This window comes from Chiloscyllium punctatum, chromosome 4 (genome assembly GCF_047496795.1).
Source record: "Chiloscyllium punctatum isolate Juve2018m chromosome 4, sChiPun1.3, whole genome shotgun sequence".
Lineage (NCBI taxonomy): Eukaryota > Metazoa > Chordata > Chondrichthyes > Orectolobiformes > Hemiscylliidae > Chiloscyllium > Chiloscyllium punctatum.
In genome coordinates this window covers 49644582-49771905 of record NC_092742.1, presented here as the reverse complement: position 1 = coordinate 49771905, position 127324 = coordinate 49644582, and the positions used below count along the sequence as shown (strand labels likewise).

Genomic DNA, 127324 nt, shown 5'->3' with positions numbered 1-127324 from the left:
TTTACAGCATGGAAACAGACCCTTCGGTCTAACTCATCCATGCTGACCACATATCCCAACCCAATCTAGTCCCACCTGCCAGCACCCAGCCAATATCCCTCCAAACACTTCCTATTTATATACCCATCCAGATGCCTTTTGAATGCTGTAATTGTACCAGCCTCCACCAGTTCTTCTGGCAGTTCATTCCATACATGCACAATCTTCTAAGTGAAAAAGTTGCCCCTTACGTCTCTTTTATATCTCTTCTGTCTCTCCTTCAACCTATGCCCTCTAGTTCTGGACTCCCCCATCCCAGGGAAAAGACTTTGTCTATTTACCCTATCCGTGCCCCTCATGATTTTATAAACCTCAATAAGTTCACCCCTCAGCCTCCGATGCTCCAGGGAAAACAGCCCTAGCCTATTCATCCTCTCCCTCTCGCTCAAATCCTCCAACCCTGGCAATGTCCTTGTAAATCTTTTCTGAACCTTTTCAAGTTTCACAACTCCCTTCTGATAGGAAGGAGACCAGAATTGTTGGGCCGAAGAGCCTGTTTCCACACTGTAGGGATTCTATGATTCTAAATTGCTGCATTGAAGTTTCCCAAAAGTCAGCGGTGTAGATTTTGGGGAGCGTTCTGCTCTATGAGTTCTAGCAGGCTTTCTCATATATTATGTATGCACCACATCTCTATGGTGCCCAACTTGTGCTCACCAGTAATAGAGGTACTCACCGCTACCAGGATATCTCAGGACTCTGGATGCCAGTACCATAATTACAATGTAGGTGTGTACCAGGACAAGAGCTGCCTTCACCGGTTGTGTGGGCAAAACCTTCACTGTTTTTGTGTGTGAAAATCTCAATTGTTCGAGGTGTGAAGAACTGTCCCAAAGCTGACTGAGAAGGGAAAGTTAGTGCCCACTTTGCTGACCTGAACATGGGCAAGGCAGTGCACAGGAGGTATATCTCCTATTCTCAGGAATGCCAAGGAAACTGTGGCACCACTCCCTGCCAGCATGATCCAAAGTTGGTACCCAGGTCAGTGCAGCATCCACAGTCCAGAAGAACAGCCAGCAGTGCAGGAAGAAGGTTAATGATCTTCTGCACTTTCCATAGGTAAGTGCCACCATTCCCTCTCTGTAGCCTCATATTCACTCAATCACTGATGCTACTGCGCCCAACTGCCACCAAAACTCAGTCCATCACTTTCACTATCACACGCAACAGCTTTCCTCACTCACTGTCACCCACCATACAAGATCATTGCATAAACTCTATACAATGTACGATCTCACTCAGACACCACACCATCTCTGCCACATCTGTTCCAGCCTTTTTCGTCTTACTCAAACCCTTCCTTTTGCTCATTCCAAGACAAAATGGCCCACAGTGGGTTGGTGAACAACCCTGGGGTATTTGTGACTAAAGCACCGAGACATCCTGAGTGTGTCCTGCCCAGATGGAGGTTCATCCTGCTCTGCTACAACTTCCACGGGATAACAGGTGCCAGGCAGGGTGGAGGTGGAGGGCCCAGTCACCTCTGGAGTGTCCTGAGAGGAGACTTGTGAGGGGCCTGTCTGTGGTTCCTCCTCTGGCTGCATGTCTGTTGGCACCATACCCTGTCTCCTGGTGAGAAAGGAACATCTAGAGTGAGGTCAAAATCCTCCAGTTGCCTTTTTGCTGGTGCTGAGAATCAATGGCCAGAATGATGGAGTGTAGATTTGCGTTTCAAAGATGATGAAAGAACATGCAGATAAACAGAAACTTTCAAATGTAAGATGAAATATTGGTATTACTGCCTCTGAATCCATCCAATGTAATTAGGAGGTGTAGTAAAGTGACCCATCTAATAAATACTCATCATAGGAAGAAATATCAGTTATGTCACATAAATATGTGAAAAAGAGATCATCGTAGGGAAAAGGATAAGGTGGAGCACACATATCAAGTGTTAAGAGTAGCAAAGGAGAGTAAAATAGTTCCTAAAGTGAACGTCTTACAATTTAACAAGGTAACACAAAAATACTGGGATGGTTAGACACTAGAGAAAGGAAGTATATATTGAGATATACCATGATGTGTTATGTTGACAAGGCATGATGTAGATCTGGCAATGATAAAACAATATCCTTATTGATTGAGACCAGAAAAAAACATGCTCAGGTATTAATAGGGATTCAATATATGTTGGAAAATCACAGCTGGGATTCACTGATAGTGTTAGTACTTAAATCAAATAGATTAACTAGATTCTTCATAGACTATAGAGTGGTTACAGTTTTTATAGGGTCAGCAATTCCTTTTAGGATTGATCTATTGAAGCGTACCGACAAGAGCCATTTCATCAACAGCTCAAGAAATATCTGCTTTTGTCACACCAAATGGTTAGACAAATATTGAATTTGGGCCTTAAAAACAGCCCCAGCTATATTTCAGAAATTTATGAATCAAGTCATAGCTAAGGTCTGTAACTGTGTAGTTACAAACTAAGAAAAGCATGGAACCAATATGAAGATCTATTTAAGGAATGACAGCTGGCCAGGTTATTAATTAGTTTAGCCAAATGTGAATTTGTGAAAGCAAAGGTAATTTATCAAGGACAACAAAAATGAAGGTGTAAACCTGTTTCTTGTACTTAATGAGAAAGCATGAGATTTTTAGGGATGAGTGTTTTTCTGGAAATTTGTGCATAACTTCATCCCATTAGCTATATTATTAACAAAGTTGCTAAAGAGATGTGAAAGTAGTACAGTAGGCAGAATGCCAGCCAGCCTTTTAGAAGCTGATTGCCACCCTTATAAATAAATGTGTCAGCTGCTTTTGATGATGCCAAATTGTTTAAAATGATAATTGATGCTAATCATTCATAGGATACCAGCATGTATTAGCCATCCCTAATTGCCCTTGATGAGCTGCCTTCTTGAACAGATAGATGCACAATGCTTTTACTGAGGGAATTTCAGGAATATCACTCATCGACAGTGAAGGAACAGTGACGTATTTCCAAGTCAGGAAGCTGAATGGTTTGGAGGGGAACTTACAGGTGTTCCCATGTATTTGTTGAACTTGTCCTTCTAGATGGAAGTGGTCACTGGTTTGGAAGGTGCTATGCAAGGGTCTTTGGTGAATTTCTGCAGCGTGCCTGGAAGATAGTACACAATCAAGCTGACTGCTTTGTCCTGGATGGTGTCAAGCTTCTTGAGTGTTATTAGAGCTGCACCTGTCCTGGTGAGTGTGACATATTTCATCATATTCTTGACTTGTGCCTTGTAGATGGTGGACAGGTTTTGGGGAGTCAGGTGAGTTAGTCACCACAGTATTCCTAGCCTCTAACCTTTTACAGAATGATGAATTGGAAATAGAGAAGTACACCAATGGCTTCTCTAAGAAACTGAACCCACATCAGGAGTAGCCCACTGTAGAAAAGGAAACTTTGGGATTATTAGTTGTTCTTCAACAATTTGAAGTTAATGTCTGACACAGTAACAGAACATTACATCTGCACTGACCATGATCTGTTGTCATTTGTTGAAAAGTTTAAAGTTCAAAATACAAGACTATTCAAATGGAAAGCCTTGTTTCATCCATTTAATGTTAAGATTATTCATATTCCTGGAAAAGATAATGTAAATCAAATTACAATTGCATTGAGAGTGTGAAAAATTATGGAATAAGTTAAAGGGTTAGGAAAAGCTAAACTTGTATAGAGTTATATGGGAGAGTGGGGTAGACAAAGAATGAATGGCTGCAAGTTGTGGCTTGTTGTTTGTATATCACATGTCTTTTGATCAAATGGTGTTTCTTTCTTTTAGATTTCTGAATTTTTGATTGTAAACTAAAATAGGAGAAAGTACTGTTTTGAAACCAAGGACTGTGGAAAGAATTATGACATTTTTGAAAAGCATCTTATTGAGTTCTGACTGCTTTGTTTTGTAGGGAGGCTGTTTGGAGATGGATCACCACCAGGGTATGAATGACAAAGTGAAATTCAGCTGGCAACAGCATCATTTGTGGAATTGAGATTAGTTGCAGATGTCAATGGCCATCAGCCTGACAACTATCTGACTGACTCATGGGTAACTGAACAGCTTGTATGTGAATGATTCCTGCTGAAGCCTTCAGACTGCTGGTGTGTCTCTGTCTCTCCTAAAGCCTTAAGAAAGCCAACTTATTTTCTCCCATCAGGTAATTATTGCTTCTAATCAATAATTAACTTTATAATTCACAAACCAGTCATTCCATGCTTCCTATGAATAGTTAAGAGAACCAAAAAATCAGAGGACTGAAGGACTTTAGAAACAAAAGAAACATTCCATCAAATCCTGAAAAATGATGCTCTTGAACTGTTACCACATTGTATTTCTCACTCCTCTCAATAACATCAATTTATTTTTATCAGAGTGTGTATGGTTAAGTGGAGTTTTAGAAGGGAGTTCGTCTACTGTACTTCTACATCAACAATTCATAACTGTTTGCCTGTAGTTACAATCCATTTTATTTGAATAAATAGTAGTTATAGAGTCACAGAGATATACAGCATGGAAACAGACCCTTCGGTCCAACCCATCTATGCCGACCAGGTATCCCAACCCAATCTAGTCCCACCTGCCAGCACTGGATCCACTTCCCTCCAAACCCTTCCTATTCATATACCCATCCAATTGCCTCTTAAGTGTTGCATCAGCCTCCACCACTTCCTCTGGCAGCTCATTCCATACATGTACCACCCTCTGTGTGAAAACGCTGTCCCATATGTCTCATATCTTTCCCCTCTCACCCAAAACCTATGCCCTCTAGTTCTGTATACCCCAACCCCAGGGAAAAGAGTTTGCCTATTTACCCTATCCATGCCCCCAATAATTTTGTAAACCTCTATAAGGTCACCCCTCAGCCTCCAACACTCCGGGTAAAACAGCCCCAGCCTGTTCAGCCTCTCCCTGTAGTTCAAATCCTTCAAGCCTGGCAACATCCTTGTAAGTCTTTTCTGAACCCTTTCAAATTTCACAACATCTTTCCGATAGGAAGGAGACCAGAATTGCATGCAATATTCCAACAGTGGCCTAACCAATGATCTGTACATCCGCAACATGACCTCCCAACTCCTGTACTCAATACTCTGACCAATAAAGGAAAGCATACCAAACGCCTTTTTCATTATCCTATCTACCTGTGACTCCACTTTCAAGGAGCTATGAACCTGCACTCCAAGGTCTCTTTGTTCAGCAATACTCACGAGGACCTTAACATTAAGTGTATAAGTCCTGCTATTATTTGCTTTCCCAAAATGCAGCACCTCACATTTATGTGAATTAAACTCCATCTGCCACTTCTCAGCCCATTGGCCCATCTGGTCCAGATCCTGTTGTAATCTGAGGTAACCTTCTTCACTGCCCACTATATCTCCAATTTTGGTATCATCTGCAAACTTACCAACTGTACGTCTTATGCTCTCATCCAAATCATTTATATAAATGACAAAAAGTAGAGGACCCAGAACCCATCCTTGTGGCACTTCACTGGTCACAGGCGTCCAGTGTGAAAAACCCTCCACCACCACCCTCTGTTTTCTACCTTTGAGCCAATTCTGTATCCAAATAGCTAGTTCTCCCTGTATTCTGTGAGATCTAACCTTGTCAGCCAGTCTCCCATGGGGAACCTTGTCAACCACCTTACTGACATCTATATATATATCACATCTACCCCTCTGCCCTCATCAATCCTCTTTGTTACTTCTTCAAAAAACTCAATCAAATTTGTGAGACATGATTTCCCATACACAAGGCCATGTTGACTATCCTTAATCAGTCCTTGCGTTTCAAAATACATGTACATCCTGTCCCTCAGGATTCCCCCCAACAACTTGTCCACCACCGACATCAGGCTCACTGGTCTATAGTTCCATGGCTTGTCCTTACCACCCTTCTTAAACAGTGGCACCATGTTAGTCAACATCCAGTCTTCCGGCACCTCACCTGTGATTATCGATGATTAAAATATCTCAGCAAGAGACCCAGCAATCACTTCTCTAGCTTCCCAGAGTTCTAGGATACACCTGACCAGGTCCTGTGGATTTATCCACCTTTACCCATTTCAAGACATCCAGCACTTTCCTCCTCTGTAATATGAGCATTCTGCAAGATGTCACCATCTATTTCCCCACAGTCTATATCTTCCATATCCTTTTCCACAGTAAATACTGATGCAAAATACTCATTTAGTATCTCCCCCACTTTCTGCGGGTCCACACAAAGGCCACCCTGCTGATCTTTGAGGGGCCCTATTGTCTCCCTAGTTACCCTTTTTTCCGTAATGTATTTGCAAAAACTCTTTAGATTCTCCTTAATTCTTCTTGTTAAATACAGAAATCTAGTTTTTGATTAACCTGGGCTTATCTAACAACAGGTAAATTGGGTACTTTGTTATCTTTAGTTTTTAAAAAAAAACTTTTGTGATGACTTCAAGAACCTATATATTCAACAGATATCCAAAATCCTACCCTGATGAGTTGGGACAATACTTCTATATCATGTACTTTTAACTTGCGATTTACTTGAAGAAACTTCCAGCATGCTTTATAGAGAGAAACATCTGTTAAAGAAAAGCTCTTTCTGGTATTCGGCATTTTGAGTCATAGGATCCCTACAGTGTGGAAAGAGGCTATTCAGTCCATCTCGTCCACAATGACCTTCCAAACAGCATCCCCTCATACCCAGCGCCCTATCCCTCTAAAACTGCATTTCGCATGGCTAATTTCGAAGCTCCTTGGACGCTGCCTGAACTGCTATGCTCTTCCAGCACCACTAATCCAGAATCTGGTTTCCAGCATCTGCAGTCATTGTTTTAACCCACCTAGCCTGCGCATCCCTAGACACTGTAGGCAATTTAGCATAGCTGATCCACGTAACTTGCACATTTTGAATTGTGAGAAGAAACCAGAGCAAATCCTCCTAGACACAAGGAGGGAGAATGCACAAACTCCACACAGTCACCCAAGGGTGGAATCGAACCTGGGTTACTGGTGCTGTGAGGCAGCAGCACTAACCACTGAATCACTGTGCTGCCCAGTTGGCATCATAAAACAAACAAACATTGGTTATATGTAGTTGACGATGACAGTCTGCTGAACCAGTGTGAATTTTCCACTTCCTTTTCTTCAGGCACTCTGTCAGGCTATAGATCAGGTTACAAGAGGTTTCAGTGGTTCACTTTCAAACAAAACTAATTTGGTTTAGATTAGATTAGATTAGATTACATTACAATGTGGAAACAGGCCCTTCGGCCCAACAAGTCCACACCGCCCCGCCGAAGCGCAACCCACCCATACCCTTACATCCACCCCTTACCTAACACTACGGGCAATTTAGCATGGCCAATTCACCTGACCTGCACATCTTTGGAGTGTGGGAGGAAACCCACGCAGACACGGGGAGAATGTGCAAACTCCACACAGAGTCGCCTGAGGCGGGAATTGAACCCGGGTCTCTGGCGCTGTGAGGCAGCAGTGCTAACCACTGTGCCACCGTGCCGCCCACTATGTTGCTATATAATTGCATTACAGAGCTTGGAGTTAAGTGAAAACAGACTTGCAATCAATATTGACCACAATTATAATTTGGATCACAGAGCTGAAGAAACAATGTTCAAACTGATGCAGTATTATTGGTTTTTGACTTTGACATAAACATACCAATTTTGTGAAGGTGATCGGTAAACTAAAGGGACTATTTCTTCTTGAACAACAGTAAGAATACAGGAAAGTTCTTCAATACATGTTGGGATGACCATCAAAAGAAAAAGATCATTTCAATACGAGGGAGGTACCGGTGTGTGCCATGGGGATCAGTGTTGAGGTCTCAACTTTTCCCAATTTATATTAAGGATTGCAATGTTTATACTGTGAAACACCACAGGACGTTGTGGCACTGTCTGTATAGTGTCAGTGTTAACTATAATACTATGACACAGACATTTCACTGCTATGAAGAATGGTTTATTATAATCAACTTCCACAGAAAATTAAATAGTTATTCAAAATTATATCATGATGTGCAAAACAATTAAGAATCAGAAGTACTTTCATCCTAACAAAATTTACATGTCATTCATTGTAAGGCGATAAAATAAATTACACCTTTGATTCCAGCCAAAAATTAAAGAAAGCTCATTATACTCAGCTATATATAACAGTGCAAAAAAGTGAAATATACACCAAATTGAAAGCTAGACAGCATACAGAAATACAACAGTACAAAAATGGCATGATCCAGCTGGAAATAAAAGCTGTACGTTTTGCATTTCTCATGATAATACACTATTACACACAGAATAATGAATAAATCACTAAAGAAAAGAAACAGCATCAGCAGGCTAACAAGCGCTTTGACAATTTAGCACAGGACATCACTTATGAACAGAGTACAGTAATTGTGAAATAATTGCATTCGCCTGCATTATGAAAATCTAGTGTAGACAGACTACAGTCTGACTTTAATATCAACCAATCAATTTCAGATATATTTTTGTCAAGTTCTTCCAGATTGTTTGGCAAAATTTTAACGAACAATGAAATAGCAATGTCCTCAAAAATTTAAATTGTGAACATACAAGAGACTTTTTTTTTCCATTAGCAATATACAATATGTTCCCAAACTGCTGAAATAAGCAATATTAGCCTCTCATTTAAAGCAGCTGACGATCTATTAATAAAGTCACTGTTTACTGTATGTATTCAAACAGTCAGAACAGGTTCAAGCCAAAAAGGCAACAATTCATTTTTGTTAAATCTAACAGGAAAGCATCAAAAATATTTGGTGCACATAAAAATCAAAAATCAACCAAATTTTGAAGAATAAAATTCCACTTAAAACAATATCCTGACTAAAGTAGAATATGGGAATGATACGAGGCAATATCACCAATAAGTTTAATGCAAAACCCTTGACATAATGTATTCTTGTATTAGTACACTCATACCTCAGATTCCCACCGTACATAGCAGACAAAAGGTAACACTGGTAAGTGCAGAACATGTGCTATACACTGGGAGGGGAAGAATCCATATCATACATATAATTGCTGTACATATAAAATGTTAGACACCTATAACTGCTGTCCTCCATACCACCAAAATAACTTGCAACCACACTCATGTACCAGCTCCTGTACTATGATCAGTATACAAAATTGCCTTGACACATCAAGTATGCAGCATAGGAACTGACAGAGATGTGCAATGCATACAGTATACAGATGCAAAATGTGTTCCAAAGGTAATCTCAAGCTATTATTACTCAGTTTCCATATCTAGAAATTAGTGCATAAAGGTGTGTATTAACTGCAGAACTGTTCCATAAATCTTTAGAAGTTCTGATAAATCAACTGACTGGAGAAGCAGACTGATTTAATAAATACAGACGCAATGCTAAGAGCATGTCATTTGATCTTTGGCTCTAGTATTGTCTAAGGTGGACCGTTCTGATCTAATAATAAGGACAAAGCATTTAAAATAATTGTGCCATAGTAAGACGTATCACAATATACACAAATTATCAATCCAACTATACACTTTTTGCTGATGTATTGACCATACTAATCATTAGGACATAGAGAGATATCTGTAATCAATTATGACTATTCATACCATTCTCCTTTTCAAAAAATCATTTTTTTTTCACTTATTGAGAACCCAAAAGTTATTTTAACTGCTTCGTACAGTTCAACAACGTTAGAGATAGCAAAGTCTTTTCCAAGTTTGACATCACAAATGTTGAAGCATAAATGTAAACTTGTGCGCTTACACCTTTAGAGGAACTAGTTCCATGGCATGTTTAGAACTGATTTTGTTTTTCCAAAATCTATACCAATTTCATTATTTTGCAAGCATACAACATTGCAACACTATATTTGCTCTCACATTACAGCACTTTATTTTCATGTGAAGTTATTTTAAACTTCAAATGCCTTTAAGACAAACTCTTCCCAATTCCTAAGAATCAGAGAGAATCCTGTGAGCTTATGCTTGATAAATTAGTGGAGAAACCACTTTGTGCAGTACAGCAAATTTCCAGTTAAGTAGAAGATAGTGCTAGTGAACTGAAAATACAGAAGTTCATTAGCCAATGTATCGTGTCTTCCAGCTGGAGGACAGAGATTAGGGGGTCAATCCTAACGAGACTGGTGGGAGAAATAAATATTTATTTTGATCACACATGAGCTAAAATAATTCCTAAGGCAGTGTTTTGCTAGTTACACCTTGACGTTTCAAAATGTGGTGTGATATATATTTGTGAATCACCATTTCAGATTGGAATATTTCTAATTTGCTCTCTTTTAGAAATGACTGACCAGAGAAGCCATGTTTGCTTGAAATACTTATCTTACATTAGAAGGTTTAGAATTGTTACACAAGTGAACAGATGTGGATGGAGTTAATTTCTCAAAAAAAAACCTGTTCACCCTCAAAGGATGACAAAAACCTTAAGCATGCATAGTACCATGTGACAAAATAATACAACGTACTTGATCTGAATACATCTAATCACCTATTACATAAATATTTAAGAAACTAGATAAAGTTTTGGTAAGAGGAAAATTTCTCCTTTCCAGAATATTTACTCAATATTTAACCCACGAATGTGAATTAAGTATTAGGCTGTCCCTGTCATAACATTGATATAAAAAAGCAACAACTTACTAAATATGCAGCCATTGTTCAATTGGGTTTGTGCTGAATCCTGGCATGCAACAACTGTACAACCTGTGCAACTAGTATACTCTTCAGTGCATGATAATGTTATATAGTATTCACATGGCACAGTTTGGCCTAAAACCAAAATGTTCTCAGTTTAATCATATTTTATTTGCTTCTATGCTGAATATATGTTGCCAAATGTTACACAGCTTAATTAAAATAAGTTTTTTTTGTCAACTTCCATTTTTTTCAATAAGCTTTTTTTGTGCAATAGATCAGTCACATTAACAGCAATATTTTATACAGCTTTTTCACAATCACACTCTCACATAGCAACAATGACAATGCACATTGGTCAAATAATGGCCCAAAATAAATAGCTCTTTCAAAGCATAGTGACTGTATCTTCCATTTTTGGCTCAATCATGGTATATTGAGTATTACACTCTGAGTCAGAGTCAATGCTGTCAGCATCCGAAGACAACTGGGATGGTTTAGAACCTTGCTGAGCACATTCCTTCAGTATCTGTGCTGCTGATTTTGGCAAATCTTTTGAGTCCACAGTATTAGCAGTCCTTTCTTTCATATGCATTGAAGAAGTGGAAATTGGCGAGATCTGATTACCAGTCAAGGCATCCAGAGATCCATCAGGATCAATGATTGTGTTGATTGCTGTGAGAAAGCAAATACTTTAATCCATCTATACCTCTTACAAGATAGCAAATTTGTCTCTAAAGGAAGTCAACACTACATAGCAAATATTACATAACATTGTGCATCAGATGAAGTACTTTTCTGATAGATTTACAACAAACGAGTAATTTCTCTCCATACAACTCCTAATGAATGCAGGTTGATGGCAGAAAATTGGTTAATGTAGCAAACCATCAATTACAAAAACAGCTTCAAATGAATTTTACTAACCATCTAATTGCTTTTGAACTCTTCTCAAGTCTTTAAAAATTGAGGATATCTCCTGGGACAGAAAGTAAACACAGTCAGAACATTATCAGTTATCAAAACATTTTAACAAATTTGGAACTTGGATCTGGATTTGAGGGGGAATTACTCATTTTAATCTACACATCAATTTCATAGGGTATAAAATGTCAACCTTGTTCCTGACACATGCAAACTCAGAATACAGAGAACATTACAGTGCAGTACAGGCCCTTCAGCCCTCTATATTGCACCGAACTGTGAAACCAATCTGAAGCCCATCTAATCTACACTATTCCATTCTCATCCATATGCTTATTCAATGACCATTTTAAATGCTCTTAAAGTTGGTGAGTCTACTATATATTTGGTTCTGTACTGACTATGTAATTTTGATGCATTTAACAACTAAAATAATCCTAACCAAAGTGTGTGCTTGATCTTTTAAAAATAATACCATATAATCCTAATGAAGAAAGGGAAAATTGCAACAGAAGTCAAGAGGGAAGTCAGGATAAAAAGATAAAATCACAGAATGGCTACTGCAAAGACATTGGCCACTCAACCCTATTCTTATTGTCAAAGTGAATACGCTCATACAATCTCAAAATATACTCCATCTGCCTTCTTGTTACCCACTCCCATCAATAGCGCTCTGTAGTCTCTTTGCCTTCTTGAACATCTATTAATACTTGTCTCATATCCCCTTATACTTTCAAGTTGTTGAGCCATCTGTGAATTTTGAAATCATGCGATGCACAGGTAGATGTCCAAACACAAACCACCTTGGGAGCACCAACGTAACTTTCGGAAGTCTGAGAAAAAGGCTGCTCACCACTCTGCTTCCTGTCATTCAAAAACTTCAGCTCCGTGCATCCATTTTCCCTTTTAACATGAGTCAACTCTGCAGATGAGCCAATTGGATATCACTTTATGAATGCAATTTGGAAATCCATGCACCCAAATCAACCTCAGTACCCCTCATCAAAAACTGGACAAACTGGTGAACTGTGAGGACAAAACCACAGGTCCAGATGCCATGTTACAGTTTTCACATTTAACTGGATTGAATGGGACCCATAGATAATCAAAGAAATTGAAGAAGATAAAACAGAGGGACAAGCATCCCATTTAGAGTAGAAACACTGCATTGACTAATTGGGCTGAATAGATAATTTCTGCATTTAGATTTTACAGAATTCAAAGTACAGCAAACTTCATTTTAACACATTATGAACCTGCACTCTTGATAAGCTGGCAAAAATCATATATCTCAAATACCAGATGTTCACTGTGTAATCACAATCTCTGCAAAGTTCAAGCAGTCAGTTGAAGGTACAAATGAGAAGGCTCTCTGATAAGTTTTATTTAAGGAGAAGATACATTAATATTTAAATGATTTATATTGTAAATAAAGTATTACAGGGATATATACACCTCCCACATTATGTTTTTTATTACTTAATATACGTGTGACATTGATAAAGAGGTCCACAGAATCAATCAGAATATTTGATCAACTGGCATGTTCCTGCTCCCATAGGTGCCAGTTAATAAACAGTTTACTGTGACAGCATTGTCTGAAATGATGGACCATTCCAATACTTTTATTCACCATTCTATCTTCAATAATAATTAAAATATTTTAATGGAAGTAATACCCGGACCATTATGTCCATTGAGAACTGGATAAATAACAAGACAATATACTAACACAATGTGGAATCTACTCAAATTAATTATTAATAAACATGGCAAACATTTAGTCTTAACAAACAAAGGTCATGCCACCATAGTCTTAAACATTACGACTGCTCTTCCATTAAATAGAGAAGATTGTGGTGCATTAACCTAAGGGCCACCTTGCCTCAGGCAAGGGGAGGGGCTGAGGAGCAGAGTCTGTCATGGTGACCTCTGCCCCCGTGTGGAAACCGAACTCATGCTTTTGGCAACACTCTGCATTACAAACCAGCTGTCCAGCCAACTGAGCTAACTTACCGTTAGGAGATCCTTAACAGTTTTTTGAACAAAAACAGTAAGCAACTTAATCCTACAAAATAGAGAGGGCACAGTTTTGAATATCTTTCAGAGGTGAGTTAGCTAATCACAAACAGAGAGATTGTAGGGGTGTTAGTTAAGTGAATGGAACACAAAGTGTAGATGCCAACTGGGGAGAGAATTTTTAGTTTTTGCAGCAGTTACACTGGTTATCTACACAGACAGATCAATTAACAATTGGGTGGTGCGTCAGGGATGGCCAGTGGAAGTCAACTCTTTCACGAGAGCAAGAATGTCCAGGCATGAACAAACAGTGATCAATTCGAGTATTAAGAAATTAATTTGGAATCCAGATTATGAGTACAGGCTTGCAACACTGACCTAGACCAATACCTCGCTTCAACTATTCCTCTGACTAGTGTAAAAGCATAAAATAGATACAATCCAAGGTAAAAACAGAAAGCTACATTTGAGTAAGAATACCTTATTTGATGTTTTGAGAATTGGCACTTCATTTTCAGAATTTATTTTGGCCTCAATGTCATCCCAATTTCTCTCCTTGTTTTGGAACAGAATTCTAAGCAAATAACAAAAGTAAATTTTACATGAGATAATAATGTAAAAAGTGTTACAAATTAACATTTGCACTACATATTACTATTACTACACCTTAGTGCTAAACTTATCTCACTGTAAAAGGTAGTTTAATATCACATCAAAAAAATGTAACAAGTTGGTCAAGGAGTGGGTAGGAAACTGCTGTTTTAGACTAGGGTTGTTTCCATTAATTAGAGTGGAAAGGAAAATTGAGCAGCACTACAAATGAAGTCAAATTTCACCCTTCAAACCCTGTCCTTTTTGGAACCAACAGCCCTGATAGGGAAGGAGAACAGGAGAAAATTTGATTAGATTATCTACAGTGTGGAAACAGACCATTTGGCCCAATACATCCACCGCGACCTCCCTAAGAGGAACCCACTCAGAACCATTCTCCTGCCCTATTTTTACCCCTGACTAATGCAGCTAACACTATGTGCAATTTAGCATGGCCAATTTACCTAATCTGCACATCTTGGATTGTGGGAGGAAACCCACGCTGACACGGGGAGAATGTGCAAATTCCACACAGACAGGCCCCTGAGGCAAGAATTGAACCTGGGTCCTTGGTGCTGTGAGGCAGCAGTGCTAACCACTTAGCCACCATGCCACCTTGTAAGCTTCAATCTGGTCTAAGAAAAGCAAAAACTGGGAGAGAGAAGGACAATATCCTGCTTGGAATCAAGTGTCTGTCCTAACATTGACAGATCATGGAAATGACTGAAGTTTGGAAAATAGTAAAGTTAGCACATATAAGTATTTAAAGAGACTGCAATAACCCTGATTGGAAATGCCATGTGTAAACACATGACAGTGAGGATTTGTTGGAAGTCTTAGAAAACATAAAGGTGGATAAATCAACAAGATCTGATCTTGTGTATCTCAGGATGTTGTGGGAAGTTAGCGAGGAAATTTTGAGGCCCCTTTCAATATTGGTATTGTCTCTAACTACAGACAAGATGCCAGATAACTGGACAGTTGCTGATGTGCCTTTGTTTGAAAAGAGATGTCAAGAGAATCCTGGGAACTATATATCTGAGAGTCTGACATCGGACTGGATGTGATTCTGAAAGATATGATTTACATGCGTTTGGACAGGCAAGAAATAATTCGGGATAATCAGCACGGCTTTGTGCGAGAGAAATCATCTCTCGCCATCATGATTGAGTTTTTGAGGAAGTAACCAAAAGATTGATGAAGGCAGAGCTGTGGATGTGGTTTTCTTGGACTTCAGTAAAGCCTTTGAAATGTCCTGCATGGCAGATTAATTAGAAAAATTAGATCAGGCTGAGCTTGGTGTGGAGTTTGTTGCCTTGGACTGCATGCCTGATACCGGTGATGTTCCCTTGTGATCAGTTCCAAAGTGTTGGCTCTGATCTCTCTTCACAGATACTGCCAGACCAATTGAGCTTTTCCAGCAATTTTGATTTTTGTTGGCATCGGTGCTGGGTCTGCTTTTGTTTGTCATTTATATAAATGAATTAGATGAACAAGCATGGATAGTAAAATTTGTAGATGTCATAAAGATTGGTGGTGTAATGGACAGTAAAAAAGGTTATCTGAGATTATAACGAGATCTTGATCAGTTGGGCCAATAGGCCAAACAGTGGAAAATGGAGTTTAATTTGGATAAATGCAAGGTCTTGCATTTTGGTAAAACAAATAAGGATTACACTTATATAATTAAAAGTAGGGCTTTGGGTGGTGTTGTAGAACAGAGAGGCCTTGGGTTCAGGTACATAATTCTTTGGAGTTTGCATCATATGTAGACTGGGTGGTTAAGAAGGTGTTCAGCATGTTCATAACTCAGACATCGGAGTACAGGGGTTGGGAAGTCATGTTGAGCTTGTAATGACGTTGGTGAGGCTGTTCTGGATATGCACTCAGTTCCAGTTGCCCTGTTATAGGAAGGGTATTAGCAAGTTGGAGAGGGTTCAGAAAAGATTTACCAGGATGTTGCTGGGAATGGAAGGTTTGAGTTATAGGGAGAGGCTGGACAGACTAGGACTTTTTTCACTGAAGAGTAGGAAGTTGAGGGGTGACCTTGTAGGGGTTTTTAAAATCATGAGGGGTATAATTAGATGAATGGCAGCTGCCTTTTCCCTGAGGTGGAAGATTTCAAGACTAGGGGTCATGTTTTTAAGGCGAGAGGAGGAAAATTTAAAATGGGCATGAGGGACAACTTTTTAAAATTTAAACTCAGAATTGCTCCTGTGTGGAATGAACTTCCAGAGGAAGTGGCAGATGTGGTACACTTACAATGCTTAAAAGACATTTAGATAAGTATATGAATAAGAAAGATTTGGTGAGATTTGGGTCAAGCACAGACAGGTGGGATTGCTTTAGTCTGGGACTATGGTCAGCATGGACTGGTTGGACCACAAAATCAGTTCTGTGCTGTATGACTCTATAATACTGTTTTGCAAGTAAACTACTGAATTGAGTGAATTATTGAACTACCCAGACACCATACCATCTGCATTCTTCTCACAATATGTAAGCTTCAGGAACTTTCATTGTAACTTTGCTATGAAAGAGAATTGAAGAGCAGCCTGTTAATGGCTTGTAGAACAACTTTCCCCTTATTTGCTACCTAAACTTAGAGGTACATTTTTAAGACTATATTAATGAACATCACAGACAGTAGGATAGTGATTATTTCATCTAGCCTAATCTGAGTACTGCTGGTGAGATTACATAACAAGTTTAGTTATGCTTCGTCATCACGTTTTGGAAGAGTACAAGCTATAATTATTTACAGTGACATGTACTAAATCAGAAAACATGGCAGCAATTTACTCACTTTATTTTTGCTGCTGTTTGCTCCATATTTTCTCGTATGAACTGTGACAGCTGGGATACTGAGTTCCACATCAAGTTATCTAGTATGACCTAAAATGTGACACATGCTCAGTATGTGTAAGGTTAACAACATTCAGTTTCAGTCACATATTTCAAAAATAAAATTGCAGTTAGAGAACTATAGGTTAGGTTTAAACTTAATGCAAGTTTCAGAATAGCGGCAGACGTCATATAGCTTTCAAAAAAAATAAAAACAAGGACATTACAGGGAAGATGCAATCATAAATGCACAATTAACACGTGAAACTGAACACGAGGGCTAGCGCAAGATAAAACACCAGGCGTACAGTACTCTACCAATGTTTTGCAGGTTTCAGGTTTTCTCTAAAGCAGTTACTATTAGTATCTTTTAATCTCAAAAGAATCCAGGCCTATGCCTGCAGATGCAAATACTGAGGTACAAACCCTTTCTGTAATCCAAGTGTTAGCACAACCACAAGCTGCAAACTACATTTTACTCACAATGGTCAGATGGTGAACTCTACGTCAATAGAGGCCTATCAAGAATGCATGTCACCATGAACTCAAAAGGATACTGGGAACTGTGTAACCATTTCCTGACAGCTTACACAATAAGAACAGAATGGAATGACAAACTATTCATTCCTTCTCTGCACCACTCCAATAAACAGCAACACTATCTTGCAGCTATACAGGATCTTTAATATCCCCTGATTCAATTAAATTTCTGGCAATCTTCAAATTATAGACACCCTTTAAAATATTCAGTTTCCAGTGAATGTGCAACCAAATGGATAAAGTTGCCATTGCCCTAGCAGACCATAGAGCTGCACTCAGAGAAACACAACTGGTGGTGGCTTAACCTGAGTGACACCTCGCCTCAGGTGAAGGGAGGGATTGAGATGGAGAGTGAGTCCTTCAGGGTAACCACAGCCAGCACTGAAACTGAAACAATGCGTGTTGGCACCACTGCTTCACAAAGCTGCTGTTCAGCCAACTGAACTCAATTTTCAAAATTTAAAATATATTTTAAACTCCTAAATAAGGAATGCTTATAACTGAAATAAGTATTTGAGACTTGCTGTATTCTTCTAATTTTTGAAATTAAAATAGTTTTAGTCATGAAGAATATTTTAAAATTGGGAATACAAACTTGAAGTTGAACATGGTTAACTTTGAACAAATTCAATATGAATAACTATTATTTGTGTGGAAGTTCCAAACATAACCTCTCGTTTGAATGTGAAAAGGGAATATTAAACAAAAGCTTAGAATTACTCATTGACAATCTTTAAAACAGTTCTTAAACAAATTAATTATAAATGTTTTCCATTCTGGCCTAGAACTCCTGCAACATCAACTAATGATTATAAATATGACTTTGATTAATATTTGGTGCAATTTCCAAACTGGGTGTAATCATAGTATTGATTCCTAACTCTCTGCAAAACTCTTATTCAGAAATAAACTGATCATTCCAATATAAAGTTTAAAATGCCAAGCCCTAATTTGCTAGGACAAAATAGATGGTGATATCAGTTTTTAAGTCATCTTCCTATATTTGGATCCTCTCCCTTTAAAAATGATTAAATCTCAGACAACTCTGCTAAATGGAATAGATTTTGAACAGATCTAGCAACTCATGACTATGGGCCAGCAGCATTGGATGTCAGCAAATTTGCAACCACATGGCCTTGCATATCCCTCACTCAACCATTACCATCAAGTCTTTGGATCAATTCCTGTTCAATTGAGAGTGCAGGAGGGAATGCCAGGAACAGCATCAGGTATCCCTAAAATTGAGGTGTCAGCCTGGTGAAACTACAAAGCAGGACTGTGAAAAACGCAAGCACTGTAGAAATTCACTAAGGTTCCTTCAACAGCACCTTCCAAACTCATGAACTCTACCGTCTAGAAAATCAAAAGCAGGAGTTATATGCAAACACCAGCGTCTATAAAGTTCCCCTCCAAGTCAATCACCGTCCTGACTAGGAAACATCTCAATGTCCATCAGTGTCACTGGATCAGAATCCTGGAACTCCCTCACTAAGTGCATTATGAATGTACCTACACCAAATGAACTATAGCAGTTCAATAAGGCAGTTCACCACCACCACCACTACCACCACCATTATCTTCTCAAGGGCATCTCAGGATGGGCAATAAATGGTGGCCCAGTTCGTGATGCCCACATCCCATGAACGAATTAGAAAAATATATTACAAATGCCAAAAAATCCAGCAATAACTTGTGACGTCATGAAACCTCATGCACTGTGAATCACAATGAGTTGATGGCTGATGTGTGCTGCTCTACCTCTAAGATGGTGAAAACTCCTCCTTTTGCTTAATCTCCCTACGATTTTCAACAATTGTTGCATTTACGTGTTGGTCATGCATTAAATTGCCCCAGAAAAATTAAGTTTAGAAATTATCAGCAGATTTTTAATGATGTAATAATTTTTCATGAGCACCATTAACCTCTCTCGCTCAAAGTATATAAAGTGGAATCTTCAGTGGTAATTTTTTCTTAAAAAGTTAAAATTAGAAATTTAAATTCTAACTATTGTCTTTAATCAGTCCTTTTTTTCTCATTTGTAATTGTTCCTTCCCATTCTCATTTATCATTCCATACTGAATTTGACATGGAAATCAGCCTAAGTTGTCCTTCTTCAAAATGCTTTGTGTTTATTTCTCAATTCTTTAATTTTACTGATTAATGGGAGACAGGTAGTGGCCTTACTATCATCTAGTTTCCAGATGTCTGCTGCCATTATGGGCAGCTTGGTGGTTCAGCGGTTAGCACTGCCACCTCACTGCGCCAGGGACCCGATTTTGATTCCAGCCTCAGATGACTGTCTGTGTGCAGGACATTCTTCCTGTGTTTGCCTTGGTTTCCTCTGGGTACTCCAGATTCTTCCCACAATCCAAAGACCCGCAGGTTAGGTGAATTGACCTTGCTAAATTTCCCATAGCATTCAAAAGGATGTGAAGGTTAGGTGCATTAGTCTGGGGTAAAGTGTAGATTAATAGGGTAGGAGATGGGTCTGGGTGGATTATTCTTCGGAGGGTCAGTGTGGACTTGTTGGGCCGAATGGCCTGTTCCAACACGGTAGGGATTCTATAATGCATCATTGTTAACTCTCAATTTCAGTGACTTTATGTACAATTTTTATTTAACCTAAATGCACAACTTTTATCCAACAGGAAACATCACAAAATGTCCTAATAAATCTGGATCAAGGTTTAGAATAGCTAGTAAAGATAAATTAGACAGAAATGAAGTAGTTAAAATAAAAAGCAGAATGGAGACAGAAAGCAACCAGATATATGAAAAATATTGAGTTAAAGTGATACATCTACTGTTTGATTTATTACTATAATGGTTATTTCTGACATTTTCATTTTGTCACTTAGGTTAACTTCCAGTCTAGACTTTCAGAACTGATATATACTCTGTCTACTGCCTATAAAGGTCTCAAATGACAGCTGGCTGTACATACTCAATGAAGCGCCAATAACAGTAAATTGTCTCCAATTTGACAGTGATTGGTTTTTGGTGGGCATCAGTTAGATGGTTGGCACCATGCTGAGATTGGTCAAAGTCATTTTTACAAAACTAATCTTGCATTTGGCTGGCAAGGCCGACATTTATTTTCATCTCTAATTGCCCATAAAAGGTGATGAGCTGACTTCTTGAACTGCTGCGGTCCATGTGGTGGGGCTGTGTTTCAGGATTTTATCCCAGTGACACTGATCGAACATTTACTTTGTATTTCCAATCTGCATCTAACTCTACTATTAGCATCTAAACTTTAAAGTGGACCGTCCCTCAGTACAGAAACAAAAATGTGTTGCTGGAAAAGCGCAGCAGGTCAGGCAGCATCTAAGGAGCAGGAGAATCGACGTTTTGGGCATGACCCCTTCTTCAGGAATGAAGAAGGGCTCAGTACAAACATCGCAACTGAAGTTCCTCAGTACAAACATCTCAATTGCTGATAACAACATTTCACAAAACCAAAGAGAGAATTCATTTTGCTCTAGGTTGAAGCTTAAGCACTCACTTTTGCGCTATTGGGTTAGTAATGAGTTAATAAAACTAAACTTGCAAGCAGTTTACTTATTGTAATAGGCATCTATTTTTGATTTGCAGTGTTAAAATTAATTCTATAAATAACTTAGGATCTTACAGTATGTATTGCATATCATAGCCTCGATAATATAACATGAAGTGGCAGTACAATTAATGTTGTTGATATGGATTTTCCAAGAACAGACTGATTAACAAATTTGAAGACAAAAGTAGCAGCAGCATGGATACTAGATTGGCCAAGATATCAACATAGAATATCACAGTGAAAGGCTATTTTTCAGACTGGATAGTGGTAAATTGTGATTTTACCCAGGGTTCAGTATCTAGACCACTACCGTTCTTAACATACATTGGACTCTTAGCTTTCGAGTATGAAGACACTATTTTGTAACCTGCAGAGACCACATAACTTCGAAGTATAGTAAGCGCCGATGAAGATAGAAGTAGACTTCAAATGGCTACAGGCAGGTGCTGAAATAGGAGGAGATAAGACAGATGGAAAAACAAAGCAGAAAAGTGTGAGGTGATACATTATGGTCAGAAGAATGAGGTAAAATACCTAAATGGTATCATTTGGCAGGGGTTGGGGGGGGGGAGGGGGGCGGTGGAGGGGAGAGAGGAGGGCAACAAAAGAGGATCTGCACATATTGTTGTGCACAAATCTTTGCAAGTGACAGGATATATTAACAAAGATTTTTTATAAAAACAGGATAAATAGAACACTAGGTTTTATAAATCAACATTGCAATGTTATCGTGAACCTACATAAACCACTAGTTCAACTAGTGAAGAGGATGTCCTACTGGAGAGCTGGAGAGGATACAGAGATTAATTTAGGACTAAAATGCATGGATAAAGATTACAGTTACATTGCTCAACTGTAGAAACAGGAAGTGCTGGAATACTTCGCAGTTCAGGCAGCATCTGTAGAGAGAGAAACATTAATTGGCAATTCAGGCAATATCTCTCCACAGATATTGCCTGACCTGCTGAGTATTTCCAGCTATTTCCTGTTTTTATTTCAGATTTCCAACATCTGCAGTAATTTACTTGTGAAGAAGGTGGGGCTGCTTTCTTTAAAACAGACAAGACTTGATAAAGTGTTTAAAATCATGAAAGATTTAGATTAAGTAAATAATAAGATTTTTAAAAAAACACAACCGAAGGGACAATAACTAAACAGATTTGAAGAGATTAGCAAAAGAATCAGATTACAAGAAAAAAAACAAACAATGATGCAATGAATGGTTAAGATTTTGAACATTGGCTGACAGGATGGTGGAATGAGCTTCAATAGAAGCTTACAAAGCAAATAGCTGAAAGAGAAAAATGGAGAAGAGGCTAGTGAGTGGGATTAACGAGGTTAGATTAGATTAGATTACTTACAGTGTGGAAACAGGCCCTTTGGCCCAACAAGTCCACACCGACCCGCTGAAGCGCAACCCACCCAGACCCATTCCCTTACATTTACCCCCTCACCTAACACTACGGGCAATTTAGCATGGCCAATTCACCTAACCTGCACATTTTTGGAGTGTGGGAGGAAACCGGAGCACCCGGAGGAAACCCACGCAGACACGGGGAGGATGTGCAAAAGTTGCTTTTGAGAGAACTTGTGCAAACTTGATAAGTGAGTGGCCTCTTTATGTGCTGTATTATTGTAAATGATTTTATTTTATTTTGATTTGATGCTACAATATGCCACAAAGTAAATCAGTCATTTATATACATGAATGAAACCTATACACACTTGCATTTATAAGTGCACTTCATTCCCCACTTTGCTTCAACAACTCATGATTTACATTTGTTTCAATAGATTGCGACATGGATTATATGTGTATATCATTTTTAAAACATTCAAGACTTCACAAAATGTACATTTTAATATAACACATTCTCTTCTAACAAACATTATCGTTAGCTTCGCAATACCTTACAAATTTAGCCCACCATTATAGTCATTAATATAAAATGATGCACCCACACTTCTGAGAAACAAAGGCAACTCATGGCATTGCTCAAATATATAGAAAACAAAGATAACCTCTTCTCTGTTCCAGCTTCTTCTTTTTGAATCTGGATCTTTGCTATCATTCATATTTTGATCCAAATCTTTCTTAATTCCTGAAGATTCTGGGGGAACCTTCTGAAAGTTCAGACTTGCTTCAGGAATGTGCTGCACCAACTAAAAAAATGTGTAAACTATGTTTAAAATCTCAGTTTAACCATGTGTGTTCTAAGTGCGTAAACATAAGTAAAATCACATGTTCTAAAATGAAAGATGGAAACTGAATGATGCACCTGAGAGTTATGGGATGTCCGTGATGATGATTTTGGAATCTGAGTTTAAAAAACAAAATTAAACAAGAGATAACAACACATTATTTAATGAGAAGTTCTATTAAAACATAGCAATAAAAAGATTTGAATGAAATCAAATTGCCTCACAATTTGAAACATATATGCAAAACACAGACAGACTATAAAAAAAGCTTTAACTCTTCTTACAGGAAGAGGTTCAACAATAAAGCAAGACAGACAACTATCTATGAAATAAAAGTCGCCCATTTGGTTTCTCTTATTTGGGAATTATAAAAATGTAGCCCACACACACAAAAATATTTGCAAGACATTATAAAAATCTCTCTGTAAATGAGCACTGTTTATTAAACTGCTTCTGCTTCAGACTTATTTTGTGGTACCATTAAAGATGGTGATTAAGGGGAACAGGTAGGTAGGCCACAATTTGATCAGCCATGATCTTTTTGAAATTCTTTCTCAATGGGCAAAACAAAAATGTAGATTTTACTTCCAGTATCTTCAACTGTCTAATTCCTAGGGATATGATTGAGCAGCGCAAAAGCCCAGTGTGTCCAGTTTCTGGATCATCAGACACTGAACATACTCCAGCGAAGTCCCACAAAAAAAACTCTACAGGAATTGCTCAGAAGCTGACACTTCAGACACACAGTTACCATACATATGAAATGTTCCACAAAAGGTCTCTAATTTAGACAGAGACTTCAGAGGGTTCGGACTCTTTATATTTTGAGGGTGTCACTGACTAGGCTAACATCTATTGCCCATTCCTAACTTCACTGGAGAGGTGGATATGCCTTATTGTATTGCTGCAGTTCTAGGGAAGAGTATGACTTTGATCCCATGCAACTAAAGGTATGGTGAAATATTTCCAAGTCAGCTTGATGTACAACATGGAAGAGAACTTGTAGATAGTGGGTTACCAAGAACCTGCTACCTTTGTCCTTTGACTTGATAGAATTGTTAGGTTTGGAAGGTGCTGCCTGAGAAGCCTTGTAGAGTTATGGCAATGTATCTGGCAGACGATACACACTGTTGCTACTGTACACTTTTGGTGAAGGGAGTGAATGTTGGAGGTGGTGGGGCCAATCAAGTGGGTTGCTTTGTCCTGGGATGGTGTCAAACTTTTTGAATGTTGTTGGAATTGCATTCATCCAAACAAGCAGGAATTATGGAAAGATGGTCACACCCCTGACTTGTAGCTTGTAGGTGGTGGATAGGCTTTGTGGAGTCAGGTGTTATGTTACGGACTGCAAAATTCCTAGTCTCTGACCTGCTCTTTCCAGCTACAGAATTATATGTCTGGTTCAGCTGAGTTTCTGATTATAGTAACTTCCTAAAATGTTGATAGTGGGGGGTTCTGCGATTGAATGCCCAGGTTTAGGATGGTCGTATTCTCGATTGTTGGAGATGGTCATTGCCTGGCACGTGCATTGTTTACCTGGATAGTTACCCAAGAAATGTTGGATGAATAAAGAAATGTTGGATGAATAAAGAAAGTTCTAACTTCTGGGTAACAATTAACTCTTCCAACACACACACTTTCTCGCCATCCTCTTAACTCTTTCATCTACCTCCACATCCTCAATGAACTTCTCCCCCATCCCCCCACCCTAGCTCTCTCATTCACCTTATCCTTGGATTCCCATGTGACCCCTGACCTCCTATACCCCTGGCTAGACCTAACCTGACCTGATCACCTACCACCCTGCCGTCTTGCCCACAATTACTCACTCACACAATGGAAAGCTATTTAAATCTCTCAAAGCTTTTCAATTTAATGGATAATGAGTTTGGAGGACTTTGAAGTGATTTAAAAATAGCTGATGGCACCCAAATTCACCTCCTTTCTGAGGCTGGTGACTTTCCTGGGTAAAAGAATCTGCACCCCTGACTTGGCTGGCTCCTTCATAGGAATAGGCATCTCCTCGCTTCTTGTATATTTTATAGAATCACGTCAGCAACTTCAGGAGCTGAGAGCCAGAATTTAGATTCAGGGACCTTTTGGAAAGTTAATTCTAAAAATCTTACCCCATGTCCCCTAGCTACTCCCCACATCTTCACATACTCTCCATGCTATCCACTTCTACTCTGTTATTTGCATCATCAAAAAAAGTCCAACAGGTTGTCAAACATGATTCCCCTTTCATAAATCCATGTCAATTCTTCTCAATCCTACAAGTGTGCTATTTTCATGTCCATTTTTATAGATTCTAGCATTTTCCCTATGGCTGCCTACTTCCGTGCTCAATCACTCAATGTACATAACCAAACAGCATTAATGTTTGGCTAGAGGCCAGACCAATAAATCCCAGCTCAGCAGGTATTCTGTTTCAACAAGTGAAACAAATTGTCATGCTTAAGTGGTTATAACAAGTTTATCTTCTTATGATCGCTTTCCATAAATTTAGTGTTGTGAAGTGTTTCAATCTTCTATTATTGATACTTCAATAATAAACTTTGATTGACCTTTTTATAGGGTTGTAAGAACAGCAATTTTTTTTGCAAAGAACATTTCTGAATGGGTTCGTTTTTCTCAGCAAGTCCCATGTGTCATTGGTATTATTTGGTTACATACACAGTGCATGCGAGGTGAATGCCTTTGGAAAGGATACAAGTTTGCATGGAGAGTCAGGCACCACAGAGGATTTAATTTGGCATGGACAATGAGGGGCCAGAGAGTGTGGCTAGGGACTCGAGTTGGCACAGAAGTCATGATTGGGAGGGGCAGGAGTGTTGAGGCATTACGGTGAGGATTAGAGAACCTAAAAATTTTAATCATAACTGGGATGTAGTCTTCAAGATGTGAGGTGGGCCTTCTATCCTGCACCTACCTCTCCAGAGAGAATAACAGAGCTTTTAGGACCCTTTAAACAGAGTCAGGTTTGCCAAATTGATAAACTGCCTGACTGTCTCTGCAGCGATAATCTGGCCCTTTGCATCATGTTTCTGAAGCCTTTCCAAAGTACTCTTGCATTCATGCTTTCCAATTTTTTTGTCCCAGTTCCAAATCTAGTAACACTCAATATTAATTATTCTTTAATCATAGAATGTGGGCATCTTAATATATTCAATGGCTTTTATTACAGTTTAATTTTTTTGACATACTTATCTGTACTTCTGTCAGAGGGCATTGGAAGTAATGTACAACTGATCTTACCTCTTCCCTGGCTGAAATTGTGGAGCCAAGAGTAGATGGCGGTAATGAACTGAAAGAGTCCCCATCACCTGCTACATCATGAATCTCCCTCGCGAGGATTGCCAAATCTTTGGCTAAATCTTGGCTGAGTCTAAAATGCAAAATAATGATGTTTAATAGTAACAAAAGATATGTTTAATAAATTTATTACCAAATATGTATAATCTAGTAATGAAAGCCACGAACTTGTAATGCAGCTTTAACAAAGTAAAGTATCCTGAAGTACTTCACAGCAGTATTATAAAACCACATAAGATATCAGGTGAGATAGCCAAAAGCCTTGTTAAAGAAGCAGGCTGTAAGAAGTGTCTTAAAGAAGGAAATATCAGTGTAAGAAGGGAGTTCAACGGTTTTGGCAGCATCAATACTGGAGTGATTAAAATTTGGAATGCTCGAGAGATCATAAGTATATGAAACCAAATATCTCAAAGAATTGTGGGGCTTGAAGAGATTACTGAGACAGAGGAATGGATAGGGCCAGAGGAACTTGGAAACAAGGATGAAAATATTAAGATCAAGTAGGCAACATTGGTCAGGAAGCATGGGGCTGATTGTCCAAGGGGATTTGGTGAGAGTGAAGATACAGCAGCAGGTTTATAGAGGACGGAAAGGGGGAGACCAGCAGAATGCATTTGAATGGTCAAGGCTAAAGGTAACAGAGGCCATGAATGAGGCAGGGGGAAGTTGGACAATGTTACAGAGGATGGAAATAGCCTATTTTAGTAATGGCATGAATGCGTGATTAACAGCTTATCTCCATGTCAAAGGTCATACAATGGTTGCGGACAATCTAAATTAGTTTCCGACTTTTGTCGTGTATTTGGATAGAGTTGGCAGCTAGAAAATGACCTTGGAGCAGGGATTTGAAACAAAAGAAAAAATGAAATACTTGAAATTTTTACAATGCTTTCACAGACAATGGATATCTTAAAATGCTCCCTGGGCAATTAAGCATTTCAGAAATGCAGTCACTCATCTAACATGGGTAACAGCTTTTAATATGCACACTGCTTCAGATTTCTCAATATTTAATTGGAGGATATTTCTCCTTATTCAGTACAGCATCTCATATAAGCAATCAGATAATTTAAAAACCACTGCAGGAGTGCACAAAGGTGGTGGTAAGGTAGAAGTGGGTGTCATTGTGAAAATTATTGCCTACTTGATCTTAAAATTCTCATCCTTGTTTCCAAGTTTCTCTGGCCCTACCCATTCCTGTATCAGTAATCTCCTCAAGCCCTACAATTCTTTGCCCACAGCAAGCAGCAGAAAGACAAGAGATAGTAAAAGGGCCAAAGAAACATCCTCGGGGGATGCCAGAAATATTACTGTGGAATTGGAAAAAGAAGCTACTGGAAGTGATAATCTGGCTTTGATCAGATAAATAAGGACAGAACCAAATGAGAGCAACCCCCATTAAGCTGGACAATGGCAAAGGTATGGGAAGATGGCAGTTGGTTAATTAGATTAATTGTGTCAATGATTGCAAACAGGTAAAGTTGATGAGAAGGGCAGGTTTACCTTTATTGTAAGCACACAAGATGCCATTTGAGATTTAAGACTTCATTTGATCTGGGAGTGGAAACCTGATTTGATAGATACAAACATGAAAATCCACAAATTATGGGCATGGGTTTTGAAAGTGACAATGTTTTCAAGGACTTAAAAGATGAAAGAGAGATTGGAAATGGGGCAGTAATTTTCAAGGAAACTGGGCCAAAGATTGATTTTTTTGAGGGAAGGGGGGAATAACTGCAAATTTATAGGATAGGAACAAAGACCTGAAGAAAGTGACACATCAAGATTATTGGCTAGCATGAGTACCAGAAAAGAAACTTGAATAGTCTGCAATTTAGGGGAAATTAGATTGCATGATCAAAATGTATATTGCATAGACAAGATGAGTTCAGACAGGGCATGTCAGAAACTAGACAAAGGTGAGAGTGTAGAGCAGGCTAATGGATATTCCAATGGTGGGCCATTGGAATGGAGGTAAAAACAATGACTGCAGATGCTGGAAACCAGATTCTGGATTGGTGGTGCTGGAAGAGCACAGCAGTTCAGGCAGCATCCAAGGAGTTTCAAAATTGACGTTTCGGGCAAAAGCCCTTCATCAGGAATTCCTGAGGAAGAGCTGTTGCCCGAAACGTCGATTTCGAAGCTCCTTGGATGCTGCCTGAACTGCTGTGCTCTTCCAGTACCACTAATCCATTGGAATGGAGGGATGAGGTAAAGGTAGTTGCTCAAGTAGGATTACAGTCTTAGTCACAAAGAAGTTCATGAAGCTCTCATGCTTAATGGAGATGAGGAAGAACATTGGAAAGGAGTTTAAAAAGATGGTTTGCAGTACAGATAAGAAGTCATTGGCTATTTGCTGCATTCCAGAATGACCCTAGAATAGGGAGCAGCTTAAAACAAGGACCAACTTTGCCATGTGTGACCCAGCTAAATCTGGCAAAAAATGGCTACACTAGTTGCTCAAGAAGGGGAGATGTGATCTATAGCAGGGGTAATGTCCAGGGTGAAAAAAAGCAATGGTTTTATTGGGAACTGTGGGATCAAATGTGGAGGTGAGGGTGCAGTTGAACAATCATTAGCTGCAGAAATGCTGTGCTGTACAGAAGATTAAAAGCTTGACAGCTGAGGTTTTGACACTGGAGTTGTAAGCAAAATGAAGGGGAGCTTTTTAGGCAAAGTAGAAAAACATGCAGGGGCACGTGAGGGGAATATACATGATAAAACTAAGCAATCAGAGATGGCCTTATCTATCAGAGTAATAGGAGAGAACCAGCAAAACCATGGGATGGGAAGGTCAAGAGGTTGGCTCTGAGTTGGGCAGTTTAAATGAAAGTAGAGATTGAGCGAGGATAAGAGGACAGTGAACTCAGTGGAGAGAGAGCATGAGTTGAGATTGTGGTTGAAATCGCAGAAGATAAGAAGCTATTGTATGCAGAAACTGAGGGAGTAAAGCAGTAAAGATCCTCTTGGTGAAATATCAGTGAGTGAAGCAGATGAGTTGCTTACAGGAGGAGAGTTGCCAGACGAAGACGGACTTAGGTCACTGTCATCTATCTGATAGACTTGATGGGGCAATGGATGGAAAACAGGACAACTGAGGAGATTTCCTGAAGGGGAAAGGTGTCATCACCATGAAGTCATGTTTACATTAAGGCTGTGATGTCAATGCAATCATCCACAATTGGTTCACGGACGACAAGGGCACAAATGAATGTGTATTTTGAAGAGAGACGTGCAATTAGTTGGAGTGAATTGACTCTCAGGGTTAGCTTAGAGAGGGTTGACTTAGACAGGAATGAAATTGTGTGTTGATGAGAGGTCAGATGAAAACATTAAAGTTGCTGATCAAAAGGAGACAATGCCTCGATGAACACTTTGGTGGAAGCTGAGAGAGGCATAGCTGGAAGATCGAAGGTTACTGAACGTTTGTGATGGGAAATGGGGGCACACATCAGCAGACAGTGATGAAGTAAAATAATGTATGGTGAGGTGTCTCAGCGAGGCAAAAAGGAAAAGACGACATAAAATGACAGACCCAGATTATAGAGCCATATAGTACGAAAATAGACCCTTTGGTCCAACTTATCCATACTGGCCAAATTTCACAAACTAAACTAGTCCCACTTGTGGGCATTTTGGCCCATATCCCTCTAAACCTTTCCTATTCATGTACTTATCCAAATGTCTTTTAAATGCTGTAACTGTACCTGCATCTACCACTTCCTCTGACAGTTCATTTCACATTTAAACCACCCTCTTATGTGGAAAAGATTCCCCCTCAGGTCCCTTTTAAATCTTTCTCCTCTCACCTTAAAATTACTCCCCACATCTTGAACTCCCCCACCCTAGATAAAAGACCTTTGCTATTCATGTAACTATACCCCTCATGATTTTAAAAACCTCTTCAGGTCACCCCTTAACCTCCTAAACTCCAGGGAAGGAAATTCCAGCCTATCCTCATAACTCAACCTCCCCCCGCTCCCTCCCCTCCCCCCCACCCACTCCCAATCCCGACAACATCCTGGTATATCTTTTCTGAACCCTGTCCAACTTAGTAATATCCTTCCTCTAGTAAGGCAATCATAACTGAACACAGTATTTCAAAAGTGGCCTCACCAATACCGATCTCCCAACTCCTTGACTCAAAGATCTGACGCTTTAACATCTACTGCTTTGCCCTCAATTTGTTTGGTTTTGTCCTCAAAAAATTCAGTCAAGTTTGAAAGACATGATTTCCCACTCACAAAGCCATGCTTACTATCCCTAATCAGTCCTGGCCTCTCTAAATACATGTAATTCAAGGGGAAGCAATGGCTGAGAGGTATCATCAGTAAACTGTTAATCCAGAGACCCAGCTAATGTTCTGGGGTCCTGGGTTTGAATTCTGCTGCGGCAGACGGTGTAGTTTTAATTTAATAAAATCTGGAATTAAGAATCTAACGATGACAATGAGTCCATTGTCAATTGTTGTAAAAACCCACCTCGTTCACTAATGTCTTTAGGGATGAAAACCGCCATCCTTACCCCATCTGGCCTACATGTGACTCCAGACCCACAATGTGGTTGACTCCTATCTGTCCTCTGGGTAATCAGGGATGGGCAATAAATGCTGGCCTGACCAGCGACGCCGTCATCCTGTGAATGAATAATAAAAAACACCTCTCTCTCAAAGTCCCCTCCAATAATGTATCCACTACTGATGTCAAACTCACAGGTCTATAGTTCTCAGGCACCTCCTTACAGACTGACTTAAACAAAGGCACAACATTAGCCACCCTCTCGTTCTCCGGCACATCACCCATGGCTATACATAATACATATTTCTCCACTAGTGGCTCCGCAATTTCTTCCTAACTTCCCACAATGTCCTGGGAAACACTTGATCAAAGAGTTACCAAAAACAAACACGTAAACAGACTCTCAAGATTTCACAAGTTACAATAAAACTTAAATTATAAGTATTATTTTGACACCGGGTATCATTAGCCCCAAGGTAAATTATTACAATCAAATTACAATTAGCATTTGTTTAAATCAGGTTTTGACCGTTCACTTTCCGTGAGCTGTTTCCCAGTGTTTATTCTTAAGTCCAAATTAATTTTTCCAGCAGTAAAATCAGTTTAGTGTTGTCTTACAACTCTGACGCTGGTGTAAGTGAGTTGGATGGATTGTTATAAACGGTGGAACTGTCTGACAATATAAACCTCCTGGAATCCAAATGAAGATAGCCCTAGCTTGAAAACATCAGCAAGCTACAGCCAGGACTTCTCCAAAATACAGTCATAGAGATGTACAGCATGGAATCAGACCCTTTGGTCCAACTCGTCCATGCCGACCAGATATCCCAACCCAATCTAGTCCCACCTGCCAGCATCCGGCCTATATCCCTCCAAACCCATCCTATTCATACACCCATCCAAATATTCAAATGCTCCCCATATTATTAAACAGCCCAAGTTCAGAAGTCTAAAACCAGATTTCATTTGACTGTTATTTCCAACTGGTCAGAATATGCCAACAACTGCATTTGTGTAGTGGCACAAAGATAGAAGATTCTTCAATGCACAGAAAAACAGATACTTAGCCAGGTATGGAGTATGACGAAAGGCAATCCCATCTTTGATCAAAAAAGACTCTTAAAGGAATAATGGTGCACAAGAAACCATAATTATAGAAACAGAGTATTCACACAATATGGACGAGTCGGACAGAGATAAGGTGGCTTAAAGCCTTTTCCATTTTGACATTATGCAACCAAGCATGGAGCCAGTCTTAAGTCTGATACAACATGTAACTGTTTAGACTTTTGGATCATTGTCAAGACTATAATACTTTGAAATTTAATTGTTCTTGTACTAGAACCTCTGGTTTCCCCTATTTCATAAAATGGTCACGAATACTGATTGGGTGGAGTCATATTGTAACAAATTAAGGTTTGTCATGGTTTGCTACAATATTGATAAACGTTCAGTCATTTGTCAATGTTGCACTATTTTAACTTCAGCAGGCCAATTATAATTGTTGTCTGAAACCAGAAATTAGATTACAAGGTCATTACAAGAAAAAGAAAATCACTATACTCCAAACATAGAATTTATGCCAACATGATCAATATTATTTTTCATTTCTTACAAAAGGCCATCTTATTAATGCAACAATTTTTGTATTTAATTTTAAGAATGCATGAATATATAGCATACTAAAAATAAATCAGGCAATAGATGATTTAGTAACTATTAAACTTCAATTAAATTTAAATTCATTAGAAAAGGATCCCAGAAAAAAAAATATTGTTTGAAGGTCTGACCTTAACCTGCAATATTGGTGCTTGCAGGTTTCTGAAATGAGTAATTAGGGGTCTTTTTAGTGCAATCTCTACATACAAACATAATGTTAATGGGGTGAGTTTATTCCATTCAGATATACATGGTGTCTCTTTGAATGCCACAAGAGATTCCAAAATATTTGAAAATCCAAACTGTTGAGGTTAAAACCTAATGACAATCATCTGTGAAACAGATGATATCAACTGTAATGGTTGGATGTCTGGTGACTTTTATCAAAATGATAGTTGAATGCATGGAATTCTTTCTGAAAGAATGAATAATGTCAAAATATAACCATGATGTGTTTATCACTTTTGATCCTTGACGATTGAAATCATTAAAAAGTATTGTGTAAATACACAAATCTCCAGTGGCCAAAAACCTTTAGAACAAAGCTTAATCACCAGTGATGTAACAAGCCAATGATGATTTTTTTTTGTTCCTATTACTATAAAAATGTTTTTAACTGCAGTGAAATAATAAACTTCTTCACCCCCTGTAGAGAAAGTCTGTATCAATTTCAAAGCAACTATAATTACAAAAAGAATCTGAACTAGAGTCATAGAGGGGCACATCATGGAAGCAGACCCTTCGGTCCAACTCGTTCATGCCGACCAGATATCCCAACCCAATCTAGTCCCATCTGCCAGCACCTGGCCCATATCCCTCCAAACCCTTCCTATTCATATATCCATCCAACTGCCTTTTAAATGTTGCAATTGTACCAGCCTCCACCACTTTCTCTGGCAGCTCATTCCATACATGCACAACCCTCTGCTTGAAAGAGGTGCCCCTGAGGTCTCTTTTATATCTTTCTCCTCTCACCCTAAACCCATGACCTCTAGTTCTGAACTCCCCCACCGCAGGGAAAAGACTATCTATTTATCCTATCCAAGCCCCTCATGATTTTATAAACCTCTATAAAGTCACCCCTCAGCCTCCAACGCTCCAGGGAAAACAGCCCCAGCCTATTCAACCTCTCCCTATAGCTCAAATCCTCCAATCCTGGCAGCATCCTTGTAAATCTTTTCTGAGCCCAAGTTTCACAACATCTTTCCGATAGGAAGGAGATCACAATTGCATGCAATATTCCAACTATGGCCTAACCAATGATCTATACTGCTGCAACATTGTGTTTCAAGACATCCAGTACTTCCTCCTCTGTAATACGGACATTTTTCAAGATGTCACCATCTATTTCCCTACTTTCTATGTCATCCATGTCCTTTTCCACAGTAAACACTGATGCAAAATACTCATTTAGTATCTGTCCCATCTCCTGCAGCTCCACACAAAGGCCGCCTTGCGAATCTTTGAGGGGCCCTATTCTCTCCCTAGCTACCCTTTTGTACTTTTTGTATTTGCAAAAACTCTTTGGATTCTCCTTAACTCTATTTGCCAAAGCTATCTCATGTCCCCTTTTTGCCCTCCTGATTTCCCTCTTAAGTATACTCCTACTTCCTTTATACTCTTTTAAGGATTCGCTCAACCTATCCTGTCTATACTTTACATATGCTTGCTTCTTTTCCTTAACCAAACCCTCAATTTCTTTAGTCACCCAGCATTCCCTATACCTACCAGCTTTTCCTTTCACCCTAGCAGGAATATACTTTATCTGGACTCTCGTTATCTCATTTCTGAAGGCTTTCCATTTTCCTGCCGTCTCTTTACCTGCAAACATCTGCGCCCAATCAGCTTTTGAAAGTTCTTGCCTAATACCGTCAAAATTGGCCTTTCTCCAATTTAGAACTTCAACTTTTAGATCTGGTCTATCCTTTTCCATCACCATTTTAAAACTAATAGAATTATGGTCGCTGGCCCCAAAGCGCTCCCCCACTGACAGCTCAGTCACCTGCCCTGCCTTATTTCCCAAGAGTAGGTCATGTTTTGCACCTTCTTTAGTAGGTACATCCACATACTGAATCAGACAATTTTCTCGTACACATTTAACAAATTCCTCTCTATCTAAACCCTTAACACTATGGCAGTCCCAGTGTTTGTTTGGAAAGTTAAAATTCCTTACCATAACCACCCTATTATTCTTACAAATAACAGATCTCCTTACACATTTGTTCCTCAACTTCCCTCCGATTATTAGGGGTTCTATAATACAATCCCAATAAGGTGATCATCCCTTTTTTATTTCTCATTTCACCCAAATAACTTCCCTGGATGTATTTCCTCCCTCAGCACAGCTGTAATGCTATCCTTTATCAAAATGCCACTCCCCCTCCTCTCTTGCCTCCCTTTCTGTCCTTCCTGTAGCATTTGTATTCTGGAACATTACGCTGCGGTCCTGCCCTGAGCCATGTTTCCGTAATTGCTATGATGTACCGCCACCACCACCACCGCCACCGCCACCACCACCACCACCACCGCCACCGCCACCGCCACCGCCGCCACCACCCCTTACTAGTTTAAATCCTCCTGAGCAATTCTAGCAAATCTCCCTGCCAGTATATTAATTCCCTTCCAATTTAGGTGCAATCCATCCTTCTTGTACAGGTCACTTCTACCCCAAAACAGTTTCCAATGATCCAGAAATGTGAATCCTTCTCCCATACACCAGCTCCTCAGCCATGCATTCATCTGTTCTATCCTTCTATTCCTGCCCTCACTAGCTCATAGCACCGGGGGTAATCCAGATATTACTACTTTCGAGGACCTTCTTTTTAAATTCCTGCCTAAACCTTCAGAATCTCAACCTTGTCTTTTTCAATGTCATTAGTTCCAATGTGTACAACGACCTCTTGCTGGCCCCTCTCCCCTGTGAGAACATTCTGCACTCCCTCTGAGACATCCTTGATCCTGGCACCACCGAAGCAACACACCATTATGATTTTTCGCTGCTGTCAGTACCTCTGACTAGACAGTCCCCTAACACAATCAATTGCTCAGAACCAGACGTACCTCTCATTACATTACAGCTAGTCTCAATACCAGAACCTTGGCCGATTGTGCTATATTCCCCTCAGAATCCATTGTCATCTACATTTTTCAAAACAGCATACTTGTTTGAAATGGCAATAGCCACAGAAGGCTCCTGCATTCGCTGCCGCCCTCTCTTACCTTTCCTGTAGTTAACCTTTCTACGTGACTGTATCGGAGACCTTACCCTTTTCCTATAACTGCCATCCATCACATCCCCTTGCTCTTGTAAATTCCTCATTGCCTCTAACTGCCTCTCCAATCGATCCATTTAATCTAATAGAATTCGCAAACAACAGCATTTATTGCAGATGTAATCCTCAGTAACCCGTAAACTCTCCCCAAACTCCCACATCCGACAAGAGCAGCATTTCACTCTACTAAGGGCCATTTTGCTTCTTTCAATCCACAGGCCTATAAAATAGCATTGGCTTATTCCTCTACTATTGGTTGAATTGTGTTCAAATGTTCTGCAGCTATTATATGGCAAGTCTCATCTGTGGGAGAACACGCCATTAGAGAGAAACCAGCAGTGATTTATTCCATAGTTAAAGTAGTAGTGACAAAACTAGAGATGGTATGTGTGGACTGCTTTCCTCATCTATCCTGAACTCTGTGGATTAATGAGAATCATAACAAAACTAAAATTATTTTTGTTCCAGTACTCCCTTTACATAAAATAAGAACCTTAATTCACTTCTTGTTCTGAGTGTTAGCAATGAACAGCAGGGGTCACACCTCCAAATAAGCATGATTATCCCAAACTATAAGATCCCTAAGAACTATTCTCAGAATCCCTACGGTACAGAAAGAGGTCATGTAGCCCATCAAGTCTGCTCTGACCCTCTGAAGAGGGTTCCACCCAGACCTAGCTCCCACACTATTCACATAGGATACCATGGCTAATCCACCTAACTGACACATCCCCGGACACCATGGGCAATCTAGCACAGCCAATCCACCTAGCATGCACATGTTTGGCTGTGGAAGGAAATCAGAGCACCAGATAGAAACTCATGCAGATATGGGGAGAACATAAACTCCAGACCGAGGGTGGAATTTAATCCGGGTCCCAGGCACTGTTGAGCCACCATGCCACCCTGTTGAGTAGTACAGACAAAGTGATGTTCAGCCACATTCAAACTCACAACCATTACAAGCACTTATAACAAGCCTGTTCCGGGTTTTCTTCCGTAACTGAAACCAGCCTAGAGGTCTTGCACTGAAAGATCTCTATCCTAGCTATAAAATTGTTGTTTGAAAAATTATATTGAGTATATTTATTTAAAAAGAAGTTCTCTAACTTAATTAATTCACAGGGAAGAAAAAGCTAAGAGCTATTTGAACATATAGCAGTCAGCATAGTACACTTGTATCCTATGTGCGCTCCTATTTTTATTGAAAATTACAAGATCAGGCTCTTGATGTCTGCCTTGCTGCTGTGGCATTGTCCAGCAGAGGTCAGTGTAACATATCATGAGCTTGGCATTTCCTCAAAAAAATCATTTCAGCGAGTCATGTTATAGCGTCATACAGCATCGAAACAGACTCTTCGGTCCAACTCGCCCATGCCAGATATTCTAACCTAATCTAGCCCCATTTGCCAGCACTTGGCACATATCCCTCTAAACCCTTCACATTCATGTACCTACCCAGATGCCTTTTAAATGCTGTAATTATACCAGCCTCCACTACTGTCTCTGGCAGCTCATTCCATACACGCACCACTCTCTGCGTGAAAACATTCCCTTATTCTTAAACAATCAAGATAGTGCCAGATTATGGTGACAAATTAAAGCTTTTCATTGTATTTTGTTGCATTTCACAGTAAAATACACATGACAATAATTCATTCAATCATTTGTTCTGCGTTCACATGCTGTGCAGTACAAGTACAGTTCTACAATACCTTGCAATTTCGGCACTGTGTGTAGTCCAGTTTTCATACGGATCTTCTTCATCATCCAGGTTTTGTCTTGTTCTTCCTGAACTGGAAGATTGGCCTCTACTGCTGTGTGTGGCTGTTGAAGCATGTAAGCGGTTGTGTTTAGGAGAGGTGTGATTTGAATTATACTCCTCCTCTGAAGTAGAAGTGTAATCTGAAGTTTGTTGTCTCCATCTTGAGTCTTGTAAAAGAATTAGTTCCAAATAAAGGGAAAGATAATACTAGAATAACAGCAATAGGCAGAACAACCCAAGGTTTAAGACAAAGCACATGATTCCTACAAAGGGAGACTGTTCAAAATCCTGGAGCAGAGGTCAGTGCATACATAACAGAGGTGAGCTCTGAATTTAAATAAAATAATGATTTTTTTCTGAATATTTTACAAATTAATTTCCTAATTGAAAACGTGATGGGCTTATTGCACAGGTTAAGTCCTAAGTTCCTGGGCTGAGAAACAACACTTTTCTAGATCTGATAAAGATTGGTCCAGCTACTTTCTCCTACATGTTTGAAGGTTAGGAACAACTTTGGTCCAAAGAATAGGAGCAGGAGTAAGTAATAAAATGTCTCTTGACTGCTTCACCACAAAGAAAGATCATGGATGATCTGATTGAGAGCTTAACTGCATTTTCTTATCTGCTCCCAATAAGCCAAGACTCCCTTATAGCTTAGGGTGGCATGGTGGCTCAGTGGCTAGCACTGCTGCCTCAGCGCCAGGGACCCAGGTTCGATTCCAGCCTTGGCAACCGTCTGTGTGGAGTTTGCACATTCTCCCAGTGTCTGTGTTGGTTTCCATCAGGTGTTCTAGTTTCCTCCCACAGTCCAAAGATGTGCAGTTTAAGTGAATTGGCCATGCTAAATTGCCCATAGTGCTCAGGGATGTGTATGTTAGATGCATTAGTCAGGGGTAAATGTAGAGTAATAGGGTAAGGGGATGGGTCTGGGTAGGTAGGTTATTCTTCAGAGGATGTGTGGACTTGTTGGTTCCACACTGTAGGGATTCTATAATTTCCAAGAGATTTATAAATTCATGTGTACAAATCACAAAGAGGTAGCAATCATGTACAAAAATAATTAAAAAGACTAATGAAATTTTAGCATTTCCAACTAGAACATTAGATTATACAGCTACACCACAACTAAGTTACGCATACAGTTCTGGGAAGAACACCTTAGAAAGGATGTACCTATGTTGATTTGGAAAATGTACACACAGCTTCACCAGTACATTACCAAGGTTCCAAAGGTGGGATAATGAGCATATTAGGTCAGCTAGGCTTACGTTTTGTAGCCAAGAATTATTTGATTGAAGTTTTATTTTTCTGAATCTGAAATTAATGGATGGCAGTTTCTGCTGAGATGGGTAGGAGTGGTGGTAGTGGTGGTGGGGGGTGGTGAAGCTCTATAATAAAGGCCAAAGCCTTAAAAGTTAGATCAATGCCATTCTGGACAGGAGTTATGAAACACTTCTTCATACAAAGTAAGACCACACTGTAGAACTTTCTCCTTCAGGATGCGATAGATGCTAGCTCAATTAATAATTTGAAATCTTAGTTAAGTTTTTGTTTGCAATGGATATTAACTCTCACAGAGCTAAGGAAGTGGCTGGAGCTAGGATTACCAACCATGATCAAACTGATTGGCAAAGCAGGCTCGAAGGATTGGATGCCCCAGTTCATTTGCTACGTTCTGACAATAACTCAGCATTTCATTGCTCCGAGCCAGATGCCATGCAAGTCACAGAACACAATGTCATTCACAGCATCATGAAATAGCACAACATAAGTGGTCACTTAATCCATCAACTCTGTGTTTTCTCTAAAATTTAGAGGGTTAAGGGTGATCTCATTGAAGTCCTGAAGATATTAACAGGAAAAACAGGCTAGATAAAGTTAAACTATTTCCATTGGTTAGGGATTCTAGAACTGCTGGCATAGCCTGAGAATTGGGGCCAGACTGTTCAGGAGAGATGTTAGGAAGCACTTCCACACACGAAGTGTGGTAAATGTTTTTAACTCTTCCACAAAATAGCAATCGATATAAAATCAGATGTTAATGTTAAATCTGAGATTGCTTAACAAAAACATATCTGGAGATATCAAGAGGTATGAGCCAAAGGCAGGTATGTGGAATTAGGCCAGAGATCAGCCATGGTCTCACTGAATGGTGGAACAGCCTTGAGTGATTTATTTCTTTCTTCCTGCACTAGCTCTTTCAAACAGCAATTTCAGTTTTGCCTCAATTGTCTATTCTTCCCTGATATCCCTGTAATGTTTCACTTTTAAGTATTTTTCCCAATTCCCTTTGAAAGTTAAGACTGAATTTGCATTCAGCAACCTATCCAGCAGTGCATTGCAAACCCAAACCACTTGTTGAAGAAAGCAAAACATGACGTTTTATTATGTCTGGTTCTTTTGACCAATCACCTGAAATATGTGCTCTTTAAAATTTGTTCTTTTGCCTTTATCAACTTAAAGGAAAATAATACAGCTTCTCTAATAAAGCTATTGAACTGTAATCCTCTTTCCGTATTTTCTCTGTACCCTCTCTAAAATTTACATATCTTTCCTAAAATGCCATATCTAGTTGAGTACAATAATCCAGCTGGCACTGAACTTCTGTTTCATACAGGTTCAGCATCAGTTCCTGTCTTTCATACATTTCACCTCTGTCTAGAGAGACCAGAATCCTACCTGATTTTTTAATGTTTCATTAGCTTGTTTTCAAAGATACGTACACAAATATTTGTAATTATCTCTCTCGTCTTCCATCCCCTTTAAAATTGAATGAGGAAGAAATAAATTGCATGTCCATGAATCTAGACTTCTATTATTTAAAAAAAAATGCTTTGAAACAACTGTGAATTTCATAGCCATGGAGTTAGTTAGTAACAGTGCTTTGTAAAGTTGCTCATAGGGATACAACTTCTTTCCCCCTCCCACTTGTCCGCAGACAAATGAGACATTTGACCAACATTTTAAACCTGTGAAGACGTAAAGCTGCATTTAATCCCAGATAACATGAGGGCATTGTTTTTGAAGCACAAGACCAATCTCCACTTAATCTCCAGTTTGTAGTAACCTGATTGTAAAATAGCCAGAGGAGTTAACATATGTCAGTATCAGAGAAAGCAAAACATAACATTTCAATCAAGCTCCTTAAACACCCCATAGTTTCCTTAGTAAGAGAATTCCAGGAACTCCCCACCAAAATAAAAGTTAATAGTAAACATACTTGGTCACACCCAAATTTGATTTTGTTAGTGTACCAGACATCACAAGTTTGATTAAATCTCAATAAGATTAGAAGGGAGTGAAATAAAATCTAAGTCTTTAACAAGACAACTGCTAACATTCATCTTTTTGGTTTGCAACAATTTTGTTTTACAGATGCTGAAAAGGTGGAGTCAATTACTGTGCCTATTTATAAAGTTTTATGGCATTGATTACAAGATAAGACAAGAATATCTAATGACTACTGAATTGAACATATATTTGTTATTTAATTCTTCACAATTATCTACTCCACACACCATTCTACATATTAAAACAAGCTTTCCAAAAGTCTGTTCCAACGGTATTCTGGAATTGACAATACTCATTCATCTCCCTCCCTGAAAAGAGATGGTTATGATATATAATAACACTCCCAACAGCACCTTGGTAGGCGAACAACTATGTAAATGCATTCTACCACTTCAGTGTACCGAGGCACTGGATAGAACCTCTTACAAGTGCATTGTTAAGATTTAGTGTAGAATTCATAAAAGTAGAATAAATAATAAATTCTTAAAAGCAAAATATCACGGATGCTGGAAATCTAAAACAAAAATCAGTTCCAAAGAAGTGTTGTTAAACTGAAAACATTAACTATTTTTCTCTCTTCAACAAATACCACCAGTACCTGTTGAATTTCTCCCACACTTTGGTTTTATTTATCTAATACTTTTGGCCTTTTGCCTAATTTTCCTGCAATTGATAAGAAACCAGGAATGACGGCAACGAGAGCAATGTGAAGACATTGCGGGTAATATTTTCTTCTTTATGGGCACTAAAAACAGGGAACTCTACGGGATGGTCACTAAGGGTTCTGGAAGTTAAATGACAGTTGCTATCATCTCTATCAGCCCATGAACACCCAAACAATACATGAAAAGGCATATCTCAAAGAGAGTCAGTGTAAATAGAGATGCCGAATCACAATTTCAACTGCTGTCAAGAACTCCCCCGAATACTAGGCTTCCTCATAACTTCTAAACTGAGTGAGAACATAATTTGTTTGTAATGATATCATCAGCATCAGCATATTTCAAAGAATGGTCAGACATTTCAGAGAAAGCATTCAGCCTATTTTTCAAAGGCACCATCTGACACAGGCATCAGAAAATTTCAGATATTGATAGAGGAGCTTGCACCACTTCAGGAGAATGGCTACTGAAAGCAAGTCTCAAATGAGAATCCCCTCAGAGCTCTAAGGTTCAGTGAAACTGACATACCTATCTATTACTAAACCTCATATGAGCATGAATCATTGGAAGTACCGAATTAGGAGTTCAGCAAGCAAGTTAACTGACAAAGGGTCAATATAACAACAAAAAGTGATGGTGGTGGTGGTAGTAGTAAAGACGGGAATTGTTATGAAAAGCAAACATGGTTTCACCAAACAATTACAGATTTATTTTTGAGCATAGAAACCAAAGCTGGGGGAGGGAGGGTTAAAGATTTCTGTTTTATGAAGAAATTTGAAGTCATCTTTGATAATTAGGGTCTCTTTGAGGCTGCTGGTTAAGAACAAAAGGTGCCAAGGGCCTTTGGCTGATATTCCAATGTTTACTCATTGAAACCACTGTTGTTTTTTAGTTCCTTGTTGTCTTGAGCTAATTCCTCCCATTCCTTCACATATTTTCCATGGCACTGGGATGGAAACACATTTCCACACCACATACCAGATGGCTCATAAAACTCTTTATTTCTGGAATATGTAAGCCTACCAACGGGGTATTTTGCAGCAGGCAGTAAATTGCAAAGATACTGGAGACCCCAGTTGGTTTGTAGTGCAAGGCTCCACCAGCCTTATCAGATGCTCAATAGAAGGATTGAAAAATAATCTGCTGAATGACAATTCTTAGAGCTGCAGATGCCTCAGAATATCTTTTACATTGTTTTCTATAATTACTGGACATTGCTGCAAATAAATAATCTTGATTATTAAGCTACCATCCTAAACTAGCCCTCATGCCTTGAAGATGGTAGATTGGTGCACAATGGAAATGTCACTATAGATTTTAGAGGGCTGGACATTCTTCAAAATAACTTGATTCTCATCTTGCATCAGCTTCACATTGGCATGATTCTAACCCTTTTACACCCAAAAAATTCCAGTTTTATTCTTACATTTCACATTTGTCTTGTTAACTGATTTGACAAGGAGAAAACTTCAGAGTACAGCAGATGAGAAGAATTTTGATAGACAGATGAAAAGGTGGAACCCATTTAATGATGTCGACCGTGAGATAAATACTAGGAGAATATTTAGACAATTTCTCTGCTTTTCTTTGAATGATAACAAAGGGATATTTTCTCCCTTTCGGGAGAAACAGATCCCAGGTTTAACAAGATAGGACAAAACAGAGCTCATTCAGTATTTCATCAGAGCGTCCGTTTAGACTTCATGCTAACATTTCAAGTGAGACTGGATTTCAACTTTCTGATTCAGAGAAAACAGTGTTGCCATTTAGTCACAAATGACATATTTAAATATCTGGCTATCATTTGGTGTTGGAATGAATTGGTCAGGGCAGGTGGTAGAAAATACAGCCAAGCACTGAGGGGGAAATGTCTTCCGTAAGTTAATGTATACATCCATATCTGAATTGCTGTGATCATGAAAGTAAAATGAACATTCCTGAGGGAAATACTAAGGTAGAGGACAATCGCTGACAGCTAGCAAAATGCAAAGGGTAAGCAGTGTGAGACTGAGCACAGCAGAAGGGAGGTTGTTGAGATTATCTTGAAAGAGTGAAGTGTCGATGTGAGAGGAGAATGCTATAGTGGCCAATATCTTTGAAAAATACTGTAAGAGGCAGAAAGAAATCAAAGTTTACTCAAAAGGATTCTCAAATCTTCTGGAAAAATTATAAATTAAGGTAAGGATTGGTGTGACAAGGTATCATGATGGGAGAGTGGGCTGGTGACAGGAAGGCCTGTAATGAAGATGAAAGGAATGAGGGGGTCTGGAAAAACAAAAGGGGAGACAGAAGTAATAGATTTAGATCCAAATGAGAAGTTACCACCAATGGACACAGACAATGCACCAACCTGTACATTAATTGTGTTAAACTAGGATTTTTTTTAATCCTAAATTTTCATGACAAAGCATTGAAACAATTGTGTGTTCACTTTTGAAAAGGTTTGTCTCAATAGTGATGCATTAGGTGTTCTTGTGATGTATACTCACTGGAAGATGATTTTGCAGCACTAGCACGGACTCGAGATGTCTGCTTCACTGAACCTCCGGCACTTTTCTTGGATGACGCTTTCACATCAATACTAGATGACTTTCGACTAGTATTAGTCATATCAACACTTCGGGCACTGAAATTGCTTCTCATCACAGAGGTTTCTGTGTCACTATTTACAGTGAGAGACCCTGCGCGTTTCCGTGGCAAAGCTAGCTGGTCAAGCCGTGATAACTTCTTATCTGCTGGCTGCTTTGAGGAAGTTGAACTTGTGGTGGATATTTCTGAAGCTAACGAGGCTTTATCCACATCAGCGCTTTCATTATCTGACGCATCCCCCAGGCGGGCTCGGCGCAGTAAAGATGCTCTGGTGGGCCTGGGTGTCGACAGGCTATTTGAACGGGTTAATGTTGTTTGAACAGAAGATTTTGTGCTTTTGCTTGAATCCTCTTTTGTGCGCACAGAACTGGAAAATTTTTTCCGTAGCAGAGATTTACTGGTCTGACATTGCTCCTGATCAGAAGAGCCTACGTCAGCAGTTGGCAAATATGGAAGGCTTGAGGATCTTTCATCATCTGTAAAGTCTGTGGAGCCACGGGAACCTGTACTGCGCTTCAACTGGAAGCGCCTGCTGTAATCTGGTTTGCTGGTCGCGTCTGATAGCTGGGCTCTGCGCTTCTCTGTCAGCCTTTCCAGAGCATTGGCTGGCTGGGAGAGATCTTGTACTGGAGGAGCTGTTTTCCCTTTGGGTACACGATTACTGCTGCTCTGTCGCTGCGCAGAACTCGTGGCACTTTTACTTTTCAAGCTTACCGAGCTTGTGGTGTCATTATCCGATTCTCCAGAGGGCGATTCTCCTTGGGCGTAGGGGTGACTTTCTTGTTGGCCAAAATGGTGATCTTGAGACTGAAGTTTTGCCTCCAAGGCTGCCACTGCAGCTTCAGTGTCTTTCAGAATGAGGTGCGTATCTTCAGTGTAATCTATATTGTAGGAACCGTGTGCATGATCTTTGAAGGGTGGCTGGCTTGAAATATTAGGAATTTTATTGATCATGTTATCAATACTTGGCCTGTCTTTAGTAAAACTCTCTCGTCTGATAACAGGCGATCGAGACTCTTTTGTAAACGTTTTCTTTCTTTCTTGGGAGGGGCTCCTATGAGTTATTTGACCCACTTTACTTATGGAGTGGATTATATCTTTGTTTCCCAAAGCAGGCTGGACTGTATCAGGGACAGATGACCATCTTGCAGATGATGTAATAATTGTTGATTTTGAGGCAAACTCCTGGTCCTTTGGCTTTCGCTCAAACTTTGCTGGCATTTCTTTAGCTCTCAATTGTGCTGAGGAGCTTTCCAATTCTTTTGTAGTGCTGTAGGAAGCAGATTTTAGATCATATTCTGTGCCACATACAGCACTGCTCAGGGCTGGTAACTCTTTGTTGGCACTTTGTGCATTGGTCTCTGTTACCCATTGCCGAGCTTCAGATCGGTCATGATCATCCCATGTCTGCCCTGGATGTAACCTTCTAGTAACCTTTGAGATTCTACATTTTCTCCCCTTCCCTTTTTGAACATGTGAAGAATCATCAGATTTATCACTCAAGCTGTCGGGCTCCAAGTCTTTTTCTTCATGTATATGCAACTTTTCATGATTCTGTGGAAGAGAGTGCAGTTCCAGGTCCAACTTCTTTGTCGATTCGCTGCTGGAAAAAGCACGTTGCTGAAGGAAATCTTTTGATCTTGAGCTATCCAGCTTTTCACTTCCCGGCAATTGTGGGAGTGTCCGACGTTTTCGCGAAGACTGGCTTGTTGTTGATGCTGCATCCGAATCCAGAGTTTCCATATTCTTAACAAAATTTCCAATATCAACGATAGCTCCAGCTGTTAAGAGAAAAGCAAAAGATGGTGGATTGTCAGAAGAACAAGGCAATATTTTACTTTACAACTTTTATCACAAACACTTTTGCACCAAATTTAATACTCACTCCCTTGTTGAAGGTCATGCAATGTGCTAACTGGTGCAGTACCATTATAGCCATCAGCAAGACTTGCCCATCTAGAGACCCACTTTTGTGTCCCTTGGGATATAGGACCAACTGGACGCATCTGAATGTTTGCATCAAGAGAAAATAATATATTTATTTAAAGTTTATTATGTAGAACTTTGCATGAGAAAAGGGGTTTGTGATTACATCAAGTTCTCATTCATACAGGATTAAGAATTTCTTGAAATGGAATAATAGAAAAGTATCACCAAAGTTCATGGCAATCTTCATTTTGGCAATATCTTAGAAAGTTAGCATATTCTACGATGTGAAAACAAAACAGTGCAAAGCAAATAGAAATTAACATTAACAATTGGGACTTCAGAGAAGTGTGAAACACACGCTCACACACAGACACACACGTTTCTGATTATAGTCCTCCATGCATGAAAACTAAAACTTGAAGTTAGCTAGTACTTATGCCCAATATTTAATAAAATGCAACTATACAAACCTTTCAATTTATAAAACAAATGAATCAGATGTCATAAGGAAGCAAGCAAAAGTACAAAAACTATGTTGTAGGTGAAGAATTTTTTCTCAAAAATAGCACATATAAATAAATATATATATTTTAAAAACTGCCATAAACTGCACAAACATTTTTAGATACAACTTTATAGACTTTCCAAACTGATACACAGGCACTAGACAAAGATTTGCTTGAACGGCACGTTTCCGAGTCATTGAGTGGCAAAGGCAATTGATGCAGGTTAATTGGCAGGAACAAGAGACATTAGGCATGAGTACAGAAAAGGCACAAACACTGGAGTGAGTGAGTGGGTGCATGTAAGAATGAGGAGTCTGCACTCAAACAATAAGTTACAAGAAATGACAGTCAGTGCTTTAGGGTCAGGTCATTGGAGAGTGGGTAGATCACATTTCAAGTAATGAGCACTGATTGAGGGAGGGATATGACAGAAACCAATCATCAATATGCTAAAGGAAGTCAAACATGAGATGATGACGATGAGGTTTAGCGCTGACTACCTATTAGATGTAAAATAATCTCAGAAATACAGTATTAGAAGATAAGAGAAATTTAAAATGTAAGAAATTGAACTCCAGAAGACAAAGAAAAGTGATTGATTTGGAGGTGGAGGTGCATGGTGAGAAGGCAGACAAGGAGAAGGAAAGGGGACAGCAAAGTGAATGAGCTGAGAAAAGGTTTGAGGGGGAGGGGAATTGAGAGAAGAGCAGAGATGAACAAGGCATGTCAAGGAGAGGAAGAAATGAGCTAGCCTAGCATGGGGAGGAAGCAGGTGGTCAGGTAAATGAGGGAGTGAGCTGCACACAAACAGAAGGTGACAGCAGACCTACAGAGGGGAATTTGGCACCGCCCAAGGTAGTGTGCATGCATCCAAATGGGAATAGAACATGGGTAAATTCAATTTTACACCAACATTTTCTTTTTCTTCATTCTTTGATGGGATGTGAGCATTGTGTGCAATTATACCATCTATTACTTATCCCTAACTCCCTTCAAACTGAGTGACTTGCTTGAGTTACTTCAGAGGCCAGTTAACAGTTAACCACATAACTGCATGACTGTAAACATAGGGAGGCCAGACCAGGTAAGATTCATAAATTATTTCCTTCTCTTTACGACATTACTGAACGAGATTTTTTTTGATGACAATTGACAGCAGTTGAGCCAGTTTTTTTGTAAATTCCAGGTTTACTGAGCGAATTCAAATTTCACCATCTGCCATGGTGAATTCAAATCGATGTCCCACAGCAATAGCGTGTTTCTCTGAGGCATTTGTCCAGTGACCACAGCCCTATTTACCCCACTACTTTCAACTTTACCCCAGAAATAGATTTACTCCTGTGGACGTGACTGCCTGCAATCGCATTGTCTTTAGACAGTTACGAGGTTCCATGTCTTCTCTATTGCAAATGTCATCTACTTCCATCTGTTAGATCATCACTGGCTGCGTTACCTCAATCCATATCTTGCTGAAACATTCATCCACTCTCTGTTCATCTCTAGATGTGATTATTCCAATGCTGTCATGGACAACCTCTCTCCACATAGATTCTATATTACTGTACAATCCTAAGCTCTGCTTCCATATATTATCCCATAGCAACTCATGCTTACTTATCACTGCTCTTCAATAATCTACATTATTTTCTTTTCTCCCAGAAACATACCCTGTCCCTGTGCATTTCTCCTTTAGTTTTCTCCCACTACTAAAGGCTGTGTAGGCCCTAGGCTCTGGAATTCCCTCTCTGAACATTGCTGGCCTTCCTCCAAAAAAGCCCTTAAAAACCATCTGAGCTTTTATTTTCTTTATAAATGCACTCTTTATGAAGTGTCTCCACGTGCTTTCCTACATTAAAGATTTCCATCAGTGGGCTGCTGTTATCTTATAAGCAAATGAATGGCAAGTTTGCAATGGATCCTAAAACAACAAATCTGATAATGTCTTGTTGATCTGTTTTGATGATTGTAATTAAGGAATAAATGCTCGAGAGCTCAGTTGCCAGGCATAACACCTTGTTATAAAGGCAACATAGTCTGGCTTTCCTGTTGTCATTACAAGTGTATTATACATCAAACATTTACAGTATTATTGATGCATTAGCTCTGAAATCTTTGATGTCTCCATATTCAATTGTTACATGGTAGTCATTAGTCGAATGGCTACATATCCAGAAATGAATTATTAGTAATGTTATTATCCATTACCTGTGTCACTGTATCTGAGCCACTAATGGTTGTAGGATATGCTTGTAATGAAGTAGCTTGCTGGTAAGTATTAGCATTCTGGTTGCACACAATATGTTCATTCTTTATAGCAGGATAGCTTTCATCATTTATTACAGGTCTATAAATTTCAGTGCTAATCCGAGAAAAGTCCGGCGATTCAAAAACACCAAATACCTGGTTAGAAATTTTTAAGAAAGATTTAGTAAGCCACTGAGCATTTCAAGCAGACTCTGTAGACTGAGAGATAAAGTGATCAGAAAGATTATATAGAGTATTGTATTCTTTTAGGAATATAATACATTTTAATAAGTTTGTACAACATTCTGAATTCATACTTCTAGTTTTTGTAATGAAAATATACCCAATGTTTAAACTGAAATATTGCTGGTCAGACCCAACTGTTTGGATTTGAAAAGATTACAAAATACACATCCAGTCTCACTACCAATATTTTTCAGAATCTGCAGTTACATAGCTCTAAATTTAAAGTATCTCAAAACATCGACAAAATCAATGATTTAAATCATAACATTTTCAACAATCTTCTGATTTCATTTCATCATCTTTCCACCCAATATCAATCTATCCATAAAATCTCAGAATTGCATTTGCCATCCCTCTATTTATGGAAGACTCTGCAATACTAATTTTGGCTTAAAAAGTTATTGTAACCCCAGGCTTCACTACCCAGTTTTCATAATGCAGAATTACAGCACAGTAACATTAAGAACATAAAACAATAGCATCACCTAGCCCTTAACAACATAAGGCATTTATTTGCAAAATTTCATTTTTATTCATTCACAGGATCAGAGTGTCACTGGCTAAACCAGCATTTATTGCTCATCCCTAACTGTCCAGAAGGCAATTAAGAGTCAACTACACTGCAATCATATGTAGGCCAGACCAGATATGCATGGCAGTTGCCCACCCCAAAGTTCACGAGTAAACCAGATGGATTTTCCAATAATTGACAATGGATCCATGGTCATCATTAGTTAATTCCAGATTAAGTTAAATATTAATTTCAGATTTGTATTGAATTCAAATTCCACCATCTGCTGTGGGTGGATTCAAACCCTGAACCCCAGAACATTACGTAGGTCTCTGGATTAACCACCCAACAATAATATCTCTAGGCTATGCCTCTTTGTTTTAAGTGACCTACAATATCATTATGTCAGTTATGTATACAGCCATGCATAGAAATTGAGATTACTGTTACTGTAAAAATGGAATAAATTTTCAACTAGACTGTATAGTTAATTACGCTTTCTTAATGATTAATTTAATTGTGCTACTCAGCTGTAAAATTAAATTGAAATTAAATTTTGTGGTGAGGAAACATGACACATGTTAAAGCTGGAGTCTTACATAAAGTTGAAGAGATGTGAAATTTCATAATCTCTTTATGTAAACAGGTATTTTCTCACTACTACACAGTGAGATGTGACCGAACATAGAAATCGTTTCCCTTATTCTTGCTTGTTTATACATCACTAATCTGCTAATACTACCTGGTAGATGCATTTGCTGTGTGTTGTATTAATTATCTTTCTTTTCCGAACAATGTTCTGTGTGGAAGGATAGTATGAAGTTAATTAAAACAATGGGTATGCATTCCACAGCAGAAAACAAGAACAAACCTCAGCCAACAAATAGGACAGACAGATAGGCGTTGGTTAGCTGTGCTGTATGAAGACACGCCTTACATTGCTGCATTGTTGATAGTTGCTGGAAGAGCACAGCAGTTCAGGCAGCATCCAAGGAGCAGCAAAATCGACGTTTCGGGCAAAAGCCCTTCATCAGGAATAAAGGCAGACAGCCTGAAGCATGGAGAGATAAGCTAGAGGAGGGTGGGGGTGGGGAGAAAGTAGCATGGAGTACAATAGGTGAGTAGGGGAGGGGATGAAGGTGATAGGTCAGGGAGGAGAAGGTGGAGTGGATAGGTGGAAAAGAAGATAGGCAGTAGGACAAGTCATGGGGACAGTGCTGAGCTGGAAGTTTGGAACTAGGGTGAGGTGGGGGAAGTGGAAATGAGGAAACTGTTGAAGTCCACATTGATGCCCTGGGGTTGAAGTGTTCCGAGGCGGAAGATGAGGCGTTCTTCCTCCAGGCATCTGGTGGTGAGGGAGCGGCAGTGAAGGAGGCCCAGGACCTCCATGTTCTTTGCAGAGTGGGAGGGGGAGTTGAAATGTTGGTCCACGGGGCAGTGTGGTTGATTGATTCGGGTGCCCCGGAGATGTTCCCTAAAGTGCTCTGCTAGGAGGCGTCCAGTCTCCCCAATGTAGAGGAGACTGCATCGGGAGCAACGGATGCAATAAATGATATTAGTGGATGTGCAGGTAAAACTTTGATGAATGTGGAAAGCTCCTTTAGGGCCTTGGATGGAGGTGAGGGAGGAGGTGTGGGCGCAGGTTTTACAGTTCCTGCGGTGGCAGGGGAAGGTGCCAAGATGGGAGGGTGGGTTGTAGGGGGGGCGTGGACCTGACCAGGTAGTCACGGAGGGAACGGTCTTTGCGGAAGGCGGAAAGGGGTGGGGAGGGAAATATACCCCTGGTGGTGGGGTCTTTTTGGAGGTGGCGGAAATGTCGGCAGATGATTTGGTTTATGCGAAGGTTGGTAGGGTGGAAGGTGAGCACCAGGGGCGTTCTGTCCTTGTTACGGTTGGAGGGGTGGGGTCTGAGGGCGGAGGTGCGGGATGTGGACAAGATGCGTTGGAGGGCATCTTTAACCACGTGGGAAGGGAAATTGCAGTCTCTAAAGGAGGCGGCCATCTGGTTTTACCTTGTTGATAGTTGTACCTACTGTTCTAATTAACCATTTGTGTGCATAGGGTGATTCAGTTTTGATCATCCAACTATTTAAGGAATTACATTTCTGTTAGAATTTTTAAAAAGTTAATTCACATCTCTTGCAGTTCTCCAATTTAGAAAATTCTGAAATCAACTGCCAGTGAAGGAATTGGAGTATTGGTAAAGAACAAATAGCAAGAAGCATGGCAGTGGATAGGTTAACTTAGTTTCACAATGTTACTCATATATAACTGTATAAATAGGTATAGTCAATAAATCCTATAACTTTCAGAATCCTATGAGCCTTACTGCCACATGCAATTGTCGGCAGAACAAAAGTATTTTTTTTCCTCCCGAAAGTTTTGTGTTACTAAAAACTGCATGAGTCAGTCCACAGTGTCAGTATGCTGACTGTTAAAACTGCTGCATTATGAAACAGGAGGGTTGGAGCAGAAACCTGCAATCTCAACTTTCTGATCTTAGTCATTCCAGTTTTCTGAACAATGCTCACATGACTTCTCCTGTGGGAAGGAGAAAGGGAAGGTAGGAAAAATTTGTTTAAAAAACTAGCAGCTCATTATATAGCATGATTAGAGACAGGTTTGGAAAGTTATTTGATCTTTTTTGAAGACGGCATAGAGCACAGGACAACGCAAAAGAGAAAGGCAGAGAAAATCAAAGATATCCTTTCATTTCAATCCATCTTGGTTTAGACCAATTCCAAATGAAAAGTAAATGCTAGTCACCAGCTACTGATAAATAAGCTATTTGACGAATCTGCCAGAACAACTCACAGCTCATTACCTAGTCATAGCCCTGCTCTTGACATGCAGCAGCATTTCAACAGGATTGGACAGCCTCTGCCACCAAATTGGGAAAACAGGGTTAGCAGGGGAAGATATCACTTGTTACCCAAGAGGCATACCATGCTAAAGTGAATAAATATAACATCTAATTTATTACTGCTCAGAGAAAATGCTGCTTTCCCTATTTAATCATTGTGGGAGCACCATTACCATGAGGACTGCAGCAGTTCAAGAACGCAACCCACAAGGAACTGAGCAGAAACAATAGTTCTGATACTTTTACCACTGTTCACATTCAGCAAACAAGCAAAAAAATTAAAGTCATTTGCAAATGCTAACCGGTCCCCTTCAGTTTGCAACAATCTAAATCCACTTCCTTAATAGGGATAATGTAAAGTCACCATAATCTCAGAGGACAGTAGAGCTGCTCTGTCATTACACAGTGATCACTGGTGGTGCATTTAACCTGAGGTCACCACGCCTCATCAGAAGGGTACAACTGAAAAGGTGGGACCATCATGATGACTTCAGCCAGTACCAGAATTGAACCCATGCTGTTAGTGTCACCCTGCATTACAAACCAGCTATCCAGCCAAGTGAACTAACTGAACACCAGCACAATGACCATTGATGGGATTGCTTAGACAGCAGCACCACGCAAAAAATAGATTGGGTCATATTCCTCATTGATCATGTCACGAAAGTGAAACATCAAGCTTCAAAACATCAGAATTCATGACAAGTTCTCATATATAAATGCTTTCACTTGTAATTCCAAAGCATGAAGCGGGATAACCATGACTAACATCGTTACATTGGCAAAAGGATACTATAACGTGTTTCACGCTGGAATATTTCATTAAATCACAAATTTTCTTTAAGCAACGTGTTCAAAGGAATTTACATTCCTTACCTGGTCTATCATTTTACGAGCTTCTTCCACCTCTTTGTCCTGCGTTTCTGTTTCAATGGTGTATGTACCTGTATCACTCAGACTATCTTGGTCACCCTGTTTGGAGGCTGGTTTTGTTGAAGTTGTCGATGATGAAACTTGTGGTAGTGGTGTCGCTGGTATAGAGGGTGCCACTGTCACTTGTGCAATTGTCACAGGGATACAGTCTGGAGATTTGTCTACAACTGTAAAACCTTTTGTAGTTTCTTTCAACAGCTCTGCAGCAAACTCTTGGCTAAGCTTACTCTTTCGGCCCACACTCCCAAAACTTCGAAGTAAACCTTTGGAGCTCGAAGTCGCAGAGGTACTTAATCGCTCTTCTGTCTTTTCTCTCTTTAGTGAATTAGACCTCTGGGGAGTTGAAGGACTAGCAGTAGTCTTGGTCGATTGGACCAGAGATTGGGCCTGTTGTACTGACCCTTTTTCACATGCAGAAGTACCTTTGCGTTTTTCTAGTTTAGCGCGAAGAGCAATATAAGAATCAGTTTGCATGGCATTTGCATTTTGAGTGAAAGAATGTGCTCTACGTTTGCGAGGATTATCATCAAAGAATTCAATAACAAAAGCTTGTTGACCAATGGGCATTTCTTGCCCATCATGCTGGAGCTGACATAGCTTAGAGGTTTCTTTACTGTAAATCTGGAATTGCTCCGGCTGTGATTCTAGAGGAGAGTCCTTTTCTTTCTGCTGCTTAGATGCAACTTGATCTTCTGAATCACTCTGTGTACCATCTTCATGTCTACAACCTAATAATGATACAGAAAAATAGTTTTCTTCTAGTTGATAAAATGCTGTTTTAATAGATTCAAATAATGTCATGACAGAAGGGAGATTCTCAGATCATAATAAATCAGTTATATCTGATAAAATATCTTGAATAAAGTAAACCATAAGTTACAAAATGACTTGCAGAAATACATGACAGCAAAAAAAAAAAGGCCAATCCTACATACACATTTACCTTATTGTAGATGAAAGCCCAAAGATGAAAAAGTTACATAAATTGGTATGTTGATGAGAAACTAACCTTTGAAAGAATATTGCTACCACTTTTGTGAATGCTGCCTTTACAATGAATTACTCTTCTCTTCATTCCTTATAAAATAGACATGGAGCTTCCACAAGATTTCTGCCCAGAAAGCACCAGAATCTAGCAAGGACAAAATTAACCAGTACAAAAGCTCATTGAATTTAATACTCTGAATTGCTGGTTTAAACACTTCAGGTTGGAGTTCTGGTGACTTTTTAAAAGAAGTTTTGCAAATCCCCTCATAACATGCACAAAACTGATCATGTCTTCAAGTCGGAGTTTCTCCTCATCAGGGTTGATCATGACTTTATGGAGAAAGCTTCAGGCACCATAGACCATGAATCAAATTTCTAATTCAACTCGCCATCATTTTTACTTGAACTTCAGGGTAGTGGCTAGATTGAGTTGACCAAAGTAACTTGTCAATTGATCTGCCCCTGTTACACAAGACTAGCAGTCAACTGAAGTCATACAAGTGCATTCTACTTTAGTACAGTAAGCTATGTCACTGAAGACTGCAATGACAGAACGCCAATTGAAGTTAATGAAAAAGTAAATGAGTCTGTTGCAGAAAGTCTAATTGCCGTGAAATTTGCACCTCCCCCTCCGGCTCCCCCCTTTGTTTTCCTGGAAAAAGTTCAGATGGGTTGATTTTGTTTACTTGTTCTAAGTTATGAGGTTTGAGCTTATGCACATGATCTTGCACAGAACATGAGCATAATTCCATCCTGTCAAAACTAGTATGGTCCAGCACAGCTTGCAACCCAAACAGAAATCTACACCTTGTGTGGTAGCAATTTAAAAAGAGACCAAATTAATTCTGACCTGACTTTGGTAAACTGCACACAGATAGTTAACCCTAATTAACACTTACATTCTTATACCCAATTAGTCATTAGCCACTGCACTGTTGCCAAGGTGACAATCAATAGAGACGGACAGATATAGCTTTTCAACTCATTAGCTCAACATCATCTGACCTAATTGGCTGAAGCAGAACATCATTTACAGTAAAGTTGTGGTTTGAAACAGCTCTTCTTATGAGAGTGCCTTATTTCTCAGACATCTGTGGTGAACCTGGTCAATGAAAAGCAGTGAACCCACTGAGTTGCCTTTGGTGAGAATGTGCAATTCAGCAGTAGTAAGTAAACAGACTTCAAAAATACCTTGTTAAAAGTGGAGTGAAGGTTTCTGGGAACTTAAAGTCAAGTTGACAAATAATATTGCTTCTTATGTTATTCATATTCGGTGACTGGCTTCAGTTGTAAATGTCTAACAATTAATTACACACCAAGAAAAACTACAAATTGTATTAAAAGCACTGAAGATTCAAATCTCTAAGTTATTAATCACCTGCACTTACATGTCACAATGATGTGACCCAAGAATACATATTTACTTAGCTTCAACTGTAGCTGTTACAATTTACTTCTATTCAACTTTACAGAGTGTAAAGTTTGCACATTCTCAGCTTTGAAACTTCATGAATGTGTATTCTGAAGAAGGACCATTGGACCTGAAACATTTAATTCTGCCTTCTCTCCACAGATCTGCTGAGTTTTTCAAGCAATTTCTGTTTTTGTTTCAACAATATGTTTCCTTCTTGAGCCACGTTCTTTGCAAATGTGTAATTAGTAACAGCAGCCAAGCATCCCTGACAAACTAAGCTTTGGCAAACAAATTCAACACTACTGGGTAACATTGAAAGAAAAAGATGTGGCAGGTTTCCCTATAAATCAACAAAATTACCTCAATATAACTCAGAGGTCAAATTTCTAGTGATTCTCCTGAACATTCAATGGAAATTTAGTAAGAATAAAAATCTGCACAAACTAAGCAAACAACCACAATATCTCAAGAGAATTCTGTCAATTCTCTGCTAAAGTTACAGCTGAGAACTGGGAGAATATCTACATTCAAAGCAACAGTATGGTAACATTTTGATTTTAAAAAAGTATGAATCATCTTAAAAACAAAAACCCAGGGCTCTTATAGCGCAGTGGTAGTTTTGCAGAGAAACAAGGAGACCGGATGTAGGTCACACCTGCTTCAGAGATATGTAAATGGCATCTCTGATTAAGATACCTGAAAACAAACATCTTTTTGGTATGCAAAGGTGTTTTTTTGAATGCAAAGAGGTATTTCAAATTCTTATGAGAATCAACATGAGAAAAGATATAAAATACCTTTCAAAGTCTTTATGTGAATCTGATGATCACTCTTGGTGCTGTATTCATCCCTTTGAGCGTGTCTTTTCAGCATGAGGCTTGGATCATTCTGAACCAACCAGTCAACTACTTTATTCTCTGCTGACAGTACATCCCCTTGCACAGGTACTTTCTCTACCTGTTGTAACTTTCTTTGCCTTGATGGAAATTTGGTCACATGATCCTTTATTTTCATTTTGCCTGGGGTACAGTCATCAAATTCAATTGTGAAAGAAGCATGACTTTGAACTCGTGGGGACTGGATTGTGTCCGTATCCTTTGTTGGAATTTCATGAACCTCACAGTCTGGAGACTTGGATGGCTGTTGAAATTCTTTTGTTGGAATTTCAAAATAGCTGGGCTCTCTTCGAAACGAATAAACAGATTTTTCTCCAAAGTCTTTATAATCTGAAATGTTCCCATTGATTTCCTGGTCACTTTTTGGCACATCCTTTGAATTATCTACAGAACAAAATAAATAAATATCAATTAATTTCTCACATAGCAAAGATTTTCATTGATCATAAAATCTCTACAGTGTGGAAGCAGGCCATTCAGCCTATCGAATCACATTGACCCTCCAAAGAGCATCCCACCCAGACTCACCCACTTATCCTTGTAACTCTATTTCCCATGGTTAGTCCAACTAGCCTACACATCCCCAGACACTATGGGCAATTTAGCCTGACCAATCCACCTAACTTGCACATCTTTGGACTGGAGGAGGAAACCGGAACACCCGAAGGAAACCCAAGCAGACAAGAGAACGCACAATGTGCAAACTCCACACAGACGGTCGCCTGTGTTGATGGAATCAAACCCACGCCCCTGAAACTGATAGGCCCCTATGCCATATTGATTTAAAAATCAATGCTGCCTATCTCTCACCCTCTGTACGGGACCTACTTTCTGGACTTTACTCCTCCAATCCCTTTGATACTGCTTACTAATATTACTGTTCTTGGTATACAAACTTCTAAAAGATGACCCCATTGTTTGTCTCTCCATAGATGCTGTCAGATCTGCTGAGTTTAAACAGCATTTTCTGTTTTTACATGTCTTTCAAGTACTATGCTTTTTGCATTAATTATGTCAAAATGCTTTGCAGGGGCATCAAAGAAAGGTTGTTGAAACAAAACAGTTATTAGCTGAGGCACTAAAAACTTGGTCACAGGAGGAGGAAGTGGTCAGTAGAGAGTTTTGGGGAACTGAGGTTTACACAGGGTTGAGGATAAGAGGTCAACATAAAGAACAACAGAACAATCAAGTCCTAAGCTTACAAAAAACATAGGATCTGACTCAAAAACTTGAAGAGCAACAGAGAGTTGGACATTAAGCATGTCCAATGGTTATGAAATGAACTGAGATGCAATGTCAATTAGTGTAGTGATCTGCATAGGTCATATTTAACATTTGTTTCATTTATTGGAATCAGGGCTCATTTAAAAGGAAAACTATTGATGATTACATTGTCAGCTCGACTGTGTTTATCACACTGTGATGTGTATAATATGTTCAGCATTCACCTTTGTACCCAACAGGGTGTGTTTGTCATTGGATTGTTTTTAACTGGCTGATCACATGCAATTATTCCCAGAGGAAGTGACACCAGGAAGTTAAAGCAGTTTAACTTTCACTTCCAATTTATACTTTCAGTGGGGGGAGAAAAATAAACAATGACAACTGAATTTAAGTAGAAATTAAAATATCAATATAAATTAACATTTAAGATTTTTTTTTTAAATACCTGAAATTATCATAATGTAGAAATTTGATGTTCCACACACATAAAATTAGCTTTTCAGGGTTAGCGAGTTGTTCACAAGTGATCTGAACTAGTATACCTTTGAAGGTCCAGTCACACCTCATTAAAATGACCCGCTTTCACAATTTTTAAAGCAAAACTAACAATAGAAGGGTTGAAACTCTCATCAATTCATAGATCTCCCTCTAATTGCCATCCAGGGTGTCTCAAAACACACCCCCTGAAGAATTGTGGAATCATCAACAATAACTTTTGTATTTCCAAAATTATTCTCTATGTGTGCACAGTCCCAAAGTTGTCAGCTTCAGTGGAATAGTAACAACAAACTAACGCACATTGCAGGTCATTTTACTTATAACTGAACTACGAGTAAAATTACAGAATACAAGCACAAAAGCAGGTAAGTCAATCCAGTTGGTCCACACAAGCCCTTGTGTTTGACATGAGCCTCCTGCTAACTCATATTCACCTAACCCTATCAAATATCCTTCTACTGCTTTCTTTCTTGTGTCTGTCTAGCTTAAATACAGCTGTACCATTTGCTTCTTTTTGTTGAAAAAGTGTTGCTGGAAAAGCGCAGCAGGTCAGGCAGCATCCAAGGAGCAGGAGAATCGACGTTTCGGGCATGAGCCCTTCTTCAGGGATGAAGAAGGTGTGCCAAGTAGGCTAAGATAAAAGGTAGGGAGGAGGGACTTGGAGGAGGGGCGTTGGAAATGCGATAGGTGGAACTTAAAGTTTCAGAAATTCCCCACTCTTGTAGGATTATTCTATTTAGAATGCTTGTCCAACAAAGGGAATTCCACATGTACACCCAATTGGTCATACGTCTATTGAAGAGGTAACTAGGATATCAAATGTTAAGTATCAAAATGATATTTTAGCAACTTAAAATATTTTGGATACTATTAGCATGAAAGTGATTTTAAATATAATTTAAAATAGAAAATAACTTTCTTTTCATATTACAGCTAAAAAAAAAGCAACAGTTTTCTAAGAAAAGTATATTCGGCTTACTGCCTCTTTTGCTTGAAAGAAAACCCACAAATAACTTCTAGCCCTAAAACCACTCAAATAACAGGAAACCACAACCACTCCAAACAAATCATTTTTAACATACGTTTTAAAAATAATCAACCAGAAATAAACATCCTATGAAAGTTTTTATACAAATTAGTGAAATTATAATGGTTATTTTGCAAGGTGAAATTTAGTACGCAGATGCTGGAGATTAGGTCGAGAGTGTGGTGCTGGAAAAGCACAGCAGGTCAGGCAGCATTCGAGGAGCAGGAAAATCAACATTTTGGGCAAATACCCTTCATCAGGAATTATTTTGCAAGCCTCATCAACCAATCAAAAATTAATTTTCAGTACCTTTGTTTGAAAACAGTGTTCCCATTAAAAATATATATAGATTGCACACCTAAAGTTTTTATTATAAGAATAATAAAGTGTATCCATTAAATTCCCTCAAAATGATATAATTAACTACATGCACTTTAGATTTGTATATGGAAGACAAAGTGTTTGCTCAACATTAAAATGACAGTCAAAATTCATTGTTGAGCAAGAATTGACTGACAACAATAAGTAAGCATTTCAATGGGCTTAATGACCACTCGATCCACAAAGACAATCAACAAACTGTCTGTAAGGTCTTATGTTAGAGTGATAGCTTCCCCAGCCTTCGGACAGGAGGTCCGATTCATGCCTCTCATCAGGATATACTGGCCATAGAAGTGTATTACAAAACATCCAAACAGTCTGATTTTAAAAAAAAAACTGTCTATTAGGCAATGTCTATACACACCATAAAATCAAATTATTTTTGATGGATTAGAATAAAAGTCCACTGAGCTGCATGAAGATGTTTATCATTGGAAGAATTAAATCCAGACTTTCTCATTTTTGAGCACATTGACCATAGGAAAATCCAAAAGGTGACAACATTGAAGGGATGGAGAGAGGTGCAGGGAAAGGAGGAGGAGATGCCTTGTGTAGAAATCATGATAAACTGTTAGAAATGAATGGTCAAAGAAATTCAACGTGGTGCATTTAAATTTATACAATTCTGTATATTAAATCTGTGAAGATCATCTTCAGCTTTGGAAACCAGATCAAATCTAAACTTCCATACAGTTTGCAAAACTAGGAACTTTGTTCATTGGTGGCAGTCACCTCTGAAGCAGAATTTATGGGTTAATGTTTTATTCTGAAATTGAACAAATAATCTAGGATAATGTTCCATCCTCAGTTTTGATCCAAGGTTGTTAAAGGAAGGGAGCACATTGCACATGACCTAACTATAATCTTTCAGAATTGCCTCCATACATGAGTTGTCCCACCGAACATTGTCACTCTACTTTTCAAAAAAGGGCAAAAGAGAAAAACAAGGAAGTTACAAACCAGTTAGCCTGATGTCTGTGGTGGCAAAATCGTTGGTGTCTACAGCAAGAATGGGGTAAGTGAGTGCCTTAAAAACTTTCAGTTGATCAGGGAGAACCAGATGGATTCATGACAGATCAATCATGCCTGACAAACCTAATGGAACTTTGGAGAAGTGACTAAGTTGGTTGACAGGGGAATGTTTATGGATATTGCGTATATTGATTTCCAGAAAGCATTTGAGAAAGTCCCACATGAGAGACCGTTAACGAATGGAAAAACCCACAGAATTGCAAGCAAATTAGTGACAATGGCCTGGAAATTGATTGGGTGGTAGGTGACAGAAAATAGGGATAATGGGTACCCACTCAAATTGGCAGGATGCAGTGGTGGTGCCGCACAAGGATCTGGGTTCAGGCCTCAACTATTAACAACTTGAAAACTGGCATTGAAAGTCAAACAGCCAAATTTGCTGATGACTCAAAGTTATGCAGAATTGTAGACAGTACAGACAATAGCATAAAATTGCAAAGGAACATTGATATATCAACTGAATGGGCAGAACTGTAACATATGGAGTTCAACGTGAGCAAGAGTGAAGGTATCTATTTTGAACCGAAAATAGGATAGATGTGGATACTTTCTACATGGTATGAAGTTAAATACATTAGATAGAACAGGATAGGCCCTCCGGCCCTCGATGTTGCACTGACCTGTGGAACCAATCTGAGGCTCATCTAACCTACACTTTTCCATTTTCCTCCATATGTCAAAAACTATAGAGAGGTCAGGGCATAGATAGTTAAAATGCCATGAATAGGTGCAAAAAATAATGAATGTGGCTAATGGGATGTTGGCCTCTTATTAAGAGACTGGAGTACAAGGATGCAGAAGTAATACTGCAGCTATACAAAACCCTGGTTCGACCCCTCTTGGAGTACTGCGCAGATCTGAGCACCACACTGCAGGAAGGATATACACCTTGGAGAGAATACAATATAGATTTACAAAAATGATACCTGGATTTCAGGAGTCAGGTTATGAAGAGAGAATATACAAATTATGTCTGTTTTCTCAAAAATCTATAACGTTAAAGGATGATCTGAAGAGAATCATCAAGATATTAATAGGAAAAGACAAGGTAGATAAAGGTAAATTATTCCCACTGGTTGGAGGTTTTACAACTAGGGTGACTGATCTAAACTTTAGGGCCAGACCATTCAAGAGACTTATTAGGAAGCACTTCTACACACAAAGGATAATGGAGGTTTGGAATTCTCTTCAATAAAAATGGCAGCTGATGCCAGATTAATCCCTAATTTTAAATCTGATGCATATAACCTTTCATTAAGTAAATGTATTAAGGGATATGGGCTAAAGGCAGATATTTGGAGTGAAGCTACAGTTCAATCACGATCTTATTGAATGGTGGAACAAACATGAGGGGCTGAATGACCTACTCCTGTTCTTATGTACAACTCTTGTACTAATGTCAATGCTACCAGAGTTACTGTACTTTGGACAAGCGTTTTTCATGTGATGAATGCAAATGATTTAATGGCACAAATGAAAGTTGAGTATTATGGTGTCTAAGTATCTGGTCACCAAGACTTTTGATCATCAAAAATACATCTGGCCATTCATTTTCATTCAGTTATTTTTGGTATGTACAAACTAAATGCTATGTTTGTCACAGTGACAGTTACACCACTCTTTTGATTAAGTCCATGAATGCTGCCATATTAGTTATCCACAGCTATCAGGTAGAGTTCCTTTGGAGGAGGAGATATTAAAAAAAACTAAACAAAATCTAACTAAGTTTCTAAATCATGTATTCAGTATACACTGTACAATTGATCTCAAGTAGAAATGTTTACCAGATTTGAACATTGCACATGTTTATATAGGTACAGAGGGTGATGGCCAAACTCTGTTTAATGTACACAAGTTTACCCATTAACTGAAAAGGATGTTATTCAAGGACAATCTTTAGAATGGAAAGTCAAAGAGATGGTGCTATAGCATTCAAAATTTTGCATGCAGTATCCTAGGCTTTATTAATACAGACATAGAGTTCAAGAGCAAGGAGGTTATGCTGTGCTGGTACAAGACAAGTGCTGTGTCAGCTCAAGTAATGCATCCAGTTCTGGGCATCGCTCCAAACTTTAGGAAGTTTGCCAAGGCATGCGAGAGTGTGCTGAAAGGATTTAGGCGAACCCTTCCAAGAATGAGGAACTTCAGTTATGAAGATAGCTTGGAAACTTTCAGACTGTTTTTCTGGAGAGAAGGCCTAGAGGTAATTTGATACAGGTAGTCAAAGTCATGAGGTGGCTAGCCTGGACAGAGTGAATTTGGGGAAATCTGTGACCATTCATGACGTTAAAAATCTCACAACATCAGGTTACAGTCCAACAGATTTATAATCTGATGGACTATAACATGGTGTGCGATTTTTAACTTTGTCCATCCCAGTCCAACACCGGCACCTCCCAGTCGTGGTGTCCATTCATGAAAGAACTAAGAACAAGGCACAGGTTTAAAGAGCTCAGACAAAGAAACAAGGGCAAAATGAAGAAAACATTTTTCATGCAGGAAGTGGTTAATATCTGGAATGCTTGGCCTGACAATATGATGGAGGCTGTTTCAACCAAAGCATGCAAAAGAAAACTAGACTGTTACCTGAAAGGGAAGAATATACAAGATTAAGGGGGAGAAAAGTAACAGTCTGGAATTAAGTGAACTGCTCATTTGGAGACCAAGGCAGATAACAATGGGCCAAATGGCCTCATTCTGTGCTGTAACCATAGAGTCATAGAAATGTACAACACCAAAATAGACCTTCGGTCCAACTTGTCCATGCCGACAAGGTATCCTAACCTAACCTAGTCCCATTTGCTAGCACTTGGCCCATATCCCTCTAAACTCTTCCTATTCATATACCTATCCAGATGCCTTTTAAATGCTGTAATTTTAGCAGCCTCCACCACTTCTTCTGGCAGCTCATTCCATACATGCACAACCCTCTGCTTGAAAAAACATTACGTGACTGAAGAAAAAAATGTGCTTCTGTATGTTTCCAAATTCACCTACTAAATGTATAGCATTAACGTATGGGGATGGGGAGAGGAGAGAAGGTGAGGGGAAATGACAACTTTAGGAGCTAAGATAATACATGAAAAAGGGGGTATCTATTTATTTCTGTATACTGTCCAAAATACAGGGGGTAACAAACAATACTGTGATGAAAGATGCATAATCTATAGTATACTTTTGGATTTGAATGTCAAACTTAGAGACAGGTGGATTTAGCTTGTTTTCTGAAGTTTTGTTTTAAATCTCAAATTCATTTGAATTGTGACTAAAATACATGAGTTTCAAGAGAGCACTGTTGAGTGCCAGGGACAACTAGTGTAGTATTAATGGACAATAATACGTCGATACCATTGGATTTATGACAGGCAGCTTTTGTAAAACATTTCTTCATGGTATGTGAACTTTGCAGTCTGGCCAGCACTTATTGCCACTTTAACCGTGTGGTTTGCTAGTGCCATTTCAGAGGGCAGTTAAGAATCAACCATATTGCTGTGGATTTAGTGTCAATGTAGGCCAGACCAGACAGGGCCAGTATATCTCCTTCCCTGAAGGACATCTGTGAACCAAGTGGTTTTAACAGCAATAACAGCAGCTATCAATGTGGTCAACATTGGGCAAGCCTTACATTCTAGGGTGTCATTGATTTAAACTTCACCATCTGCCTTGGTGAGATTTGAACCCATATCCATGTAACGTTTGGCCTGGGCTCTAGATTTCTAGTCCAATGACAATACCAGCACACTACCAGCTGCCCCAGAATAAACACATTGCAGTAATTAGCGTGGTTTTGACTTCAGAACAAAAGGTTTCAGCTTTCAGTTTAGAAGAACCAAGATTGAATTCAGAAAGTAGAAAAATTTATCTCAGCAGGAGAATCAAATCATTCCAGGGAACCAGTCACCTCAGCAGTAGAAGTTTCTAAACCATGGAACTTCCACACCAGGAGCATGCCAATAGCAATCCTCAAGTTTTTGGAACTGAAAAGGTTTAGGTCCACACCAATGGACTCAAAGGAATCTTAAGACATGGTCTCAATATGTTACATAGAGTACAAAAGCAATGAGGTGATGTTGAATGCGTACAAAATACTTGTTAGAATGCAGATGGGGTATTGTTTTCACTTGAAGATGCCATATCAGAGGAAAGATGCCAACGTAGGGAGTGCAAGAACAATTTACAGAATAAGTCCAGAAATTAGAAATTTCTGTATTAAAGATAGATTGAAGAAATTGAAAATATTCTTCTTGGAGAATAGGCTGAGAAGAGATCTAATTGAGATTTTCAAAATCATGACCAGGATGGGCAGAGTACATAGGGTGGAGCTGTTTCCTCTTGTAAAACAAAGAAGAATGAGAGGGCAGAGATTTATAGTGACATGCAAATGAAGTAAGCGCGATGAGAGAGAAAAAAATCTTGTTCACACAGCAGGTTGCTAGGGGATGAAATGTACTGCCTGGAGATATGATAGAGCCAGGTTCAACTGAGGTATTCAAAAGGGTATTGGATGGTTATGTGGATAGTTATCATGTGCAGGGACTTTGGGGCAAAAGCAGGAGCTTGGCTTTAGATAATACAGTGAGACAGTCACATTGTGCTGAATTGCTCCTTGGGACTATAATAGCTGTGATTATAATGTTGAGATAGGAATGATATTTCTCAATCAAGTCTCTGTAATGGATGGGATTGACAGAGGTAGAAACTCTGTTTTGATGCTTGTGCTAAGATCTTTTTAACTGTCTTCAATAAGTAACTTTGTTACAGAATAAATGAAGAAAACAAAATTATTTGTTTAATTCCTGCAATTAGTAAATGTTGGTCAGCCACAAACACATTCACACTACGCTGTAAATGTTCGTGAACAGCAGAACATAACTTTGTTACAGAATAAATGAAGAAAACAATGCTTTGTTCTGCATTAACGAACATTTATAGCATAATGTGAACATGTTTCAGTGGTTGACCAATACATTTATTAATTGCAGAAATTAAACAGAAGATCTATTAAACCAAGTTTCATTCAGAGATCTGACTTATCCTGTATCATCCATCAGTTGGGATCCTAATATACAAAACATAAGTCACTTGTGAGCTCAATGCTGCATGGAACCTAGTTGAAAAATGGTTAAAATTCTCCTGCTTGATAATTTTCTGATGCTGGTTCCCAGCAACAAGACTTTATCTGACTATTGCTTTCTTTCAGGAGGAGATTATATGGTGTTGACAGCTACTCATCTCTCAACAGATCTGGAATTTCTACTTCTGGCAGCACAGCTAACAACAGTGGAAAGGGCCCATCTGTTAAAAGATGATGAAACAGAGAGAGAACCTTTGTGAGCAGGTGGGGGTTAAGAAAAAGAATGAGATCTTTTACAGTACCACTTGGACTGGAATGAAGGAATTGCAGGAGAACTCCAAATTGCACCTCTGAACTGATTGTGCTAAGACAGGAAGAAGACGGCTTCTGTGAATTTACATGTAAGGGACGGACTGAGCATTTCTCAGGTGAAGCAGGCTGTTGAGTGTCTGAAGGTCCAAATAGTACTGTCTTCTTAAAACTTACTTTAAATTAAAAAAGTGAAAAAAAAACATACTTGAAAACAGCCATAATAGGCCAATCTACTTTTTAACATCCCTCATATAGCTCCTGTAACGATAGTTAAGTGATGGATCCTCTTCTGACACAAATTGATAACAAACTCAACATTAAGATCATGAACATTTCCTCAATAATCAGATGCAATTTTGTAGAACTGAAGGTTACAAGTTTAATTTAACTTAATCTGAAAAGCTGTCAAATACCATTGCTGGGATCTCCTGTTTTTTTGGGTTCATCACTTTCTCCTTTGTTATCCACGTCATCATCGCCCCACCATGATGGTTGGCCATATAGAGGAGTGGGTCTAAATGTGGCACTGTCTAAGGCAAAAAAAAAAGAACAAAAACACATAAGTAAAATGCACTAGTGTTCACTAAGCAAGAAATCATAAGAGCTTAATCAAAATTAAGACTGAATAAATCTTTAACGTTTCCATTTGTTAAAGGTTAAACAGGATCTCTAACTAGATTTAAATTTGTCCTGTCTCTACATTCTGCCTACGTATCCAAAGTATAACATTTTGAATGTTTGAATTGATGTATAGGAGTAAGCAATTGCTATTTTATCTCAAAATTCACAAATGACAGCTAAACATATGACATCTCTTTATACTTCCCTCCTGCAATAGGCAAAGATTTATAAATTTAATCTCAAACAAAGCTGATAAAAGACACAAAATGCTTTGATTTGACAAGAATTAGTATCTAACCATCTGGTCAGTGCCTCTAGGCTAATTTAGTTTTTAAGGAGTGTCAGATTGACATGCTAAAATAATGAAGGAAAAGGTCATTTGTACCAAAAACAGCATTTCATGACGCAAAGTTGGGTTAATTTTGTGATGTGGATAAGATGCCTTCTTAGATGGACTACTGTGTTTTTGTTGCACATCTGTATATTGGCACGAAGTAGGGTTATTATGCAAGAATGCAGACATAAAGCACCAGTTTTATAAACTCCCAGGCCTGTTTGCACAATCCAAATCAGTCTATCCAACTTCTAGTTTTCTAAATGTGCTAGTTATATGCTATATTATCAAGTGATCAGTCTGCTATCCCAAAGAAAAAGGACCACAATTTTAATATGCAGCGTTACAATTTATGATGTAATTCAGGGACAAAGTTATAGAGGTCCTTCTTGATTTCCTGGAATCTGATGAATGTTACAAGTTCCATGGGATAATTTATATTCCAAAAGAGAAACAGTTGCAAAGAGTGAAAAGCTAATCAATACTTTCAAAACAGATACACCGAGCACAAGAGAAATAGGTTAGTATTTTTCTGAATCAGCTGATGTACATTTTTAACAATTTCTATGTCTGATAAAATTACTTAGAAATTTGGGCACATCTGCAAAGGAAATATCTGGGATTGTGCGTTTATGGAATAAGCTGCCAGAGGAAGTGGTGGAGGCATTACAGCATTCAAAAGCCATCCATATGGGTCTATGAATAGGAATTTAGAGGGCTAAGGGCCAAATACTGGCAAATGGGACTACATTAATTTAGGATAGTGGTCAACATGTACAAGTTGGACTGAAGGGTATGTTTCCATGTAGTACATCTCGATGACTCTCATAATATTGCTAGTCATTTTCCAAAATGACATATAATAACAAAAGGAACTGCAGATGTTAGAAATATGAAATCAAAGCATAAAATATTGGAAAATATTGGATGTACAGCATCTGTATAGAAAAGGGTGAAGTTAATATTTCAGGTTCTGCAAAAATCAGTGTCAACTTGGGGGAAAAAAACTGTCGGAAATTATAATTTCTGCAAACATGTTAGTGTAACCTAGCCTTTATAAAACTGTTGTACTGAAAGGGATCCTGATGAGCAAGTACTTTCTCAGATATAGAAAACTTCCTTGCCACAGAATTGTGCAGTCAGTTTATTGACATTTATTTTTACTACAAGGGACTAATATTATCTGGAGTAGAGTATTAGCATAGCCTAGTCAAAACTGCAATGTTCATGAAGAGTGATGGCTGAGGCAATGTCTTCATCCTTTTTCCTAAATTTAAAAACGCAAGTTTTTGCCCAGGGTTTTAAAATCAGAAGAAGGGAATAGAAGCAAAAAATGCTGAAGATATTAGATCAAAAGTGGGAACTAAATATTCACGGAAATTTAAGGGTGGTGACATAGCATTGTTGGTAGGCGATGGAATAAATATGCTAGTAAGAAATAATCTTGGAATGAAAAATGCAGAATCTATATGGGTGGAGGTTAGAAATCAAACATGCAAGAAGTCACTGGTAGAAGTAGTCTACAGGCCCCCTGAGAGTAGCTGTATGATGAGGCAGAAAAAGAATCAGAAGATAATGATGGCATGTAACAAAGGCAATACGTTAATCACCAGTGACTTGAAGCCTCTTGTAGATTGGGATAGTCAGAAAAATTCATAAGGGCATACTGGGACAGTTTCCTAGAAAAATATGTAATGGATTTAATGAGGGATCAGACAATTTTTTTGAATCTGGTGAACGTAATGAGGCAGGTTTAACAGATGTCAGATTTTAAAAATCCCCAAGGAAACAGTGACCATAACATAGTGGAATTTAGCATTCAGTTTGAGAAGGTAGAACTTGGGTTAGAAACCACTATGCTAGAATAAGGGTAATTATAAAGGAATGTGGGCAGAACTGGCTGGAATAGACTAGGCAACTAATTTCGGAACAACAATGTTGAGGAATCATCACATGCATTCAAAAAAACAGTTCGTGGCTTATAGCAAAGATGTGTTCCAGTGAGAGGATGGATTTTAGGAAGGGGATAAACCTAATGTGTCAGATTGAAGAAAAAAATGTAGTGTGGCAAAGATTAGAGGCAAGACTGAGGATTGGGAAAATTTTAACAACCAACAAAAGATGACCATGCAAATACTTAAGGGGGAGAAGGCAAAGTTTAAGGTAAATGCGCAAGTAATATCAAACTGGACAGCAAGAGCTTCTTTAAATATATTAAATAGGAAGAGAGAAGCCAAAGTGAGCAGACGATTTTTAGAGAATGAGGTTGAGAAACCTGGAAATAGCAGAGGATTTGAACAAGTACTTTGCATTAGTCTTCATAGAAGAAGTCACTAATAGCATTCTAAAAATACTAAATAATCCAACAGTAAAATACATATAGTAACTATAACTAGAAAAAAACTATTAGGGAAACTAACGGGGCTAAAGATTGACCAGTCCCCTGGACCTGATGGAATGCATCATAGGATATTAAAAGAAGTAACTATAGAGCATAGAATCCCTAAAGTGTGGGAGTATTAGGGTCATTGAAACCGACCCTTGGAAGAGCATGTGACCCACACCCAATAGTTTACCCTATCTTTGTAATCCCGCATTTCCCATGGCTAAACCACCTAGTTTGCACATCCAGGATACTATGGGGCAACGTAGTATGGCCAATCTGCCTAACCTGCACACCTTTCGACTGAGACGGGAAACCAGAGCACCTGGACGAAATCCTCACAGACACAGAGAGAACATGCAAACTCCACGCAGACAGTCGCCTCATAGTGGAATTTAATCCAGGTCACTGGCACTATGAAGCAGTAGTGCTATTCACTAAGCCATTGTGCTACCCAGATAATAGATGCACTAGTAGCAATTTTCCAAGAATCCTTAGATTCTGGAAGAGTCCCAGAGGATTATAAACCTGCCAATGTAACATTATTTGAAAAGAAAAGCAGCCAAAACAAAAAAAATCTAACTGGCTCATGGTTAACTCATTGTCTGTTACTGGGAAAATGTCCGACTCAGTTATAAAGGATATAAAGAGAGCATTTAGAAATACATAACATGATCAAACAGGGCCAGTGTGTGGCTTCATGAAGGGGAAACCATATCTGACAGATTTATTAGAATTCTTTGAGGAGGTAACAAGCAGGATAAATAAAGGGGAACATATATGGATTTTCAGAAAGCATTTGATAAGGTGTCACACATTAGGCTACTTAATAACATAAGAGCCCATTTTGGAGGTGTTATGCTAGCACAGATAGCGCATTGGCTAAATAATAAAAGACAGAGGCAGGTTATGAGAGGGTTATAACCAACTTACATAGAGATATTAGTATGTTAATTAGGTGGACGAAAGTTTGACAGTTGGAATATAATGTGTGAAAATGTACGGTCATGAACTTTGGCAAGAAGAATAGAGGAACTGAATATTAGTTAGCTGGAGAAAGACTGCAGAAGATGACAAAGCAGAGTGATGTAGAAGTCCATGAGAAGTAATAGGGAAGGCAAGTGGAATGTTGGCTTTTACTTTGAAAGGGAATAGAGAATAAAATAGAGAGGTTTTGATAACACTATGTTAGACCAGAGCTGGAATACCATGAACAGATTTTATCCCATTATCGAAAGGAAGAGATACTGGCATTGAAAGTAGTCCAGAGATGATTTACTAGGCTTATACCCCATATGAAGGGTCTGTCTTATGAGGTGAAGTTGAAAAGGTTGGTTGCTCCTCCTTGTGAGAGAGTGTAGGACTCAGAATAAGGAGTTGCAGATTTAATTCAGGACGTAGAATGTTTTTTTTTTCCTCCGAGTAGAGAATCTGTGGAATTTGTTTTAATTAAAGGCAGGTTTTCTGTCTAAAGCTATCTCAAGGTTGAAATAGACAGATTTTTAATCAGTAAAGGATCAAGCGTTATAGAGAAACGGCAGGAAAATGGAGTTTAGAATCATCAGATCAACCATGATCTCAGTAAATGTTTAGATTCAGTGGGCTGACTGATCTATTTTGCTACTACATCTTATACTCAGTAAGTCAGAAGGCAAGTGGGGAGGGCAGCAGTTAAGGCCAACAGTCTTTCATTAGAATTAGGATCAAGAATTCTGTCTAGTGAAGGTCAGTGCAAGTTAGAATCAGATGTAAATAGTGCCAGCTCTGAGGCTTTCTCAATGTTGTGGTTTTGTTTGCCGAGTTGGGAATTTGTGTTGCAGACGTTTCGTCCCCTGTCTAGGCGACATCCTCAGTGCTTGGGAGCCTCCTGTGAAGCGCTTCTGTGATATTTCCTCCGGCATTTTATAGTGGCTTGTCTCTGCCGCTTCCGGTTGTCAGTTCCAGCTGTCCGCTGCAGTGGCCAGTATATTGGGTCCAGGTCGATGTAATGTGGTTTCTCAATGTAATGTGGTTATGTTATTGCCTATGAATCTGCAGGTTAGGTGTCCAAGTTTTACGCTAGAGCATGACCTTTCAAGCTTGCCTGACATTTAGAGTGGCACTCCTTAGTATCATCATGTCAGAGCTGCTGTCTTTCAGTTGAGGTATTAAACCAGGGCCCTTTACATCTCAGATGAATGTAAGAGATTCCATGATGCTATTCTGTAGATGGTCAAAGATGTCCCCATTGTCTTGGGCAAGATATTTATTTCTTAATTAACATCAGAAAACCAATTTATGCTATATAGCTGTTTGTGAAAGATTACTATGTATAAATTGGTGAACTGTATTTATTTTCCAAATACATCTGTTATTTATTTTTAATACAAGTTCATGGAACATCCACTCATTACCTTCAACCCTCTTGGTTACTTCATCGAGGGACGAAATTAAATTAGCCAAGAACAATTTGCAATCAACAAATCTGTGCTAACTGTCCCTGGCTAATCTGGGTTTCTCCAAATCAGAATTGGTTTTGCTCTTTACTGTGGTCTATAGTAGTTTTCGTAATACTTATTGACATATAACTACCAGATTTATCTGGTTTTTTTTTGACTAGAGGGTATGATTTGCAAACCTCCAGTTCACTGGCACCACATGGATATCCTAAACTAATTGAAAGGTTGTTGTAGGAGCTTAATCAATCAGTGCCCTCCATTTGTATATCCTTAATTATTAATAATCACATTGACATAACATTTAACAGATTCCCCTTCCTAAATCAAAATGTTACAGTAAACAATATTTCAAAGCAAATGTCAAGGGAAAAGGATTCTTTCCATATTTGTTATACTATATCAATATACAAGACAATTCTTAGAATTTACAGGTAGTGCTTTTGTGCAAGCATTCCAATTGTAAAGCAATCTGACTATCAATTGCTTGTATCTCCCATTTGATCTTGGAGATTGCTTTGCTATTCTTTCTAGCATCTCTTTTACACTAGAAAGTCACTCTTCAACATTTATTCAGTCACGTTTTATTGAATGTATGTTATCCTACAGGGAAGAATTAATTATGTAATATCAATGGCCAAACTATTCTCAGAATGTCCCTTTTATAAAATTTTTCTTAAAATGTTTGGCAAGTAAAATCCCATATATATTGCTTCTACAAGAGCCAATATTTTTCGCAGCTGAAGTACCTTTTTTCACTTCTTTAGCTTCCCAGGACAAGAATCAACATTTTCCATTTTCACCCATCAAGAATATTACAAAAACAAGTTGTACTATTCCAGAAATTTGGTGCAAGTAATGTCACTAAAATGATTAATTTTGTGTTCTTCAGTTGAACCTAGTGCTGGAAATTGAGTGCATATTTATCCATAATTATTTTTTGAATGTATCATTGGCCATTTTCAACAATGGCATATTTCGTCATTGAACTTGGTTCCATTGCATTCAGACAAGGTCAAATGCTAGTTCTAATATTTGGTCAACTCAGTTGTCTACTCATCCTAACAGCTCTACTTCTTCTTTAGATGCAAGATTATCTTTGTGTAATGATCCAGTATGATTGTTCAGCCTATGAATGATGCTTTCTAGAAAAGTTTGTTAATTCAAGATTACTGTAGACTTATTCTGCTTAATGCCGGAATCTACATATTTAAAGGCTCCCTAAGCCAGGAATCCAGTCATTAGTTTTCATTTAGTCTTATGCATAACAAATTATTTAAATCCCGTAGAACCATTCCATGGAAATTCATCGCCATGCATCATATTTTCCTTTTCAGTAGCACCAGAATGTTGCTGGATCTACTCCTGATTGAGTGTAGCCTACCTTTAGTAAGACAGATATCATATCCTTGATCAATCAATCTATAGATGCATTTGTTTAATTTCCACAGCTTCCTGCGGTAATGCCTGCCTCTAGGTATTTTTAAAAACAATTCTCTCTGAAATTTTTCTCCATGCCAAGATGCAGCTTTTGTATGGATCAACCTTCAGTTCTCCACACACAGACTGGTCTGGGTTGGTACATGAGGGTGCACACACAGCCGTAGACTTGGGATGAGGTGGGGGGGGTGGGGGGGGGGGGGCTTGGACCTGACCCAGCAGAGAGCCCAGGGTTTCAGTCCCTGGCCATGCCCACAAATATGCAACCATCAAAACTCTTGGTTATTTTTGAATTGAAACACTACTGATCAATTCCCAAACTCACTCTGAATCTCACGAGCCATTTATTTCATTTTGGTCCTTCAAGTCCTAATTAGAGAACATTTCCCTCTTGATTTAAGCATTGTTGTCACGTGTACTTAAATACTGTGAAAAGTGTACAATGTCACCACTCATGGTGCCGTCTCAGGTTTGAAAGTACAAAACTTGTTACCTCCTTTTTAACCATCTCTGAAACTATAGAATCAAACCTGGTAATGATTTTGGCCCGCATCATTCATCGTGTCCTTAATGCTACATAGCACGGCTTCATTAGTATTCGATCTCTCTGGAGACTCGGGCTCAGGTGAATGGCACAGCCTGGCATGACAGAACTTGGCTGATTCAAATTTTGTTCAAGAAGTTGCCATTTGAAAGGATACAGGTAAAAATGGGTCGTGTTCAGAAAAAAAAGCCAAAGTGTAGAGAACACGTAACAACCAAATTTAAGAAACCAAAATATATAAATTTACTACATTTTCAAGGAGCAACCCAAACTGTATCCTATATAGTCTGTGCTGACCTGCACTCCCCATCTCCAGCCATATTGGATTTAGGGCCCCTGCCTCTCCATGTTATTTAGTAAGCAAATGATAAAGTAGTGAAAGACAATGGGAAATTTTCACTCAAAGATGGAAGAATAGTCAAATTCTGCAATACAAGTGACATCCACTATCTCCGAGACAGGCTATTGATCACAGAAGAGCCATGTGTGCGTCTGTAGAAAAACAGTTACCCGTTCAACAAGCAGAAGGACTTCAGAGACTGGGAGAGAGGGAAGGAGATGTATTAGCTGGGGGAGGAATGCAGTACGTAAGGGGAATTAGATGCAGTGACTGACGAAAGTAGGATGGTGATTGAATGAAGAGGGATGGAGTGACTGCCGTGAGGGGGACGTCATGAATGAGAATTTCGTTTCTGGAGGGAGTGAGATGTAGTGACTAAGGAGAGAGAGAGAATTTTGACAGAGGGAATTTTGAAATAGTGAGTGACAGATTGAAACATTGGGACTCAAATGAGTGGGATGTAGTGATGGAAGCTGTCTGGATGCAGTATCTGTCATGAGTGGGATGTACTGTCTTGCTTGTTGTCCCCCATCTTGGACACTTAGCAAGTATTTGAAGCTGTCTAGTTTTCATTGCTGTCACTACAATAGTCACATTCTTCCATTCACCTGCCCCTACTTTTAAGTATGTTGATCAGGTGCCTGATCTAAATAGTTGGGCTTACACCTGATAGTCCTGTACTGTGCCTTTCTCTTCAAGATTTAACACCTCTAAAATTCTGAATGGGAATGTTAGGCTTAGTTATGGGGAAGCAATTGTGCTTTTATTTGGTAAACTGCAAATCCACCAACGTTTCAAGAACAGTCGTTTTACCATATTCCAGGTGCAGTTTATACGTATCTTAAGACAAGCCTGTTTTGCAAGATTATGTCTCTCACCAGAGAGACATCTGCGATTTTGCATAGAATCACCATTATTTCTGGTGACCTTGATGTATTGTTATCCCTGGCTCTGAAACAAAGAAAACATTTACACTTCCTCACATTATTTTAAATTCACTTAGTAATAAGGATCTAATAACATTTTAACCTGTTCCAAACACTATCGAGGCAAAACCATTATCTAACGCAGTGCAATTAATTGAATCTAAGACTAATGTGTTAATTAATCAAGTTAAAGCTTCTGTGATCAGTTCAGTTTCCTCAGACTACCCCACTGTTCAGCTTTTGGCTGTTCATTTCAATATGATGTTTGAGTCATATCTTAACTGTTCCCTGGACATTCTTGACTTTGACTCATCTAATCCTGTTATCTATTGTGATGTCTATACCTATTAAAATTGGTTTTGTCCTCATTCCCTCTGTAGTACAGGCCATTCTGCTATAATGCCTGTTTTGTCAGCGCGAATTGGCTATAACAAGACTGACGAATTGTGGACATCATTTGGATAATGCAAACTTCCTACTGAATGGGTATAGTGAGTTTCTATTAGTGATCTTCCACAGTGTGTTTTTTTAAGTGTGTTTTCATTGTAAAATATTCTATTGCACAAGGTTGCAGAGGAACGCAACTGTCATGTTATAGCAGAACAACCTGTATTGATGTCACATCCAGTAACTGAATGATCTCAAAAGTTTACAATCATTGAGTTTTCCATCCTTTGTGGAACTGTGGAATATCTCTTTAGTGCTACAACACTGTCTGGAAGTGACTGCTTCCCTTTTTTTTTGTTTAAAGCAGTGGATTGTTGATGCAACAAGTGTATTTTTTTTTCTCTAAGAACTACATGCCTGTGCAGAACACAGTCCTATCTATACATAGCACCACAGCAAAATCCAACAACTTAAGTCTGAGCACTGAATGTAGAATCTGCAATTATTATTTAAGTTGTTCAGTTATAACATGCATTTCGTTAACACAAATTCGCTACGATTGACAAACTGTTTCTAAAGTTTGAAGTTTTAAAGTGTGTATTGGTTATAATGCAACTCCAGCCCCATTAGTTTAAATGGTGCTGCTATTATGCGATTTTCTTATAACACGGGATTGGCAAGAGAACTGACGTAGTCTGTTAAAGTCCATGTTATGTTCCTCTATAGAATGACAATGCAAGTCTCCCTTTCTTCATGTTCAAGGTACTCAATTATTCAATACTATCTGCCAAATATTACTGCTGTCCACCATTTCTCAGACATTATTGTTACTTCTCATCTTCCAGTTGCTGTCACTGACCTTCCTCTAGCCTCTATGTCGCCCAGAAAAATTTGATGAAAATGAAACTCATTATCAGGTGTAACTTGGCCCCTTAGGACCCTTTTAAATTTTTCTCCTCTCATCTTAAACATATGCCCTCTAATTTTGGACTTCCCTACTCTGGGGAATAGACCTTGACTATTTACCCTCTCCATGCCCCTCATGATTTTATAAGCCTCTATAAGGTCACCCCTCAGCCTCCACCACTCCAGGGAAAAAAGCCCCCACCTATTCAGCCTCTCACTATAGCTCAAATCCTCAAACCTTGGCAACACCATTGTCAATCTTTTCTGAACCTTTTCAGGTTTAACCACATCGTCCCTACAGCAGGGGTGAGAAAAAGTCAAGGAACAATGGCCAATATTTCATACTATTATTTCATATTTATCTAACATGCACTGTAGTGAGGCATAAGAAAGCAAAAATTAATCAAAATCAAAAAATATTTTGAGTGATCTGAAACCCAATAGGAAGAATACTCCAGAGAGTTAAAAGTAGTAAAATAGGTACAAGGTCAAAATTATTTTGTTAATTTTACTGTCTCACTGTGAAACAGAAGTATCTGTTATAGGAGGGAAAGCTAAATTATTAGTTTAGTCAGAATGACTAGCTCTGCAACTCCAAGTCGCACTCCTACATGTTAAAATTAAAACCAGTCAGAACAGTGCTGCCTTTATACTCTAATCTTCGGACGTGTGCTACAGTCCACAGCAGCAAGGACATTACAAACCCCCAGATAATTAAGCTCTCCAATCTGCTTTTTAAAATATTATTTACTCAAACACATTTTTTCAAGTGTTACTGCATTCCTTGCAATGCTGTCAGGAAGTAGATAAAACGTATTTAGGAACCAGATATTCCTTTCCACAGAAGGTCAAATGTCAATGATCACTTTTAGCACAAAGGTGACCAAGTTAAATGATGATAGACATCCAGTAGAATATTAATTTTGAAAAAAAAGCAGGTTTTCATTAATTATAGCGCAGAGAAAATATTATCTATGGAAATTATTGCTAATGTATACATTTTAAAAAACACTTCAAACACTTTTGGTGTACAGTAAGCAACAAACAAGAAACAAATAGCACACAAATGTGGCATTTAACTAAATGAATCAAAGTATGGTGAATGGATAGCTTTAGTTTAAGTAATGAAAATAAAAAAAAACTTAGTGTATACAAGTGCTTGCCTTTCTCAACAAAATGAATTGTTGTAAATGGAAGATCAAGACTGATCAATGAATATCTGCTGAAAACACCAAAGTAGAAACCATTCAGAGAAGGAAAGAAAACATGGTACAGCTTTAGCTTATGTTGAGGAACTAATGTTGCTATGATAGGATTGCTTTGGCAGTCGAACAACTGTGGACCAGTTGCTCAGGAGGCCATTCTGGCCACTGCTTGGAGACGTTCAATATTAAAATTGATGTTTAGCATGTACAAATTGACTCAGTGCTTAGTTTGACTGAGACTAGAATGTTCTCTTCATTCAAATACAGCTGCAATATAAATGAGATATCATATACATCATAGAGACACATAATGCAGAGCATAGGCTGTAAACAAGACTGTTGCTTGCACCAATTTATGCTACAAAACTGTTCCTAGTGGAAGTGGTTCTGGATATGGATTGGCTTCAAGTGTCATATTTTCCCATTTACATTGCATCAATGTTAATATTGAATGAATATGCAAAATCCGTAAATTTCAAATGGTTGTACAGAATTACATCAAAATTACAAAAGCAACATGAAAAAGGTGTGTACATATTTTATTGCTTCATGACTGAGGAGTCTTGATTCTATTGTTACTCCAGTTAATGTATTACTTATAGTGCAAAACACAAGAATGGAAGTGGTTGGGGGAGTTAGTTGCAGTGGTGGGTGCGTGGTGAACTGGGGCAAGTGGGGTGATTTCTACAGCAGAGAAGCACAGAAAAGAATTTTAGGAATGGGAAGTTGAGGACATATTGTATACTGGCACTGAGTCTTTCCTCATTACAGAATATGCAGAGGTTTAAAGAGGCTGCATTCTTAAAGCCATCAAGAGTTAAACAAAGCTCTGTTCTGCACTGCCATCCAGTGAATTGGTAACATATTCTTTAACTTTGAAGATTCAACTACAATCCCAGGATTGGTTTCGCAGCCACTGTTATATGACGCGCCCTTTAACATTATAAATAACAATGACAATTCCACTTATAGCCATATCAGGCACATTTCAACACTTAAAATTGAATGTCCATTGATAAAACCTGATATCGTTCTCAATGGGTTTTGAGACATTACATTGTGACCCACTAAGTAATATAGGAGCTAATACATGTAGTTTTCCTGTACTGCCTCACAGCACAGGGGAGTGGTTCGATTCCCACCTCGGGACACTGTCTAGGTGGAGTTGGCACATTCTCCCAGTGTCTGCATGGGGCTCCTCTGGGTGCTTCGGTTTCCTCCCACAATCCAAAGATGTCCAGTTCAGGTGAATTAGCCATGCTAAATTGCCCATAGTTGGGGTAAAAATAGGGTAGGGAATGGATCTGGACAGGTTACTCTTTGGAGGGTCGATGTGGACTTGTTGGACCAAATGGCCTGTTTCAATACTGCAGGGAATCTAATCTAATGGAGCAACCATTATGTAGTATCACAAAACCCAAATTACAATATATTATCAAAATGTAACAAATACCTGTAGTTCCTTTCTTTTCAACCTTTTCAAGATTTTGTTTGTGGCCCTCTAATTTTGTACTTGACTGATCATGATCCAAGTCAGACTGCTCCATCTTCTTATCTTCTGCAGCTTTCAAACATATTTGAAACTGACTGGTGTATTTTTCATGCTGACAAAGCACAACAAAACACAAGGTGAGGCAGCATTTCTAACAATTTTCTGAAAATTAATGATAACTGTGTTCCACTTACCTTTAGGGCCTCTTCAGGAACTGTATGTACACTTTTTTCCAACATATACATATTAGGATTTGAAGATTTTGTTAAGAAAGCCAAATAATGTGAACTTATCAATAATAGGCTCAATTAAAACATAATTAAACTGATTAAATAGAGCTCCTCATAGCCAATAATTATACAAGCACACTCCCCAATCTGGGGTCTCTGTTGAGTCGATTCAACACTGAGCACTTTGAAATGTATATCTGTAATATGGATATGACTATTCTCCAAGCAACAGTACAATAGTCCTTGAAGACTCATCTTCCTGGCTTCCCAGGGCAAAATAATAGAATGGACCATAAATCCCCACAAATTAGCAACTGACATTAATTACAGTTACACTCACCACTGAGACTGCACTACACTTATATCACAGATCAATATAAAAACAGCATAGCAATGTCAATATCATATCTGAGACCTTGAATTTGTTAAGTAAACACAATGATTTATCTTTGGAAGTACAACAATATAAGTGTGAAAGACAGAGAAAGAAACAGGGCAAACGAGAGGCAGAAACATAGATAAGAGAAAGAGAAGAAAGGAGAGTGGATTAAGAGAAATAAAAACATGTAAAAAACATACCTGATGCATATGTGCCATTATTGCCAATGAAGTTTTCTTTAATTCATTTTAAAGCATTTCCAAAAATTCAAAATGACGACATTTCAGCAGAATGCTTTTTCTTACAAAAAATTAATTTCTGAAATTAATCTAAAATGATCTATATGGACTTCAGTAAGACATTCGACAAGATTCCCCATGGGAGACTGATTATACTAAGGTTAGATCTCATGGAATACAGGGAGAATTAGCCATTTAGATACAAAACTGGCTCAAAGGTAGAAGACAGAGGGTGGTTGTAGAGGGTTGTTTTTCAGACTAGAGGCCTGTGACCAGTGGAGTATCACAAGGATCAGTACTGGGTCCACTACTTTTCATCATTTATATAAATAATTTGGATGTGAGCATGAGATATAGTTAGTAAGTTTGCAGATGACACCAAAATTGGAGGTGTAGTGGACAGCGATGAAGGTGATCTCAGATTACAACGGGATCTTGATCAGATGGGCCAATGGGCTGAGAAGTGGTAGATGGAGTTTAATTTAAGTAAATGTGAGGTGCTACATTTTGGGAAAGCAAATCGTAGCAGGACTTATACACTTAATGGTATGGCCCTGGGAAGTGATGCTGAACAAAGAGGCCTTGGGGGGGTCAAGGTTCATAGCTCCTTGAAAGTGGAGACACAGGTAGACAGGATAGTGAAGGCGGCATTTGGTATGCTTTCCTTTATTGGTCAGAGTACAGAGGAACCTTGATTATCCGAAGGAGATCTCGAGCACCCGATGGAAACATTACATCAAAGACGTGTTTCCAGCACTGATCACGTCTTTTGTTTACAGGGATTGAAGAAGCACTGTCTCCAAATGACTGACCTCCCGTCCTCTCTCTCTCCCCACACTTTCCCTGGAGTTCCACAGAGAGGTGTACCCTAAACCCCCCTTCCCTAAATAATCTCTCCAACATTGTCCTGTATAGGGCGAACGTGGAACCTGTCAAAAAGTTGCAGTAAAAGGTTGTGTGTGTGGCTGTGGCTGCGTCTGCATTTGTGTGCCTGTGCGCGTGTGCATTATTTAGAGGCTTACCCCATAAAGGCAACTGCAGCAGTCCTGTTGCTGGTGTTCAGTCCAGCTGCCCCGAGAGGGGGCGGGCGTGTACGGGGTTGGGAGGCCAGCGGGGTGGGGGCGGTGTTGGATGGATTTGGGGGCTGGGGGGGCGGTGTCAGATGGGGTTAAGAGCGGTGTCAGACAGGGTTGGGGGCAGGGGGGTGTTGCACGAGGGCAGGGTTGGTGTCAGATGGGGTTTGGGGTGGGCCTGTTGCACAAGGGCGTGGGAGTGATGTTGGACGGCACTGGGGGCGGTGTCGGACGGGGTCTCGCATGCTATCATGCTACCTAACCTCCTAAACGGTGAGTAGACTTTAAAAACTCTGAGCCCCAGAGAAAAGGCTTTAATCGATTAACAGAATAATCGATTATCTGAATGAAATAGTGCCCGCCCATCACGTTTGGATAATCGAGGTTCCACTGTATTGAGTGCAAGAGTTGGGAGGTCATGTTGCGGCTGTACAGGACACTGGTTAGGCCACTGTTGGAATATGGCATGCAATTCTAGTTTCCTTCCTATCAGAAAGATGTTGTGAAACTTGAAAGGATTCAGAAAAGATTTACAAGGATGTTGCCAGGGTTGGAGAATTTAAGCCATATGGAGAAGTTGACTAGGCTAGGGCCGTTTTCCCTGGGCGGAGGCTGAGGGGTGACCTTATAGAGGTTTACAAAATCATGAGGGGCATGGATAGGATAAATAGACAAAGTCTTTTAGGCGAGAGGGGAAAAGAGACCTAAGGGGCAACTTTTTCACACAGAAGGTGGTAGGTGTATGGAGTGAGCTGCCAGAGGATGTGGTGGTAGCTAGTACAATTGCAACACTGAAAAGGCATCTGGATGGGTATATGAATAGGAAGGGTTTGGAGGGATATGGGCCGGGTGCTGGCAGGTGGGACTAGATTGGGTTGGGATATCTGGTTGGCATGGACGGGTTGGACCGAATGATCTGTTTCCATGCTGTACATCTCTATGACTGCATTGAGCAGACAGAAAAATCTTTGTTGAGAGGAGTTGTAAAGAATAATGTTCTTGTATTTCTTTACGCCAAGTTATTTCATGTTGTTTTGTGAGCCAGAGAAATGAGAAACAAACTGTAAAGCTAAGACATGAACTTGTAGATTATAAATACAAATGGGTGGCAAAATCATTTTAGATGCAAATCCAAAAGAATAAACAATATTTTACCACTCTTAAGCAACAACTGAAATTGCAGCTGGAACATTATACTGCAGTCATACGATTCTGATCAGGCTGTTGTTGAAGAAATATTCATTTAAACAAATTTAATCTCTGGACTTTGTCACTTCCTGTGAGCAATCACTATCCAACACTACCAAAGCTCAATCACATGAAATACATTTCCTTATTGCTTCCTGAAGCCACATAAATCATGCATTTGCATTTGAAAGCTATACCTCACTGACACAATTCAAGATGAATAATAGCTCATTGCTCCTACAAACCTGTAACTGTCACCAGCATTTGCAACATGAACAAGCAAACCCGTCTGCATTGAAGGAATTTCCTCACCAACTTTGTTATTTCCCATCAAAAGTTTGAAGATTTCAATTACTCACCTTAAAGTCTTCAAAAAGGAATATATTCCAAACTTCTCTCATAAACATAGGGTTATGATATTTATAAAAAAAAAATTTGCTAGCTTCTGTACAAATAGAAAATTTGTGGCTGCAGACAAAAACAGTGTGCTGGAGAAACTCAGCAAATCTGGTGGCAAAAGAGTCAACACTTCCAGATTCTTTGCCAGAGGGACCTCCAGCAGTTTCAGATTTCCAGCAGCCACAGTTCTTTATTTTTATTTTAGTGACTACATTGAGTCTGAGCAATCCCTTGCAGCGGGTCATAGAACCTCTATTGATTTGCATGGCATCTGATTATACACGCTATTTGCATTTATACTGCAGCCAAGCACTAGAGTCATAGAGATGTACAGCATGGAAACAGACCCTTCGGTCCAACCTGTCCATGCCGACCAGATATCCCAACCCAATCTAGTCCCACCTGCCAGCACCCAGCCCATATCCCTCCAAACCCTTCCTATTCATATACCCATCCAAATGCCTCTTAAACATTGCAACGTTTACCAGCTTCCTCTGGCAGCTCATTCCATACAAGTACCACCCTCTCCATGAAAACGTTGCCCCTTAGGTCTCTTTTATATGTTTCCCCTCTCACCCTAAACCTATGCCCTCTAGTTCTGGACTCCCCGACCCCAGGGAAAAGACTTTGTCTATTTATCCTATCCATGCCCCTCAATTTTGTAAACCTCTATAAGGTCACTCCTCAGCCTCCGACGCTCCAGGGAAAAGAGCCTCAGCCTGTTCAGCCTCTTCCTGTAGTTCTGATCCTCCAACCCTGGCAACATCCTTGTAAATCTTTTCTGAACCTTTCAAATTTCACAACATCTTTCCAATAGGAAGGAGACCAGAATTGCACACAATATTCCAACAGTGGCCTAACCAATGTCCTGTACAGCCGCGACATGACCTCCCAACTCCTGTACTCAATACTCTGACCAATAAAAGAAAGCATACCAAACGCCTTCTTCACTATCCTATCTACCTGTGACTCCACTTTCAAGGAGCTATGAACCTGCACTCCAAGGTCTCTTTGTTCAGCAACACTCCCTCGGATCTTACCATTAAGTGTATAAGTCCTGCTAAGATTTGCTTTCCCAAAATGCAGCATCTCGCATTTACCTGAATTAAACTCCATCTGCCACTTCTCAGCCCATTGGCCCATCTGGTCCAGATCCTGTTGTAATCTGAGGTAACCCTCTTCGCTGTCCACTACATCTCCAATTTTGGTGTCATCTGCAAACTTACTAAGTGTACCACTTATGCTCGCATCCAAATCATTTATGTAAATGACAAAAAGTAGAGGGCCCAGCACCGATCCTCATGGCACTCCACTGGTCACAGACCTGCAGTCTGAAAAACAACCCTCCACCACCATCCTCTGTCTTCTACCTTTGAGTCAGTTCTGTATCCAAATGGCTAGTTCTCCCTGTATTCCATGAGATCCAACCTTGCTAATCAGTCTCCCATGGGGAACCTTGTCGAACGCCTTACTGAAGTCTATACAGATCACATCTACCGCTCTGCCCTCATCAATCCTCTTTGTTACTTCTTCAAAAAACTCAATCAAGTTTGTGAGACATGATTTCCCATGCACAAAGCCATGTTGACTATCCCAAATCAGTCCTTGCATTTCCAAATACATGTACATCCTGTCCCTCAGGATTCCCTCCAACAACTTGCCCACCACCGAGGTCAGGCTCACCGGTCTATAGTTCCCTGACTTGTATTTACCGCCCTTCTTAAACTGTGGCACGTTTGCCAGCCTCCAGTCTACCGGCACCTCACCTGTGACTATCGATGATACAAATATCTCAGCAACAGGCCCAGCAATCACCTCTCTAGCTTCCCACAGAGTTCTTGGGTACACCTGATCAGGTCCTGGGAACTTATCCACTTTTAACCATTTCAAGACATCCAGCACTTCCTCCTCTGTAATCTGGACATTTTGAAAGATGTCACCATCTATTTCCCTACAGTCTATATCTTCCATATCCTTTTCCACAGTAAATACTGATGCAAAATATTCATTTAGTATCCACCCCCAATTTTCTGTGGCTCCACGCAAAGGCCGCCTTGCTGATCTTTGAGGGGCCCTATTCTCTCCCTGGTCACCCTTTAGTCCTTAATGTACCCTTTGGATTCTCCTTAATTCTATTTGCCAAAGCTATCTTGTGTCCCCTTTTTGCCCTCCTGATTTCCCTCTTAAATATACTCCTACTGCCTTTACACTCTTCTAAGGATTCACTCGATCTATCCTGTCTATACCTGACATGATTTGGAGATGCCGGTGTTGGACTGGGGTGTACAAAGTTAAAATCACACAACACCAGGTTATAGTCCAACAGGTTTAATTGGAAGTACACTAGCTTTCGGAGCGACGCTCCTTCATCAGGTGATAGTCCTGATGATAGTCACCTGATGAAGGAATATCATCAGGACTATCACCTGATGAAGGAGTGTCGTTCTGAAAGCTAGTGTGCTTCCAATTAAACCTGTTGGACTATAACCTGGTGTTGTGTGATTTTTAACTTTATACCTGACATATGCTTCCTTCTTTTTTTAACCAAACCCTCAATTTCTTTAGTCATCCAGAATTCCCTATACCTACCAGACTTCCCTTTCACCCTGACAGGAATATACTTTCTCTGGATTCTTGTTATCTCATTTCTCAAGGCTTCCCATTTTCCAACTGTACCTTTACCTGCGAACATCTGCCCCCAATCAGCTTTCAAAAGTTTTTGCCTAATACCGTCAAAATTGGCCTTTCTCCAATTTAGAACTTCAACTTTTAGATCTGGTCTATCCTTTTCCATCACTATTTTAAAACGAATAGAATTATGGTCACTGGCCCCAAAGTGCTCCCCCACTGACAGCTCAGTCACCTACTCTGCCTTATTTCCCAAGAGTAGGTCAAGTAGGTACATCCACGTATTGAATCAGAAAACTGTCTTGTACACACTTAACAAATTCCTCTCCATCTAAACTTTTAACACTATGGCAGTCCCAGTCGATGTTTAGAAAGTTAAAATCCCCTACCATAACTACCCTATTATTCTTACAGGTAGCTGAGATCTCCTTACAAGTTTGTTTCTCAATTTCCCTCTGACTATTGGGGGGGGGGGGGGGGGGGGGGTCTATAATACAATCACAATAAGGTGATCATCCCTTTCTTATTTCTCAGTTCCACCCAACTAACTTCCCTGGATGTATTTCCGGGAATATCCTCCCTCAGCACAGCTGTAATGCTATCCCTTATCAAAAATGCCACTCCCCCTCCTCTCTTGCCTCCCTTTCTATCCTTCCTGTAGCATTTGTATCCTGGAACATTAAGCTGCCAGTCCTGCCCATCCCTGAGCCATGTTTCCGTAATTGCTATGATATCCCAGTCCCATGTTCCTAACCATGCCCTGAGTTCATCTGCCTTCCCTGTTAGGCCCCTTGCATTGAAATAAATGCAGTTTAATTTATTAGTCCTACCTTGTCCCTGCCTGGCCTGACTGTTTCACTCACTTCTGTTCTCAGCTGTACCCGTCTCAGATCGATCTCTTTCCTCACTATCTCCCTGGGTCCCAACCCTCTCTCTCCACACCCCCCCCCCGCCTCTTCCCCCCCCCCCCCCCCCCCCCCCCCCACACCTTACTAGTTTAAATCCTCCCAAGCAGTTCTAGCAAATCTCCCTGCCAGTATATTAATCCCATTCCAATTTAGGTGCAATCTGTCTTTCTTGTACAGGTCACTTCTACCCCAAAAGAGATTCCAATGATCCAAAAATGCGAATCCTTCTCCCATACACCAGCTCCCCAGCCATGCTTTCATCTGCTCAATCCACCTATTCCTGCCCTCACTAGCTTGTAGCACTGGGAGTAATCCAGATATTACTACCCTTGAGGACCTCCTTTTTAAATTTCTGCCTAACTCTCTGTAATCACCCTTCAGAATCTCAACCTTTTCCCTTCCTATATCGTTGGTTCCAATGCGGACAATGACCCCTTGCTGGCCCCTCTCCCCCTTGAGAACATTCTGCACCGTCTCGGAGACATCCTTGATCCTGGCACCACGGAAATTACACACCATTCAGCTTTTTCTCTGCTGACCACAGAAACGTCTGTCTCTACCTCTGACTACAGAATCTCCTAACACAATTGATCTCTTGGAAGTCAATGTATCCCTCGTTGCATTAGAGCCAGACTGATAATTTCATTGATATTCTTACTCGGGACTGTTTTAAGGCCAGCCAATGCTTTTGTGATCAAATTGTTGCAAAGAAGAGAACATAGTTCACCTTTAGTTTTCACATTTTGTAAATAGGAGGGCCGAATTTCCAAGTACGTTCTCTCAATTTTGGGTCAAAAACAGCCTTGCGATTACATAAGTTGTGTAGCTATCATTGCAAACAGAAAACAGAACAAACCTGAAATGAATGACATTGGCAGTAATATAATCAAAAATAGTTCTACTTGCAAATAATCAATGACAAGATTTCCCCGTCAGATACTTAGTTACACGCTCTTGCATAAGTATGGCGCTTCCAGATTAGTCACATGTAAAATTACCAATATGTTTAAGGCAAAGACATTATGAAAAAGAAAACAATAAACTCAAAAAATACAATACACATAAAATATACTCATTTAGAATTGAATACAAGAATGTCCTCCAATCATCCTAAAACACTGTACAGATCAATAAATTTCACAGCAAAGAATGATACCTAATATGAAACACTTGGTGTTTTCTCCATTAAATGACATCTTATACTGCTTCTTTTCATGTGCAACTTCAAACATTTAGTAGAGTTAATTTATAAAAGTTAAAAAGACATACAATAATTATAACCAAAGGCTTCAAACAGATCAATAAGGTTAAAATGAAAGGATATCATATCCAAAACGAATAGTGTCATTCACTTTTAGAGTTATGTACATCTGGTCAGGAATCCTCACATCATTCACAAATGTCTGTGGAAATAGAATGCAGATACAAATTGTAAGTGTTTAAATTCAAAGGTTTTACACTCAAAAATAAGCCACTTGCAATCTGCTCAGTTAAACAAAGAATTATATTTTTAAAATTCCATTTTTAAAATTACTTCTTTTATATATTAATTTAGAATCATATTATGGTGGTTTCTGAATTAACAATAGATGGTTTTAGAAGTACATTTTTTTAAAAATTGCCATAGGATGGGGTTGTTGTTACCTAAGCCAGAATTTATTGTCCATCCCAAATGTTCAAGGGCAGAAAAGAGTCAATCACATTGCCATGAATCTGGAGTCACAGGTTGATCAGACCAGATAAGGTCTGAACCATGTCGGTTTTCATGACAAACAGTAGTGACAAGTTTGCCATTAGACTAGCTTTTAATTCCAGGTTTTTTTCTTTTAAATTCAAATTTCATCATCTACCATGGTGGGATTCAAACTGGTGTTCCAAGAATATTAGCCTCGGTTTCTGGATTATGAGTCCAGTGACATTACCACTGCACCGACACACACATCTCGCTAAATGAAACATTTTTCGAATCCAATGAACCGTATTAACAAAATCTATGCATGTGTAAACAGGGTAAAACAGAAGCTTAATTGTTTTGCTACATACCCCATTCAGACTTCCAAGATCCTTTACCCGGTGTTCATCTGTAGCTGTGTCATAGTTGATTACTGCATGCTGCTTGTCTACACTGCGAGACTAGGAAAACAATATAATGAATTCTAAGATGTTCAGAAGAAGCCTTCAACATTGTGCCAATTGGTTCCAGTCTAACATAGCTACTTCTCTTGGATTAGAAATATTCATGACCAAAAAAAAGTACATGATGTGTGTAACTCCTATTTGTTGTACAGTTGCTGGTTAACACCACGTACCATTAGTTACCCTAATAACCAATTGTTCTATTTACACATCTGAAGATCAATCTAACCAAAATAAAAAAAATTGTATGAGGCCAATCAGTATCTTAGAGAAAATGATAAACGTTAGCTTTCAAAATCTGTAATATCAATCATTACTTTCCCTTTCAAGTTGAACGGTCGGTTAGTATATTTTAGCTCCAGAAATTACACTTTTTCTTTTTATAACTGCAAATCAAATTCAGTCCAAATTTATAATGTTTTAAAGCCAGCCCAAGATGCAATGTTATGTCCAATATGGAAACCAGCTAATAAGGAGGAGATTCAACTCAAAATATCAAAAGGTCACTGGTTGTGTCAGCAAGTTCTGAAAAACTAAGGTTGCAAAACCTATACTTATCATTTACATTCCAGCACAATACTAAACTCTCAGTTCAAATAACTTGTGTAGAAAAAAAACTTAGCTGACATTTTGGATTCATAGCCTTCTTCAAAACCGTTTTTAGCCACGGCTATTCAAAAATCCTGATCTAGTTTCAAGTTCTAAGGTGTACATTCCTTTACTTTCCTTTTGTATTGAACACTATCCCCTTTTGTGTGGCCCTGTGCATATTTGTCATACACTTGAAATTGAGCTTTCATTGTTTTTCTCTCCAGCCTGGCAGGTAATAAAACCTGCTCTTTTCCAAGTCAAAAACAAAACTTATAATTAACTATTTACTGGTACAGTAAAAATCAGTTTAAAACTGGAGAAAGATAATACCATGCACTAAAAATAGTAAATGTTTGTTTTAAGCAATTGAGAAAGGTAAAATGAGGGAAACTGATTCACCTCTTCCCACCTGATCTCATCACAATAATGCAATTACTCATGTACATGGCAAGTGCAATGAGAAATACTCAAATAATGACCAGCAATTAAAAGGGAGCAAGAGAATGCAACATAAAATTCAACAATGTTTTCTGTAGGCAATTTCAGAATACAAAAACAAGCACAAAATTATCCTGAACATTTTCTAGCATAAAGCTTAGTACTCTTAATATATTTGTTCATTCAAAACTAAAATGATTCAGTCAAGTTTTTCTACATTGGATTGGGATAAAACTCAAATTATACCTATTGACAGCTACAATAGGTTGTACCAAATTTATTGATAGCTAAAAATCGCAATTTGCAATAGGAAAAAGTATATTTATCAAGTCTGGCCTCAATTCAGACATTGCAGTTTAAAGAAATCTTGACCCTTTAAAGCTTTGCAAACATCCACTAAATGTTAGACATGCTGGGGTAGAAATTCCTGCTTTCTCAGTCTAGATGGGAATTCCTACTTTCAATTAAATGAGTTGTGCTAAGTTTATCAAGTAGCTAACCAACACCCGAATATGCTATAGTCATGGTTCAATCACACAAATTATATTACATTAGGTAAAACTCAAGAACTACAAGTTGACTTCCATGGGTCTCCTAATAATTCTGCAGTCAGACTCAAGATTTAGAGTCAGAGGTCTGCAACACAGAAAAAGCCCTTTGCCACATTGATAAAAACAAACACCTAACTATACTAACCTCATTTTCCAGCACTTGGCCTTATAGCCTTGCATGCTTCTGATTTTCTGAGAATTTCAGATTTCTTGGCTGTGCTAAATGAACTACCACTATACCACTAAGGTATAGACATCTCTTGGTACAATTTTTCACTGTAAAAGGGTTAGCAATTGGAATTGTTCTCAGTGTGATCCCCTCAACAGAACAAGTAACAGAAAAATGACTTAGTCTGCTATGATAGTAGTGTTCAGTGAGCTTGTCACCAGAACTCAAATGACAGGCGGACACAAAAGATGTATATAAACCAAAATAATTTCTGAACGTTGCAACAAAACATTAAAATGTTTGATAAACTGAACTAAATTTAAGTAAAAACCAAAAGAAATGTGGATGCTGGAAATCAGAAATAAAAACAGAACTTGCTGGAAAAGCTCAGCAGGTCTGGCAGCATCTGTGGAGGAAAAGAAAAATCAGTATTAATGTTTTGGGTCGAGTGACCCTTCCTCAGAACTGGATTTACACTTGGTCCATATGGGGTGATATAGTTTTCTCATTTCCAAAGTCATGTACTTAGAATTCAACTCTACCGAACATTCCCTTACTGATGCCAAGTTTTGCATCACTATCTTATGGTACTTCTGTAATTTTGAGAAATAAATTTGTAAGCATACTAAAATATTTGTAGTCTCAAACTTCTAAGAAATATGGAACAAACATTCTAGCATGTGCTTGGTACAGGAATAAAGAAACCTCTAGCAGTTAAAATCTGTGGTAGAGTCTAGAACTTTAATGTCTTTATTCAAGCATATGTTTAAACGATCACTTAGTATTTTGGATGTATTTTAATTAACCATTAACTTATATCAGTTAGTGGGCTTAAGAACTCATCTGCACATAAAAACGACATTTAGGACTGGGACCACAAAGTAAACTCAACCCAAACTAATGGGATTAAAATCTAAAGCCTTCCTTTGATGCCTGAAAAAAATTTGCTACAATTCAAAACTGGGCAATATCAATCCAGTTTCTAAAGGAAGCCTCAACTGCAAAAAGGTAGCAATCTCATGCAGAGATTACAGAATGGCTGATGTGAGAAATAAAATGGTGATGAAAAAAAATGCTCCTGAGGCTGAATCCATAAGTAGAACAATCTATATTCTTAGCACAGATTCCATCCCAGCACTCACTGAACACTACTAATAAAAAATCCTGGAGCAAATTACTGCAGATGCTAGAATCTGTACTATAAACAAATAATGCTGGATGTCACACTGTGTCAGGTAGCATCCGTTTTCCAATGATACTGCCTGATGTGCTGTGATTTCCAGCATTTTCTGTATTTGGAAATATATAGTCCACTTTTTTTTAAAAAAAACTTTTTGCCATTACTTGATAGTACACTTTTGACTGCTCTAACTTGTTTGGTTTACAATAAATTACTGCACATTTGCAACATAAAACCGTAAACATCTTGTTTATGCTGAACTGGAGAGTGTTATTGAATGGGGATTTCAGCATTATATCATGTAACATATAATACTCTGTTGCACAATTGTGTGGAACTGTTTGTGCCCATCTAAGATCACTATGGGCAGCTTTTGTGCCTTTGATCACTAAGCCCGATCAGTGGGTCAGATTTTATTTAAACAAATAAAAGGTAGCTCCTAACATCAAGTTATTTATGTTTTAGGTCTTCATTGCTAGGAGATTTCTCTGAAACTATGGAAACAATTAGCATATACAGTATGTTCTTTTTCTAAGTTTCTTTGTATAAAAGGTAAGACAACACGTATGCATGTGACACACCCATACTGGACTGGACACAGAATTTTTCAAAGGTCTCAACAGTCCATAGAAATGAAAGTTGTAAAAAAAAACTAAGACAATGTTCAAAGATTACTCATAATTCACAGAGTCTACCTTTTTTGTGCGATGCTCTCTGTTACAGATAAAACAAAACATTGCTTCAGCTGCCTCTTTCAAAGAACATACTGATCGTACAGTGCTTCCAATGTGTTACAAGAATTCAGAGCAACTACATCTGCTTAAAGGAACACAAAACTATACTCTACATGGTACACATTCCTTACAAAGTAAAGAGTGATTCTGACTAGATATCAGAACATTCCTGCTTTAAAATAGGTAAATGGATTCTGGCCATGTGATATACATTGTTGGACTATCCCTTTTATCCTCCCCGTATTTTTTTTTAATTCATTCATGGGATGTGTGTGTCACTGGCTGGTCCAGAATTGATTGCCGACCCCTGGTTGCCATTGAGAAGACTGTGGTGAGCTGCTTTCTTGAACCACTGCAGCCCATTTAATGTAGGTATACCCACAATGCTAATCAAAAAGTAGTAAGATTTTGACCCAGTGACACTGAAGGGGAGTGTGGCTTGGAAAGGAACTTGCAGGTGGTAGTATTCCCACATGTGTACTGCCCTTGCCTTTCTTGATGGTAGTCATCATGGGTTTGAAAAGGTGCTATCTAAGGAGCTCGAAGATAGTGGCACTGGCTACTTTGCCTTGGGTGACGTCAGCTTCTTGAGTGTTGTAGCAAGTGGAATCATTGAAGCAAGTGGAATTTTTGGCTCTTGATTTATGCCTTGCAAATGGTGATCGCGGCTTTGTGGAGTTAGGTGGCGCATACTAACTACAGATTCTAGCCTCTATCCTGCTCCTGTTGCCACTGTATGTATTTAGCTAGTCCAGTTCAATTACTGGTCAATGATGTCTCCCAGATGTCAACAGTGGGGTATTTAGCAATAGCACTGTCAGTATATGTCAAAGGATGGTGGTTAAATTCTCCCTAGTCAGAGATGGCCTTGTCTGACTTATATGGCTCAATTATTTGTAATTTATCTGACCAAACTTTTGTATTTTCCAGGTCTTGATACATTTGAATATGGACTGTTTCAGCATCTGAGGAATGATGCTGAACATTGTGCAATTATTGGTGAACATTCCCACTTCTGGCCTTATAACTGAGGGCAGGTCATTGATGAAGCAGCTGAAGGTGACTGGGTCTAGGATACGTCATTAAGGAGCTCCAGCAGAGGTGTCCTATAGCTGGAATGACTGACCTCCAACAATCACAATCATCTTCCTTTTTGCTTGAAGCAACAAAGATCTTCCCTTCCCCCCCCGCCCACCACACATAATTCCAATCGAACCTCATTTCGCCAAACAATGTTAAATGCTACTTTGATGTTGGGGCAGTCAGTTTCACATTCTCTCTGGAGTTCAGCTCTTTTGTCCACGTTTGAACCAAGGCTATAATGATGTCAGAGCTGTTGGGCCTGGTGGAGCCCAAACAGAGCATCAGTGAGCAGGTTATCAAGTGCTGCTCGATAGCACTTTTGATGACACCTCCTATTAGTTGCTCGATGATGGATAGCAGACTAATGGTAGTAATCGATTGGGTTGAATTTGACCTGCTTTGTGTGTACAGGACACACCTAGGCAATTTTCCATATTTTCAGGTAGATAATATGTTGTTGCTGTACACGTACAGCTTGGCTAAGGGCACAGCAATTTCTAGAGCACAAGTTTTCAGTACTACTGCTCAAATACTGTCAGGCCCCATAACCTTTGTGGTATCCAATGTTTGACATGGGCACTTCTTGCTGCCAATAGTTGACACAGAAGTGAACCGAAAGACTCCTCCCATATCTGAAGGGAGGTCAGATAGTCCTGTTACATTAAGCCAGTCGAGCAAGTTTAGGCAACAATTTTGCTTTAGGTAAAGCACAGGCCTCACTCTGATGTGCAAAGTTAACCTAGCATTGACCTCTTCTGACTGCTTGAACTTTTCTGTCAATTAAAAACAATTGTAAGAGTTAAAGATATCATATTGTATTTACTGACTTCAAACCATAGTCACAGGTTCTGCCAAATGTATGAAAATATTATCCAGCCATCCTATCTCAGCATCCTGATTCTATTGATGGCTACAGTGTGCAATATAAACAAAGAAACAAAGAAAATTTACAGCCCAGGAACAGGCCCTTCGGCCCTCCAAGCCTGAGCTGATCCAAATCTACTATCTAAACCTGTCACCCAATTCCAAGCATCTGAATCCCTCTGCTCCCCACCTACTCATGCATCTGTCCAGACGCATCTTAAATGAATCTACCGTACCTTCCTCTACCACTTCTGCTGACAACATGTTCCAGACGCCCACCACCCTCTGTGTAAAGTATTTGCCACGTGTATCCCCCTTAAACTTTTCACCTTTCACCTTGAAAGCATGGCCTCTTGTTATTGAATCCTTCACCCTGGTAAAAAGCTTACCTTTATCTAACCTGTCTATACCCTTCATGGTTTTGTAAACCTCAATCAGGTCCCCCCTCAATCTCCTTTTCTCTAATGAAAATAAACCTAACCTACTCAACTTCTCTTCATAGCTAGTACCTTCCATACCAGGCAACATCCTCGTAAACCTTCTCTGCACCCTCTCCAAAGCATCCACATCCTTTTGGTAATGTGGCGACCAGAACTGTACACCATATTCTAAATGCAACCGAATCAATGTCTTGTACAACTTTAACATGACTTGCCAGCTCTTATACTCAATACCCCATCCGATGAAGGCAAGCATACTATATGTCTTCTTGACCACTCTATCCAGCTGTGTAGCAACCTTCAGGGTATAATGGATCTGCACTCCCAGATCTCTCTGCCTATCAACTTTCCCCAAGGCTCTTCCGTTCATTGTATAATTCGCTCTTGAATTAGACTTGCCTAAATGCATCACCTCACATTTGTCTGGATTGAACTCCACCTGCCACTTTTCTGCCCAACTCTCCAATCTATCTATGTTCCCCTGTATTCATTGACAGACCCTTATGCTTTCTGCTACTCCACCAATCTTCGTGGTGATCATACCAACAGTGCCCTCTTCCAGATCATTGATGTATATCACAAACAACAGTGGCCCCAACACTGACCCCTGTGGAACACCACTGGTCACCTTTCTCCATTTCATGAAACTCCCTTCAATTACTACTGTCTGTCTCCTGTTGCTCAACCAGTTCTTTATCCACCTCGCTAGAACATCCTGCACACCATGTGACTTCACTTTCTCTATTAGTTTACCATGGGGAACCTTATCAAATGCCTTACTAAAGTCCATGTATATGACATCAACAGCCCTTCCTTCATCTATCAACTTGGTCACTTCCTCAAAGAACTTTATTAAGTTATGATCTCCCCAACACAAAACCATGTTGCCTATCACTGATAAGCCCATTCTTTTCTAAATATAAATAGATCCTATCCCTCAAAGCTACAAAGTTAAAGTTCTGTGTTTTATAAGTAAATCTATAAGCTTCACAAACTATTTTCCAAAACTGATAAAAGAAGTGGGAAACAAAAGAGTGCTAAGGGAGGATAAACACGTGGAGGCACCTCTTTGCAGAATTCATGAAAGCAGGTCTCCATCCAGTCTGTGCACTGGTCAGTGAGTAGCACAGTAAAATCCAAAAATTGGTCATTGCAGAAAATAACCTCTTAAATAATGTTCATTATTTCTAAACAATTGTCATATTTTGAGTGACCGTACAACACTCTCTCTCTGCAGATTATTTGTATTATTTACCTGAAGCATTAATTCACAATCTTCACGTCCAACAAAAATCATCTCTTTCGGGAGTCGGTGGCGAGAGCCACAACTGCTCACCAGAAACCAAGATGTCACACTCATTCTTAGTGTCTTAGGACTTAATTTCCACAACTTAACATTCTAAACAAAAGAGAAAAATACAACAGATCATTCTTAGTAATTTGCTTTCTTTCAGTTATGTTTATAAAATAATTAAGGCGAAAGAAGAAATTACTGTCCCTTTGAAATACAGAAGTAATAAACATCAGGAACTTATTCTTGTTCAATATTTTCTATTACTTAGACTTGTCAGTGTTAAATGTGCAGGTTAAAATAATAACATTCTATAATTATAAAACACTCTTGAAACTCTAAAAACAAATTTGAAAGAATTGTTTGTTCCTAACATCGGATTTCCAATTGAAACAGTTATATAAATGTAACCAGAATTGTATAACATTCGATTTCTTGGAATGATTACACACAGCACAGAGCATTCCCATCAGGCATTAGGGTTTTGAGGCGCACCATTACTGTCTTGAAATCATTCAGATTTTTCTATTGCATGTGTTTTCCATGTGCTTTTCGTGGTCAATTTTTAAATACTTTTTGCCAATAGCTGATGTGGTCAGAGTTTTGGGGCATTTGTGGGCAGCATTTGCAATCACTGTGTTCATGACATGAAAGTAGGTCGATCTCTTCAGTTCCCACCCAGATTTTCTTTCAATTATTTGCCACATGGAACTAAAAGAAAATCAGCCCAATCAGATGGAAAACTGCAGCTGAATTATTAATTTATTCAAAACGCCGATGAAAATGTAATACGGATATTTGCTTTTTTATATACACATACTTTGCATGATTTTTAAAAATAACTTGTTCAGGTTGATTTAGGTGTTTTTATATATAAGTGAAATTGAAAAGTAAGCTGCAAACAAGAATTGAGAAATACCTCACTGGATGCATCCTCCATGTATATGGCTTTTTATGTTGAAATCAATATTAAACAGGAGATATCTGCTGGATAAACCTATAAAATGTATGAAAGATAGCCCAGCAAATATAACTCTCGCGAGATAGCTATATCAATGTTTCTTTTAATACATTAATGTGTGTGTATATATATATATATATATATTATATATATAAATCTAAGATCTGGGCGTTTCAAAAATACAAAAAGAAAAGCCAGATCCTCCTGACAAACTGCAGCATAACCCTGCAATTCTGATTCTCTAGTTGGCCTTCTCGGTCACTGAATATGGAAACAATTCAATGCACGAACAAAACAAGCAATGGCCTTTTACACAATAACAAGGAGTAGCAGCACCGGGACGAGGGACACCGCTTTAGCCAGGCCAAACCCGGCTCTCCCTCGCAGACAGCCGCGGGGGCGGACAGGTGATGCTGCTGCTGCCGCTGTGGGGACCCAGCCCCAAGGCCGGGAGCCGGCTCTTCCAGCCACCCTCCACAATGAGCAGCTTGACAGGGCCGAGCCCCCGGGAAGGGAACCGATTGCGAGCGGCCCGGCCCGGGGAATAGAGGCCGGGTTTTTTTCCCCCTTCCCCCCAGCTCCCACCTTCGCTCGGAGATGAGCCGCTCCCTGCTACCGCCCTGTCGGAAGGAGAGACCGCGGTGCCACATCAGCCACGGCCCGGGAGCTCCCAGTGTAGCAGCCGGCCCCTACTCGGCAGCACCTGACTCCAGCAGCCGGGGTGTGCAGTCCCTCACAGGCTGGAGGGAGAGAGGGAGGCGGTGCACAGTCAGCCAAGCCCTCCCTCAGCCCCTGATGGTGCCGCAGCCCTCAACCATGGCGATTTACCTGCTGTGCAAGATGCAGGGAGCACCAGGGAAATCTGAGACACCACAACACGTAGACGTACAAAGCATTGCCTCAGTCTGATCTCGTACAGCACAGTGCCGGGTAAGATGCTGTGCTCATTTGTCGTTGGACTTTGCCCTGCAGCCAGTGTGGATACATGGTTATGCTGATTAACACCTCGGGCAGATACAGTGTGGCGACCGGTCCCGAGAACACTGTTGGCCTGCCCAATGTTTACAGTCAGGAATGAAAGGAGGTCTGTCCCAATGGTACCTGCATTGTTTGGCGGCGGATGGTACCGTGGCGAGACATTCACATCAATCCCCAACTGTTTATATTCCCACTCCCGCCCTCTCTCTCTCTCCCCCCAAGACAGTGAATAATATCAGATATAAAACTCTAACCAAAGTCAACGGTGGAGATCTGCAAATACTAAAACAGGCATCAAACCCAACAGCCTCTGAGAAGGTGAAAGTGTTGTTATAATAAACGGATTAGAGTTGTCTTGTTTGTCGGAAATCATAACACGAACATGTTGAACAACTATTATATATTTTCTCTGACCTGGAGAAAGACTGCACTCTTGCTTTGTAACATATATCCTACTATCCATTGAGTGCATTCGGTAAATGAAAACTACCAGTTCGACTTGTTTTTCTGCTTTAGAGCTCCAAGTCTTAGTGTCTTATTACATCGGTGTCTGGCTTATACCCAGTCCACAGCTATCGACCAAACTAAATGGGGATATGGTTCTTCGTTTTTAATAACCAGCATATCCTTTATTCACGACAGAGTGTGTGTGTGTGTGTATCAGTAAAAAGTTACCAACGGTGACAAAATCCCTGTTAATACTAATTTGCTTTATGTCCGAAGTGAGTCGTTTGAACAGTAAGTGAACATTGTCAAATTCTAATAGCAGAAACAGAATCACTTAACTAGCCTTAATTTAAAAGTATCAGATTACAAGATTGATATAACGATTTTTTCTCTATTATCCCCCAATATGAAATCCTACCTTAGGCCTGTGTAATACAATGATAATTCCACAACTTTCTCCAGAGCATGGGACGCGAGGCGTCTCATACAAAAAAAATTGAACAAACGCGTGTTGTTGGCAGAGCACGCTGGCTGTCTTAAAATAAACCCTACCCTGAAATCATGTTTCCAAAATGAAAATAATATATATTATTACTCTGAAACCACAACTGGAGAATGCCGTGACAAATAAACTTTTGCCATAGTTCTGGGCGTCATGAGTTACTCTGCAATCAGTGGTATGCCTAGCGAGAGGAAGTGCTGGTTCAGGGACAGATGTCTGTTCTGGAGCAGATTCAAGCAAACCGACGTGACCTTAAAGCGGAAGAAATTCCAACTTATTCACTGAAGTGAGCAGCAGTGTGGCAAATATATTCCGCCACGTAAGTTAGGTGTTGCAAACGGATACACTTACCTGTGCCTCAAACCCAATTTTTATTCATTGTTTTAGAATTGCTCGTCAGAAGTAGCCGAGGAATTATTTATTATGTAACTAGTTTCCATGTGGTGAGGTCATGATGTTCCACCCTGCTGTGCATTTAGAAGGGAGCGGCATTCGTCACTGAGAGACAGGTGCCAATATTCTCATTCAAGACTCGAACAAAAACTCCCCTTGAAGCCTCCCCGTTGGAAGCAGAATTTCGCAATTTTGCACCCTGTAGGTTTACTTTAAAACTACTTATTCCAGATACTTTGAAACAACATTTTCCCGTAATTCCCCCCTCCACACTTAAGTCAATCGGTAAAGAAATGCGAAAGAGAGGGAGGGAAAGAAAAGGAAATTACAGTTTATCTGTGGGGAAATCATTGGAAGCTATAATTAAGAGAGGAGGACTGGAGTTTCCGTTAGTTTATACGGAGCTTATTAGCACAATAGACTGAACCTGTGCAAACACAAAAGTGCGGAAAATTCTAGCGTAAAGTATTATAAACATAAAGTTGAATTCCTGCCATCTTCACTCTGCTTTAAACGTAATTTCCCCTGAAACTGGGCCCACCCACATCAAAATAATGAGGTAAAAACAATGACTGCAGATGCTGGAAACCAGATTCTGGATTAGTGGTGCTGGAAGAGATCAGCAGTTCAGGCAGCATCCAAGTAGCTTCGAAGCTCTTCCAGCACCACTAATCCAGAATCAAAATAATGAAAGGCGAGTTTCTATTCACTACAGCAGTTCGAAGAAAGATTTTTGAGCTGACGCTAAGAGTTTACTTGGCGCACGTTCACTACAGGCACATTTTAAAGGTTTTGTGCATTAAAAATAGTGAATTTATTTAGAATCAAGCTAGTTGACCCGAATGAAACTAGTAAATGGTCCAGTATAGCTTTAAATTATGATTGGAGATTAAGCACACTATTGTTTTTCTGATAAACCTGCTTTCAGCAGCATGAAACCGCTTTCGTAACTGCTACCAAAAACAGCAATATTTGTAATGCAAAGAAAAACAATTTATGACATTGCAATGAGTGGTTCGTGGAAGCATTTACGTTTGTGTTAATGCACATGCATTTGAACGGAAACTTGAGCTAATAATCTCATCAGTTCAAGTTCAAGCGCAATTTGTGCTCTGTTTATCAACTATGGTAGAAGCTGACACCTTACTCTGGTTGACTGATTACCGAGAGAGATCTGTTGTGATTGCAGGACCAACTGCCCTTCGCAACATGATGATGGCCAACAAGCCCAACTAATTTTGTTTTTGGTAAGGAAATAAATAATAGACAGAAGAAGACATACTTTCTACGGTCTCCCAGAAGGCATTCAACAAAGTTTCACATTATACTCTAGCCGATTGTAAGTAAATCATTGATCTGGTTCCAAAACAGAAGATAAGGATAACAGACATCTACTCAAAGAAAGTGACTGTGGTGTACTGCAAGCATCTATGCTGGGACTTCCACACTTCACTGTATTAATTATGTTGACAGCATAGATGTTTTCTATGCTTCCATGTTGACACAGTAGTGTAGACATTACACAAACAATGAAGAGACCGACAGATTAAACAAATGTGGGGAAGGAGCATTAAACAAATGTAGTGCAGGCACATGTAAAGTCATCTACAGTGGACCAAAATGAGGTTGAATCCTGTATTTTTAAATGGTAGAAAGCCAATAAGCATAGTCCTGAAAAAAGATTCATGATACTAAATGAGTATTTTGCATTTGTGTTTACTGGACAGAAGGATATGAAAGATATAGTGAGAATTTGTATAGTGTATACGCAGGTAGGGAAAGAGTTAAGTTTTGAGTTTTTTGAAACAAGAACTTCAGCTGAGTATGACTCAGATCAGATCAGAACTTGCAGTTAACATTGGGGTGCTGCAGGCAAAGGTAATGGGTTAACAAGGTGGAAAAACATTCATTATGTAGAGCCTTTTAACAATATTGAAAGCATTCAGTATGTAAGGTCAGCTAACAAGGGGAAAAGTATCCATTGTATGAATCTGTTTAACAAGGTTAAGAACATTCATTGTATAACAGTAAAGGGCTTGGTCTCTGCTATTGATACTCTTTGATTGTAATGGTCACCCAATTAATATGTATGTTGCTTTATCTGGATACTCCTCCCTGTAAAATGACTATATAGTTCATTGAGAAACTGCTGTTCCAGAGAAGACATAGAATTCATGTCTCTGTGCACATGGGCAATTGTTCTCTCCATCCAGGGCCCAGAATAAAGATGAAGGAGGTAAAACTACACTGAGTCTCTGAGTGTTTTGCTTCGACTGAATGGGGACAGGATGACAATAGAATGTGGCAAAATAGATGGTGACATCTTGAAAAATGTCCATATTACAGAAGAGGTGGTGCTGAATATCTTAAAATGCATAAAGGTGGATTAACCCCCAGGACCTGATCAGGTGTACATTAGAATTCTGTGGGAAGTGATTTGTGAGCCACTTTTCAAGGTATTTGTCTCATCAATAATCACTGGAGAGTGGCAGACATGGTGCCATTACTTATGAAAGGTGGTAAGGAAAAGCCAGAGAACCATAGACCTGACATCGGTGATGAGCAAGTTATTGGAGGGAATCCTGAGGGACAAGATTTACATGTATTTAGAAAGGCCAGGACTGATTAGGAATAAAATCAATGAGGTAGAAGCAATGACTGCAGATAGTAGGACAGTCAACATGGCTTTGTGCATGGGAAATCATATCTCACTAACGTTATTGAGGTTTTTGAAGAAGTAACAAAGAGGATTGATGAGGGCAGAGTGGTGGACGCGATCTATATGGACATCAGTTAGGCACTTGACAAAGTTCCCCATGGGAGACTTGCTAGCATGGAATACACAGGGAGAACTAGCCATTTGGATACAGAACTGGCTAGAAGACAGAGGGTGGAGTGTTGTTTTACAGGTTGGAGGCCTGTGACCAGTGGTATGCCACAAAGATCAGTGCTGGGTCTACTGCTTTTTGTCATTTATATAAATGATTTGGATGTAAACATAGGAGGTATAGTTAGTAAGTTTGGAGATGATACTAAAATTGGAGGTGTAATGGACAGTGAACAAGGGTTACCTCAGAGTACAATGGGATCTTGATCAGATGGGCCATTGGGCCAAGGTGTGGCAGATGCAGTTTAAAAGGCAAACCAGCACAGGACTTATACACTTAATGGGAAGGGCCTGGGGAGTGTTGCTGCACAAAGAGACCTTGGAGTGCAGGAGCAACGGATACAGTAAATGACATGTGTGGAATTGCAGGTAAAACTCTGTTGGATGTGGAAGGCTCCTTTGGGGCTTGGACAGAGGTGGGGGGGGAGGGGAGGTGAGGGCGCAGGTTTTGCAATTCCTGCGGTGGCAGGGGAAGGTGCCAGGAGGGGAGGGTGGGTTGGTGGGGGGCATGAACCCAACAAAAGTCGGGAAGGGAACAGTCTTTATGGTAAGTGGATAAGGGTGCAGAGGGAAATATATCTCTGGTGGTCAGCTCCGTTTGTAGGTGGCAAAAATGGCAGAGGGTGATACGATGTATATGGAGATTGGTGTGGTGGAAGGTGAGGACCGGGGTGGGGTGCTGTCCTTGTTGTGGTTGGAGTGGTGGGGTTCGAGGGCGGAGGTGTGGGAAGTGGTTGAGATGTGCTGGAGGGCATTATTGACCATGTGGAAGGGGAAGTTGCAGTCTTTGAAAAAGGAGGCCATCTAGTGTGTTCTGTGGTGGAACTGGTCTTCCTGGGAGCAGATGCAGTGGAGGAATTGGGAATAAGGGATAGTGTTTTTACAGGACGCAGGGTGGGAGGAAGTGTAGTTTAGGTAGCTGTCGGAGTCAGTGGGTTTGTAGAAGATGTCCGTGTTGAGTCGGTCACCGTTGATGGAGATGAATCAGTCCAGTAAGGGGAGGGAGGTGTCTGAGATGGTCCAGGTGAACCCACCACCAGAGGTATATTTCCCTCGCCACCCCTATCTGCTTTCTGTAAAACTATTTGATCCGAATAGGAAGGGATATGGAACAGGTGCTGGTAAATGAGACTGGATTAGTTTAGGATATCTGGTCGGCATGAACAAGTTGGCATGAAGGGTTTGTGTTTCCATGCTGTATATCTCTCTGACTTTATCTACACATTACTCAAGTGTAGTGTCTCAGATACAAGCAATAATCAAAAAGGCTACTGTAATTTACAAATACGGGATCAGATTATGAAACAAAGGAAGTTTTTAACAATCTAAACAAAGCTCTGATTGGCTTTGGAAGGAGTGCACCTGGAAGCTCGTCAGTTATGTTATGATGAGAGATGACATAAGTAAGATTTGCATATCCTGGAATATAAAAGTGGTTGAGGTTTTTTTTTCCAGCATTTTTGAAACGGATCAATAGGAAGACACAGATATTTTATACTGGGAAACAGTCTGTGAGAAGGGAGCATCACCTAAAAATCAGAATGAGGCCATTCAGGAGAGAAATTAGGAAATAATTCTACATACAAAGTTTTTGTTGATGTGTGGAGCTCTTTTCTATGAAGCATGAAATGCTAACTCAATTTACCATTGGATCAGTCAATGGGGAATGAGCCAGAGCGAGTTAAGGAATGTAAAAGTAAGGAGATGTTAAAGTAATTGTGTCTATAGCACAATACGCTTTAAGATGATGACAGAAAAACATACATTTGATGAAAAGCAAATTGATTGATTAGACAAAAGCTGAGAATGCAACTTGAGCATTAACACTACGGATAACAATAGGAAACATTTTAAAAGGTGTGCAACAAAGTGCAAGAAAAAAATATATTTCCATGAAAAATAAAGAACAAACAAAGCAGTTGTGGGTTTTAATGGATGGAAAAAGACACAATGAAGCAATTGACTCGAAACAAGGCCTACATTAAAAACTGCAGAAGAGTGCATAATTGGAATATGTGAGATTGGAAGCCAATAAAAAGATTAGGAAGGCAAAGCGAATCTATAAAATTAAATTATCATGGAACGTAAACAGTAAAATATTTTACAGCTGTAACCAAAGAATATATTCATATAAAAGCAAGGCACTGTGTTTGCTGGAGATCTGAAATAAAAAGTGGGCTGGAGAAACCAAGCAGTTATGGCATAATCTGAGGAGAAAGAAAAAATGTTAATATTTCAAGTCTTCTTTTCTGTGTAGAGTTAATTCAATTACAGATAAGTAATATCTTTCTCAGCTCAATGTCTTTCTGATGCACACAAACATGAGCTACTAAAGGTGAGGAATCTCAGGTAGTGTGATCTAGTTGAAAAATTATGCACTATTCTGAATAATGTCTTTGCTTTTTGTCTCTTGAATTCTTTCAAATAATTTTAGGAAAATAATCCAAATGTAAACTGTTGGAAGCTGATGGAACTATTCCAACAGCTCCGCTCCTGAATAATCCTCAGTATTATCAAGGGAAATGTTGCACAGAACAGGATCTGCTATGAGCTAATGAGCTGAAGAAAGGTTACACCCAAAATGTCGAATTTTGCACCTCCTGATGCTGTCTGACTTGCTATGTGCTTCCAGCTTCCTGCCTGCCTACTATGAGCTAATGATGGGCAGGCAGTGTTGCAGTGAAAATGTTATTGGTCTAGCAGTGCAAAAGTGCAGGTTAATGTCCTAAGCACATGGTTCAAGTTTCATCATACCAGATGGTAAAATTTGAATTCAATAAAAAATTGAGATAAAAGTGCTGTTCTAATGGTTACCATGTAACCAATGTTGATTGTCATAAAAACCCACCTGGTTCATTAATGTCTTTTAGGGAAGGAAATTTGCTATCGCTACCTAATCTGGCAATTTGGTTGACCTCTGGGAAGCTAGGGTTTGGAAATAAATGTTGGTCTAGTCAGTGGTGCCCATATCTCACGAACAACAAAAAAATGTTTCACAGACCTTGTTAAAATATCAAGTCTCTTTTGCAAAGAATAGAAAACTTAAAGACATTAAAGCTCAAAATACTGCTGTTTTGACTTGTTGTTTATTACAAACATGAAGCCAGGCTGCTGGTCAGTTATGACCTTAGAAATGCGTTGCTGGAAAAGCGCAGCAGGTCAGGCAGCATCAAAGGAACAGGAGAATCAACATTTCGGGCATAAGCCCTTCTTCAGGAATGAGGAGGGTGTGCCAAACAGGCTAAGATAAAAGGTAGGGAGGAGGGACTTGGGGGACGGGCATTGGGAATGCGATAGGTGGAAGGAAGTTAAGGTGAGAGTGATAGACCGGAGAGGGGGTGGGGGCGGAGAGGTCGGGAAGAAGATTGCAGGTCAAGAAGGCGGTGCTGAGTCTGAAGGTTGGGACTGAGCAAAGGTGGGGGGAGGGGAAATGAGATAGCTGGAGAAATCTGCATTCATCCCTTGTGTTTGGAGGGTTCCTAGGCAGAAGATGAGGTGCTCTTCCTCCAGGCATCGTGTTGCCATAGTCTGGCAATGGAGGAGGCCAAGGACCTGCATGTCCTTGGCAGAGTGGAAGGGGGAGTTAAAGTGTTCAGGCACGGGGCGGTTGGGTTGGTTGTTGCGGGTGTCCCAGAGGTGTTCTCTGAAACGTTCCACAAGTCGGTGGCCTGTCTCCCCAATGTATGGGAGGCCACATCGGGTGCAGCAGATGCAGTAAATGATGTGTGTGGAGGTGCAGGTGAATTTGTGACAGATATAGAAGGATCCCTTGGGGCCTTGGAGGGAAGTGAGGGGGGAGGTGTGGGTGCAAGTTTTGCATTTCTTGCAGTTGCAGGGGAAGGTGCCGGGAGTGGAGGTTGGGTTGGTGGGGAGGGTGTGGATCTGAGGAGGGAGTCGTGGAGGGAGTGGTCTTTCGGGAACGCTGATAGGGGTGGGGGGGGGAAATATATCCTTGATGGTGGGGCCTGGTTGGAGGTGGCGGAAATGACGAAGGATGATACGATTTATGTGGAGGTTGGTGGGATGTAGGTGAGGACAAGTGGGGTTCTGTCTTGGTGGCGATTGGAGGGGCGGAGTTCAAGGTCAGAGGAGCGGGAAGTGGAGGAGACGCGGTGGAGAACATCGTCAACCACGTCTGAGGGGAAATTGCGGTCTTTGAAGAAGGAGGCCATCTGGGTTGTTCGGTATTGGAATTGGTCCTCCTGGGAGCAGATGCGGTGAAGGTGAAGGAATTGGGAATATGGGATGGCGTTTTTACAGGGGGCAGGGTGGGAGGAGGTGTAATCTAGGTAGCTGTGGGAGTCAGTCGGTTTATAGTAAATGTCCGTGTTGAGTCGGTCGTCCGAGATAGAAATGGAGAGGTCTAGGAAGGGGAGGGAGGAGTCTGAGATGGTCCAGGTAAATTTCAGGTCGGGGTGGAAGGTGTTAGTAAAGTGGATGAACTGTTCAACCTCCTCATGGGAGCACAAGGTAGCGCCGATACAGTCATCAATGTAGCGGAGGACGGTGGTGCCAGGGTGGCTGCGGAAGATGGACTGTTCCGCATATCCTACGAAGAGGCAGGCATAGCTGGGGCCCATGCAGGTACCCATGGCTACTCCTTTGGTTTGGAGGAAGTGGGAGGATTGGAAAGAGAAATTGTTTAGAGTGAGGACCAGTTCAGTCAGTCGAAGGAGGGTGTCAGTGGAAGGGTACTGGTTGGTATGGCGGAAAAGGAAAAAGCGGAGGGCTTGGAGTCCTTCATGATAAGGGATGGAAGTGTATAGGGACTGGATGTCCATGGTGAAGTTAAGGCATTGGGGGCCGGGGAAGCAAAAATCATGGAGGAGGTGGAGGGCGTGGGTGGTGTCCTGAACGTAGGTGGGGAGTTCTTGGACTAAAGGGGACAAGACCGTGTCAAGGGAAGCAGAAATGAGTTCGGTGGGGCAGGAGCAGGCTGAGACAATGGGTCGGCCATGGTAGTCAGGTTTGTGGATTTTGGGCAGGAGGTAGAAACGGGCGGTGCGGGACTATGAGGTTGGAGGCGGTGGATGGGAGATCCCCTGAGGTGATGAGGTTATGGATGGTCTGGGAGATGATGGTTTGGTGGTGGGAGGTGGGGTCATGGTCAAGGGGGCAGTAGGAGGAGGTGTCCGTGAGCTGGCGTTTAGCCTTAGCAATATAAAGATCGGTGCGCCAAACTAGCACCGCGCCTCCCTTGTCTGCCGGTTTGATGATGAGGTTGGGGTTGGAATGGAGGGAGTGGAGGGCTGCGAGGGTGAGAGGTTGGAGTGGGTGAGAGGGGTGGACAGGTTGAGGCAGTCAATGTCGTGGCGGCAGTTGGCTATGAAGAGATCGAAGGCGGGTAAGAGGCCAGCACGGGGTGTCCAGGTGGATGGAGTGTGTTGGAGGTGGGAGAAGGGGTCATCAGAGGGTGGGCAGGAGTTCAGGTTGAAGTAGTAGGTGCAGGGGTGAAAGCAATGGAAGAAATGCTCGATGTCTCGCCGCGTAGTTTGTCTCACCATCAAACCGGCAGACAAGGGAGGCGCGGTGGTAGTTTGACGCACTGATCTTTATATTGCTGAGGCTAAACGCCAGCTCATGGACACCTCCTCCTACTGCCCCCTTGACCATGACACCACATCCCACCACCAAACCATCATCTCCCAGACATCCATAACCTCAACACCTCAGGGGATCTCTCATCATTTACTGCATACAGCTTCCATACAGCTTTCTCATTTCCCCTCGCCCCACCTTTTCTCAGTCCCAACCCTTAGTTTCAGCACCGCCTTCTTGACCTGCAATCTTCTTCCCGATCTCTCCGCCCCCACCCCCTCTCTGGCCTATCACCCTCACCTTAATCTCCTTCCACCTATCGCATTCCCAACGCCTCTCCCCCAAGTCCCTCCTCCCTACCTTTTATCTTAGCCTGCTTGGCACACCCTCCTCATTCCTGAAGAAGGGCTTATGCCCGAAATGTCGATTCTCCTGCTCCTTTGATGCTGCCTGACCTGCTGCGCTTTTCCAGCAACACATTTTTAAGCTCTGATCTCCAGCATCTGCAGTCCTCACTTTCTGCTGGTCAGTTATGATCGATCTAAGAAGGTACTTTCCTTTTTAAAAGCATTCAATATTTTGGCATGAACCACTTTCTGTGGCAGAGACTTTCACAGACTCATCACTCTTTGGGTGAAGAAATTGCTCCTCACCTCAGTCCCAAATGGACTATTCGACCCCAGGTTCTGGACTCTCATTCATCGTGAATATCCTTTCTGTATATCCCCTCTCTAGTTCTGTTAGAATTGTGTAGGTTCCTATGAAATGTCCCCTTTAATCTTCTAAAGTCCAGTGAACATAGCTTTAACTGAATAAATCTCCTTCCATACATCAATCCTGCCATTCCAGGAATCAGCCTGATAAACCTTTGCTGCACTCGCTGTATAGCCAGAACATCCTTCACTAGGTAAAGAGGCCAAAACTGCATGCAGTACTCCAAGTGTCGTCTCACCAAGGCCCTGTACAATTGCAGAGAGGCATCTCTGTTCCAGTATTCCAAACCTCAAAAGAAAGGTTTCAGTGAATTTTTGAAGAAGAGAGATTGTTACTTTGAGATTATGGTCTTTGAGTGAAGGAAAATTGCCTTGGATTAAGTGACCAGCAGTTTGGTACAAATTTGTAATGGCAAGGCAGAGACATCTTGAATCAGTGAACTGAACACATCTCTTTCTCTCCCTTTCTCTATGTGGGTGAAAAGACAGAAAAACCAAGAAAGCATAAAATAAAGAATTCCAACAAGAAAGGACCAGATTAGATTCTGCTGGATCAACCTACAAATTAAATTATTACCATTGCTTTACAAATAACAGTTTGTCATGATTTCTGAAATCAAAATGAACAGAGGCAACTTAATCCACTCTTGTGATCTGGACTTTTGATCTTTAAAGTTTTTTTTTGCTTATCTTTATTTCTTTTCATCCATAGTATGTGTCAAACCATCTGTCTTCTGCTTGTTTGAATTGTGAATAAGTAAGTGTGTGTAACTGAGGTTTTAAACAAATATAGTTTGTCACATCTGAGTAGATTAAGGATCCTTTCTTTTGCTGCCTTTGGTAAAATGTTAATTGTGTTGCAATAAATAGAGTTATTTATTGTTAATAATGAAACTGGATGTTAAATATTTTCCACTGAATTTCACTCAGTCAGCCAAGTTTGGCATCTTAAAATCTAATCGGGATTTTATACTTGATCCTTGTTTGAGATGGTTTGTGGAGCAATAACACACTAAAAACAGTGCACTCTTCTCAGTTAGGTTGTAAATAATGGCTCCTGCTGTAAATCTGCGAAAATTCTTGTGGGATTTCCAGAATCACCAGTGAATGAAAGTCCATTTTTAAATAGATGCAGAGAAATGGTTTGGAAAGAGAGAGTATTAAAAGCCAATACAATGGCGATATACCATTTAGATGGAGATTGAAGGGGTGCATTGGTTCCTTTTTCTGGTCCCACTCCTCCATTAGTCATAACAAATTTCAAAAGTAACCAGCTTGGTAGAACGATAATTGGTGTAGATCTCAAAGTGTCAGGTACAGTATCACAAACAATAATAGTATCACTCAGGTTTTTTTTACTCAACACCAAATATCTAATTTATTTCTAAAAATAAACTTACTCAAACAAAAATATAAAGATTATTGATGAACATTTGGATTATGTAAATATATATATATCTATCCTACTTAAAATAACAAATGCACACAGATCTGAGGAAAACAAAGAAAATGAAAAGTCTGCAGAGTATCAACTTTTAAGTACTTTGGCCAAACAATAGTTAAAACCATGTAAAAAGGAGTAGTTGCAAATTGTCACAGACAGTCTTTTGATTCCAAAGCTAGTCCACAGCCACAACAAATTATAAATTATAAATGACTTGGATGAGGAAGTTGAGGGGTGGGTTTGTAAATTTGCAGATGACACAAAGGTTGGAGGTGTCATCGATAGTATAGAGGGCTACTGCAGGCTGCAGCGCAACATAGAACAGGATGCAGAGCTGGGCTGAGAAATGGCAGATAGAGTTCAACCTGGATAAATGCGAAGTGATGCATTTTGGAAGGTCGAACTCGAATGCTGAATATAGGATCAAAGACAAGATTCTTGGCAGTGTGGAGGAACAGAGGGATCTGGGTGTGCAAGTACACAGATCCCTCAAAGTTGCCACCCAAGTGGATAGTGTTGTTAAGAAAGCATATGGTGTTTTGGCTTTCATTAACAGGGGTATTGAGTTTAAGAGTTGCGAGGTTTTGCTGCAGCTCTACAAGTCCCTGGTGAGACCACACTTGGAATATTGTATCCAGTTCTGGTCGCCCTACTATAGGAAAGATACAGAGGCTTTGGAGAGGGTGCAAAGAAGGTTTACCAGGATGCTGCATGGACTGGAGGGCTTGCCTTATGAAGAAAGGTTAAATAAGCTTGGGCTTTTCTCTCTGGAGAGAAGGAGGAAGAGAGGAGACCTGATCAAGGTGTACAAAATAATGAGAAGAATAGATAGAGTCAATAGCCAGAGACGTTTCCCCAAGGCAGGATTGACTGGTACGAGAAGTCGTAGTTTGAAGATATTAGGAGGAAGGTATAAAGGAGACATCAGAGTTAGGTTCTTTATGCAGAGAGTTGTGAATGCATGGAATGTGTTGCCAGCTGTGGTGGTGGAAGCAAAGTCATTAGGAACATTTAAGCAACTGCTGGACATGCAATGGATAGCAGTGAGTTGAGGGGTGCATAGGTTAAGTTACTATGTTTTACATTAAGATTAAACCTCAGCACAACATCGTGGGCCAAAGTCCCTGTTCTGTGCTGTCCTTTTCTATGTTCTAACAAGCTGCTGGTTCTGAGATGTCTTCCTGGAACAGTGATAGCCAGTGGAGTCCCTTTATGTCAGAGGGTGGGGTAAATTCCAAATAATCCTCTTCAGGATCCTTTATGAGTGGTGAAAGTGACTTTTTGTGGGTTTTCAGCTCACATGTTTCACTGAGAGGAGTTGCAAAAAATAGAAAAGAGGGAACAGTGGGCTGTAGCTCTTTAGGCAGGTCAAATTCTCTCTCACTGAATTCAAAATGCAATAATCCTACCACACTTATAAACTGGCTAGATGACCTCTCTGAAAATTATCTAGACTGTAAGACTCCATTCAAGATTCCTGTTCATTGCAAGTACAACATTATTGATGTAACACTCAGTTGGCAAACTGTCCTTTTGTTTACAAATTCAGGATTTATTTATATGAGTCCACATTATCTTTTACAAAAGAATATTTGCATCACATCTCTTCATTACAAAACACAAACTATTGCACTTGTGAAGTTAAACAAATGATCTGTGTCATCCTTGTAAGAGAACACGAAGTAATTTTTCTGTGGTATCAGCAGGCAAGTGAGAAAGTGGTTTTTGCAGGGTTACTAAATCAAACTGGACATGTTCCAGAAGATGTTATCACATGACTGTCAACTATGTTTCTTCCCCCCACTCTTTCTCCACATTGGCTGCCAGACATATCACTCATTATAAAGATCCATCTAACCAAAATGGCCTGTTTTGACTTTTGAAAATCTAATCACCTGATCATAAGACTTGATTTCTAACTCTTACCTATGGTTTCATGAATGGACTCTGGAGTTTTCTCCAGTTCCTCTGCCCACGGGCACCTGATCAGTCACTTTCTGACATGTGATGAGAGAGACAACTGCAGTAAACTGCAAATGAGATCCGCTGAAGCACATAACCTTCATCTGGAACATGAAGCTCTTCCCTGCCTTCATGTTGATTGCTGCGTAAATGTTGATGGCTGTGTTTTGCTTTCTTCTGTAAATCAATCTATTCAGACATATTATGAAACCATTCCAAAACAGGAGAGGATTGAACCAGTTTGGAAATAGGATTGCTATCACTGCACCACAAAAAATATACTGCACCTAGTATCCCCAGCCAATCTCCCCCAAGTATCAACCAGGCTTAAGTCTGAAATAGCTTAAGGTTTTGTTTTAACCTCAGTTTGCAATAATGTAGGTTAGTAATTTACTTGTTAAACACCATAGCAATTTGTAGCCGTGGTGCTGGAGATCAGTCTTTGTATGTAAATTGTGGCTTGACTGTTGCTTTAATCATCATATTCTTTTGTGAAAGTCTGTAGTTGCATATGCTAAGCTCAAGAGTAATCAGCAATGATAACTGCAGGTACGTTGATGAATTGTTTGCTTGCACATGTTATCCAGAAATCCATTATGAATTGATTGTTGTTTCCAATGATTCATAGCTTTACAGTTATTCAGGGTCCAGGTAAGACAGACAGCAAACAGCTTCAAGTGTCCAAGCTCAGGAAAGCAATGTATTTGGACAGGCCTCCCTTCTTTTATGGTCAGCTTTCTGGATCAAATCCAACATGTGTGTGAACACACCACAAGTTAATGAGTGCTCTCATAGAGTCCTGAAACCAGTGCACAATGCAAAAGAATTTATATCTCTCCAAATGATCATTCTACCCAGTTTTAGGATGTTTTTGATTGTGCATACAGGATAAATAGAAAATTCCCCAGAAACTTGGACTGGAGATTAAATAAACCACTATAAGGTTTATAAGGTAATTGCCAATTTGTACTGAATTATGTTTGAAAACTAATTGCCACTCAGAGAGCATTTTCCATTTTCAAGAGTTAGTTCCTTGATTTATAAGGCAATAAGGTTGGCCTGCCCATTTAAAAAACATAATATTTGCCTGGTTTTCAGATAGATGATGGAGTTGGACAAGGGGAAAGAATAGAGAAAGATAATGTTTGTTATTAAAGAGCATAACAATATTTTGTTTAAAGTATATGAAGCGTGCCTAAAATTATTGACAAATGCTTGGGATAGAGAACAAACGCAGAGAATGGAACAAACACGAGGAGGCGACAGCCTAATGGTATTCTTGCTGGCCTGTTAACCCAGAAACCCAGGCAATGTTCTGGGGACTGGGTTGGAATCCTGCCATGGCAGATGGTGGACTTTCAGTTCAATAAAAATCTGGAATTGAGAGAATAATGATAACCATGAATCCATTGTCAATTGTCAGAAAAATTTTAGGGAAGGAAACTGCCATCCTTACCTGGTCTGGCCTACATGTGACTCCAGACCCCCTGTGACCAGTGGAATGCCACAAGGATCGGTGCTGGGTCCTCTACTTTTCATCATTTACATAAATGATTTGGATGCGAGCATAAGAGGTACACTTAGTAAGTTTGCAGATGACACCAAAATTGGAGGTGTAGTGGACAGCGAAGAGGGTTACCTCAGATTACAACAGGATCTGGACCAGATGGGCCAATGGGCTGAGAAGTGGCAGATGGAATTCAATTCAGATAAATGCGAGATGCTACATTTTGGGAAAACAAATCTTAGCAGGACTTATACACTTAATGGTAAGATCCTAGGGAGTGTTGCTGAACAAAGAGACCTTGGAGTGCAGGTTAATAGCTCCTTGAAAGCGGAGTGGCAGGTAGACAGGATAGTGAAGAAGGCTTTTGGTATGCTTCTTTTATTGGTCAGAGTATTGAGTACAGGAGTTGGGAGGTCATGTTGTGGCTGTACAGGGCATTGGTTAGGCCACTGTTGGAATATTGCGTGCAATTCTGGTCTCCTTCCTATCGGGAAGATGTTGTGAAACTTGAAAAGGTTCAGAAAAGATTTACAAAGGATATTGCCAGGGTTGGAGGATTTGAGCTATAGGGAGAGGCTGAACAAGCAGGAACTGTTTTGCCTGGAGTGTCGGAGGCTGAGGGGTGACCTTATAGAGCTTTACAAAATTATGAGGGGCATGGATAGAGTAAATAGACAAAATCTTTTCCCTGGGGTCGGGGAGTCCAGAACTAGAGGGCATAGGTTTACGGTGAGAGGGCAAAGATATAAAAGAGACCTAAGGGGCAACATTTTTACAATGAGGATGGTACGGGTATGGAATAAGCTGCCAGAGGAAGTGGTGGAGGCTGGTACAATTGCAACATTTAAGAGGCATTTGGATGGTACATGAATAGGAAAGGTTTGGAAGGGTATGGGCCAGGTGCTGGCAGGAGGGACTAGTTTGCGTTGAGATATCTGGTCGGCATGGACGGGTTGGACCGAAGGGTCTGTTTCCATCCTGTACATCTCTATGACTATGACTCTATGCTCTCTGGGCAACCTGGGATTAGCAATAAATGTTAGACTAGGCAGCAATACCCTCACCCCATGAATGAATAAAATGAATGCTGGAAGAACTCAGCAGGTCTGGCAGCATTGTGAAGATAGAAGCAAAGGTAATGTTTCACATCCGGTATGGCTCAGTCGTTAGCACTGCTGCTTTGCAATACCAGGGACCCAGGTTCAATTCCAACCTTGGGTGACAGTCGAGTTTGCGTGTACTCCCAGTGTCTGTATGGGTTTTCATTGGATGCCCTGATACCCTTCCACAGTCTGAAGATGTACAAGTTAGGTTGGTTGGTCATGCTAAATTGTCCATAGATGTGTAGGTTAGGTGCATTACCCATTAAAAATGAATGAGGTAAAAACAATGACTGCAGATGCTGGAAAGCAAATACTGGATTAGTGGTGCTGGAAGAGCACAGCAGTTCAGGCAGCATCCAACGAGCAGCAAAAGCCCTTCATCAGGAATAAAGGCAGTGAGCCTGAAGCACGTGGTTAAAGATGCCCTCCAACGCATCTCGTCCACATCTCGCACCTCTGCCCTCAAACCCCACCCCTCCAACCGTAACAAGGACAGAACACCCCTGGTGCTCACCTTCCACCCTACAAACCTTTGCATAAACCAAATCATCCGCCAACATTTCCGCCACCTCCAAAAAGACCCCACCACCAGGGATATATTTCCCTCCCCACCCCTTTCCGCCTTCCGCAAAGACCGTTCCCTCCGCGACTACCTGGTCAGGTCCACACCCCCCTACGACCTACCCTCCCAGTCTGGCACTTTCCCCTGCCACCGCAGGAACTGTAAAACCTGTGCCCACACCTCCTCCCTCACCTCTATCCAAGGTCCTAAAGGAGCCTTCCACATCCATCAAAATTTAACTTGCATATCCACTAATATCATTTATTGTATCCGTTGCTCCCAATGTGGTCTCCTCTACATTGGGGAGACTGGGCGCCTCCTAGCAGAGCACTTTAGGGAACATCTCCGAGACACCCACACCAATCAACCAAACCACCCCGTGGCCCAACATTTCAACTCCCCCTCCCACTCTGCCGAGGACATGGAGGTCCTGGGCCTCCTTCACTGCCGCTCCCTCACCACCAGACGCCTGGAGGAAGAACGCCTCATCTTCCGCCTCGGAGCACTTCAACCCCAGGGCATCAATGTGGACTTCAACAGCTTCCTCATTTCCCCTTCCCCCACCTCATCCTAGTTTCAAACTTCCAGCTCAGCACTGTCTCCTTGACTTGTCCGGACTTGTCCGACCTGCCTATCTCCTTTTCCACCTATCCACTCCACCCTCTCCTCCTTGACCTATCACCTTCATCTCCTCCCCCACTCACCCATTGTACTCTATGCTACTCTCTCCCCACCCCCACCCTCCTCTAGCTTATCTCTCCATGCTTCAGGCTCACTGCCTTTATTCCTGATGAAGGGCTTTTGCCCGAAACGTCAATTTCGCTGCTCGTTGGATGCTGCCTGAACTGCTGTGCTCTTCCAGCACCACTAATCCATTAAAAATGAATGGTTACAGGAATAGGGTAAGGGAATGGGTCTGGCTGGGAGGGTCAGTGTTGGGCTGAATGGCCTGATTCCACATTGTGAGGATTCTATGAACTTATAGAGGACTCAAAACATTAACTTTTAACTTAATGCGCCAATACTGCTAAATTCCTACAGCATTTTCCGTATTGGTTACAGATTTCTAGCTTCTGCAATTGCTTTGTTTTCTTGTGATATAGACAGCTTGTTGATTCATAGTCCAATATGATATAAATACACAAGTAAAGTTCTTACAAAGTGCATTTCACTATTTTACTCATGCCGTAAGTAATAAGTGACAGGTAAAGACCAACTACTTCTCCGAGGGAAGAAGGTAAAATAACAGGAAAGGTCATCACCTATTGCTTTTAGCAAGTATCTACTAGTTTGCATTAATGAAACCTGTTCTTCAGGTTTTCCTCTTAACTTGGGAACATATGTAGAACAAAGGGGAAAAGGAAAGAATAGCTCTTATATGGAGCCGAGAGTGTTGTGCTGGAAAAACACCCCCAGCAGGTCAGGCAGCATCTAAGGAGCAGGAATGAAGGGCTTTTGCCCAAAACGTCGATTTTCTGGCTCCTTGGATGCTGCCTGATCTGCTGTGCTTTTCCAACACCATACTCTGGACTCTAATCTCCAGCATCTACAGTCCTCACTTTCACCTAGCACTCATATGGGCCATTTCACAAACACTATTCCAAATCACTTTACAGCAAATGGAGTACTTTTGAAGTGCAGTAACTGCTGTAAAGCAGGATCCAGGTCGTTAATTTGCACATACTAAGCTCCTATACATAGCACCATGATAATGACCAGATCATCTGTGTTTTAAAATGCTAACTCTGTTTTTTCAAGAAGTGTCATATCAGACTCGAAGTGTTAACTCTGTTACCTTCTCCACAGATGCTGCCATTCCTGCTGAGTTTCTCCAGCACTTTATGTTTTTATTTCAGATTTCCAGCATTTGTAGTATTTTGCTTTTACCAGTGATGAATTAACCACCGTTCTGCAAAATAGAATAATTTATATCCATCTGAGAGGACAGATAGTGTGTCACTTTAAAATCTCACCTGAAAGGTGGCATGTGGTAAAGGTAGCCTAGAATGTGCTCAACTTGAGCTCAGGTTCTAAAATGACACTTGAATGTACAACCATCTGACTCAGAGGCAAGTGGGCTACTAATTGAGACATGGTTATCATAAAGAAGAAAGGGAATATTAGCAGCAAGACTAAACAATTAAAATTAGTCCCACTGAGCAGCTAATGCACTGGGTAAAGTGTAATGTTTTGGCTTTACAAATTGACTAACATGGCTATAACCTTTAACTCCTACATCATCAGAATCTGTGTGTATGTCTAAGTCACTACATACATTCAATTTAATTTTTTTTCCAGAATCTTTTCCTTCCCTATATCTCACTGCTGACCATGTTTTTTTAACCTTCACTCTTTTCCATGAATGAACAGTTGGATGAAGAGGAGCAGGACTCCAAAGTGCCTGGATTGGCATCAAAGGCAGATAACTACAGGTCGGTTAGCTTAACATCTGTCGTTGGGATAATGCTGGAGGCTATTAGTAAAGAAGAAATAGTGAAGCATCTGGATGGAAAGGGTTCTATCAGGCAAATGCAGCATGGATTCAGGAAGGGAAGACCATATTTGACAAACTTACTGGAATTCATGGAGGATGTAACAAGCGCAGTGGATGAAGGAGAACAGGTGGATGTTGTATATTTGGATTTCCAGAAGGTGTTTGATAATGTGCCGCATAAAAGACTCATCCATAAAGTAAGAATGCATGGAGAGTTGCAGGGAATGTTCTAGCATGAATGGAGGATTGGTTAACCAATAGAAAGCAGAGAGTTGGGATAAATGGGTGTTTCTCTGGTTGGAGATCAGTGGTGAGCGAGGTGCTGCAGGGGTTGGTGTTTGGTCTGCAACTGTTCATTATATATATATATAAATGATTTAGAAGAGAGGACAGAGTGTAATGTATCCAAATTTGCTGATGACATTAAATTGAGTGAAAAGGCAAACTGTGCAGAGGATGTGGAGGGTCTGCAGAGAGATTTGGATGGTGAAGTGAGTGGGCAAGAGTCTGGCAGATGGAGTACAATGTTAGTATATGTGAGGTTATCCACTTTGGAAGTAAATATAGTAGGTCAAGGCATTATTTAAATGGTGAAAGATTGCAGCATGCCATCGTGCAGAGGGACCTAGGAGTGCTCATACATGAATCACTAAGAGTTGATTTGCAGGTGCAACAGGTAATCAGGAATGCAAATGGAATATTGGCTTTCATTGCTAGAAGGATTGAATTTAAGAGCAGGGAGGTTCTGCTGCAAATGTACAAGGTGTTGGTGAAACAGCACCTGGAGTATTGTGCGCAGTTCTGGTCTCCTTACTTGAGGAAGGATATACTTGCTTTGGAGGTGGTGCAGAGGAGGTTTACCAGGTTGATTTCGGAGATGAGGGGGCTACCCTATGAGGACAGCTTAAGCCTCCTGGGACTGTACTTGCTAGAATTTAGAAGAATGAGAGGGGATCTTATAGAAACATATAAAATTATGAAAAGGATAGATAAGGTAGAAGTAGACAAGTTGTCTGTCCACTGGTGGCTGAGACGAGGACTAGGGGACATGGCCTCAAGATTAGGGAGAGTAGATTTCAGACAGAGATGAGGAGGAACTGCTTCTCCCAGAGGGTAATGAATCCATGGAATTCTCTGCCCAAAGAAGCAGTACAAGCAGCTTCATTAAATATATTCAAGATGCAGTTCGATGGGTTTTTGCATGATAGGGAAATTATGGGCTATGGGTATAATGCAGGTAGGAGGAGCTGAAATGATGGATAGATCCGCCATGTTCTTAATGAATGGCAGAGCAAGTTTGATGGGCCAAATGGGCTACTCCTGCTTCTATTACTATGGTACTATGAAATGAACCCATTAGGATGTATGTGGCCAACTGGAATTCTAGATTTGGCTAAATTATATTTCTGACCAGTAAATGAAAACTATGTAATTGATACACTAATTCAGAATGTGATTTCAAAACTCAAATGGAATATGCATTCAAAGTTCTTTAAAACTTTTGTTTGATTGTTGGTAAAATGGTGGAATGTAAAGAGAAATGGTTTTTATGGTCTATGCCGAAACTAACTTTGTTAGTTACTGATTGGGAGAAGATTTTTATTAAGCAAATATACATAGGCAGTGTAAAGTAGCTTGCACTGAATGAGGCATTTTCTCCTAAAACTGAGGCACAGAATTACCTAGAATATTTCTAAATCATATGTCACATATCATTCCCCACCATCATAACACAGAGCATAGCACTAGAAATGTGTAGTTGGGCCTCCAGCTACCATTCCTCATGAAGCCTGCTTCAACAACATAGGTCGCATTTTATCAGCTGGATGGTATCCCTGACGTTGTAGGGAAAGCAGATCCCTGAGCCCACACTTGCTGCAGTGGGATGAACTTGGCAATTTACCCACAGGCAGCCTTTTAATTGGCTCCCTTTGGGCCCACTGTGATGGGGCAGCTGCTGCCAAGGCACAGTAGAGAAAGACCACAGTCTGAGGTCTTTCTGCTGAAGTGAAATGGAGGCCCATTCAGTTATCAGACCTTCCCAGTGCCTCAAATATATGTAAATAAAGTCTTATGTAAGTAAGAAATGGTTTATTTGCTGGATAGAGTCATGTTTCTTCAAATGCTATGGTACAGAACTGAACTGCTTTAGTGACTATATAAAGACATTTTATGAATAAAGTATACTTTTGAAATAAAAAGGACCTGTGGGACCACTGTCCATGGAAATTTCATGAGATGTTTCCACATGTTTATAAAGCAAGACAAACATCGACTGTGCTCGGAGGACCATCAACTTCGTGAGAGATGCTCTTGTGTGCTCGAAACCTGTTGGTTTTTCAGTGTAAAGAGTCGACCTCCACCAAGTGTTGCAGACTAACACATTTCAAGCTCCAGGACTGTGGGCTGAGGGATATTTTAAAGCTTGGGGCAGCTGCTGCCAAGGCGCAATGGGGAAAAATATCATCTAAGGTCTTTCAGTCAAAGTATATTGTGGGTCTGTTCAGTTGTCAGACCCTCTTGGTGCCTCAGTATTAATATAAGCAGTTTCCTGCATAAGTAGGAAATACCTTTGTTTTTTATAACTGTAGTTAAGCTCTGAGAAATGTCAAATTCCAATGTTTTGTTTGCTTTATGCTCTCTGCAAAGACTGTATGGAACTAATGTAGAACATTTGTACATATTTATGGATGATTTTCATGGATGAAATATATTTTTGAAGGAAAGAAACATCTCTGGGCCCATTGTCCGATTAAGTGAAGAGTTCCTGGTCTTGCTGGCCCATCATTGGGTGGCAGCTCTGAAATCTCAGCACTACCACTGGGAGGTCACTGCTGGTGTATGAGGTCACCTCCAAATCACAGATTTAAAAATTCACGGGTCCAGGACAGAAACCATTCCAGGGCATTTGTAACAACCACAGATGCTATCTCCTCTAGTCATGATCTCTTCTTTGACCCATGTGGCCTAGTCTCTGGGCTATCATTGGGACGCATTTAACTGGTGGTCTCCCTGCATTGCAGGAAGCTTCTCTACCATCAACAAGATGCCACAGGCTCGATAAAATGGGCCTAGTACTGTGGAAACTGGCTACTGGCCTCATTGAGATAAGCAGCCTGTCCACTTCCAGTCTCAAGGTCAGTATAAGGTCTAATGGAGGAACTACGTTAGGGAGCTGATCTGAGCCAGCTCACCGTGGTTTCTCTGACAAGCCTCAACTCCCGAGGTTCTGTAAAATTAATTCCCACCTTCCAAACCTGTGACCTCTATCACCTTGAAGGCTAAGGGGAGAAGATACATGAGAACACCACCACCAAGTCATACACCACCCTGACTTGGAACTATGCCACAGCCTCTTCACTGTCACTGGATCGAAAGCCAAGATCTCCACCCCAAACAGCACTGTGGGTGTAACTACACCAGGATGGACTACAACGGTTCAAAAAGACCACCACCTCCTCAAGAGATATTCAAGATGAGCAACAAATGCTACCAGCATAACACACTATTTGCCTCAACCTCTTCAGTAGTCATAGAGTCATACAGATGTACAGCATGGAAACAGACCCATTGGTCCAACTTGTCCATGCTGACCAGCTAATCTAAATTAACCATGTCCCATTTGCCAGCACTTGGCTCATATCTGCCTAAACCCTTCCCAGTCATAAACCCATCCAGATTCCATACATGTACCACCCTTTGCATAAAACGTTGCCCCTTAGGTCCTTTAAAATTTTCCCCCTCTCACCTTAAATCTATATCCTCTAATTCTGGACTCCCCCACCCCAGGGTAAAGACAAAGTCTATTTACCGTATCCATGCCCCTCATGATTTTATAAACCTCTCTAAGGTCACCCCTCAGCTTTCAATGTTCCAGGGAAAGTCGCCCCCATCTATTCAGCCTCTCCTTGTACTTTAAACCCCCCAAGCCTGACAACATCCTTGTAAATCTTTTCTGAACTCTTTCAAGTTTCACAAAACCCTTCCAATAGGAGGGAGAACAGAACTGTAGATAATATTCCAACAGTGGCCTGAACAATGTCCTCTACAGCTGCAACATGACCTCTCAACTCCTGTACTCAATACTCTGACTAATAAACGAAAGGATATCAAATGCTTTCTTCACTATCCTATCTACTTGCAACTCTACTTTTAAGGAGCTATGAACCTGCACTTCAAAGTCTCTTTGTTCAGCAACACTGTCTAGGACCTTACCATTAAGTGTAAAAGTCCTACTGTGATTTGCCTTTCCAAAATGCAGCACTGTTATCAGGTAAAGTAAGTTTCTTCTGAATTCCTTATTTGATTTTATAATGGCTGTCTTATACTGACGGCCTCTGGTTTTGCTGTTTGTCACAATCAGAAGTGTTGGGTTGAATTTTTACCAAAAATCGGCTAACTGTTAATTTCATGGAATTTTGGGATGCTTGAGTGATTTATCTAATTTTACACAGCTCACTTCATTATCGATGAACATCTCCGCAGTGCTGCTTTCGACTTAGCTTGTGCATGGTAGGAGGAGACCATTCCCAGGACCTGCCACTACTTCTACTGGCAGCGCCATATTTAAACACCAGCTGTGCACCAGGTCAATCATTGACAGCCAGGAACTGCCCTTCACGGTTGCATTGTGAAAAGAATTGCCATGGAGAATCATGTGCATAGAATCCCTGTAGTGGGAACTGGCCTATCAAGTCCCCACTGACCATCCAAAGAGCAGCTCCACCCCATCCCTATAACCCTCCATTTCTCATGGCTAGTCCACTTAGCCTGCACATTTCTGACACTATAGGCAATTTAGTAAGAGCCAATCCACTTAACCTGCACATCTTTGGACCGTGGGAGTAACCCGAGCACTCAGAGAAAACCCATGCAGATATGGGGAGAACTGTCTACACAGACAGTTGACTGAGGTTGGAATTGAACACCAGGACCCTGGTGCTATGAGGTAGCAGTGCTAACCACTACGCCACCGTGTCACCCCATGGAGAATGAAGGTTAATAACATTCTGAGTTCTACAAAGGTAAGTGCCACCACTTTCTCTCTGTTATCTCACTGTCACCCTATCTCTGCATCCATTGCACCTACCAAGGTTTATGGTCTACCTCTTGTATTATTGCATGCAGCATCTTCCCTCACTAGCACATGGGATGAAGGGTAGGAAATGTGGAGTTAAGCAAAATCTTTGGAGTCCATGAACAAGCTGAATTTCAGCAAGGGCTTTAGGAGGGGAAGAGACTGAGGAGAATTCCCCAGTAACTAATTGACCTATGGGAGGGGAGGGGTTGCACTCAATGAAAGTGATTGAATTTTTAAAGTTTCTTGTGATTCCAAGCTCAAATTTCCAATCATGTGCACCCTCAACTATCCTTTCATATCCCTAAAAGCATGATGTCTTGTGGGGGGAAAGGGAATCTAAGATTCCAGGTGTAGGATGTGTGAGGGCAGATAGAGGTGGCTGTGTATAAGAGGAGGCTTAGAATGAGATGTCTGAGGAAAGGGAGAGTGCAACCATTAAGTGAAGAGAATGAAAGAAATGATAAATTGAATGGAGTTAGAATAGGATGTGTGCAAGAAGAAAGAAATTGGGAGTTGTGAGGAGTGGTAGAATGGGATTTTGTAAGAGGGTGAATGGAAGAAAGGGGAGAAATAGAATTGGACAAGTGATTGGAAAATGACAGGGGTAGAATGGAGAAGGAGAATGGGAAGATGAGGGAAAAGAAAGAATGGGATCAATGAGAAGAGAGCTTGGTTTTGAGGAGAGGCATATTGGAGCCATTAAAAGATGAGGGTGAAATGGCACCTTCAAGAAGACACAGTATGGTTCAGTGCAAGGAAAGGAACTGTCAGAGAATGCAGGAGGATATAGATAGACTGGAGAGTTGATAGGAAAGTGGCAGATAGATTTCAATCCAGACAAATGTGACGTGATGCATTTAGGCAAGACTAATTCTAGAGCGAATTTTACAATGAACGGAAGAGCCCTTGGGAAAAGTTGATTGGCAGAGAGATCTGGAAGTGCAGGTCCATTGTACTCTGAAGGTTGCTACACAGGTGGATAGAGTGGTCAAGAAGGCATAAAGTATGCTTGCCTTCATTGGACGGGATATTGAGTATAAGAGCTGGCATGTCATGTTAACATTGTACAAGACATTGGTTCGGCCACATTTAGAATACTGTGTACAGTTCTGGTCGCCACATTACCTAAAGGATGTGGATGCTTTGGAAAGGGTGCAGAGAAGGTTTACGAGGAGGTTGCCTACTTTGGAAGGTGCTAGCTATGAAGAGAAGTTGAGTAGGTTAGGTTTATTTTCATTAGAAAAAAAGAGATTGAGGGGGTACTGAATTGAGGTTTATAAAATCATGAACGGTATAGACAGGGTGGATAGAGACAAGCCTTTCTCCCAGGGTGAAGGATTTAATAACGAGAGGTCACGCTTTCAAGGTGAGAGGTGGAAGGTTTAAGGGGGATACACAAGGCAAGTACTTCACACAGAAGGTGGTGGGCGTTTGGAATGCGTTGCCAGCAGAGGTAGTAGAGGCAGGAACGATAGATTCATTTAAGATGTGTCTGGATAAATGCATGAGTAGATGGGGAGTGGAGGGATACAGATGCTTAGGAATTGACCGACAAGTTTAGACAGTAGATTTGGATCGGCTCAGGCTTGGTGGGCCAAAGGGCCTGTTCCTGGGCTGTAAATTTTCTTTGTTCTCTCAGATGTGTGTGTGTGTGTGCGCATGTGCATGGCAGCATTCTCTTTTGTGTCATGTACTGAAATAAACAGACTGCTTCCATAATTGTGAAAGTTCAGTGTCTTCTAATCTTTGAGATATCTATGGATAAGGAATTAATACTGGGCAGAGTTTGCAGCCAAGTGTAAACAGAAAATTAAAGGGGGACACATTGGTTGTGATCAGACTTATTTCAAATGATACAAATTACCCTCATGCCATTTTACAAAATGAAACTCTCCATTAATATGTTAACATTACAGGATGTAAACACATAATTTCTGATCATTCTATTTTGTATTCCAGTTTCTCTCAGTTTGTTGTTGTGTTTATCCATTGCAACTTTCTGTTTCATAGAGACTACCTTAATATTGTCTGTGTCTGCATGCTTTATCACTCAATATTCAGAGTCAGTAAGAGGAGGTCTATTCAACTTCCAGCTGAGCAGTTGGGACCAGCAGGGACCAGCAAGTCCTGTACATGGTGTGTCTCAACTATTAACCAATCATCAGCCAAAATACCAAAATTATGTTTATTCAGTGTCTATGAAAAGAACACAAAGACTTTATTCATTAACATTAAATTTCTACGAATGTACTCTTCTTTAAAGTGCAACATTTATGGCATGTATTTTTCAAAATCTTTCTTTGGATCCTGGAAGGAATTTCAAGTTTTGCCGAGATACAAAATGGACTGTAGCAGATTTGCCATCTGTTATACAACCTGCCTGATGTTCCCTTCTGTTGTGTAATGAACAGCTGATCTGCTCTTGCTCATTTAATACTGGAGTTCCTCATACTGCTCAGTTTCCCTCATTACGTAGATATGTGTGACCCCAGAAGCCATATTGAGCCTGGACCAGTTATAGGAACAGAACATATACCATTTTCCACTCCACAATTTTTTTTAACATAGGCATAGGTGCCTCCAGACAGTCTGCATTATAAATACAGACAACTGATGTTCCAAATTTTGATCACATTCCGTGTACTTAATGTTTTCTTGGTAATTATTTAATTATTTTCAAATATAATTATAAATAGTATTTGATATTGCAACAGTATTTGCTTTTGTGATAAAATGACTTTTTCTGACAGTGTTTAGAAAATATTTGAATATTGAATACGTTTTAACTCCAAACGAATAGACTCCACATGTTTCTGTAGCCAGGGCAGGTGTCAACAATGAGTGATTGCAATCATTGCATTTAGTTAGGCTTTAATTTTAAAAATTCAAATCAAAGTCTCTTGAGGTCTTTTAGAGACTGCATAGCTCACAGCACAATGCAAATGTTAATTGGTACTGCAGGATGCAGATCAGTCATACAGTGTTATTAAACTGTGAATATATTATCCTATTAAACTCTGAGAACATAACCTCTGCCATATAATTACTGACTACACCTTATAAAGCTATTTATGAAATTTACTGTTTCAATGAACATCTGAAAAATTAATGTTTAGACAGGCAGTATGATTTCACTATGGAAAAATAATCAAAGTACATAGATTTCCTTTTGTAGATTTCAAGTTATAACCTGCTCATTTTTCAAAGCGATCATAATTTACAAGTTGGTATGTAAAGTACCATAATGAAAGAACTGAATCGCCTAATATTTTCCTTATTGCAGCAATAATTAAATAAACAAGTCATGAATTCATATATTTACAGTAATAAGTAAATTTTGCTACAGTAAAAGGTCTTGGTAGTATTTCATTAGTCACAATCTTTTACCATTCTAAAGTAATGTAGCTCGTCTCCTGAATGGCAATTCATATACTGTAAACTGTTTTTATTATGATAATTTATTACAATAGTAAGTCCCTTTTTCTCATATTAGATTACTAATGGTAACAAATGATTTCAGAAGCAGCTGTGACCAATTGGTTTGTAATTCCCAGGATGTCCTATAAATGATATCTGCCTCTATTTTGATGAACTGCATTGAAAAATAAACAAGACCCAAATGTGTCAATAGAAGAACAGCACTTACTTAAATAATAGGCTTTTGATGGATTTTCACCATAGCTAAAAATGGTAGACCTAGTCAATGTTCGTTCAATGTTACTTACTGAAATTGTAAAATCTAATTGTTGTGTAGGTCATATTTGCATAAGGGGGCATAATTTATTAATTTGTATACTAATTAATAATTAGCCAAACAAATTGAAACTGATCTTAAATCCGTTTAATGAAACGACTTACTGTTCAGATTTTAGTCTTCATTTATTAATGGTTTGTATTATATAGAGTAATTTAAATAAATTTTATTTAAGTAGTGATTGCATTAGAGATTTAAGCATAGCTGGTGAAAAGAACCATCTGTATTAAAATAGCTAGTGACAACTAACAAATACTTCAGGCACATGAAAGTTTATAGGTCTGTCTAATAAATGAACTGATCCTGATTAATCACCACCCCATGACATTTGCCCAATTTATATCACATATATCTGTCTCATTGTATTGCATATGTAAATATTTGTTGTTATCAAGATCGGGGAGATATGTGGTGAGAGAAACAGAATTAACATTTCAAGTCCAATAGGACTTCCTTAGACCTTCAGTTCTGAAGGACAGTCATTGGAATTGAAATGTTAGCTTTGTGTCTGTCTTCATAGATACTGCCAGTTGTGCTGAGTTTCTCCAGCATCTTCTGCTTTTATTTCAGATTTCCAGAATCTGCAGTATTTTGCTCTCATCAGGGATATTTCAATTGATGACATTTTGCAGAATTTATGTCAGAATCAGTCACTAATGAGAAATACCATAATGTTATGAATGCAAGGCTTCAGAAAACAGTTATGTTTTAAAAGGTCTTGCCTAATTTAAGGTAAATAGAATGTTCTGGAAAGGAAATGGTTATTATGCTAACTCTGCCTCGTGACAACCTAGGTGATCTGGTTGTTTTGAGTAAAGAAGCCCAAACCCAAACCAAACAAAATTCATGTGACAGTTTTCATACTTTGATGTAAAAATACAGGATATTGATGAAACCATACAGAAAGTATTGCATGCAGGTTTTGCCACCTCTTATGGAGGGACGTACTTGCATTCGAACTGTGACAGAGAAG

The 127324-nt window shown here is 39.9% G+C and overlaps 1 protein-coding gene across 6 annotated transcripts; it reads right to left on the bottom strand.

Moving 5' to 3' along the window:
- Positions 1-7980: 7980 nt before the first annotated feature.
- Positions 7981-99110, bottom strand: LOC140476282 (centrosomal protein of 170 kDa protein B-like). 6 transcript variants are annotated; one of them, XM_072568649.1, is made up of 20 exons: positions 98831-99110; positions 95991-96134; positions 88593-88682; positions 87874-87952; positions 79700-79758; positions 79467-79617; positions 66906-67022; positions 56846-57328; positions 53591-54375; positions 49056-49250; positions 46301-46421; positions 44316-46196; positions 37824-38040; positions 26604-26733; positions 23426-23464; positions 23169-23309; positions 17010-17098; positions 14093-14186; positions 11597-11648; positions 7981-11344 (listed from the first exon to the last, which is right to left on the bottom strand). In XM_072568649.1, the coding sequence occupies exons 2-20, from the start codon at positions 96093-96095 to the stop codon at positions 11058-11060; spliced, it is 5115 nt and encodes a 1704-aa protein (XP_072424750.1). In that variant the 5' UTR covers positions 96096-96134; positions 98831-99110; the 3' UTR covers positions 7981-11057. The 6 variants fall into 6 exon arrangements, with proteins under 6 accessions (XP_072424750.1, XP_072424748.1, XP_072424747.1 ...); XM_072568647.1 differs by lacking the exon at positions 98831-99110 and adding an exon at positions 97816-98144; XM_072568646.1 differs by lacking the exon at positions 98831-99110 and adding an exon at positions 97573-97798.
- Between the last annotated feature and the right edge of the window lie 28214 nt (positions 99111-127324).

Bases quoted from the DNA above. Each gene is read 5' to 3' on its own strand.
- LOC140476282 (XM_072568644.1), bottom strand. From the start codon at position 96,966: ATGGAGGATGCATCCAGTGAG. The intron at 17,099-23,168 runs GTTATCTTTGTT...GTCACATTTTAG, and splicing joins GAAGCTGGAACAGAGAAGAG to GTCATACTAGATAACTTGAT. The intron at 14,187-17,009 runs GTGAGTAAATTG...TTATTTGCTTAG, and splicing joins CAAACAGCAGCAAAAATAAA to AATTCTGTTCCAAAACAAGG.